This window comes from Limanda limanda, chromosome 13, assembly GCF_963576545.1.
Source record: "Limanda limanda chromosome 13, fLimLim1.1, whole genome shotgun sequence".
NCBI classification, from domain to species: domain Eukaryota; kingdom Metazoa; phylum Chordata; class Actinopteri; order Pleuronectiformes; family Pleuronectidae; genus Limanda; species Limanda limanda.
Window position 1 is genome coordinate 15,741,907 of NC_083648.1, and position 144,179 is coordinate 15,886,085.

The window sequence follows — 144,179 nt, forward strand, 5'->3', positions numbered from 1 at the left end:
ACCTTTTTATGGACAACAAAATAATAAAAAAAATCACTTATGTACAAAAATATGAAGTGTTGATTTTAAAAACTGTACAAGATCATATTGTCAAGAAGATTTTATGGACAATGAAAAGTTTGTATGACATGACCGCACTGACACTGGGTTATTGATAATACATTCAATCACACAATGTCTTTCCATTGGATGATGTAATGCAGGCACTGCGACTGGCTCATACAGTCTTAATGATTTGTTTTTTAAATCTGGAAAAAGTAAATTTTATATATTATCACAGATGACATAAAATCAATGCTTTCATCAAATATACAGAATAAGGACTAAATAGCAAGTATTTATTTACATGAATGATATGCCATTAGGTCTGTAGTAAAACTTTTACAACGTAAATAACATTATTTCTTGAGCTTGAAACTCTTCGAAGTGCAAATGAAATCGTCATTGTATCTTCCATTAAAACCGATCAGGTTTTAATGGAAGTGACTGCCCTCTGCTGGTTGATTGCTGTCATTAACAGTCATTCCAAACACCAGCCTGCAGTTGTTAAATTACACAGTGAGAAAATTCTAAATATGTAATGAAGTTAAAATCAACCGAACAACAAAAGTGCTTTGTTTTTTTCCTCTTGATGAGCGTCTGTTTGTAGGTTGTGTTGATCCGAGAACTCGATGGTCAAATTGCAGCAAGCTGAGCTCAGCTGTTCACCGGCCGGGAATCAAACATGACGAGTCTTTATGGGTTCAGAGCAGGCCAGCCCTGCCTCTGTTTTAGATCGGAATCAGTGCACGTCTAACAAATTCTCTCTGCATAATGTGGTGTAAGTATAGGAGTTTAAATATCTACAGTAAGGCAAGCAATATGTGCAATAACAGTACGTTTATGGACAAGATGTGGTTTTGTCAGTGTTAAGATGCTTTGGGGAGTGTGTCTAGACAGGGCTCAGGGTGGGATCTGAACCCAGTGGCACATTGCATGGTTTCCTGGAAGAATCAATCCTCTGCCCCAGGCTACGTCTCCTGGTACCTGCACAGTAAGAAGAGGCGGAGGAAATGCTCAGTTCCAGAACACTACAAAATAGAAATAAAAATCCCTTATGTAATTGTGTTTGGTTGGGATGAATCTGCAGAAAAATATCACATACTGTACAGTTCTAAGAGCCGGATCGTCTTTAGTGGGTGTGACTGCAGGAATGTAATCGGTTGTCTTTCGTTTACTGTGCTGCGACTAATGGTTTTAAAACCGGTTTAAGTCATCTCACTTTTCTTCCGCCTGACCGATCCCCAGCTGACTTCCTTCTCTCTCTTCTTCATGTTTGTGTGGCTACTCACTCTCTGTGGTGCAGAGACAGCTCAGTCAGGACCCCCAAAGAGTTCAGCTGCTCCTCCAGCGCTAACATCTTCAGCGACATGTAGCCAGACGCCAGCAGCAGCAGCACAATTCTACAAACACACACATACAGAATAATAATAATAATGTCCTGAATGAGTTTTTGGCCAGCAGGAATCAAAACAGGCAGTCCGAGACGGGTACATACTGTTCATTCCCAACAATAAGATACCAGCAGATTCTATCTGTATGCCGAAAAAACTTATGATCACTGACTTTGACCACATCTCAGAGATTATTTGTTTCCATGAGAGCTTCCAGACAATCCGGAAAGTCAACATACCATAATGGGCAGGTCTGTGGTTCATATACTTTAAAAAAATTCCATTGATTTAATGCAGTGTGCTGTCACCTTGGGATTAACTCTTTTGAGCCTCCCACTCTGTCCTTATAGAATTTACTTTGTAATAGATCCCGAGACCTGGCCACAGATGCTGAGGTGATTGTCGTCATAACGTCCGACCTCAAGTGCTTGGTTTTTTTGGTTTTCTTTTTAAAGATCAGTGTTTACATTCCTGTGGGACCTTCTTTCATCAGTTAAGAGCCTTAACACAGGAGTGCTGTAGATTTTATCAGATTCTTTACGTCAAAAGTACAAAAATAGCCCGACAACTTGTAAAGCAGAAAAGTATCCCATTAAGCTGCCAAATTACTATACTGTACTATTACTATAATCAACTATACAAATAAAGATATTATTGTAACTCATTTAGTTAGTCATTTAATACTTTACGTACAAACTACAGCTTTAATGAATTACTCATGGTTAGTAATTCTGTAGTAATATAGTAATAGTACAGTATAGTAATTTAGCAGTTTAATGGGATACTTTTCTGCACTTTTGACATAAATACTTATTATGAGTAATTCATTAAAGCTGCAGTTTGTACCTAAAGTCTTAAATGACTAAGTAAAATTAGTTAAAATAATAACTTTATTTGTATAGTTGATTATACTGTTCTAACCTCTTCTGACAGATTGTTCCAAAGTGCAGGGGGATTTGACAAGTCTAGTTAGTTAAATGTACCAGAGCAAAATGAAAAAATATAAAGCAAAGAACAAATTAAAACGATCAATCTCCGTCTGGTAAGAAGCTTCTTATCCTTTTCAAATCTCTTGAAGACATCTCTGGTATATTATTTTTATTTCTTTACTTTTCATTTAGTTCTGATTATACCACTTTTAATAATTTTATAATGTTTTATTTCATGTTGTTTTGACTCTATTCCTCATTTTTATTTTTGTACTCGTGCTCTAACGCTGTGTGATCCTGGAATCGCTTTAATTAGTTCCTATTGTTTGCCTTCAATTTTTTTCAATTTAAGTTGTAAAGCACAGCATGTGGTGCTGTATACAAAAACTCCATTATTACTTTTATTATAGGGTAATACAAGGTGAAGATAGTGACACCTTAATTACAGAACTTGCATCAATATGCATTAGTTACATAAAACCACAGGGGATGGAGTTCCACCTGTGAGACATAATACTCACAACATAAAGTAGACGTAGAAGAAAACGCTGAGATTCCTCATTTCTCTGAGGAAGACCAATGACGCCGCCGTCTCAACACCACTCCACATCCACGATGCAGCTGCTCCACAGAAAAAAATCATCAACGCATTATTCTATAACGACTCTTAACTCCATGACTCGTGGGTTTAAGTTGATTAGCTATTACACAATTTGTGTGAGGGTCTACACACACCTCTGTTGTTTTTTGGGCTTCTGTGAGGAGTGGATCTGCATCTTGTCGCACCTGTAAAACAAACGTGGTTGTGTGACGTTCAGTGTTTTGACATATTTCAACTCAGCAGTAAAGTTCTCAATATCGTTATTTTGAATAGAAAAGTGCAATGAACTGAGGTCGTTACTTAAAAAAGAGAAACATAAGGAAAGGAAAACGTGAAGCAGCAAAGACTACTCAGCTCCGCACTTTGTTTCTGTCTCTTCCATCCTTCTCTCACCTTCACTTCCTAGCTCAGAAAAGTTGTCATAATCGATGCAGTTTTGTCGGCTCAGATCTCGATCCACGCTCTCGTCAAGACTGGAATAACTGGACCCCTGCAGACAAGGCGTAATGCAATCATGTTTGTTCCACTTTAACAGGAACCATGACCATTTTTGAAAGGTGGACGAGCAACAAAAACCTACCACATCGTGATCGTCTGGATTTTCTATAGAGGAGAGTTGAGGGCTGCTGTTTTGACTCTCTCTCTGCTTCAGACAAACACAGAATCACAATTGGGGAACATGACCTATGTTTGAGGAAAGCCTGCGTTTCCCTGCATGCAGATTTAGGGGAGCGGCTACATTACCTGTGCATATGAGCAGAGGCTTTCCAGGAGTGTGAGGCACAATTCACGGTTCCTCAAAGACACAAATGTGTGCTGAGAGAGAAAACGAGAGGAAATACTTGGGATGAAAGACCTGGAATGAAAACTAGATCAATGTACGCTCAGTGTTTGAAGTGCTGACACGTTGCTGCAGGAATTTGAAGAAAATGTTCCAATCTATTCCATCCTGTTCCCATCTTTCCTTTTATTGACTGGTAGGTTACAATACAACTAAAAGATGGATTTGAATGAAGCTGAATGAACTGTTATTTTTATTAATCAGGGTTAGAAACGACTATTCATATAACAAGGACATACATACTTCCATGTGAGAATTTAGAGTCTAAATGAGCCATTGTGTAAATATGAACAAAATTAAGCAAAGCACATACAAAACACGACAGAACAAAAATAATAATAATGCAATAGAAATGTGAAAAGCGAAAATAAAAAGCGCCCATATGTCTGATTCTTCCAAACCATTTTTTAAATCCCACTTATGATCTATTTGGAGTTCTGCGGGTGAGGAGTTCAAGAACAGAGAAGGACGTCTGATTCAAGGAGGCTTTACGATTATTATTCCCCGGAGATACACGCTGTGCTACAGAGGCAGAAAAAACCCAAGAGGTTTTTCAATGTCACTGAGCAGCTCCACAGCCTGATGATGTGGCCATTCTACTTTAATAGACGCAAATTCCCTATTTATTGGATCGCCAACCAAAATATTAACTGCTCAATAATAGTGCTCATCGACGGAGCCTTTTCCATCCATCTCCCACTGGAGCCCTGTCCCCAGACACACCAGAGAGCCTGCACTGAACTGTGGACCTTCCAAACATATGTTAATGTACAGCTCTTCAGGACTGCTGTTACTGTGTGACTATGATGTGTATTCTACATTTCAATGTGAGATTATGATGTTTAATTTAACTTTTTGTAGACATTTGCTCTATTTTGCTTTGTCTTTTAAAACCAATTTAAAGTTTAAATTGATTGTATTATTATTATATTATTATCAATTTTTTTACTTTACATTAGTGCAGTGGAAACCGTTTTTTTCTTTTTACTGTAGATAGCTCAAAATCCTTTGTGTGTTGAGGTCTGTACACCATGTTGTTTGGCCTGTACACAGTGCTCTGCATTGAAAAGGGGAAGAAAAATAGTGCAGTCTGACCTTCTCTCCATCAGCGGTTTGGATGGACAGCATGCCCAAAGCTGCGTTCTGTTTCTTCACCTCGCTGACACTGGACGTAGGAATCACCACCTGCAATGTGTTGAGGAGAAACAAATACACAACCAAGATAGAGCTTGTTATTTTGATCTGCGTCAACTTCATAAGGCCAGAGATGTGGTGCTGAATCCGATAAGAACCACTGCTGCTTGTGATGGAGTGAATTTACTTCATCAGTGTGGATTGGACGTCACTCTCTTTATTGAACTTTACCTTGGTGTCTTTGAGCAGCACGGATGAGTAAAAACACACGTAGTTCTTGGAAAGAAAGAGTTTTCCGTGATACAGCACCTCCTTCTGCAAGGCACAGGTGAACACTGCAACACACACACACACACACACACACACACACACACACACACACACACACACACACACACACACACACACACACACACACACACACACACACACACACACACAGGACGAACATACAATGATTGTCATGGTCGCTACAGATTATTCGACAACCCCACTAGCCACTGTATGAGGCAGTTATTAAGGACGTCCGGTTGGGGGGGAAAGGACACAGTGTGATGTCATTTCCTAAATCAATATAAAGAAATGAGTAACAGACTCTGGACCTCAGCTCAACTTACCGTGTGTCAGGTTCTCCCCCTCGGGAATATCTGGGAACAGCTTGTGGAAGCTTTTGTGGTGTTTCTGTAGGGGAAAAACAGGGGAGTATTAATGAATGAAAAAAAACACAACGAGAGCAGTGGCAGTGGAGCAAAAGCACAGCAGCGAGATGAGCAGGTAATGATGTAGTAAATGATCAGTGGAGCTGCAGGTCGACTGTCACTGTTATTATCGTTATTATAAAAGCAATAACCTGCCTGTTTGGAACGAGCTGTTCTCTTGGCCTGTGTTAATCCTGTAGAGCCACTTCAGAACTATTATAAGGATATGGTATATGTTTTTCATGAAATGAAACTGAAATTGGATTATGTTTGTTGACGTGTCCTTTGGAGAAAACTTCAGACCCAAGTTAAAAAAAATGTCAAGACAAAAGCTCTGCCCTCAGGTCGATAGAAAAAATTGCAGCAACAGAATAAACACTGTTATTTTACATTGCAAACAAAATGCTAAAGAAGAAGTGATTTTATGAATGTGGTTGCTGCCGTGACGGAGATCAGCACGCGAGACTTTCGATGAATGAAAGATGAATGCTTTGCAAGATATGTATTCCACTTACAAACAGACTGATAGACAGATATAACAGACTTTTAAGGAATTAGTGGGTAGATATTGATTATAGTCACTTTAATTCTCTTTGTGGTGAAGAACTTGTGATGAAATTTGCAGGAAGGAGAATGATGAGAAAAAAACACTTACATGATTCAGAAATTCCTGTGAGCGCTCCTGGCTCTCCTCTGCTATGGTCTTATCCCTGATTACACATGGAGGTCAAATGCACAAATGAGATAAGGAAGTTATCTTGAGGTGTAAGTTAAACATTTTGAATCCATCTCCTTGTCCCCGAGCTGTGTGCAGTGTTGTAGTTCACTTGACGTACATGCTGGAGAGGAGGCTGTGATTAATCTCCTTGATCTCCAGTCGGGCCGCGTCCAGACTCCGGCTGTGTCTCGATTTCCTTCCGCTGCTTGTCCTCGCACCAAAGGGTCCACCTCCGTTCTGAGATCTGTCCTCAGAGATCCGGAGATAAGGGCCGACACTGATGATTAATTTCTTTGTTTTTTTTTTAAGCACACAAGTGAGGCAACCATAGAAAGGCATAGAGTATAGACATCATACACAAATAATTAAATGGAGTTCTCCCTGGTGGGAACCTCAGTTCACAAAGAAAAAAAACTCATTATCTTCACTTTCATCCTTTGCCTCAGGTGAAGGCTGACTGAACGCAGGTGATTCACAGACACAAGGAATTTGTGACACAGAGCAACCTCGTAAAAATCTTTCTCACGTGCAGCATCAACCACGCGCAGACCCTGATGTTGGCTGAAGAGTACACAAGCTAAATAATTGACTACACATTGGTTTGTAAATCCGATACTTCTATCATTTAGAAGAGTTTCTTTATAAGAAAGGAACATTTACAGTAGCTCATTAGCCCTGTGGTTAGTCTGCTGTCTCTGGGCAACAGCACAAATCTCCAGAGAATGCTTTCACTTTAGAAAACCGGTAAGCACAAACACTGCAGACGTAACAAGAATATACCAAACACCTGGTGTTTAAGGTGAGGTTTTGGATTATGGGTCGGCTTTGAAAGATGACAACAGATTTTTCTAAAGGATGTGACACTTAAATATGCATACTCACACAGAGCTGTCCAGTGAGAATTTCCTGCTTTTGAGACTCATGATGAAAAAGCAACAATTCCAACTAATTTACATGCACACACACTCACTCACATATCCTGATCCCCCCTCTCCGGTCAGATCTCTCAGGTTTTCAAGTGAGTGTGGGATTTTCAGCCATAATTTCCTGGAAGCGGCTCTGAAATAGCAAGTCACAGGTGAGAAAACGTAGGCGGTTGCAGCCCACTCATAGGATTGGCTGCTTGCTGTCTAGTCAGCCAATCAGCTGTGAGAGGCGGGAGGTTTTGCACCTTTACAGTCAAACTCAACCAGTCAGGTACAGGAAGTGTAAAAAGTGCACCGCTACACACGCACACACACACACACACACACACGTTTGTACACACTCATCTGTATTTTGCATTCCCTAGCCCCTTACCCTTACCTTTACCTAACCCATCCAAACTAAATGCTTAACCATTAACCTAGTTCTAACCTTAACTCTAAAGTCAAGTCTGAAAAAGTGAGGACCGGCCAAAATGTCCTCACTTTCAAAAAGTGTCCTCACTCTGTGGGGTCTATGTTTAAATTGCCCTCACAAAGGTATAAGTACATGAACACACAACCCCCCCACACACACACACACAAATAGTTTATTACGCTACTGTCTTACAGTAAGGTTTCAGTTCGTGTCACGGTTAAGCCTCTAGTTGTGATAGTAAAGGTTAGGGTTAAGGTCCTAAAGAGGTGTCAAAATCGAGTACTCACAGGTATTCAGAAACAGCGACCATGGGCTCGTGGCGTGAGAGTCACTCTCCTTCCATGCAACCTGCTCAGCCTGCACTGATAGACATCAACTAATGGCTGGTGGCCAACAGCACAGACGCACAACTCAACACAAAAGCTCAGCAAGAACTGGTTTACCAGAAGTGCCTCGTCATGGTTCCAGACTGTGAGAAAGAAAAGTTAAAAAAACCCTTAAGTGCATTCAAAGTTCACTTGTTACGTTGTGATGTCTATAAAAATAAAAGCATGTTTGGAAAATAATCTACATGTTAAAATGTAACTCATATAAAACAACAGTTAATGAATCTATTGGAAAATAAAATCTCCTTATTATGAAACACACTTATTTCTCACCATCCCTGTGTTTATGCACATGTGAATAGCAGCTCAGCCCAAAGTCATTAATGATGAAGATGTTTTTACTCATTTTGAGAAGTACGTCAGGTTTGATGTGTCCAGATGTGCGCTCTGTCAAACCACAGGTGATTGTTAGATCACACACTGTTGTCCAGATGTTGGCTCTCTCCACTCTCTCTCCTTCCCCTCTCACGTGCCTATCGAGTGCTGCGCTGACCTTTGACCTTGTCTTATGATTTTAAATTAAAGGATTCAGCGACCTGGGGCTGATAGATTTGAATATTGCTAGTTTCCACAGTAACAGTAGTTTAAAATGCAAATTCTGTGGCGGATGTAACGGCAGAATTTACATTTTCATCTTCATAAAAAACTGAAATGTGTTGTTCTACTCTTGTATAATGTCAAAAAATTAGAATACTCACAAATGTTTCTGACTCAAAAACATCTTCATATCAAGTTTTTCTAATGTTTGGCTTTTTCTCATTTCTCTTATAGCTTAGAATTCACAGTATTTTTATATGTGTGTTTGTTTGTACATAAAAACAGAGCAGCAGAGATTAAGAAGAAGTATTTATTTGTCCTTATGAAATGTTCTCATTCTCAGCTTTGCAAAACTACAAGCTTGAAAGGAAGCATTGGTAATGAATGTAATTTTGAACCTTGCATGTAGAATTGTTACAGAGAAAAAATACAACTGTTAATTAACAATCAAACTTCTACTGTAGAGTTATTGCCACTTGTTGTTGCAATTTCAACAATAATCCCACTACCAACGAGGAAACGAGACTCAAACCTCTCTTACAGTATTGTCACACTTTAATGCTCAGAGCATGGTGCACACCACAGGGTTTAGTTGTAGTAATGCACACCAGATAGGAAACAGTTCACTGTCTTTATACATTGGCTAACCACTCCCAGGGGGTGTGTTAATCAGTCAAAGGCTGAGATCCTTCGGTCACATGAATACTTCACAATGGCTACAGGAGGCAATCAAGGCAATATGCATTCAGTTCCTGCAGGAAAAGCAGGATCAAAGATACATTGTCTAGAGGAAATCAGGTTACAGTGGCTATGTTAATCAGGTCAATACACATTCAAATAGTACAGGATGCAGCATGATAAAGGCCACATCGTCATTCAATCATGATCAAACAGACGGGAAACACACGCCATTACACACTTCACTAATGATTCTTACATTTTTGGTTATTTTAGTACATTTAGTGCAACAAGTAAAACATTATTGTCCTCTGGAGGTGTTTGGAGAATGGTCACACTGACCTTTATCACTTGTGTGTGTGTGTGTGCGCGTGCGTGTGTGTGTGCGTGCTATGAATAGTTACCACAAGCTAACAGCATAAAAACGAAAGCTTCCTCATGCAAGTGAAAGTCGAAAAGCTGTTTAACTGCCGTTGAGGGTGTAAAGTACCCAGGCTTGTCTCAACATATCTCAAGATATTCTAGGTTACAGCACTCAGGATCAACTTGTGATTGACAGAACAATGAAGTACTCATGTTGCCTTTTTCCTTTGCCCTCTTATTACTTCAAAACACAAATAGTTAACCCTTGCCTGGCCAGGAAGGATTTTGAGGAAGTCATAGGTGAAAGGTTTAGCCAGCCACAGTCATTGTCAGTGAAGCACACCCTGCCCTCGCTTCAAGTGCACGTCTTCATATCAACAGGCAGATCACAAACAAACAGAAACAATGAGGATGATGTTGATGTATCTGAACACGAGCTGATATGTGGCATGTGGCACTGAAAGTGGTTGGGCCTGTCGGCTGAGATGTCTCCGGTTTTGATTTCATAATTAGTGGATATCTGCTGATTGCATCTCATGAGAAAACATTCCTCCTAATCATCAGCGAACCTTTGGCAAGAATGTCACTGGGTTACTGCTATCAATATGGAAGCAAACGATTCATCAGTAACGCCCTTCCTACTTCTTGCAGAGTTTGTTTGAGTTTGGCAGTGTTCAAAGAATTTGTCATAAAAAAGGCTGAAGGTCATACATACAAGTCAAAGCATCCTTATCAGAAAGTGTCACAAAGTCAACCTCCCTCTTTGTTGTGACGTTGTCGTTGTCATTCATGTTCTTTGTCTTGGAAGCAGATCTGTAAGCAGGTTCATGTTAGTGCACATCAGTCCCTCCCATCTTCGTAAAGAAAGATGGCTCCAGCTCCATTTAGCAGTGATGTAAACACAGGTGTACACATCCTTCTTACCCCAGTGCCGTCTTTTACAACACAGCAGCTGTAAACACACCTGCCCCCCAAGGTGCTGCTAAACCATGAACAACACAGATACACCTTCTTTTTATAAAATCTAGAGCTGTGTCTCAATGCTGGGGGTGCATCCTGCATCGGCCCGTGAAGACCGCCTCCTACTTGGGCCACATAAACAACAAGGCTGGACTGAAATGTCCCGATCTGGTCTACAGAGGAGTTCAGTGATCGGTGTCATTAGCTCGTCCAGCCCTGATTGCTGTTGTCTAGTTGTCTAGATAACAGGTAGATCCATAGAGAAAGTCTTAATGCCCCTTGTTTGTGCTTAAACATGTCCTGAAGCTGTTCAGTTAAGTTGCTGTATGAAGCTCATGCGTTGAACAACTTGTCCCTTGCCGGCGCCAATTACCTCATTAAAAAAAAAACGTTGGTCCCTCTAGTGCAGGGGTCACCAACCTTTTTTAGACTGAGAGCTACTTCGAAGGTACTGAGTAGTACGAAGGGCTACTTGTTTCCAGTGGTGGGAAGTAACACTTTGTTACTGTACTTAAGTAGATTTTTCACATACCTGTACTTTAATTGAGTATTTATTTTCCTGACGACTTTTAACTCGCTACATTTGAGCACAAATATCTGTACTTTCTACTTCTTACATTCTCAAAACTGGCTCGTTACTTGAGCAGCAGAGGTTGGCGCAACGTGCACCTTTACGCACGGCGCACCTCTCTCTCGCTCTCTTGCTCCTGCAGGAGCTCGGTTCAGTCTTTATTATTAGGGCCAGAGCACTGACAGGCACTGACAGGCACTGACAGACGTGAGGCCCTATTGAAATTGTAAGGATTATTATTCAGGCAAATGAATTTGGTTTTTGAGGCCTTTATTAGGTGACTTTACATAATTTTTTAAAGGTATTCCTTTTTCGATTCACATTCGTTTTCCCTTTCCTGCTTCGTGTCAACATCTGCACATAAATACATAGCTCGAAGCAGCAAGTGGTTAACTTTTCTTAAAGAAAATATTGGAAGTATTTGGTTTAAACAAAAACTGTTGGTAAATAGACTATCATTGGTTGGCCGTGTCTACTTAGTCTAAACGTCCACGTAAACAAAACAAACAGATTTAAAACAAGTCGAGATGGAAAAACAAACAACACAACCAATTATATAAGCAAATTATATTATACAATTATATAACGCAAAAACAACTTTCAGCCATCACAACCAAAAACAAACACTGTGTCGTGGACTACTGCATATTCACGCACACAATTCAGGTTTTTTAATGGACCTCGCCAAATGGAACCCTGGGTAATCAGGCCCAGTTTTCCACTCACTATAATGCCAATATAATTTTTGCAAAGATATTATATATCTATATATTGCCAATTCCAATCCTTAGTCGCCCTTTGTGCTGACTCAACACAACTTAGAAGCTGTTGAGTCTTTATATATATATTGTACAAACTGGCTAATGTGTACAACTTCAAGCAGGGTTGTGTCTTCACTTTGTTGTCCCTACAGACAAGATACCCTACAGGTGTATTGTCACCCTGCTGGAAACAAATGCAAACACAACCGCAGGCCCATTCAGTGAAGATAGTCTAATGATAAATAAACAGGCTTACATGTAGATGCGTGAACAAGCTGGCGGGCAGGTACACAGGCAGGTAAACATCCAGGCAGTTACACAATACAGCTAATAGACACAAAAGGTTAATTTGGTCTATTAGTGGCAGGTCTAGTGTTCTTAGGAAGAATCAAGAGGCACTTGTTGTGTTGATTCTTTGTTGTCTCTAGAAGTTCAGATGTACTTGTCCAATACTTTTTTAACCTCAGCATCTCGGGTTCAAAATTTGTAAAATTATACAATATATAGTGTTGTTATAATTTTTCAGTCAGTTGAAATAAATCCTGAACTGAACAATTTTGGGTTGTTTTGTGTCTGTATAGGCCTACTATAAAAAGCACTTAGCTTTTTTAATTTTGGTACTTGTACTTTTACTTTTGATACTTAAGTACATTTCAACACCAGATACTTTTGATACTTAAGTACATTTAATATGAGCAACTCTAAGACTTTTACTCAAGTCATTTTCTGACAGGTGACTTTTACTTTTACCGGAGTCACTTTCAAGTAAGATATCTGTACTTTTACTCAAGTATGGCTTTCAAGTACTTTATACACCACTGCTTGTTTGATACAAACGTCCTGAATAACAGAGTTGCACAGATCACCTTTTAATATTATTAATAATTTATGTGAAGAGACTGTCTGATCAAGTTAATGTTAATTATTCCTCGAAATAATTATTAACAATGATTTCCACAACAATGATTGTAGGAAACAGATATATTAATACATGCAACATTTATTTCTGTTAAACTGTTTCAACTTTGCTTAAATTCAACTTAATTGAAGTACTTTTGGTGACATTTATCACTACATGCCTCCATCAGTCTGTTCTTTTTCAAAAGTAGATAAATAATAACCAAATAACCACTTATAAGCACTTCGTTACAAGATGATAAAGCTCAACCAAAAATAACACATGCATATGACTGGGGTGTAATGTTTCTAAGTGTCTTCTTCATTTTTTGGGTCTCATACTGTCAGCTGCCAGAGTTTTCAGACCTAAAATCCATACAAGTCTCTCCTCATGTCCTCCTTCATTCACTGTGAACCCAAGAGCAAGACAGGCTTCATCTTACTTTATTTTCAATTTGGTGACATTTATGACTACATCCCTCCATCAGTCTGTACTAAAAAATAGAGAAAAAATGAATTCAATTAAAATCACTTTGTCACAAGGATGATAAAGCTCAACCAAAAAGAACACATGCATGTAACAGGGTGTAATGTTTCTTAGTGTCTTCTTAATTTGTTTGGTCTCATAGAGTTTTCAGACATAAAATACACACTAGTCTCTCCTCATGTCATACCACATTGACTGTGAACCCAAGAGCAAGACAGGTTTCATCGTACTTTCTTTTCAACTTGGTTTTTGAACACTGTCTCTTGTTTGTCCCTAACCGGCTGCTTCACGTGAACGATGCTCTCAACTGTGTGTGTCTCTGAGTGAGTGGGTGGGGGCGGGGCGGAGCCCCGGGGCCTGAGTGTGTGCGCGACGTGCACGTCACTGCACAGGGAGCCGCTGCAGAGGGGCTGAAGCCGCGGGCCGCGATTTGTTTACTGCTCCGCCGTTAAAGAGATGCGGACGTCAAAACATTAGTTCGGTTCTAATATTAGTTCCGCCTCACATTTCCTCGTAACGGTCGCGCGCCCCACACAGTTTGAGAATCACTGCTCTGAGCGAATGATTGGGGGCGGAGCCCCGGGGCCTGTGTGTGTGTGAGTGCACGTGTGACATGTGTGTGACACACACACACGTCCCCCTCCCGGTCGCGCGCCCTAGCTGTTTGAGAATCACTGGCATAGAGTGAGATGGCGGTTTGACTATTTTTTAAATTTAAAATTTAACTATTTTTTCGTTTTTTTTAGAAATTTAAAATTTTTTTTTTTTTTTAATTTAGAGCATGCCTTGCGGGCGACTCGCGGGGTCCCTGCGGGCGACCAGGTGCCCGCGGGAACCGTGTTGGTGACCCCTGCTCTAGTGCAAAGAATCTTGGGAAAGGTTGGGCCAGGAAGGATCCACCTGCTGGAGCCTTTATCTCGGGGATGGGAGGACGCATTTGAAGGAACCTTTGAAATGGGACGGTCTAGCTCTATCCCCAGTATATATGATTTTAAAGAGGGCTTTAATGTTGGGTTTTTGTTGATCATAATCACACGCTGACTGTCAATAGAGTCAACCTGCATCATCATCATGTCATATTTAGTTTAATCATATTTTTCTGACTTGAAAACCAAAATGAATGTACGCTTTACCTTAGACAAATATCATTGTTCAATGTTCAATTGAAAATGTAAACCTCATATTTGACAACTATATGTTATATTGTCATTGTATAGTGTTAAGTCTTGTATTGCAGCTAAAGTTACAGCAGAAACTGAACACTTTTAAAGCTCCACACCTGCTTAGAATCACACAATTTCAAGTGGTTGCAGTAAATAAGGCAGTAGAAGAATGAACAGTGGTTGTAAACATTAGGTGTAATCAATGTGTAACTTTGTGTGCGGAGCATTTGGAAAAAGCTGGTGCACTGACTGGAGTGCATTTCACCTTAGGGTTACTTTGGTCCCATCTAGTGGACAAAGAGTGAATAATACACACACACACGCACAAAGAAACACACACACACAAACCACAAGTAACCAAGCAGCTCTTTGTGCGGTATATCCAATCATCCTGCTTTTAATACAAAGTCAAGATACAATATCTACATCCATGGTTTGAAAGGAAAGAACAGGTACATAAGTGAGGGGGGTGGCGTCATCAGAGCTGGCCCTCAACACATTTCATATTATGTTTTGTGTGTGTTCCTTTTATATTTCTCTCGACACAATAATTAGAAATCGAAAGAATAACATATTTTATATATGTCACACATCGTCAAGACTTCTGGACCACACATAAAGTTCATATCAGAATATTTTTTTTTTAGATTTAAACGATACCTTCGAGGGTGCTTGTAGCTGGGCGGGTTCTAACCCAATCTCTGTCAAAAATACACTTGCTACCATGTGCTCACCGGCAAACTATATACCAACAGTGTGTCTGCTCTATAAATCTAATTTCTCTGATGCCCTTTAAACCTATCACGCTGGGGTGGGTCACACCACTGCGGCTGCTACTGTACGGAGGTGGAGTGGGGGGGGGCTTTAAAAGGGCATCACTGGAAACTTAAACTATGTGAGCCTCTAACGTACATCTCTAGCTAACTAGTCGGACATCAGTATTCAGTATCAAATAGCACCCTACACAGAGGGCATACTTCATCATAATAAAGCAAATAAAAAAGCACCAAAACGGACCATTCAAAATAAAAAACAAACAGCGACAATATCATAATTTTACATTGGCTCGCCAAAGAAACAAGTAAACAACAGCTTATTGGTTATATTTGCTAGATATCCCAAATAAATAATTAGAAACAAACGTAAAAAGTAACAAAATAGAATAATAAATATTTTAGAAAATCATACGAAATAAATATGACAAAGTGAACAATAACAATAAGGCTTTTTTCGCGACGATAAGAACTACATCACATCCAATCCCACGTTATATCTTGTGCTCAGACGTATGTAATTGTACTGTATAGGACTCCAATGATAAGACTGTATGTACAAAATTGTGTAATTGCCCAAAAGGTCTGACACACTGGAACATCGCTGTGCTCTTCAATCACCACTTGGGCCAGATTAAATGTCAAATCGAGGAAAGATATATAGCATATCCATATCAAGGGCTTGTGCGGTTGTACGGGAGAGGACAGAGGGGGACACATCGATTGGTTACGTTGGGATGTTCTGTACAGTGAGGTTTGGGGACAGAGGGATCTTTAATGGCGGAGGTGGGAACGGGGAGAGGACGGCTGAACGTGAGCAATTCACCATCTGTGCTTTATGTTTTGTTTTCTTTTGGGATCTTTCATCCGTTGTTGCCTTAAATAGTAAAAACATCGTAAGGATTTAACCGTAAAGTGATTCAATTCAAGAAGTTAGGTAAGCTTCAGAGGTGGAAGGTGATCGGGGAACAACTTTCATCCTCGAGATACTGGATGACGACAAAGGTTCAGCACACAACGCATGAGCATTAGGCAACATGTTAAAACACAAGAAATCAGTCGGCGTAAGGCAAAGACGAACAGTAAAAACACACAAAAGTCTGCGGAAATGGGCTGAGGACTGTTTTCAGTTCGAGAGAGAAAGGGACTGAATCTCAATTTGTTCATTAGCATCTCTTTCACTAAGCCACTGTTGAGCTGTCACAATGGGACTGACATCAAGAGGATCCGAGCTGGAGGATGAACAAGGACGACGGCAAATATCAAGCAAGCTTTGTCGAGTGAGGAGGGCGCCGGACTACAAATCTCCGCCCAGCCGGGGCTATGATGGGCTCTAATCACTGTTCTGAGGCCGGCGGTTACGCAGCGAGGACGGCGAGCGGGGGGGGGGGGGGGGGGGGGGCATGTGAACGGATCCTTGGCCTGCATTTTGTGAGCGGCCTCTGGCCTGACTTGGTGGTAATGCTGGATGAAGGACGGAGCCACCTCTCCTCGTAGGCCACAGGTCACGTTCACGCTGCGTGGTTTCCCTTGGCACTGTGCGATGGGTGAATGAGCATCCGCACGCCCAGCGGTCCTCGGGGGGGTGCGTCCATGCTGCAGACTTCTGCTGAGGCGTGAACAAGTCATCCGCTTTAAACTAGTATCAGAACGACCTGTGGTAGCGGGTGGACACCTTCGTCTCACAGACACATAGAAATGTTTACCATTGCACTTTGTAACCCCTTAGTACATCAAACCAATAGATACAAAGTTGAGGATAAAAAGCCCATTTAGGGTGCAGCAAATATCCAGGCTCTTTGTGTTTTTTGTTTTTTTATATATATTTTTTTGTATTTTATACACATATAGTATCATAATTCCTGTTCAGAAGCCGTTTGTATTTCACTGGTTCATATTGGAGATAGCTGACCACAACAGACATGTATTATACGTCCTTCACACTGGAACACTGAGGTAAGTATATGGATTACACATGGACAGTCTCCACACACACCAGTTCCTCTGGGTGGGGGAGGCCCTGATGAGTGTGGGTGCTGATAGACACAGATTTCTTGTTGCTGTTTTTGTTGTTGCTTTTTGTCCTTGTTGGTGCATGATTCATCTTCGAATCGTTCTCCCATAAAAGTTCCACTGCTGTCTTTCTCCTCGGTTTTTGTTTGTGGACCCGGAAGCAGAAAGATGGACGCGTGGTTGTCTCTTCACTTACGTTGCATAGTGGTCAAAGCTTCCCAGGTACTCCAGAGCAGCCTGATAGCAGAACTGGTACTCGTCCTGGGGCGAGACACAGACGGAAAAGATGTAAGAAAATGGAACTCTCTACATTAATGGTTTCTAGCAACTAACCAGTCTCATAACTCTGATTTAAAAAATACGTAATTGTCAGCAAAGGGTTTCTGTATTTAGATTTGCTATGTTGTATTTAAAAGAGTCTTCTAAAAAAACATGTATTTCCATATTTAGGGGACATTTTTCAGATTAACTTCAATGATTAACACACACACAAACACAAATAAGATAAATTAACTATTTAAAAATCCACTGGATTATCTAAACTTTTTATAAATGATGACAAGATAATGGTTTGGAGACACATTAACAGTGACAAATGAGATATTAGTATTTGTAGACTTCAATCCCACCTAAATATTGTTTTAATAACTACAGTTTTTTTGAAAATGAAGAAATCTCAAATGGGGATAATTTGAGTGCATAATTTAATCAGCACATATTGTAGTTATTCAATTTTAATTTATTTCAATTTAATTTATATAGCGCCAAATAATAATATACATTATATCAAGGCACTTTACATAGAAACCATTTCCCACAGGCTACTATTATTATATAAGATATATATTTTTTTATTTTCACATAAACACAAAGCTGGAGAAAACCCTTAAGCTTAGGTTTAATTGGACGACTCTAAGCTCATCAAACGATGTTGGATATAATATGAGAAGGATAAGAATATTGTTTTAATCGATCGTTTTAGGTCTTTTCTTGCATGAGCCAGTATTTACCTCAGTCTGCACCATGGCTGGCCTCTGTGTCCGCAGCATTTTGACGGTCTGGAAGATGTCCACCGCTCCTTCGTAACGCATCCTCTCCAGGACGATACTCAGAGTGATGAAAACACCGGTCCGCCCCACACCAGCACTACAGGCACCAAGGAGAAGAATAGACTGTAGTTTACAGCACAGTCCAAATGAAGAGTTTCTCTCTGAGCTGCTGAAGTTCAACCCCCCTGCTTACCTGCAGTGAACACTGATTGGTCCATCCTGACCAAACTGCTCCTTGGTTTTGTGCACTTGGCCGATGAAGTCAATGAAGCCCTCCCCAGATTTGGGCACACCTTGCTCTGGCCAATCAGTGAATTGGAACTGACGCACTGTCCGTGATTGGCCGTCCTAAAGGGGCGAGAAAATGATAAGAACAACGGCCGATACATATTTACTGAAAAGCTGCGTTGATCTGACAAACGTATCTGCTGCAGTTTACACAATCAAGATGTTTATTCTGAGGACTGAGTTCTCAACCTCTACCAAGGAATATCCTCTTGTTTCCTTCTCATGATTTGTGATATCTGACCCTGGATCAGTGGCTGTGGTTAACTCTAAGCTGTAACGTCAGTATGTCTGCTATTGTCAGCCACTCAGGACGCAATTACATCTTTTCTCCTCTGCTCAGCCCTTCTGACGCCCCTTTAATGGAGATCAATAGAGCATCTGTCGATGTGGCGTCAGTGTAGGACAGGCTTAACTAGAGTTATCTATGACCGGCACACACCGTGCACGGGCTGAGCGGATGTGCACGTGCAATGGAGGGTCTCGCACACACAAAGGAGTCCTACACGCTGTCTGTCAAGATAATCTGAAGACAGAGTGGTTGAATGAGGAATGAGGGGTTGGCCAGTCGATAGTGTTAACCTATTGTGTTCGCTAACCAGAACACACTACAGGTCGATAGGACATTTGCTCCGATGGCTTTTAACAGCACGGATGGATTAGGAATAGGGCAGGAGAGTCAAGGAGTGTAATGTTACATACAACAGGAGAACAGGAGTCTTTAAACAGCACAGACAAGAACCCACCCTGGCGTCTGTGACTTTGAACTCCCGCAGGATGTACTGAGGCATGTTGTACTCCGCCATGGGATCCACCACGAAGTACTGGTACCTGGCTGAGCGCTCGGCAGGCCAGTACTGGTGACACTTCTCCTGAGGGAGCAGAACAGGAACAAAACAGTATTGATGTCTTCGGTGGAACATCGATGAAACTTCCTGTAATATTCATGTTTGCGTATTCTGTCCATACCCGGCCCATTTCTCTCAGTTTAGTGAGCATGACCACTATGGTGGAGTTGTGCTCCCACAGCATCCTCCAGAAGTCCTCTGTAGTCTCAGCAAGTGGACCCTGGGTGGCAATGTAGCCTCTCTGCTGCCTGCACACACACACACACACACACACACACAAGAAGAGGAACAGTCAAAACACGTGTGTACAACCACTCTGAAGGCCTGAATCATCACAATCCACCCAGCAGCCGCCCCCCTTCGCGGGGAGTGAAGCGAGTGCAGCGCAGCGAGAGAAATGTTTACAGTAATGACAGATCTGACAGGACGTGACAGGTGAGAGTGCTGTGGTGAAAACCCATCCAACCCGCTCACTCATCAAGCCATCATAGGAGGACGAGGGGGTCAGGTCGCATTAGTGTTCCACGGGAGGACAACACACCTGTATCCGTCTATGTAGCTGGAATTGATGTAGTCGGAGCCCTCCAGGCCTCTGATTGGCTGCAGGCAGACACGGGTGGTTTCATAGGGCATGATGTTGACCAGGCGGTTCTTGAATTTGTTGCAAGGCAGGTTGGCTGTGACAAAGCGGGACGTGTGGGCTTTGGTGTTGGCCAGTCGCTGGAAAGAGAGAGAGAGAGAGAGAAACTTTGATCTAGAGCAGGAATATATTTGCCTGGTTAGCTAACAAACAAAGCTACGACTGTTTTGTATATGCTAGCGCTTAACTTGACTAGGAACATGACAGGAAAACAAATTCTGGTAAACCAAATATTGCTTGGCATTGTTTGGACTGTCTTGTTCTCCGTAAGGTTTATTTCTTCAGGCCTCTGTCGACAGCAATTAAAATAAATCTCTTGTTTTACTGCTCACAGCTGACGGACACATTTCTGTAGGATAAACAGTATAATGACTTTTCTATAGATTTTTGTAGTTATATAAGTTTTGTCGTTTTATTTCACATGAAACATATGAAAATAAGCTTATACAGCTAGCTCGGGCTCATTTAAAGTATTTTGTCTGATTAACGAGCACTGTCTCCATTAAAATGAAATAAAGAAACAAGTAATTCATAAGGTGGAATTGGTAGTAGACAAGTGCATGCATACAATCAAAAACTTTGAGGCGCCTGCACAAATCAAAAATTAATAAACCACTAATCTCTTCTTCTTCCCAGACAAAACCTCTGACCTTGAATTTTGTCCACCAGCCAACCCTCTAATCCAAACCCTTTCCCCCCTGGACTCTCTCTCTCACCTTAAACTCCAGCTCCATGCCGGTGACGTGCTCTCCGGTCTCCACCTTCGACAGCTTCTGCATGTAGGAGTACAGACTCCTGGCGGCCACCTCCGTGTTGCCGCAGGCCACGGCCTCCAGCAAGGCCTCGTGAATGAAGCTGTACTGGTCCTCCGTCTGCACCATGTAGTTCCTCTGCGAGCGCATCAGGGTCACGTGGCCGTAAATGTCCACGGTGCGCTCGTGTCGGATGCGTTCGAGCATGGCATCGATGACGATGAAGCAACCAGTGCGACCGACCCCAGCACTGATGAGGGGGGGGAGAGAGAATAAAAAGGATGTGAGTTGACCGCTTAAGGCATTTAATTTAAAAATAATAATTTGGCATTTTGGGAAACACAAGTATTCGTTCTCTGGAGTGAGATAAAAAGCACCATGACATTGAAGAGTCCATTGAACTATATTTGGCCCACATGTTTTATTTAAGAGTCTGAAATCTGACTGTGTAAATTATATATATTATACATAACTATATAATGAATGCTCACAGCATGAACACTACTCCCTGCTGATAACCCCACATCACATTTTGAATGTGCAAAAATTACCAATTATTTGATTTGAGGATTTTGTTTGGATTAACCTAAAATTGAAAAACTGTTGTTGTTCCCCTATGGGCCCTTTGGTAAAGAAAGAGTAATTGGTAATTCTGATTATTGATTAATCCTTCATTTAATCCATTTTGAAGTGTCGTACAAATGAACATCTCATCTAATTCTCGACAAGAAAGCAAGTCAAAAGAATGTCAAATGTGAAACTATTTCTTTAAGAGAAACATGTGTCTTTCTGTGTGTGTGTGTGTGTGTTTGTGTGTGTGAGTGCAGCATTTGGACAGACAGAGATACAAATACATAGACGAGCTAACATTTCCTTCAATATTTTCTAGAAGAGAAGTACAAAATTCTAGATGAATTATTTGATAGGTTTTAGAGTTTATACATGTCTTTATAGATTATAAATGACATTATAATTACACAAAGTGTTAAAAAAGTGTGCCAGTGGTGGAAATGTAACTACATTATTCAACTGCTAAGCACCATGTGTGGTTTCGGTCTTACACATGTTGTGGGGACCTACTGCTGTTTACACAGTCACATTAACGAGGACTTGTCATCCTGACGGAAATTAAGTCTTTCGGTGAAGAATTTTAAGGTGTTATATAATGTTCAGTTACAGTAATGTACCTGCAGTGAGCGATGATGGGTCCGGCGTCGGGTGGGTTGCAGGCTTTGACCCTGCGGAGGAAGTTGAGGAAGGGGGTGGGATACTCTGGCACACCGTGATCTGGCCAGGATGTGAACTGGAACTGACGCACCTCTCTCCGCTCACTGCTGCCACTCTGACGTAAGACACAGGCACAGACCACTGTTATTACCATCCCTGGAATCATTATCGTCTGTACATACACATGAGTAAGCTTCATCCTCACAGCAACATTGAATATTATTATGACATTCTTCTTCATACAGTGCATTTAGAAAGCTCTTATTTGTATTCAGGAAAAAAATGACACTGTTTATAACTCAAATATTCCTACATTGCACATGAGCTTGAAACAAATTGCTGGATATTTCAGGTGCATTGTTCTCTACTATCAGACGTGTCTCCTAATTTGACGTTTCACAACACATCAACAGCCATTCAGAGAAGAGGTGCAACACTTGGAAGCTGCACTTGGCCTAGTTTCTGTGTTCTGTAAGTAGGCCACAGAGACACGCCGGTCTGCAGCTCCTCGATTAGCCCTTCGCTAGGAGACAGAGCTCTGCCTCCAACGGTGATCACATCTCAGCACCTGACACAGGAAGGCTGACCTGGTTAGAACCCTCCACGAAGCTCTGACTAATCGATTGCCCTCACACATCACTCTGGATCCCAACGGTAACGACAAGTGATCAGCGAAGGTTGCGGTAAATTAGAGGAGAGGGCAGAGTGGTGAGTCAAAGGTGGAAACAGGAGGGGAAGAGCAAAGACATTTACCTTATGTAGGGACAGGGTGCGGACGCAGAAGGTGGCCAGCTCCATCGTGTCCAGCAGGGTGACCTGGATCATCCCGTGTGTGTCTGTGCCGCGGCTGGGCCAGTACTGATCACACTTTATCTACACGGATACAAGAAAGTTATTGTTTCCACACTGGACTGGATATCCCATTATAGACTCGACCTAGAAATAGCAGCTGCGTATCTACACTTTTAGAATGTAACAGTAATCGCGATAATGAACGTTGTTGAAGTAGGTCAGTAGGCAAAGGCCTGATTGTTTTTTACCCGTGACTTCTCCTCCAGGCGCGTCATCATGACAACAGAGGCGGCCCGCTGCTCCCACACCATCCTCCAGAAGTCCCCGAACGTCTCCCCCAGTGGCCCCTGGGTAGCGATGTAGGCATTCTGCTTCCTGTAGCCGTCAACGTAGTTGGCGTTGATGTAGTCGCTCCCCAGGATACCTGCAGACGAGAGGCTCTTGCTAAACTGCGTTCTGCATCAAGTGACACAACAAATTAACCTCAGTGGATGACATCGAACCGCCGTAACGAGGTGTTCGTCTCGAGCGAGCGTGGCCTCGTACAGGCAGCTGCTGGATGACTAGCGGACGACGACAAACAAACAAGATTGCGTCGGTGTAAATTCATGAGCTCCAGATCAAATCCATTCTCCCCCTTCTTGTTCTGGAGGAGCGCTGGCTGGCTGCACTTGAATGCACTCGCGCTGTTTGTCAGTCTCATGCCACTGCACAAAGCCGGAGCACAGTTTGCAATCGCAGATTTCATCCATCATGCAGTGCTCCCTCTACCTCTCTCTCTCTCCCTCTCATTGCTCACTCCACCTGAACACAAACACACTCAGACGCTCCCATTAGAATCTTTAAACATCGTCCTCAACCCGCTCGTCTTTTACCATCGATGGGAGCCAGGACGACTCTGGTGTGGTCGTACGCGATCACATTAGCATAGCGGTTTTTGGGCTTGTTGACCTCCAGGTTGGAATGTTCCCAGGTGAACTGCTGACTCGGGTCGATGGACTGGGGACACAGACACACACAAACACAAACACACATTAGCAGTGAAGTATTGTATCTGAGCTCGATGCAGAGCGAGTGCACTGTACTGTTGACGAGTTGCAGCAATTAATTGCTCCACTGAATAAATCATGAACATATAGTCTGCACGCTGAGCTACAAATGTTAAATAAGATTTGCTTTATGAAGCGGAGGCTTAACAGGCTTAACATCTCTGAGAAATGGGAACGTTTTAGATTCAAGGAATAGTAAGCGATTTCTCACCTCGTACTCCTGCGAGAGTCTCAGGTTGTCGTTGGCTTTCAGGAGCTCTATGTGCTCCGACAGCTCGCTGATGGGGACCTGGGGATGGCTCATCATTCCTGCGTAACAACAAGGGTCAGAGGTGAAGCCGAGTTCAGCCGCACAGCATACATTACCCCAGGCGGACATCCCTCAACTTGCAAAGATGTGCTGATAATTATACAATCAGGGAACATATCACATATGATGAAGGAACACGCTGAGGCAGAAAATCAATTTTGTTCCATGTGCGAGGACAAAGTGAGGCAGGTCTTGTTTGTAAATTGTTTTTTCTTTGATAAATTGCTTTCTATGTGATCAGAGGAGCAACGACTCAGAGAAAACAAACACAGACTGAACACTAATTAGGAGGGCTGTGCGCACACACACCAACACACACACACACACACACACACACACACACACACACGCACAAACACAGTGGAAGCAACCTATGCCTCTTGCAGACGATTCTTTTCACAGATGGAGGAAGGGGAGAGCTATAGCAATCCATTCTCCATTCAAAAGGAAAATAGCTTCAACAATAAATCAGAGTAGCACTGCTCTGCATACAACAAACAATCCATTTAGCACCAATGTCAGAATGCATTCCTGGTGTGTCTCGGATGGTTATGCATCTCTATGAGATATTAAAAAACGCTTATGTCATTCTGCCGCTTCAGCTGTCAAAAACAGGCTCATGTCAACGGTTATTTTCTTCTGCCACAGCACCAGCCGCACCCGCTGCACCCGCAGGTAATCACCACAAACGCTCCCGTCACCACCTCAGATACAATCGGCCAGTTTTGTCGGACAAATTACATCTTTGTCGAGAATCTCAAAAGCGCAAATCTCAGGGGAGGAGAAGTGTGTGTGGAGGGAGCTTAAAAAATATATCTCATGATAGAAAAGCAGCGCTGCTTTATTCTGTGGGTTTTACTTTCCTTCCCAGGAACATGTTGAAAAAAGTATCCTTCATCTTATGGATGAAATAAAAAATGCCATCATCGATTCATCCTGGCAGGTAACTTGTAAACCTTTGTGCTGTGGCTCATCTTGTCGTGGTGTTGACACGTCGTGACACCTTTTCAACAGGGATGCTTTCATGAACCGCAGCCACAAAAAATAAAGTGAGAAGAGTGATTCAATTCCATGGAAGCTGGTGCTGCTAATTGAACATCACTGGCCTGATGCCACAACCAGAGCAGCTGTGTTGTCAGATCCTCCTCAGCGGGGGGGATTGGGAGCAGCAAAATCCATGTAGTTACTTCACAGTGGGAGATTTCTTGGTGACGCTGGCGAGGACAATGTCGATTCTCTTTATTAAATGATCACACACACCTATGATACAACAAATCATTACCACCAGTGAGCTCCACTCAGAAACATGATAAAGACTGATTTCTGTGAATCTATCTGTGTCTCCAGCACAGCATGTGGACTGTGGGCGAGCGGAGATGATGAGATGTTGTCACACCGTTGTGACTCAGACGTGACTTGACGCTGCCTGTAATACCTGGGCAGTGGCCATTTTGCTCTCAGAGAGAACCGGAAGCTGGAAGGTGTGTGTTGGTTGTGAAGCGGAGGAGGATTTTAACAATCTCGTCTGCATGATGTTACCGAGATTAAAATTAGCTGCATGAATATTTCATCATCAAACGATGAGCAATGGGAAGTGTAGTATATTATGCGGGGGCAAAAAGTCTGTCTGGGTGTCCGTGTGTGGGCTTCGTACCGGGAGTCTGGAAGTTAATGCGTCTCATCTCCACGGGGTCCGTTGGATGATGGGCCATCATCTCTGCATTACCCAGAAGGCTTTTGGTTCCGGGCTCCGAGTCCTTGCGCTTGCTGCTCGGAAACCAGTAAATCAAAAGAGCAATTAGCACATGCAAACAACCAGGGAGAGAAGTCAACCAGGGAGAGAATACCAGACTCATTTCTGACACATCATTGGCATGGCTGCTTGATTCCAGTGAAAATTGCATTAACTGATGTGCCGTCTTTTGCGGCTTGGTACGAGTTTCTCTGGTATCATGTATTTGCTGTCGGTTAAAACGAAACAAAGAGCTTGATTTAATCTTACCTGTCAGGTTTGCTGCTTCCAGTGAAACAAGAGCGAGCAAAGGAATAATTAGAGGAAAAAAAGGAAGGAAACAGACAGATTGTTAGAGAGGAAAATCAATATTTTGCATTAGTATTCAAAAGCTTGATGGCTTGCAGCAGATATCACAAGCCCACAGCAGGGTTGGGCTGTTTGATAGCTGCCTGAGGGGAGAACAAAACTTCTAAATTGGAGCAAATTTGATGAATATCAGACTGAAAGTTGAGCACTTGTAGGAGGATTTCTGGACATTAAACAATTCTGCTACAAGAAGGCTTGTGATATTCTTTTTTTTCACAAATGTAAAATGTTCTGAAACTCAAACTATATATGTGTGAGGCCTAATTGAAGATATAAACATCCCAAACAAACACACACACGTAATGTGTGAAATGTTTTGAAAGACAGACGTGGCTATTATCATGAAATTTGCTGACATTAAGAAAATATAAAGTAAAGCCAGCCTGTAAAGCCACTGAGAGTAATACATCAAAGCTGCTGTGGCATTTACCTGCAGTCTGACTAAAAAGTCTTAGCTCGTCTCAAGTTTCTAAATTTGGCAGTTCATCCTACTCACTTTTTGTAAAGGAGGATGGCGATGACGATGCAGATGATGAAGACCACAGCCAGGACAGGTCCCACCACCCAGATCAGACCATCACCTGCGTCCAGGGGCTGAGGGTCTGAATCAGGGGCGATGACTGGATCTGTGTAAAGGCTGGCCACGTACATTTTCTGAAATCAAATGTCCAGACACGGTCAGAAAACATGTACAATACACAGCAAGTGTTGCTTTTCTTTTTTCAAGAAAACCAAGACTGAAAGAATTGATTCGAATTGGCCAAGGAAAGGAGGGGTTATGTTAAAAAGGTGTTTTAATATTGACTTCAGTCTCAGTGGAGGATATCAGAGGAGAAGACACTAAATACCAAATCAGTACAGAACAAACATAACAACAGAGATGAATCTAATGCTCTTTAAAAGAAATTACCCGTCAAAGTATTTGTAGTTTTATTTGTAGAATTTCAATGCTGTGGCACTTTCATTAGACTGACGGGACATTTCTGTAATGACTGGTTTTATGTGCATATGAATTCACATTGAATCTGTCTTTGCATTTCAGCCAACGTATAAAGTATCAGCACCTACTGACGTCTGTAGTGTTTCATATTTGTGGTGAACTGTAGTTCATTTTTATTAGTTCTAAAGGACCTTTGAAGGGCACCCCCAGGGCTGAAAGTGCTCTAATAGAAAATAAAATCTATCATAATTCACGCTGTATATTTACCTCTATTCCAATTCAAATGCATATATATCATGAGAGCACAAGGCAATATCTCTTCTACTGCCGCAGTGGGTACGCTCGCTCTTTATTAGCAGTGATGTTGGAAGAATGCGAAGGTTATTGCCTTTTGCTTACAACGCTCTGACTGACGTCAAGCAGTGAGGCCATACTTATTACGATGTATAGTGACAGCAGGCGGAAGGCAAACACAGGCAGAGGGAAAACGGCATAAACGCTCGACAGAAAAGAGATGAGACGCGGTGGCTTTCATACCCCGGTGGTGGAGTTGAGCTCAGCCAGGATGAAGAAGACGTACTCCTGCCCCGGCTCAAGCGCTCGGTTTTCAAAACCCCCGTAGTCCAGCTGGTCTCCCAGGGTGAAGAAGGCCGGCAGGGTGGCAGGTGTGAAACGGGCCGTGATGTAAGCCCGACGCAAGTCCACCTGCTTCTGCTGCCGAGAATCCCTCTGCCTCTGACTGATGTCTTTCAACAGCTGAGAGGTGAGACATAGAAAATTGTTAATGTTGTGATAGAGACAGAGAGAGGGAAGACACACAGACCGGAACGAATTAAAAAATGTTTGCCGCTGATATTGAATTAAAAAGGCTAAGTGCTGACAGGAGTTCCTAGCTATGGGATTGTGTGTGTGTGTGTGTGTACGTGTGTGTGTGTGTGTGTGTGTACGTGTGTGCGTGCGTGTGTGTGTGCGTGTGTGTGTGTGTGTGTGTTTATAGGTCCCCTCCTGCTTCCAGGCACAGGCATCACTGGGTGCTGCTGTCATTGTTGTGGTTCTCACCTCTTCTAGGTCCATTTCATCAGGACTCTTGAGGTGTTTGATGACCCCGCGGGCTCTCCTCAGTGGAACCACAACAACGTACACATTCCTGTGGGAACAGAGGAGAACAAACAACATAACACCGGCTGCACAGTAACAAACATGTCTTTAACTATTTTTACGTTTCCTCCTCATAGGACGGTATCCGAGACGCCGTGTCAATCAGGTAAGGCTATCATCATGCCGCACACCTTTAGTGGTTGCAATTATCTGATCTAACTGCAGTTACATCCTTTGAAAGCCACAACAACAACTTGAAAAGGCATAGCAATATGGACAACTGCATCGTTCCGCCTTACTTGACAGGAGTGCGATTTTCCAGGGACGGCAGGATTATCGTGACCGTGGTCTCGGTGTCGCGGGTGTGATCGATTTCAGGGCGGCGGATGGTGATTGGCGGAGAGGTCTTGGCGCTGATGCGGTGGCGAAGGCCTCCCATGTTGCCTTCGGGAGCAGTAATCTTGAAGTCGTAGCTGGTGTCAGGCTGAAGGTTTGGGATGACTGCCTTTCTCAGCCTGGCGTCCACCTCCACCTTTTGCCGGTTATACTCCACCTGGCAGACGGGAGAAGGTTTGGGAAGTTAGATCGAAGGCAAGATGCATATTTATATATCGTACACTGATGACATTATATTGTACTGGATACTTTAACACCCAATGTTTGAGGAATTATACTTATTTGCTTTGTGGCAGAGATGTGGAGAGACATGATACCACTAAATATGGCTACCACCAGCATAAGAGCTATGAGCACAAAGACTCCGTCTGAAGTTTACAAAATCTGCCTACCAGCACTTTTAAAGCTGCAAGACAATATAACACATTTGTTTAATCCATAAAAACAACAGAGTAAAATTAACTGTTGTTTTACTATTAAGTGTAAACATATTTCTTGGCCTGGACCCGTTGCTAGGAAACCAAGAAATAGTACATGACACACTGCAAAACGTTTTCGTCTGCAACAAACAAATTAGATACAACATGATATTTAGTGGGCTTTAGAGGTGCTAGTAGGCAGATTTTATAATATATACAGGCGTTAATGAAATTCTACATGATGCCAACATCCCTTGGGTGGAAGAGTAGGTCCTCTTAGTTGGGAGTCTAATTAAGGTTGGGACCATACATACCAAAAATACAGAAATCTATGGTGATGTTACATATCATCCTCTGTAACCCTCTCTGGCTATATCGTATTAATACATTATCATGATTATTAGGTGAGTACATGCACCAGTTTATGGACATACAGTGAAGCGATAGGGATTGCTGCTCTCTGGAAACTCCCAGGTCAGAAGAACACTGGTCTTAGTGGCCAGATTGACTGAAAAATTCCTTGGGACATCTAGGAAGCAAACAAAAAAAGAAATAGAGTTACTGATGATGGAAGCATTTTATTCACATCAAAGGCTCCTCTGCTTTCCAACTGCAGACCTGCAACTGAGAACATGTCAGTCAGCGCTGCTGTGGGGAAAGAAGATGTGACGGTTAGGAGGATGGGCAGGTGATGAGGAGAGTGGATGGCAAGAGTAATAAGTCAAAGTAAGAGACAGAAGAGCTGCAGGAATGTGACATGCCACATTCTCAGAGTGTAAGGTGGTGTTTGTCGGACTCAGAATTCAGCATGTCAGCAAAGGCTTTGGAAAAGGTGGCAGGAGGTCTATCAGATAAGGAGCTTACCTGCAGATCCAGCCCCAGATGCGGTTTTTCACTTGAATTTAGACTGAACACTTACCTTCTATATTAGAGACTGTATATCAGAGCCCTGTATTGACTTTTACCTGAGGGTTTGTGATAAGCAGTGCTCTTGCAGCAACATTTCTGCCAGATCCCACTGGTGGTGAAGGGTGGGGGATGAAGGTATAAGTGAGTGAGTGTAGGAAATTGGGGGGAGTAGTCGTGGTCCCCTGGACTTTGCAGTTCTCAGCTTCTCTGAGGTGCACGGGGTGAATGACTGACCTGTAAGAACTGGCCCAGACTTTACTTATTTAAGTGTTAAGGAGTGAAATCCACGGGAAGGGGAGCAGAGATGTGAAGCTGAACCAGTGCTTAGAAGGTGCAGGGTGTTCCTGAGGCCTGAGGCCCACCCTACCTGTTTCAAGAGCCAGGGTTTGGCAAACCAGAGGTGGGCTGAAGGGGCCGGGCCCTGCCTTGTTGTTGGCTCTGAGCTGCAACTCGTAGGCCGTGCTGTGATTAAGGCCCAAGATGATGAAGCTGGAATCACTCGCCAGTAGTGTGATCAGCCATGGGGGAGAAGGGAGGGCTGGTGAGGCAGAGGAGCTGGGGCCAGCAGAGGGATTGGGGCCTCCAGCCTCTTTGTAAGCTATGGTGTACTCTGTTATGATACCGTTGGAGTCCTCTGGGGCAAGGGGCAGCCAGGACAGCTGGAGGGAGCAGCAAGTGGCATTAACAAAGTCAGATATTTTGGGGTACCCCAAGGGTTGGAACATGGGAACTGTTATTTCTTGCTGCACTACATCACCATAGCCTGCTCGGCTCTTTGCGGAGAGGACAAAGATATAGGAGGAGCCTGGTGAGAGATTTTTGACAGTGAAGTTTTTCTCCCGATTTGTGAAATCCACCGTGGTGTTTAAAGTGGTATTCTTCAGGCCAAACAGTAGGCGGTAGCCCTGGATTTCCACTGGGGTCCCCCGGCCATCAGGGCCTGAATCAGAGCACTCTAGAGGAGGAGCCCACCGCACCATCACTGATGGACCTGATCCCGGACGCACCCAAAGTGAGGGAGGGCCAGGCACTGCAAACAACAGAGGAGGCAGCAGAAAATCAATTGCATTATATAAATATAGAAAACATATATCATGTAAATATTGTAGAAGAATTAGAATTGATGTGTTGGTTTATTTACTGCAGATGCAGCTTACTGTAACATCAATGCTTGAGTATGTTACTAAATCTAGTGCACTGAATTGTATACTTGGCATATGCTTACCAATCCCCAGGGTCTGCACCAGCTTGGCTTTGCTGTGCGCTCCATCCCCTTTGGTGGTGTATGCTGCCACTGAGACAGAGTACACAGTCTCTGGTTTCAGAATACCCAAAATCAGCTCCTGTGAGGGAAACACATAACACTGTCATATTCTGATAAATCATTTATTCAGTTCAGTTTAATACCATAGCTCGCAAACTTAATTTGGAATGACCAGTTCACTGCCTCCACCAATCAGTAGTTAACATTAATAGGGGTAACAACTATTGGCAAAAGGTTCATGTTGCATTTTTTGAAGTGGGAAGCCCTTAAGGCCGGCGCATGCTTCTGCGTCGTCAGGGGCCCGCAAGCACGCAGCTGTAACGCAGGACTCGTTGTCATTCATGGTTCTCCAACCGTTGCGCGTGTTGCCATGCAATTCCCCGCCAGAACACTAGGCGCAGTAATGTTTTTTGTCGAAGTCGGCTCTTCTTCGTGTGTTGCACGAAGAAGAGCGATTTATTTACATTGCCACGGCGGCTCCGCAGAGCCTTTTTCTGGCGGAAAAATCCGCCGGTTAGTGACGGGTTATACTAGTGGACATAGTGTCGGATCTCTTCTGCCAAGTGCTCTTCTATCTGGTCCATATTCGTTCTTCTAAATCTTCCGTGGTTTCCGGGCATGAACCGGAAATGCGACTCCGGAAATTATGTAGTCAGCAGACCAATCACAGCCCTCGCGGCCGGGTGACGCTTGCGGGGCTTTGCCGTCTAGTCAGAAAAATTGGCCGACGCACGTAATGACGTAGGAAGGGCCGTGAGGGGCCCGGAAGGGCTCCTGCGTCTCCGTTCCCGTGAAAACGCAGAAGCATGTGCCGGCCTTTAGAGCCCTTCGGGCCAAATTAGAACATGCCCCCTGTGGTTGTATGCCTCCGCCAACTTGTGTAGTTTAAGTCTAAATACATTTTTTTCCCAGAATTATATGAGGTCACTTTGACCCTTGTCCAAGTGACAACTGCTCAGAATATTTAGAAATTCCCTAAAGGCAGACTTGAGATCCTGTTCAAGAAACCAAAAACATGATTTGTGAGACAACCGTCACCTTGATCTTTGCCCTCTGATCAACCAAATCTAATCAGTTCATCAATTTGTCCAAGAAATTCCCTTAAGGTGTTGTTGAGATAACGTGTTCACGGGGCAGACGGATCAATGGATCAGAAGAAAAAAACAAAAAACTAAATGTCACCGACTGTGACAAGTTTAAAAAATAAATAAATACAAAAATAAAATAAAATATTTAAACTAAGTTAAATAAATTTTAAAAAATGTGTTAAATTAAAGTTACAAATTGAGTTAAGTAAAAGTTAAAAATTGAGTTAAAATAATTGAAATATCTAGGTTAAATAAATCTGGAAAATTTAGTTAAATTAAATTAAATATTTGAGTTAAATCAAACAAAAATTTAGTTAAATTAAATTCAAAATGTAAGTGAAATTAAAGTTAAAAATTTAGTAATTAATCTGGAAAATTAAGTTAAATTAAATTAAATATTTGAGTTTAATCAAACAAAAATTTAGTTAAATTAAATTCAAAATGTAAGTGAAATTAAAGTTAAAAATTGAGTAAGGTTAAATAATTTTTTTTAGTTAAATTAATAATAATAATAATACAATTAAATAATTAATAATACTAAAATAAAATAAGATTACAAATTAAAATTAAGTTAAGATAAAAAAAAAAAAATAAATAAATAAATAAAATTAAAAAATAAAAAAATTTAATTTTTAAAATGTTGTAAGCTTGTGTATAGGGTAACAAGTTTAATTGTAAAAATATCCAGTGTTGAAGGTTAAATGGGACTGATCAATTTTAGGTGCATATTAGCAAAATTATTATTCCAGGGGACTCGGGGGGCACCGTTGTGCCATTTTTCGACGCCAATTGAAAATTCTTCCAGAATACGTACATTTACACCACTTTCTAATTTTCTGCAAATTTTGGTAAGAATATGAGCATGTTAAAGCCCCCAAAATTAATTAATTTGCCTGAATAATAATAATAATCCTTACAATTTCAATAGGGCCTCACTGTCTGTCAGTGCCTGTCAGTGCTCGGCCCCTAATGAAGAATGGACAGACTACTGGACTTCACAGGTTTCCATCTTGCAGGTTTAAAATGCTGGTAAATCTAAATGAGTAAACAGTAAAAATGAAATGAACGGTTTTGTGAATCGTGAACAATCTATCCAAGCTAATGAGTGAGTTGTCTGCAAACACTGCAATTCATAGATAAACAGTCACAAGAAGTTCATAACAGCATCTAATTAAATCTCTGGAGGACAAACTTGATGAGGATTCTATAGCTCTGTTAACAAAAGGAGAAGAAGATGGAATGTCTGCACTCACGTATTGAGTCGTGTCATCCTCCTCCATCTTCTCCCACAGACATGACACACCCCGCACGCAGGCAGCCGAGACAGATGAGAGAAGTGAGTCAGTCAAAGGGCCAAAGGAGGGAGGGAGGTTAAATGATAGGAGAAATGAACATCTTTTAATCAGCTAAATCCTCGGTTGTCACCTGAGACTCATCCAATAAGAGGTCTTTGATTCGGGGAAGGTTACGTGATTGGCCGCCCTCTGCCGGGCTGAAGTGCACCTGGTAGCCTCGGATCTGGCCTAGCCGTAATCGAGGCACTACCGATCGCCAGGTGACTCGTAGTGCTGAGGAGTTGAGTGGCTGGACCTCCACCTGACGAGGGGGTGCACCAGGAACTGAGCGCATACACACACACACACACACACACACAAACAAATGCAGAATTAATTAAGTGACCAGCAGTCTAGCCAGTAAATAATCAACTAAACAATCAATAGCACTCAGGTCTGATCTACGATTCTCATCCTTACCATCCTCATCAGTTCTGCAAAGCACAGTCGGACTGCTGGGTCCAGTCCCCTCTGTGGTGGAGGCCGCCACGGTGATGTTGTACCAACTCCATTTTTCCAGCCCCTCAACCACTGTCTGCCCCTGCTGGGCTGGGATAGGAAGCCCCTTCATCTCCTGGCCCTGACCACGGCCGCCTGCCCCAGAAACTCTCTGGTACCTCAGCTCATAACCTGCCAACTCGCCATTCTGGCCCTCGATTGGAGGCGGCCTCCAACTTACCCTCAGCGAGGTGGAGCTGGCACTCTCGCAGGAAACACCCTTGGGTGCAGCAGAGGGCTCTGATTGGACAAGGGGCAAGGAGGGCATTTGGCAAAGAGTTCAGGAAGAGACCCAAGAGAAAGGGTTTGACAAATGAGGAAAGAAAAAACAAGAGGGAAAAAACAAGTACAGAGGTGGGTGGTAAAGGATAAAAAAAAGGAAACAATAAAAAGACTAAGGTAAACTGAACTGAAAGAGATAACACAAGGACAAACATGGCTCAGACAAAAAAGGGGCACAGCCACGTAATGTAAAAGCATAATGTTAGACTTAGAGCCTAATGAAATAAACCAGAGACAAGAGTATTGACCCTGAGTGGACAACTTAATTATACCCAAGGAGAATGTGTATCCAATACCTGATGATTATATTTTATCCTTTGTAGCTAGTGGCATGAAAGGATCCAGATTTATGAATGAAAAACAAATAGAGTCTTTCTTTCTAAAGCAGGGCTCACAGTTCACTGCACAGCAGCACACACGAATATACGCATTTCACAAAACCAGGCCCCGTGGTGGCATAATCCTCGAGTCCTCGGGATAATAGAGTGGTCTGAGACTTTCCATGGGCCGACTATAGGAGCAGGTCCCTGGCTTTCACAGAGTGAAGAGAAAAGGGGGGAAAACAAACTAATAAGAGATCTCACACAGGGCCGAAGGGATTTAGGAGGCAGGTTTGAAAAAGCAGCAACAACACAGATCCTGGATGAGAAAAGGCACTCAGACGAATACTGAAAGTCAGGCTAGAATGATGAAGAGAAGGCAAGAATTGAAACAGAGGAAGTAGGATGGGATCTTTACTGTAGCAAACATGGAGTACAGACCACACACCTTCACCACCGCAGATTCCTGCAGCCTGTGTATCACTCACCATATATAATGTTCTTTAAAAAAACACATACAGATGGGCGAGTACGGCCGAGGCGTCCGGGCTTGTGTGCGAATGCAGGAGTGTATTGCGTGTGTGTATGTGTGGGAGTGTAATAGTCATAGCTGACAGGTTCAAGTATCTATCCACTCAGCCGAACAGCCACTGTTCTGTTGGCCCCAGGGGACAATCTAGATGTGCACCAAAGCTTGGCGATAACAAAGCGCACATAACCTCCCTGGGAAATGAATTCTGCTGCATGAAATAGTCTGCTTATCAGGCACCTTCCTTCCCCTGATCCCCCCCGCCCCGTCCCCTTTCCACCCAATCCGCCGGTGTACCACCTTTCTTTTCGGAAGCAAGACTGAAATGAGCCGGTCTCAAGGCGTTTAGTGTCTCCTGTGCTGCGTTCTACAAATGACACGCAGATTGAATCTTTGTGTCTGTTGAGTAATTGTGCTTGACAAAAACTTACCGGTGAAATACGACAGCGCCCCGAGCCGCAGGACTTCCTTTCTCAAACACTTTACGACTTTATTTATTCTTTTCCTTGCACCACTTTCTCCGTTATCTCTGCGGTTTTCCTTTCTCTTCTCGAGAGAAGATTTATAAAAGCACCCTGATATCGCCAGAGCGAAAAATACTGGAACTTATTTGACCGCAGAAGAAAAGCAGAGAAAATGAGACAAGGGAGAGAACCGGTGAAATACACACTTACCTGTCAACACGGCAGGCCAGCCACCTTCCTTTAATGCTCCTCACCACTGGCTGCTAGCCAATAAGTGGCAGACAGTTTTGCCCTTTCAAAGACATTAGACACTGATAGAGTAGAAAAAGTGAAAGGAGGGTGAAGAAAAGGAAGAGTGAAACATTAATCGGTGCTCCATCTCCATCTGTCAGGATGCTTTGGCTGTGAAAAAAAGCTGGGAGGTTGAGCGGAGGAAGAAAGGCACAGTCAAACGTAGATGGATGGGTAGAGGGGCTCGGGCACATGGGTTGATAAAGAAGATAAATGAAGCAATGCGGCGATGGTTCCCAGGTTTTACCAGGTCAGGAGCTGAGCACAATGTAATTTAAACTGTGTGTGTGTGTGTGTGTGTGTGAGTTTGAGAAGAAGGGTGCGTGTAGGGGACAACATATTTGCATGAGATTTGTGTACAAGGCTCAAACACAACACAACCCAAATTCTGTGGGAAATGTGTGTTTGTGCCAGCAGGTAAATGATGTGAGCCCAGTCAAATTGAGACGTACTGGCTTGTGACGTCCTCTGCACCAGCTCATTAGTGAACGCGCCGATGCCTTTGCTGGAGATGGCGGCCAGGGAGAAGGAGTACTCGGTGTTCGCTTTTAGACCCTCCACTGTGTAAGAGTTCCTCGGCCCAAAGGTCAGCTTCTCCTGTGAGAGAGAGAGAGAGGAGCAGAGGACGCGGTGAGAGGTGGGATGAGGGGAGGGGAAACAGGAACATTAAAGGAGATTTGGAGAGAGAAAGAGATGAGACTGTCGCCAGCCGAGACAGCAGCGCAGTACGCTTAGGATAATCTTTTTTTCGTACTCCATCATCTTCTCTTCTCCCTCTGTCTTTTAAGAAAATCCACCCAGCAGACAGGTTTATAGAGAGTATGAGAGGTCTTACCAAACTGCCAAACTTGACTGGTTTGTAGAGCAGCTCATAGTTGACGATTCCCTCCTTGGTGTACGCAGGCTCCCACGTCACCTCTATGCTGGTGTCCGTCACCTTGCCCACTCTAAACTTCCCTGGCTGACCGGGGACTGAGAGGAACAGAACAACACACAGTCAGGAAAATGCACACAATCCATCTTTGTATTGTAGTTAATGACCTTTCTTCAACAGCTTGTCACTATAGGCGATGAGATCCTACAGTGCATGAAAACATGATGTATGTAAAGTATGTGTTTAGATTAGATGCGGTTTATTTCACACAGCAAAATCATTTGCATGCACTGATCAGATAAATACATCATATTTCACTGGGAAGGCTTTCTCTAACTCTACGATATATTTAAAAGACTTCTATTTTAACATTTTAAACGTAATTAATTCAGTAAATTGTATATCTCTCTAATTTCATAACTATATAAATAAGTATATTATTGTTTATATTATTAATGGATTAATAGGAATAATGTTGCAAGGGAAATACAACTGTCCATCAAACCATCAAACCACACTCAGTCAAGATTGTTTCTGATATTTAGCATTCAAATAGGTGTTTAAGTGTGGGGGGTTGAAGGGGTTGGCCAGGTATTTTAAAATTCATTTTGGAATCAAAGATGAGTCTTTTATAACCGTGACTCCCTGCTTTCTTTTCTTAAGCTTACACAGTTCTGGCCCAGCATGTAGAATCCATTCATTCAGCACAATTTGTTTTCTGTCAGGTCAAGCTTATTTGTTAAGTCTACAGTGGACAACTTCCCAAGAACAACGTGTGTATAAGATAAAGTATAGGCAAAACAAAGGTTTTTAAGAGTGCATAATATTGACTTTTGACCACCAAAATCAAATTGGTAATTTTTTTTATCTGACTGAATGTATGAACCAAATTACGAGATATTCTCTCCAGGCGATCTTGAGATATCCTGTTCACAAGACCAAAAATGTCTTGTAAGAGCAAAATGACCTTGACCTATGACCACAGAATACAAATCAGTTCAGGCACGAGTCCAGCTGAACCTGTGTACCAAATTTTAAGAAATTCCTTATAGTTGTTCTTGAGATATCATGTTCAAAAGAATGGAATGGACGGACAATTGAAAACATAACGCATCAGGCCACTGTCTTGGCCTGGAGCCCAAAAATAATTACATCTGCATTGTCTACTCAGCGTTCTGCAAGGTGATTTTACATCCACCAATGACTATTTTTACACTCACAGTCACACACACTTACCTCCTGGCATGACTTTGACATGGACAGGGTCCGAGAAGGGTCCGTCCCCAACAGAGGTGAAGGCCAGGACTTGGATGGTGTACGTCTCTGAGGTGATGAGGCTCTGAATGGTGGTGATCACGCTGTCCTGGACGTTATGAATCTGCCACTCATTCATGGGCCGGGACGGGTCCATGGTGTAGTACACACGGTAGCCTTTCACCTAGGCCGAAAAGTGGGGTGAAAGAAAGTCCTTTAGATCGAAGGGCAGCAGAATATTGGATTCTGCTGTGGAATCTAATGTGAAGGTCATCAGCGACTTGATTGTATTAAGTGATCGTCCATCTAATCCCACTGACCTGCACGCACGCTAAGCCATAATACCTTTCAACACAACTAGACACACAGCCAAGGTCGTCATCTATGAACTGCTGTTTTATTTTAGTCCAGATGGTCGTGTGGATTGTTCGGTTCAGTGTTTGTTAGAGGTCATTGTGACAAATTGATGTTGTAACATCTCGGAGGCAGCTATGTATTTGACCTTGATGGACGAAAAAAAAAGAAAATGCACTTTAAGATTGAAAGCTCCAGTTCTAATACAAGATGAGTGTTCTGAGATTGAAGAGCACGAGATATAATCAAAACACTCCATCCTACGGGATTTGTTTATGGGAAGTTCAGGGTTTATGTAATCTCGACGCCACGCCGTTGCTCTTACACTCCACCCCTGCCACCTCTCCAGTTATTATTCTTTAATATCTATAATCCCCATATGCTCTCAATTCAGTCTGCAGGTTTTATGAACCGACTGCACAGTGAGGTGTGCTGGAAAAAGGAAATAGGCCTCAGGAGGGAGCGCGCTTAGCTGAGAGCGGACAGTCCAATTACCATTTCTTTCTTTAGAGGGCGAGGGAAGTGGCGAGGGAGCTACAGGACGGAAATCGTTGGCAAGACGCGATCCCTGCAAAAGACACGGACCTGCGCGCCAGAGTGAAGCTCCCACTGGTGAAGCTTATGAAGCCTTAAACATTTTAACCTCCTGTGCAGTTTTGAAATGTTGTCAGTCTGAATAGTAGGTACAGGAAAATGACATTTCAGCTTCACTTTACTTCATGTCTCCCTATTTAGCATAAATAACCATTAGATTTAATGAATAGCCTTTGAAACTCTACCGTGTTGTTGAGAGCAAATATAAAGACATTTCAAGTGTTATTGAATTTGCTGTCTTTGTTTGCAATTCTAAACCATCCTATGCAGTCATACATATTTTATAATATTACAACTATGCTTTGCTAAAATTCATTATCCGTCTGCCTCCACTTATGCGAGTCCACAGGAGGAGTTATAGTTGTTGAAAAATACATTAATAAATAAACACTTACATCTGCTTACGACTACATTATTGTGAGTTAGAAATCATCCATTAAATATTTATAAAGTCTTTCTAAAATGATTTGAAATTTCCAATGTTCCAATATGTACACTCTGTCCTGGTGGTCATGAATGGGTCAGAGATGAGGGTAAAGTATGAAAAAGTTATTTAAATAATTTAAGTAAAATGAAACTAGACGACATGAACTGAAACTTTGGATTCACGAGATGGAAGCTGTCACTCTGACTGGACTCAGCATCATTAATCATTTGTTTGTGAAACAGAGGATGCAGGTTTCTCTTGACAGGCTTCACTTCTGCAGACGTTGAGCAACCGAATTAAAATTAACATCTTTTTTGTTTGACAGGAAGAGAAGAATACTGACGGACAAAAAAAAGCAAGGAAATGTGTATGACAGCAGATGATAAAGAACTCTTTGTGTCCTCCTCCCACCTGTCCATTGGGCTCCTCCGGCTCCTCCCAGCGGACCATCACCGTGTTCTGAGAGATAATGTGAGCCTGGACGTTTCGGGGAGGGCTGGCCGGGGCCTGCTCTCCTGTCCGAGCCTCCACGCGCGTAGAGGGGGGGCCCTGGCCGATGCTGTTGAAGGCTGACACTCTGATCTCATACTCGGTGTTGGGATATAGCCCCCCGATGCTGTAGCGGGTGGTGGTGATGCTGTCCACGGTCTCGTACTTGCTGTCCGGCCCTTTGGCTCTGTACTGGATGATGTAGTAGGAGACTGGGTCTGGGTTGCCGGAGTCCCAGGTGATGGTCACACTGGTGGCGGTGGTTTCCGTGACAATGGGTGTGCCGGGAGGCTTCGGCAAAGCTTAGGAAAAGAGAGAGGGGGAAATGAATGAGAATTATACTTTCAGTCCACACTGTTTATATCCTAGTGAGATTAATGGCATGTCCTACAGTAGTTGTAATTAATTGCACTGAAAATGTCTTATGAATATCACAGCAAAATCCATTCACACTATCACACTTTCTTATTCTAATATATCCTTATGCACTCTATATATACTACTCTGCATTCTAGTGTTAACGCCATCTGATTTAATGCTTTTTGTTTTTCTCGTACTGTTTGTGTGCATTTACAATGATGTTCACACTAATCTAAAGTTGATTCAAATCTTATTCACTTAAAAATATAGGGGTACGTTACATTTAAAAATCTGGAAATACTAAAGAAAACCAATCTGTTTCTCAATAAGCAGGACTTTCCTCATCCTCTTTTTTCTCTCAGAGGCCAAAGTGGTTAATAATTTGAGAGTCTCTTACTCTTGACGAGGACCTGAGCGATGGACTCGATGGTGCCCAGACTACTCATGGCCACACAGGTATAGTTAGCAGACTCCCGCACGCTGTTCAGCTCTAGCACGTTCCGGCCAATTGGCATCTCATCCTCGGGGGTCAGGTCTTCAGTTCCCAGCATCCACTTGACGTAGGGCATGGGCGAGCCCACGGCCACGCAGGTGATGTTGACGCTCCCGCCCGGCATGATCTCGTGGTTGGAGGGGAAGATTGAGAAGCGAGGGGGCACACGGCGCACTGGGAAAGGAGGAGAGTTGGGGTAGAAGAGGAGGAGGCGGAGGAGTGGGTTGGGGTTGGGTAGAGGGGCGAGGAGGTGGTAGAGAAGAAAAGCGGGGAGGGGAGTGAGGAGAAGGAAGGCAGAGAGAGAGAGGGAGAAAGAGAGAGAGAGAGAAGGAGGAGGCGAGGGAGTAAAGGGGGGAGAGAATCAGAAAGAGAGAGAGAGGAAAGGGAGAGAGGGAGGGAGCAAGATAGAGATTGAGAGAGAAAGTGAGTGCAAGATAAAAAGAGAGAGAGAGAGAGAGAGGAGAGAAGAGGTAACAGGAAGGGGGAGAATGAACTTCAGGGTTTTTACAGAAAATTACAGGAGGGATATTTCAAGTTTAGTCCCAATTACTGTATGGTATTGATGAGTCCAACAAAAAAACACAAATCTTGTGTGGAGCTCGACCAATCACAGTGAGCTGCCTACTCAAAATAATATGTGACAAACTCTTGAGTAACGTTTCAACCAGGACATGACACCTATAGTCAGTTTCTCTTCTTATGGCTTTTCATGCATTCAAGCAGAACAGATGACACTTCAGAGTTTTGACTTAAATTGTGTTGTTATCATTTTCCTTGCTCTAAGCAATGACTAAACTTTAGCTGAAGTGTCAGAGACAAACTTTACTTCATTGAGATTTCTGTGCCGTGATGTGCTTCTGCAGTCGATGGGCTCTTTATTTTTTCGTGTGTGTATCATGGGGGCCGATCAATAGATAGACCTGCTATTTGTGTCCCCATGAGAAGAAGAAGTAAAAGTAGCGAATCAAGTCCAATTCTGCAACTGTCGGGGCACGGCTGACTATACAGTGTGGGGAGAAAGTTGCATCAAGAGAGACTGAACTCATAGGTCACTTGCATGCCTGGGCGACTCAAGAGGGATAAAAATGGTGGAAGAAAACACAAAGAAGAGAACGAAGAACTGAAGACTGAAAGGGAGACAGAGAGAAGCAAGACGAGAGCCAAGGCGCTGCAGGGATAGATGGAGGCAAAGAAAGAGGGAGCGAAAGACAGAGAGAGAGAGAGAGAGAGAGAGAGAGAGAGAGAGAGAGAGAGAGAGAGAGAGAGAGAGAGAGAGAGAGAGAGAGAGAGAGAGAGAGAGAGAGAGAGAGAGAGAGAGAGAGAGAGAGAGAGAGAGAGAGAGAGAGAGAAAGAGGCAGCTCTACTTCTCTTCCAGACAATGACAGGCAATGTAGCAAAGGACAGCCACATTGTACAACAAGAAACTGTACAATACATAAGATTCATAACTGATACAGTGTGTAGTCAAATGAATTGGAGATGTGAACAGGAGTGGATCGAGGGTTCTAATAATAAGGTGTCGTGGCAACTACAGAGTGAGCATTGGACACAGTAAAGAACACCAAGACAGCATGAAAGAGGCATAACGGGAAAGAACGAGTGCGAGCAAAAAGAGATATGTGAGGTAATATGTGCATGTTTATAAGTTAAAAACTTATGTACATGTGTCTGTTGCTCCTACACATCAGGGTGCAGACAGAATGCAGAGGAAGAAGAGAAAAAAAGGGGAACAGGGACAGGAAGGGGGGGGGGAGACAGGGAAGTGGAGATAAAGAGAGGGTTAGAAGAGGGTTTTCAGGGGGCGGGGGGGAAAAGGGGGAAGAAAAGAGGAGCGAAGAAGAAGAAAACACATGGATCTATTTAAAAACACGGCTGTATACCAGATTCAGGCCCATTCAGAAAGTAGGTGCTTAAAAGTAAGAAAAAGAAAACAAGTAAAGAAGACTAGAGATGTCGAAGGAAGAGGAAACCCCAGGGTCACAACACAGGAAACGGAAAGAGACAGAGAGAGAGTAACGGACGAACATCTCTGGATGAAAGGAGAGGATGTAAAGGGAAGGCAGACAGAAAGCAAAAACATCGTCCAGGAACTAAGTGAACTTAAACGTGTAACACAAAACAAATGTTCTGAAGGTGAAAATAAAAAGTTACCGTAAAATGCTAAAAAAAGGGAAACAATGGGTGCAAAGGCTTATAGATGATTTGCAAATCCAGCGATGCTTAAATAAATAACATAAGAAATAAACAGGAAAATAATATAAAATCAAATCAAATCAAAATGTGCTGCATAACCTCCACTCCTTAATGTGTAACATCATTACTTGGAATCTTCATGGGCCACCTCCCCCCTACTCAAAGAATCTAGAGACAGTTGGATAGAAGTTAACATTTTTGTGCATGATTTCAACAAATCAAAAGAGACGAATAGTTGCCGTGATGTCACAGATAAAAGTGCAAAGCATGTGGTACAATTTAAAAATAAATAAGGGCCGGAAGATACCCAGAATTGGACACAGAAGTTGAAGACAAGAAAGAGACAAAGAGACAAAAGAACAGGTAGATCTGTTAGAAACAGACATGGTTATGCAGGCCTCTCCTGGTCTGAGCATGCTGGAGACAGACAGACAGACAGTGCGTCCATGGCAGCGATAGAACATGCGTTAGATAGACAGCAGGTGCAATGCAGCATGACAGCAGAATCAGTTCAATGGAGTCAGTCGTTAGTTACTGACTGGAACTATCAATGCAAGCAAACAAACTAAAACAGACAGTTAATTAAAGCGTATGGATTAGTGTGGTAATATGAGCAACAGCAGGATGAAGGTGGCGCCTGGATGTGAGGGTCAAGTGATCGGAAACAGCACGAACGGAGACACAGGAACCGAAGACTCCGCCATCGAGACGTGGCCGAGTACCTCACAATAAAGTGAGGCTCATAACAAGGGATAATCCTTCACATGCTCACAGAGCCTCCAGCTTAAAGTTAATCGAGCCGGGTCGCGGCATTCCCCTCCGTTTTCTATACGGCGCGCAAGAGCCAGGAGCTTCAATCTTTATTAGCCGAGCTATCATTAGTCCCGTCCTCTGCGGGGAGTCTGGAGGCTACAGACTTGGGAAACCTTGGCACAGAATGAGGATTACCGCCGTGTCTCTGCACCGCTGTATTAGGCGATCAGGCCCCGTCACTGAGCTGACATTTACACAGCAGCAGCCTGTCTGTCTCAAGGACACAGCTTTAATAAACCACTGAAATAAGTGGGAATCATTAATATCCTCCCCGATATCTCAAAATTGAATGGATGTGATTAATTTTGAATGTCAGTCATACAGACATATGGGAGTGTTTGGTAGAGATAGTAACAATCAGGGAAAGTAGGATAAGCAGGCTATTTATTGCAGTAAATTTGGGCCTATTGCTGCAAATATGACCGCAAATACTGTAGTGTTGTTATAATTTCTGGGAATGTGTCAAAAGTATTCAGCTATACTTTACTTCACAATACCACAAAGTACACAGACAATGCAGTATCAACCTGCTGCTTTAGTGCTAACATCCTGATTTTATGACCGATAACGTCCATGCTTGGATTTCATCTAAATTCGCTTGTAAAGTCTTGTATCACTCCGAGAGAAAGTTTCAAGCATCAGAATATCTTTTTTATTTTTTGTCTCTCAGAGCAACTTGCTGCATTTGCTGCTCTGTGGTAATAGACGTCGTCTGTCACGATTCATCTTGAAATAGTAAAAAGTGAAAGCATTATTAACATAAAAATCTTTAACACCATAATTGGTTATAATTGCCCCACCTAAAGCTCAGGCAATCTCTCACCTCGCTGTCTTACCGAATTAGCGTGTTCACACAGGCGTCCTGTTTACACCTGCCGATTAAAACTTGCATCTGTGAAAACTTGTCATTAATTTGACAGTGAATGCAGATTGAATCCATTCCCATTGTAGACAAAAGCCAGGTGTCAGCAGGTGTTAGTGGGTTTTCCCCCAGTGGCAAAGGGGGCTATATTGTGAAGAAAATCTTGCAGTGTGAAGGAATGACGTTTTTTCCCTGGAGACGGATGACGTATGTATTTATTCTCGATGATGGAGGCATCAGAAAGACCAGGCTGATGAGCCAGACAGAGATTTGACACGTTCACAGTTGTGTTGCCAAATCTGACATGTACCTACAAAAATAAGTATCACAATCTCTGTGGAGCTTCCCTCATTGGACACTGTAGATATTGTAAATCTAAACCTTGATTCATGTCGTCAAACCCCTGTTGTGTCTTCTCCATCTGTCTCCAAAGGAAGTCACTGTGTCCGCTCACAGAGATATTTTCTGACTTCCTCCAGTTGTTATCTCTCTGACTTCCTAACTCAACATTGGGTCCTATACTGCAATAGAGGAAAAGGTGACTCATTGTTCGTGTGGTGGATTTAAATAATCTTCAATAGACTTAACTCTAATGAAATCCTATTTAGAGAGACCCAAATAATGAGACAATAAAAAAATATATATATCTTTTTACAAATTAGACTTTAACCATAGAAATTTATCAGAAAACAAAATGTACTTAAAGTGGGATTAACTTTAAGGGGCATCTAAGGGACAATACTAGATTATAATGGTTAACATTAAAAAAGTAGCTACAAGTAGCTATTGCTTATTAATTAAACTTATATATATCATCATACATTAGTTGAATTGCAGAGCTTTTACGTATCAAAAGTTAAATAAATCAATGCAGAAATCGATTCAGTATGTTATACTGTAGTATATGTATTAATGTATAATTGTTTGCAGCATGTGCACATATTTTATTCTTGTAGCTGGTTGACGCAGAGCTAATTTTAAGTATTTGATCCGTACCCTAATCTATAACTATGTCTCAGGTTTGAATATAAAATCTTAACAATCGATAAAGTTAATCAATTTTAGATTCAAACGAATAAAGGGATGTATAACTACACTTGTCAATGAAATTTATTTGATAAAAACACAATTGTATCTTTAATTTGCACTGATTAACTCAAATTAAATTATAATGAACTATCTGAAATGTAAATAGCCAAAGTCCTTGTGGGTCAATTTGTACTTGAAGATAAAGCCTTCGCAAATATACTCAGATATTTTATACTGTGAATAGTGTTTTTCGTTTTCTCGCCATCATGAGTTTGATGTCATGAATTCAGCCAATTAACTGATGCTTCTCATACAAGCCGGCACAGCACATACAGCATCAGAGCAGAACGCCATGTACACGGGGGATTGCCAGTGCAAGGTTTCCACTCAATGCAACAAGTGCAGAACTGGAGCAGATGCGAGGACATGGGAACTTGGACACAACGTCACACATGATGAATACAAAGGGGGAGTGGGGGAAAAAAAATAATCGGTAGCCAGACATGACAAGACAGCAAATCCAATAATATCACAATCCGAGCATATCAAAAGGCGTGAACACACACTGTGCCATGCTCTCGTGTCAGTCCGTCAGTCAACAGACATGCAAGCGGTGCTCCTTTCTCTTTCTCTCTCACTCCTTTCCATGCAAACATCGCCTCTTTTTAATCTTCCAATTCTTGGGTCTCCATGACAACAAGATCATACCATGCAGGAAACACTGATCAGGGAGTGAAGGCAATACCAAGGGTTCTGCACACAAGGCCTCACAATGCAGTTAATGCTCTCTGCTGCGTAGGCAGAACACTTCATCATCGCAGCAGCTTCAGAGAAATCAACTCTCTTCATTTGGGAGACAGAATCATTTCACCTCAAATCTACCGGCGTCCTTTAAAAAAAATGTCTTTATTTTTTCTTTTTTGTTTCTCTCTGTTTCAATAAGTGAAGCTTTCTGAAACAAAGGAGTAACAAAAGAAAAGAAAGAGCACACCAACCTTCTCGAAGCTCTGAGGGATGGAAGGGGGTTGATGCAGAACACAATGACGTGAGAGGGGGGAGAGAGAGAACGGGGAAACACAGAGAGAATAAAAACGGCCAGCGCAAAGCCACTCGCTCCACACACACACACACACACACACACACACACACACACACACACACACACACACACACACACACACACACACACACACACACACACACACACACACACACACACACACACACACACACACATACACACACACACACACACACACACACACACACACACAAACACACAACCACACACACACACACACACACATACACACACACACACACAACCACACACACACACACACACACACACACAAATCTGAGCATTGATTGTGGTCTTTCAGCAATTAGCCAGAACCCACAGTCCAGAGGCTGCCACCAGTTAAACAGGGATCAAGTGGGTGCAAAATTTAAATTCTTTTAAACACAATCAAGAATTGATTATATCCTGATTCTGATCATCAATTTAGTCCGAATTGCCGATCAAATCTGTGCATCTTTTGTGCACCAGTTTCCTCTTACTCTGCCTCTTGTACAGAAACCAGTTTAGTAGACAGATCAGTGGTGTTTCCATGCAGTTAAACCGAGGTGTGTCCCCAAATTTATTTTTCAGTCCGATTCGCCTGCAGGGGTCCGCACCAAGGTTTAAGGTGGACTTGTTAGAGGTGGTTGTGAGAAAAGACCAAACAACAGGGTCGACATGTAGCGTAGACAATGGATGAGTTAGTAATACTTGTTTAACAGCACAGTTACTGAAAAAAGAAACAACTGTATTAATATAGTGAGCAGCAGTGGTTCTGTGTGTCGTCTCTGTGCATGTGTGTGCACGTGCGCGTGGGTCCTGTGCTCAGGTCCTACCTCGCACGTAGAGGTTTGCGGGGGAGGAGTAGCGTACACCTTGAGAGTTGGTGGCCACGCACTCGTACTTCCCTTGGTCGGTTTCCTCGCTGTTCTCAATCTGCAAAGCTCCTGCAAGAGAAACGGAGACAAAGGTGTTGAGACGTCAAATTGCATCATCAATCTTCACCCTATAATCCTTTTTTCTGTTTCTTTTTCTGTTAGATTCTGACCCTGCTCTCTTCTCGTCTCCACTGCTTCAACAACAGCTTCGTTGTTATTTCTGAGGCTCCCTCTGAATGCCCCCCCGCGCCTCCATGTACCAGTATTTGTATTTTTGGCTGGACTGCAGTAATGAGGCCAGCCCCACAAATGCAAATGCATTTGACTGAGTGCTGAAGTTACTCAGATTCAATTTACTCGGCTTTAATTTCCTAACTGGCCGTGGCTGGTTCCAAATGACTTGGTGCAAGCTGTGTCTATTAAGTGGGCGTTTACAGATGGTGTTGCCAACTTCAAACCTTTCAGCATCCTTTATTGACCTTTTTCCAAAAATAAAATAAAACACTTTTTGATAAATCTAGTGACCACATATCATCAATAGAAGAGAAAAGCAATCTTGTTTTTTCCCTTCTCAGACACGCCTCTCGATGACTCCCATTCAACTGATGAAAGTGACTCCTGGTTAACACCTCTTCTTCATGGGTCGTTGTTCCACAATATAAAATGTAAATGAGAACATCTTTTCTTCAGCAGTCTTGACTCATGGAGACCAGATGTAATGACCTTTAAGACTGGGTGTGACATCTATGTGCTTCTCACATGACTGATGAGGATGCATGGTGATTCGCTGAAGCAGAGTACAGCAGTTACTTAGACGAAAAGAACAGCCACAACGCCTTCAGAAGATTGAGACACAGAATGAGACACAGACTTTGACGTACGTGCCTGCTGACCTGCTCGCCGAGGCTCAGGCTGAGAGACAGGTTTGAGGAGGAGGATGCACTGACCTGATGCAGAGCTGCTGCAGAGTCACTAAAACAACTTTATTTCTCAGCCTCAGGAGCAGAAAGAAAATATGAGAGCTTAAACATTTGGCTTCTACTGTAATCCAAACCCTATAATGTTCATCGAGACTAAAAACTGAACAGAAAATGTTTCGATATTAAACGGCAGTGATAATGAATTGTTACATATCAAGTTTCCAAGGCAGAGACAAAAATGTAGGATAAAAGTTAAAGGTTGAAGCTCTCACATGGTTTTATATCATGTTTCTCTCAGCTTCAGAGACTGAGAATTAGTTTAATTTGATTTAGAAACCTTGGAACCTAATAAATGTATTAATGTGAGCACAGAGGGTAAGACAGAAGCAAACAGACAACGGGCTGTAAAAGACTGACACTAGGATGAACACAACGATGACATGGTGTATATGCTAATTACTTTATCTAGCAACATTGAGTGACTTTTCAAGCAGGCTCTGGCTTCTTTCCATTGAAAGAAGTTGCATTGACTGTACATAGTGTAGCTACTCTCCTTCTCCTGAAAAGAGAACATTCAAAATTCAGAATTTCTTTCCCAAAAGTTTGGAAGTAATAATGAAGTCTTTTTATAAACTCAGACGACTCCTAAAGGGCCTTTTTGTTGAAGCCCTCTTTACAAGCTAGTGTCTCCTCTCCAACAGCAGCCTCCCTGTTTCCATGAAGAAAGCCTGGTTCTATCTCGGCAGCAGCGACACAACTTTACCCGACAGCGACGACCCGCAGATGCTCTTTAACTCTTTTAAACTTGGTCTTTTAATGCCTCGATTTTTTCCTCCCACCGTGATAAACAGTGTCTCCCTAAGCATGCTATAATTACACACGTCAGGTTTTCCTTCTTTTCTTTGGTTTCACACGGTGCTATTCTTACTATGTTTTCTTTCTCTTTTCTTTTTTTTCTGCACACAGCCTTTTGAATTGCCAGCAGTATTTTTTCCCTCATCCATTCTGCTCTGTCACATACATCTCATCTAAAACTGACATGCAGCCTGAGGAGGAAGCACTAAACCGTGGATTACACACAAACACACAAACACACACACATGCATGTGTACTGTGTGGATAAACAGTTCACACATGCATGTGTTTACTGTGTAGATAAACAGGCTCGCTCACAGAATTTTCCGTGTTGTCTGTGAGATTGATAACATACTTCTGGTTTGTAAGATATATAAAAACAGAAGATATAGTTTGCACAGATTTTGTTCGCATACATTAAGTTTTATACTGTGAAAATGTACATGTATATGCATGACCATGCAAAATGCTCCAGAATTGTTTTATTAGACAAATACAATTAATTCGTTAGTTCTAGTTAATTAGTTAGAAATATGTAAATAAATGATTTTTTATTTAGGGTTAACTACATCATTTACTGTTTTAACAATAAATATTAACTGCGGGTCCAGTTAGTAGCTTATTAAAGAAAATAAACATAAGCCCCCACATGATCACAAATGACTCTTTCCAATGTCAAGAATTAATCATATGAATAGCTTTGTATAATTTTTGATAGTGACTTTCAAATTTGTATAAATAGTTTTAGATTATTGTGATTATTTGATAGATCATTAGTTAATTCTCTGTTCACAATTTCTGAAATAATTTGTTGTTTTCCTGGTTCTTATTTCATCAAGCGAATATTTAAGTTTTGGACTGAGACAAACATCAGCCTGAGCTTTTCTGACATTTTGAAAACCAAGCCATTAAATTGCTTAAAGAATAATTGGCATATTCATCAAAAATATTCACCCGCCCTACACCCTCTACTCGAAGAAAGCAGAAATACCGTAGTTAATGTAGTCACAGTCACAGCTACTTGAAGCGGATAAAGCTTTTGCTTATCAAATCTTAAGAACGCAGCCAGATAAATACTAAAGCGCTCCAGAGAGACAGGCAGGTTGTGGGTCTGTGTCTGTGTGATGCTCCAAATTAAACAACAGCTGATCAGTAAATGCAGATGTTTAAACCCTGTGCTTTTGGAGGCCCACAGGAGGGCAGGTTTGACTTGTTACAGCGAGCTGGGGCACAAGTGTGTGTGTGTTTTGCGTGTGTGTAGTGAGCTGAGGCCCTGCTAGCTGAAGCTGTCATCTATTTGCTTATGTCTTCTGCAGTTACATGAAAGGAAAACAGCTCGTGCCCTCCTCTTTCTCTCCATTTTTCTATCTCTCGTTTCCCAGCAGTACGGGGCAGAGTTGGAGATAAACAGGAATAAATTATCTGCTCTACGAGCCGATCCTCTCCTTGAGGCAGAAGAAGAAGCGGCAGAAAGACTGAGCTGAGGAGAGATGGGGCTGGACAGGTGCAGCTCTGCAAACAAGAACTCATCTGACAGCTGGAGGCAGCTCATATGGCTACCCATCAGCACAAATTTGAAATCGGCAATTGAAATCTTCTCTTATGCAAAACGTGTCTTCACAGAGAAAGACAGGTGTTCTATATATACAGTGCACGCGGGAGAAAGGTCAAGACACGCAGACATAAACACACGAGGCAAACAGATAACTGGCAATGAGCAAATATAATGAACGCCAGTGTGGGAAAGGGGATAAAAAGCGGTAAGCAGGGAAAGGGAAAGATAACAGGGAAGAAGAGGCAGCGCGGTTTGTCAGTGAGTCTGGAAGCTGCTGAAAGACCCAGGATGAGATGTGACTTCAGTAAATTGAACCACCGAGAAATCGCAGATGGCGTGCACGTCCGCTGGGCTGAAACGCAACCGATCAGATGACAGCAGATACGGCGATCCTGAGCGTAGAGCCTGAACCTCCGGGTCTAACAGATCACCTGCACCCCCTCTCCCACGAGGGGACATTAAGGTGTAATTAGGACACAACACCATCAACAATCAAGACAGATGGTCTCTAATGTTTTGTCCTGACAAACTCTGAGATTGAAAATGCTTAACTGGTAACCTGATTATAATTAAAACATCTATTTCGGAATTTTCCTGAAGTAATTAAAAGTGCAATATGTAGCTTCAGCCACTAGGGGTCTCTAAACCAAAAAATTGACAAAATACCTAGTTTGATGACGTGAAAATGTACCTGAGCGAATTAGGATCATTTTCTTGGACAAAGTGAATTATGTTCTAAGATACAAAGCTGAATATATTTGAGTTTGGGGAAAAATGGGCAATTTAACTTAATTTCATCGATAATGAAAACAAATTGTAGTTGCCACTCATTGAGTCTCTGCAGATTTATCCTTGCCACATTTCCTGTCAGTCTAAAAACATGATCTCTACAAGGATTAGTCCGTCTCACCATTTTAAAAAATCAATCTGAAAAACAAAAACCGTGATCTTTTTTACTGAGTGACCTCAATTTATCACCAAATTTCACTGGAATCAGTTTGAGCTGACCTGCTGTCTAACACAAAGACAAACCCGGTGGCAGACAGAGATAACAGATGACAATCATAAACGCTAATTATTTGTGTAGTTAGTCAAAATATCACCGGTGTCCACAGTTGATTTAGAAAAACCAAATATTGTCTTTATGTTTTAATCCTTGCCGTCGTCTGTTTTAAATAAAAGTGATGTTTAGCTGCCAGCGTTACCTTTACCACAACCTTTGATCACATCACAGTTCTTAGTCAAGACAGCTCCATCCATTACCCAGTAGTCAACCTCGCGTCCATATTGCACGCCATCTGTTAGAGTGTAGGTCCACGAGAGGCTGTTAAGTGCTTAGGTAAACTCTGCAGATCTCAGTCCCAAATGTCAGAGATAGACAGATAGCTTGTCATGGTTCTCCCCACGTACATCTAAACTGCTGCAGCAGATGGCCCGGAAAAATAGATGGGTGCCTTGGTGGAGGTATAAAGATGTCAGGGAAAGTTCAGCTCGATACTGCACCATATGTTTCTACTGTCAAGAAACCGATGGCGTGTGTGCGCAGCTTTTATGTTGGTGTGTACACACGCGGAGTTCACGACCGCCGGTGGCCGTCGTTTGGACAGTCACCTGCAGCGGGAAGACACTGCAGATGATGGATTATTATGGGCTGTGAAATGGCTAAGAGTCATCTTTTGTGGGATTTGAGCGCAGTCATTCTCAATATCATTTTTCATCCTGACCCCGACGGGCCATAACAAATCTGTCGAAGACCCAGCAGAGAAAGAAAAGAAAGACGGAGAGAAAACAGCGTGTTGCCCCAAACAGATCGCTGGCTGAGGTCCAACGAGAGCTGGCCGCTGCCCACTACATCACAGGCTCTGCTTGGAAGGTGCCCCCATTAAACAGATCTTAGCGGAGTGTTTCATCCATAACACATCTTGCCGCTATTTTGTGCCGAGCTCACTTGTAATTGATTTTCTCCAAGTCATTTCACTGCAACGTTTGGTTCATTATATACTGCATTTTGTTGTTGAGCTTTGTGACGCTTTTGGTGATTTGAAATCCTATTAAGCCCTGCCCTGAACCTCTCCGAGCCATTTGTCTTGCTACTGTTTCACTGATGTGATATGTGGACAAAAATACTGCACCAGTGAATCAGTGTCACGTGTGTGTGACAGCCTAAAAAGCAGAGCAGGTCAAACTTACTATGACAGATTACCATATAATTCATAATTTTAGGGCTACACAAATAAGTATCTGCTATGCTGTGAATCAAAGAAAATATATTTACAAAGAGAGAAAATAGTCATATATATAAATATATATTTTCAACATGAATGGAGAGATCTGACAGAAGCTGTTAATCTATAGCTCCAAGGCAACAAATCCTTCTTTAATGAATTATCAGCGAGAAATTATCAGGAAAACCATCGTAATTATGATTCTGCGATATCCAGACACTGCTTCTTCTATTATGTCTCTGGTTATGGACAGAAGAGATTTAAAACTTAGAATATAAAGGTCGATCTTTTCTTTTGTGTGCATCTCTCCACTGTTTTACCTTTTCCTGCTCCAGATTTCACCTACGACCACTGTCAAGTATTTCACACAGAGACAATTAAACATTAAGTATTCCATCTATCACTATCCTTCATTTCTATTTTTATGCACAAGTTGGTTTTAGGAAATAATACTAGGAAATGAATGTGGGATCTAAAGCTCGTTTCTGCAGAGGGAGAAGAAAAGCTAATGTGGATCTGGCAGGCCTGACATTCAAATTGTAGAATGTTGAATTTGTAGTTTTAATTAAGGGAAATCCGAGATCTGAAAAGTTTCTTTTAACTATATCGCCTTTCCTAAACCAAAAACACAAAACAGAAAGTGTGATACATGGATTTAAAGAGTCCGTCCTGTTTGTACTTTTCTAAAACCCGTTTCTCTTATAAATGTAAAATTTAAAAGAGTATGACAACATCAAAAACTCTGTAGCCTCAGTTTTGTGTCATATTTGATAATAATTCCATCGTGCAAAAATATAACGCTTTATTCTTGTCAGGCACTTTAACACTAATATCATAGAGCGCCCATCTTGCAATACAGAACAATGCAGCTCATTTATTTCCATGTCATCTGTGTTTGACGTGTTGTTTGGGACACGTAGCTTTGCATAATATATGGTATATAACCATCTGCTGCATATTTAAAAATCCTTTCAGTTGTTCTGAGTCAGCTGAAGACAGTGTTCACATTAATTAGCCAGCGAGTTGTAGCTGTTGGAATCTGTTAGTTACAGCTGGTGTTTCATCTGGCAACTGAAGGCTGGCTGAGGAGGAGAAGTTGTTTCTGTTTACCCCGGTGCTCTTAGAAATGACCGACAACCAGCTCCACCGGCCTGCACATATGTCATGCCCGAATGGAAAGCCTGACAGGCGCTGCAACCGTAACTAAGGGGCAGGGCTCGCTGAACTGTCAGCTCTCAGAGATCTTCCTAAATTGAACGTGTGCAAATCGTAAATGTGTTTAAACAGCCTAATGGCTAACGCTGCACGGAGACGCAGAGCGAAGGTTGACAGAGGGCACCGTGTGATCAGTGAAGGATATTGGCCGACAGCGGGGAGATATCAGGGCTGGTGGGATGGTGGAGCGCAGAGAATATGGATGAAGCAACAACAAAATGGTTTCGCCTCACCATCACTTTCGTTCCTCCCCCGAGGACGGCTGAGAGAGAATGTCTGTGAAAATACGTGTCTTCCTACTCCGTGAGACACTGTATCATCTATACACAGGAGCATAAACAAAACTGAATAAAGTGTCTTCAGCGCGAGATGTGATTGTTCTGTATTCATCCCTCGATATGTCCTTTCTCTCTTCCCTCCCTCTACACTTCGTCTGGCACAGTCATCTTGCGCTCACTTTTTAAGATACCGAGCTCATTTCACACAATTTCAGGCTGGGCGGGTCACAAGATAAGAGGAGCATCAGTTAAATGCCTAATGTGGAGAAACTTCATCTCTGTTTCTATTGATTTTCAGATCAGGGAGAGGAGAACCATAGTTGCTTTGAAGTTGATTGATTATTATATGAAATAGCTATTTCAAAGTGGATTTACTTTATAATTGTGTGAACTTTCTAAAATCACTTTTAATAGGCCAATGTGAGACCATGTATTATGATATTTATGATCAACCGTGGAGAGTTTTGTGCCTTGAAAGTGTCATCTTTTTTAATAATCTTTCCTCCCAAATGTTAATAAAAACAGCATATTTTTTTCTCTCGCGGCTTAAGGACGGCACAATTATCCTTTTATGAAATTGGCTTTAAAGAGGTTTCACAGCCCCTAAGGATGTAAATAAGCTCAGAGAGGAGCATGTAATGCCTCGGTCCTAATTAAAACGTTCTAATCGCTGAATTTAGAGCAACAGAGATTTCACCTGATAGCGGCGCTAAGCTTTAGCTGCGCCGCTTTGTTTACTTATTGGCAAATTGATCGGTGTTACTGACAGTCGTCATCCGTCTCACCTGATCGAAGCTGTTTGATGCGACCCCGGCTGGTGCTGTGGTCGACGGGCAGGAAGTCTTTGAACCAGGAGATCTCGGGGTCGGGGATGCCGCTGGCAGCACACAGCATGGTGGCCGTCCTCGTCCGCTCCACCACCTTCAGCTGGGGACCCATGTCTATACTGGGGAAGCCGAATGGCAGCAGGTCATCTGTAAAGACAATATATAGATAATGAAGGAATTGCACAGACTGGCAGCAAATCCGTCCATGTCCCAATCGCAGGGATTTGTGTCTGTCTGTCCATCTGTCTTTGGCTCACATTTCTCCAGAACCCTTCATCTTCTCAGCTTCACACTTGGAACTTGTTTTGGAAAAGGCTCAAGGAAGTGCAGTGTCGGATTTGGTGCGGTTTGGACACTCGATACGTTCAATACTAATAAACTTTAAATAAACAGGCAAACAGCGCCTTGCTGTCTGTGTGGAGCTGTAACAGGGAGTCTGTGGGCCGTGCTGAACATGTGGTGGTGAAAGACAAATACACTTTATATAAGCACTCTTTTGTGTGTTGTATTGTGTGGTGGAACCATATATTAAGTTAACATATAATCAAACTTGGAAAGCTTACAGGGCTTTTGTGTTCTTGGGCTGTCTAAGGACACAATCCTGTGAACTGCAAAACTCCCTATTTCTGCCAAAAGAGCTGTAATGAAACCATATTTTAAACTCTTGAGACTATAGGCTGATCTCTCCCTTGGTATAAACAGGATGGAGAAAGTCACGTAAATCATTCCCTTGGTAAAAGCCAACGGGTGGGTATGGGGTTGAAAGATATTTGTTCATATTTTTTAAGCTGGGCGACAACTATCCTCCTCCTATTGCCAAGGCTGTAATTCACCAGAGCAAAGAACCACTGTAATAAAAAACACAATGAAAAAGGTGATCTTCCTGTGTGATACTGAATGTGAAACAGTATAAGAGATGCTGTATCTTTTGTTATTATTCAGTTCCTCCAGACTTATTTTCCACAACAATGACTTCTTCTATGTCCTCCGATAACCTACAGGAAAATGTGTTTTCACTTCCCAAGATGAGTAGCGACCACGACTGAATGAACTACCCACTCTGAAACCTCTGTCACTCTGATTGTGGCTCACGTATCTTGACAATCGTTCATCTTATCAGCTTCACAACTGGTATATGTATTCAGGAGGGTGCAAGGAGGTGGAGCAGCTTCAGGGTTCTGTGTCACTCAGCCAGTCTTTACTGCCGGTCACTTTTTACAGTTTCAGAGAGGAGGCTGCAACCGGCGTTACCACAGGCCAAGCTAACAGCCAACTCTAAACAGGCAGGTGTAGAACGGGAACTGCACTCGTCAGGACAATGATGGATTATTGAGGCAGTTATGGGACAGAGCCAGAGACCCCCCCGACCATGCACTGAATCACGCCTGTCCTTCCTCTGAGGTTAAACATAAAAAACAGACATAGTCTCACCTAAAAACAGTGATGTGAGAGTCGCTGTTCTCCCACTTTAATGTGTACGGGTTCTTGGAAGTAGAGATACTGGCAAGGGCATCAGAGTTCCTATATCGTCAGCATGCCCTTTTTTTTCTTTTTACAGCTAGTCATTAGGTGATATAGAAGGCAGGCAGAAACAGAGTTAGGTTTTAGTGCATGTGTGACAGGGTGCCTCGACAGCAGTGTAAACATACCGCCCAATCAGCAGGAGTTAACTTAAGAGCCCACACATGCAAAAACATGTGTAAACACAGACGCGCGCACACACACACACACACACACACACACACACAGACACACACACACACACACACACACAGAGTGTACGTCCCTAACCTAGAAACACAGGTGTTTGGTGACAGTGGCGGTGAACTGTGGGTTTTTCTTCCATGGTGTGTTATGTTCTGGTAATGATTCCTGTCTAATAACTATGCAGAGAGCTCCTCGGAAACAGCAGCAGCAATTAGAAGCTAGGATCAAGAGGAGGGGCAGGGCACTGGGGGTAATAAGGACTTGTTAGCGGTAATTGTTAAAATGTAGCAACGATTAGAGAGGCCGATCTGCGATGTGTCTGCACGCGCCTGGGTATGTCTGATGACGGTGTGGGGGGGGGTGAGAGTGTATGTTTCTGTGTGTGTGTGTTGCCTGTGCTTGTACATATTTGTTTCTATAGCTTTCTATTAGCATCTTCACAGATTTCGTGCCATGTGTGGAATAATGTAAGGAGACACGTCCACACATATCCAGGAAGAAAATGAAGGTGTGTGCATCCTGAAAAGCATTGGCTCTCTCTTTCACACACACACTAACACACACCCAACACACACACACACACACACACACACACACACACACACACACACACACACACACACACACACACACACACACACACACACACACACACACACACACACACACACACACACACACACACACACACACACTGACACACACTGACACACACCCAAACACACAGACACGCACACACAAGCATTCACATACACTTTCTCTGGTGAATGGGATTAAGCATCTCAGTGACAACAGTCCAGATGGCCAGACACGTAATCAAGCATCCATCAGCCTTCCTGCTTCCTGCTCTTCTTACTCTCTCTCTCTCTTTCTCTCTCTCTCTCTCCCTCTCTCTCTCCCTCTCTCTCTCTCTCTCTCTCTCTCTCTCTCTCTTTCTACCTACACACAGACACCTCCCCCATACCTGGACCTATAATTTTACATTCACAGTTTCCTACGGCAGTGAGGCAATTACCAAGATGGCAATTTGCTTGGTTAAAAAAATTACACCCACGGGAGCCTCTAGACGGTCGAGCACAACAGAACCCGTTAAAAGAGCCAAGCATCGCCGCCAATCCCGGAGCCAAACGCAGTCCGAGATGCAGACCGTGGCCACGTCAACTGTCTGTGTGTTTTTCCTCCGCTCCTCCGCTCCTCTCCTCCTCCTCCTGCTACCTAACCACATGACAGACATGCACCATCTGTCTCTGCACACTCTGCGATGGGGATGAGAGGCTGAGTGGAGATAGGATCTATCGCTCTCTCTCTCTCTTTACACAGTCATCAGCTTTGGAGAGACCCCTGTCAGATAGGAATGTCAAGCTGCTCCTAATGGCGTGGCTGAGGGGGAGGAAGGAGAGGAGAAGCTCAGAGAAGAGCCTGGGGAGGATGTTTATTTTCAACACCAGGGCTGGAGCTCAGGTGACGTTCGGGCCTTGCAGCATGCATACATCTGCCGACAGAGCCCAGAGTCGAGGGGGGGGGACCATCATTACCTCCCCACACTTCCTTCCCTCCCACACCACCCTAGACTGATCAATGCTAATGTCCCACTTGAATGGAGGCGAGTGGTAGGCCCATTGAACGAACAGGGAGGAGGAGAAAGGAAGGCGAGGGGGGGGAGGATTGATATGCAGGTCAGGAGGTGAGTTCCCCCGGGCTGCGGTATATGCCCTGCCTACATCTGCTCCCTCCTGCCCTCCTACCACCCCGCCTCTCTCCTGAGAGGGTTCAGATGGTCTTTTTATCACTCCGCTGGCTACCACTACACGGACTCCCTGGCTGTTAATTACAGCACGTCACTGCATTGCTGCTCGGAGCGTGTGCATGCATGTGCGTGTGTGTCTTTGTGTTTGTGTGTGTGTGTGTGTCTTTGTGTGTGTGTGTGTGTGTTGGTAGGGGGTCTAGATCTGTATTCCAGTCAGGTCTTTATCAATGCTGCAAATATAGTGTAGGTGGACCTTGAACGAAATCATTAGAGGGAGGTAGGAGAAAGAAGGAGATGTAGCTAGATATAGATAGATGGGGAAATAGATATAGAGAGACATATATGAATAGAGATGAGATATGGAGATATATATATAAAGAGATAGAGATGTAGATAAAGATAAAGATATGGATAACGATATAGAAAGATAGATAGATAGATAGATAGATAGATAGATAGATAGATAGATAGATAGATAGATAGATAGATAGATAGATAGATAGATAGATAGATAGATAGATAGATAGATAGATAGATAGATAGATAGATAGATAGATAGATAGATAGATAGATAGATAGATAGATAGATAGATAGATAGATAGATAGATAGATAGATAGATAGATAGATAGATAGATAGATAGATAGATAGATAGATAGATAGATAGATAGATAGATAGATAGATAGATAGATAGATAGATAGATAGATAGATAGATAGATAGATAGATAGATAGATAGATAGATAGATAGATGGATAGATGGATAGATGAAGTCCAGTGAAGTACAGTTCACTGGAGAGTGGAATAGGGGGCTACAGGTATTCAGTGAGGCACATGGATGAGTCAGCCGCTGCTTGAAATAGATACTGCGGGCATGGCCTTGATCACACTTTTCACCAAATGAATCATTTATCAAAAACAAACACTGCTGCGGAAGAGCACAGCTTATTTTTCATCTCCTGGTTAAATTGATAAGACAGCCTATGGAAAAATTCAGCAAGCGTATATAAACAAAGTGTGTGTGTGTGTGTTTGTGTGTCAACAGCGTTTGCGGCAACATTGGCAAGGACCACTCAGCATTGTTCCCTGCAGCTTTGTGTTTGTGTGTATTTGTGTGAATTAAGAGGTTGAGAGCGAACATTTTGGCCTGGTTATGTTTGCAGAAGGGCAATCAGGCTTGATGCCCAAAACCAGTCGGTGGAGCCAACAGCTCTGGGTAAATATGCAAGTCGTGCGTCTGTGTGCACGCACAAACACACATACGGACACACATACTGGCACACAAAAGACACACACACACACACACAGAGTTAATGGCATAATGCATATGATGCAAACACACAAACACAAATCCTTGTTTTCTTTCTCTGGCTCTCTTTGAAATGCCCTCTCACAAACACAGATGCACTCCCTCACACTCCCCCTCCACACAGAAAATCATCATTTGTCCTGTTTAAGAAACAGGTTGCCTATTCATCTCTCAGTTCATTTCAGTGCCGAATGGCCATGTGCGTGAAAGAGGCCTGAATAAAAGGCGATCTCGAGGAGCCTGATTCAGGATTAATCTGCCGGCGCTCAGCAGTCTTCAGAGGCTGTAATGCTTTGACTCCTATAGACTGCAGGAGGGCTGGAGGGGAGCACTTTAAATGCTAATGGGCCTTTATGATAATACATCACAATACAATGCAGAATCAGACTCTGCATCACAGATCAATCCCACTAAAAGCCCAAAAGTCCCCATCGTCCTGAGCCCTCTCCTCCCAGATCCAGCAGCTGAACTCATGATAATCCCACACAAGGCATATTACATACAAACATACGTGAAGAATAGACAGTGAGGGCAAGAATAAAATGGAAGGAGTGAAGATGTGGGGTTATATTTTATGAAAAAGCCAGTTCCCCACTCAAGGTGTGTAATCCTCTCGCAGGCTGAGTTGATACTCTCAGTTGTTTCCGGAGCAAAATTCTGCTTGAGCCGCCAGCCTGCCAATGCAGCAGACGCCTGGGGGGAATCACTGATCTGACTCTGTTGTTCATATGACGGGTGTTTGCCATGATGGCAGAACATCTCTCCTCCCTTTTCTCCCTCTCTCACCCTCTCCCTCCCCCATCCCTCGCCTCCCTTTCTCCTAAAATGGGACACTGGGAGGTGGGTATAATCAGGATTACTCTGCACAAACCAGCCACATACACACACGCAGATGTGCACAAATATATATATATATATATATACACCCATAAATGAAGAAATCTATTTGTATGCTTGTACACAGTCATGAAGGTGGTTGATCAGCACACGAACACACAAAAAGACTAACACACATTACTGCAGTGATGAGAATCTCTCGCCCACCAGAGGTGTTTCCAACATGCAGAACTGCAGATATTCACGTCTCCTGAAGGCGGAACACAACACATCTGCAGCGTCCGTGGAAAAGAGCAGTTTGGGTGAAATGGGGATGGGGTGGGTTTGGAGGTGGGGGGGGAGCGGCAGAGAGCCTGTAAAAATGCAAAGAGAGTAGCAGAGAGAGAGAGAGAGAGAGAGAGAGAGAGTCCGGATAGACAGTCAGGGTCAGGCAGAATAGATGGCTGAGAAAATGAAAGAATGAATAAAACAAGAGCGAAGAAATTAGAAACGGACATAGCTGTGGGCCAAAGAGGCGGCAGCTTGGGTTAAAGACAGAAAGATATAGTGGGGAAAAGAGGAGGGAGGAGAAAGATGAGTATGGAATAGGAATTGGAAGGGTAGTGTGATGACTGCCAAGTCACAAAAAAAGAAAGAGCACCCTGACCATAACCTACCACAGCTCCTGTCCATTAGGCCGCCTATAGAGCAGCAGCCCATATCCTGTGGCCAACCACAAGCCCCTCACCCTGTACAACACTGCTATTAGTGTCGGTCAACCATCATACAGAATGATGAGATGAAACGCATCAGGGGATGAAAAGACTTTTCAGTAGACGGGTTCGGTCGGTAATGGAAAAACTCCTTTCTGCTTCAGTTGGTGGACCTTTTCTCCCTCGAACCGAGGCTGCCCAAAGACAACTTTAGCCGACATTTGTGCAAAGCCTAAGGTAGATTTTAGTGGTGTATAGCTTTAGTTGAATAGAGTCAAATATAAGGAATGGAGCTAAAAACTGGGTCAAGTGCCTAGAATTAAATGTGCCCTTATTTTTCTGGATATATGCTTTAAATGTGTTAAATTCCTGTTGTGAGATGCTAATAGCGAACCAACGCTAAGGTTTACGCTTTGAAGAAATCTGTGAACATGTTTAGAATCATATTACAGTGATAATGTAACACAAATTTGTTAATATCTGATTCAAAACTCTGACTCCTGTGTCTCTATGGTAACACACATGATGGTACATTTATAATTCCATTGTCAAATACATATTGTGATAAAGACTCATGTAAAAAACTATTGTCAATTTTCTAGAATGGATTGAATGACCGTTAAGCATCTGTTTTCTGGTAAATCCAGGTAATTTAATATGTAAATTAAATTGTATTTCATTACATTTATGAAAAAAATCATTCATTTCTAGTTTATCTTTGCAAACCACTGTGCCCAGTGATATTAAAGGACAGCTGACACCATATGGAAAAATCTGATGGCTTATAAACACTACATCAGTTAGTAAAGTACTTCTGCTACAGTGTGTATCAGGCCCAAGGCCACGAAGGGTATTAAAGGAGCTTAGCCCCCTCTTTTGCCCCCTCTTTACCCCCCGTCGCTCTATGTATATTGATAGAAGAAAAATAGCAAATAGAAAAAAAAATGGCCAAAATACATGTGACTTTTGCTTCACTGTGGTTTCAGAACCACGGACAGCTCTAGTGGTTGAGTGTAGGGTGTGTGTGTGTATCGAAGCTCTTTACCCAGCTTGGTTGTTTATAATTTTAAGGTTCACGTGAAACACAGTAGAATGAGGATGGACACCAGAAAATGGTTTAGTAAGAATAAATAAAACACGCCAAAGTGCCCAGCCAATGCCAGTAGTCCCAGCAGCAGCAATGATGTTGCCAAGGCCAACATCAAACTAGCTTCCCCGGCGGCGGCCCCACAAACGGGGTCAGAGTGGGTCCACTTTCCAACGGTCCCAACAGTAAGCCTGTGCATCCTTGTTCAAAATGACACTGTTATGGCTGGTAATGCTCTGATTGTGGCCGGTGCTGCGCATCAAATATTGCTGTCATTCATTGCAGTCCAATAATCTGTTGACTGGACGGAACACATCGTCTGATTCGGAAAAAATCAAAGGCAGATGAATTCATTGTCACCGAGGGGAGAGAGACGTCATGCTACACTGATCTCAGCAGGAGAAAAGTTTACACAAACCGGAACAGACACACATGGCCACACACACTGCGAGGCTCGCCCTCGAGGTGTAGCTTATGTGGTAATGTGCTTTAGATTGGGGCTGTGTGTGCAGGGATGATGGGCCGGGTAACAGATGGACAAGAGTCTATTCCCTGGGCTACCAGCCTTCTGCTTACAACACAGCCCTGCCAACTCCACAATCCTCATCCATCTCCCGCACTTCTGCACCCCTCCACCGCTCCCACGAACATCCCTTTCTATCTCTATTGTTTCATTCCATCCTGCTGTGTTACCCAACATGCTCTCACCTCCTCAGCCTCCATCATACCTCTCCTCACCTCCTCTCAACCTCTGTCTCCTCCCTCTCAATCTCTTCCTCAATTTCCCCTGGCAGAATTGGGTTGTCTGCCAAACCGAGACCTAATCCCCCTGATTTTCATGTAGTAACAGCCCGAACAGCCATCCCTCTATTTCTTCGTCCTGTCGTGCTTTGCTGGGCGAATAGCCAGTGCTCAGATCCCATGCTGCTTGCAGCCACGCTCTGTGACTTTAGTTCATAGCATGTTGGAGCACCACATTAGATACGTTTCCTTCCAAGGAGACAGTGTATATTTGATTAACACCCTGACTCTGGCAAGAAAGCTCAGTGATTGCAGAGAGCTGGGACGCTGAACTACCCGTTAGCTAGCACACTGGCTGGCACTCTCTGTGGCCGGATCACACTCTACTGCACTCAGAGGGACTATAAAAAGAACAGTTTGCTGCAGCCCGCTGTGCAGGCAGGGTGTGGCTCGGCTCTGTTGTCACATCTACAACCTTAGTCCCAGGCAACCGGAGCAACAACATCCGAAGCCAGGTGAGTGCTCACGTGAACAAGGATGGAGATAGATGGGGGTGTGTACGGTCCTGTGTGTGGTTCTGTGCCTCACCTCTAATAATGGCCAGCTTTGCAGTGACGGACACCTCTCCTTCACTGTTGCGTGCCACACACTCGTAGATGTTCTCATCCCGGGGAGCTCTAAGCGGTTGGATCCTCAGCACGGCGCCCGCACCCTCGTCAAACTCTACGGTCTGGACAACCACAGGACCACAGGCAAACACAGAAATAAATCAGTCACAGCAGAGAGAACACATTGATCACCATCAGAACTGTCATCTGTCACACCATGTCCATTATACTGTAATTGTATGACAATAATTATAGTTATATAAAGCTTAAACGCCAGCTTCACCTGCTCTGCTGTACATAAAATTAGGGGTCAGGCTCATATCTAGAAGTACCTGTACATATGATCCAGGAGCAGGCAGCGCGCTAGTGTCTGTCACACACACTTCAGCAGGGAAGAAACTTACCAACAGTGGAGGTTGTATCCTTCGGCTGAAATTCAGTATCTTTAAGCATTAAGTCACACTCCTGCATCAATATACAGTCAGCATGCAGGCTTCTAATGTGAGGTATTAGCCTCTTTGGTGGCATTTAGCTTTGAGTGATATGTGCTTTTAATATAATGTTAAATATGATGCAATCAAATTGTTATGTGTCAGTTTTGTGAAATTCTGACACATGACAATGTTTCTGTGAAATTCTGCTATCGTGAACGATTAAATTAAAAACATTTTGAAATGTGTGCTATTATTAGTTGGGTCTCAATTCAGGAACAGGTTCCTTTGTAGGCTGCATTTGAAACTACAGCGGTGCAACTAGGCTTTCACATTTTGAAGGCTCCTCCAAATGCAGCCGGCAAATGCGTCATATCGTTCCCGAGCAACGAAGGCTCCAAATGGGTGGATCCTTCTTGGGCCAGCCTATCAAAGGATTCAATGAATCTTGGTAACAAACCCCTGACAAGGACATAACAGCACCTGCAAGCGAAGACACTTCTGATGCTTACACTTTTACTAACAGCCTTCAGTTCAACCAAACAGCTAACGGAACACAAAGGGGCATTGAAAGTTTTTCTTCATGTCCAACTGCTATGCTGTTGCTAGGCAACGGCGGTGAGGGCGGTACAAGCTGATGCAGATCACGGAAATCGTCTGTAGACCAGACCAGTCCAGAATTGGGACACAGCTTGGATGTTAAAGAAATAATTAAACATCTGTTAACACTTATTTTCTTTCCCACAGAAAAGACTGTTAACTTTCAAATGTCTACTTTCACTATATAACTAGCTCTGGGAAATACTTATTGGATCCTAATTGTAGAAAATCTGGCACGTTTAGGGGACCACTATTAGGGGGAGCAATTTGGTGCAGTTCCAAATAAAGATCCTGATCTTGTGGATTTATTCATGGTTTCCTAAGGGGACTGTTGGGCCTTGGCAGAAGTGTGTGCTCTACTGAGTGTCATTCTAGTTTTCACAAAAAGTAAAAAAAATTCTTTAAGGATAAAGGGTTTAGCACATCTGGAAAACACAATTTGTATAAAAAAACAATAACTAATTTAGCAAGTAATAGGATAAACATAGTAATTAGTATTGTATAATTACATGTATTAATATATCTGTATTACTGGATATATATGTCTGTATTTGTCATGCTGCTACAGTAGGAGTTGACGGCGGTGCACTGTGACAACCACCTCGATACGCTGAGAGTTGACCTTCTTGCCCTTCTTGTTCCAGTAGACGTTAGGCTTGGGATTGCCGGAAGCCTGGCACACAAATGAGGCCACACCCCCTGACACTCCGATCTGGTCGGTGGGAATCTTGGTGAACTTTGGGGGAGCTGAGAGACAGAGAGGGGGAGTGATGGGAAAGCACAGAGAAAAATAATCAAAATTCAAGCTTGAAAATTGACACCCTTATGCCGAGAGGACATCCACCTGATATAGCCCCCCCCCCCCCCCCCCCATGCTGACCACGCCCCATTTCCCTGTCAGGGACTGGTCAGACTGACTCGTGTCCTGATGGCTATGTGCTGTGCTTACTTCCTGGGTATCATCTAGAGGACATACTGAAGGACTTCCTGTGGGTCATAAATAAAAGATGGGGTTGGGCTTCACAGGAACATCTCTCTCTCCCTCTCTCTCTCTCCCTCTCTCTCTCTCTCTCTCTCTATCTCTCTCTCTCTCCCTCCCCCTCTCTCTCTCCCTCTCTCACCCTCTCTCTCTCTCTCTCTCTCTCCCTCTCTGTGAGTCTCTGTATTTCTTTATTTGCCTCCTCCATGGGCGGACCACCCTCGTCCTGCTCGCAGCACAGGCTGTCATGACACATGAGTGTTTCACAGGTAGGAGAAGTGTTGGCTGCGGATTCACAGCACATAACTGGTTTAAATGTATTAATAACAAAGGTGTCATTTTTCTGCCTGCACACTCTAACACCTATGTGGGGATTTGCACTTGCAGATTCGAACGATCGTTCCATTATTCTAATATACAATGCATATATCATCATCTTAATTTCCAGTCTCGAGGGGAACGCATTCTACCCTGCGTCTGATGTCAGGTGTACAGGTGCAGCAGTTGCCCTGTGTAAGAAAACAGCAATTTCCAAGTCCAATATTGAGCCCACAGAAGTGAACCTATATTTTTCACAGTGCCTGAGTCAGATCAATCACACAACTTCATGCACCCACCCCTCTGCTATCTGTCTGTGGCCTGTTGCCATGGTGCCCAGTTTAACTCCTCCTCAGCTACAGAATAGCTGCGATCCATCTGGGTGAAGTCAGGATGACCCTTCCCATAGCAACCTGGATCCCTCCTCCCACTTCCCCCTATGTCTGGGTGGGTGAGGTCCTGCTGTGTTGATTCACTTACACTTTGAAGACTGAACAGTAACAAAAAGGAGAGAGACGAAGAAAAAATAACAGCTTACCAAATAATCACTAGCAAATTCTAAAGTCTGTGTGCACATCCTCCCCATTCCTGCTGCTTTCACTGGTTAACAGCTGCACAGACCCCATTCCACTATCTGCACCATGGCTTGACAGTAACTGGGGAAACACTGTGTCAAAAGAGTGCTCCTGTGCCTGCTGCACTGTGGTGTGCCTCTAAAAGACCCACTCTGAATGTCATAAATAAAGTGGTTTCATTTTATGCTTGTCATAATCCTCCACAGAAAGAAGCAAGAAATGGTACAGAATAGTCAATCAGAGCAAATTTATACTTCCCATTTTAGGGCTCAAGAGCAGCATATTTCCTGCCTGGTAGACTCGTAGAGAGGCAGAATGAGAATTGAGCAAATTGAGCATTTCCCCCCCGCCAACAATTTGAGTATATGAACGATCCAAAAGCCCACAAATGAAAGAAATAGCGTAGCTAGCTTCTCCTGGCTGTGGGATTATGAATAAATTCTGAGTGCTTCTTCGTGAACATGGGTTTCAGTGGCTTTACGTTGAGTCCAAAATGTTTTTTCTGTGTTCTCTTAAATGCGCCTCAACGCCAGTCCTCGTGTTAAACTGACCCCACTGGCAGTGTTACAACTTAAGCCTCTTGTGAAAGCCCGGGAAAAGCCCTGCAAGGCACCGACTCTGGGTGGATTTGCACTGAACAGAAACTTGTTATCATCCGAAGGGTTCGAGAGAGCCTCCTGGAAAATGAGGGAGTAATGGGGAGCTCTGTTTCTTTAATGGTGGGTTTCACCGGACCATCAAGGTCTGTAGCATTGATCTCCCACTTGTCTGTTTTTAATGAAACCGTTGTGTAACCTGTAATCATCGAACTGACTGACTGCTGCCGCACTCTTAGCTTTGACTGACTGGCTGTGTAATAGTGTGGTGAGCGTGTCATGTGAAAGAAAAGCATTTGAACCCTGAGGTTTGCTTCAGGTCAGGCTAAAAAAGAAACACGAGTTTAATTTGTCCTTTCGGGAAAAGTTCTTCTGGGGGAAATTAGTGTAAGTGCATTACATTCTGCCTCGAAAGAATTTACTTTTGGCAAAGATATTAAGTGCAACCAGCTGTGGTCTGACACGCCTTTGAGCCACTTTTAATAATGCATCTCTTCCTGTTTGTGTGTATTCACTGTCAGATCTGTTTACATCTCTCGGCCAAATTTGTGCAACAGAAATCATCTGTGATACAAAGATAATGGACAGAGTTGTGGGCGCATGTGGGGGTGCATGCAGGAAGAAAGATTGTGCGCCCGAAATCTGAAGAATTAAAAGATTCCTGACCTCATTTTCATGGTTCTGCTTTTGTTTGTGTTTAACTTTAGCATCGAGCTCACCTTTAAGGATTATTTGTCCCCTGCTTTAATGTCAACTTTTTTTGCCTTAATAAAAACTAATTTAGAAACAGTTTGCCAAAAAAATGGTCTGTCATAAAGCATTTACTGTCGAGATGACATTTTATTTCCTATTAATTCCTGTTAATCTTCACTCCCTGTAACGCTCCTATTTTCCATGTGCATTAATCATTGAGCTCTTTCATCTTAGCAGGAGAAACTGTGAATATGATGAATGTTTGCAACCAAAATTCTGCAAGGATATGACTCCCATTAGGGAAGAAATTACAAAATACATTCATCTCTGGTGAAGGGAAAATTTGAATTGTCGATTTGGAGTAGATTTTAAACCTATCACCTGCTACACATATTGTGCATGGAAGAAAAGAAAGCAACTCAGTGGGATTTTTTGTCTGTTTTTCTTTACTGTGACCGGAGAGAAATGGAAAAGGAGGCATTATTTGTTTTGCATAAATACACAGCAGGAGGTCAAGCGGCAGAGATCTTCAATCCCAGCACATTTCAACAGAAAGTTGTTGTGTAATTTGACCTCTTCAATGACTTGTTGATATTTCAAATATGACGTAAATCTTCTCAAAAGATCATGGCCTCAATTTGGTTACATAAATGGAAAATGAAAAATACATCAGACAACTCCCAGTTTCTAACAGCGGGAAGTGCTATCTGCACCTCTAGCCTGTATCACGCTTTCAGAAATATTTACAGAGAAATGACAGCTGAGTGTGTCTGAGCATGTGTGTGTGTGTGTGTGTGTGTGTGTGTGTGTGTGTGTGTGTGTGTGTGTGTGTGCGTGTATGTGTGTGTGTTTGTGTTTGTGTGTGTTATTGCCGCTGAGGCAAGAAATCTGTGGAAATGTTGTAATCAAGGAGATGATGAGGAACATGCTGATGGGACTTCTCCACTTAGCAGAACATATTAACAACGCCACGGTCCAGACCTGACAAAGTGACAAGCCTGGACGCGCACACACACACACACACACACACACACACACACACACACACACACACACACACACACACACACACACACACACACACACACACACACACACACACACACACACACACACACACACACACACACACACACACTGTCACATGTATTCACACCTTTGTACATCACATCTACTGCTGACAATAAAACAGCTGTCATTCAACTGGAAAGAGAGAGAGAAGAAAGGAAACAAAGATAACCTGATTTATAAATTATAGATAGACAGTTAGATAGATAGATAGTTAGTTAGTTAGTTAGTTAGTTAGTTAGTTAGTTAGTTAGTTAGTTAGTTAGTTAGTTAGTTAGTTAGTTAGTTAGTTAGATAGATAGATAGATAGATAGATAGATAGATAGATAGATAGATAGATAGATAGATGGGTGGGTGGGTGGGTGGGTGGGTGGGTGGGTGGGTGGGTGGGTGGATGGATGGATAGATAGATAGATAGATAGATAGATAGATAGATAGATAGATAGATAGATAGATAGATAGATAGATAGATAGATAGATAGATAGATAGATAGATAGATAGATAGATAGATAGATAGATAGATAGATAGATAGATAGATAGATAGATAGATAGATAGATAGATAGATAGATAGATAGATAGATAGATAGATAGATAGATAGATAGATAGATATACATTCAGACAGACAGACAGACAGACAGACAGACAGACAGACAGACAGACATTCAGATAGACAGACAGACAGACAGACAGACAGACAGACAGACAGACAGACAGACAGACAGACAGACAGACAGACAGACAGACAGACAGACAGACAGACAGACAGACAGACAGACAGACAGACAGACAGACAGACAGACAGACAGACAGACAGACAGACAGACAGACAGACAGACAGACAGACAGACAGACAGACAGACAGACAGACAGACAGACAGACAGACAGACAGACAGACAGACAGACAGACAGACAGACAGACAGACAGACAGACAGACAGACAGACAGACAGACAGACAGACAGACAGACAGACAGACAGACAGACAGACAGACAGACAGACAGACAGACAGACAGACAGACAGACAGACAGACAGACAGACAGACTCATAAACAGATAGATAGATAGATAGACACCTACCCAGTGGTCCACAGACGCTGCTCAGGGGGCTGGTTATCAGGATCATCGACAGCAGCAGCATACACAGGGGAGAGGGGCTAAGGCTGAGCCCCAGGATAGGCCTCCTGGACTGGGCCAGAGCGCCACCTGTCCTGGGCAGAGGCATGACAGGCACCGCTGTGGGCGGGTCGGAGATGACGGACACTCAGGTAGGGCTTCACTCAGCAGGGATAGGCACTCTGCAGACACAGAGAAAAAAAACACGAAGGTCAGCTAATACGCAAGAAAGCCACATTTCCTTCCATCCCTCTGATTCATCGTTCTTTATTTAGAGTGGCTGCTGAAATGTCAATGCACCATGAGGGGGGGAGACGGGAAAACATACAACGAGCCATACAGATGTGGAGGATGTGTCCCAATGAAGAAAATTAAAAGACAAATTCATGCTAATGCAGGATTAAGTCTTTTGATTTCGCCGGCGCACTTCTAACTTGGGATTAGCAGCTCAAGTAGGCCAGCTCTGACTGAACTAATACCAGAACAATAGAGCCACTGCTCAACAACTAAGACAAGAAACAGACCAAAATAGTTTTCAGCGTACTGCCTCTGTATTAATAAGTCTCTTTTTCTAGCGAGCCGTGAAATGAGCTGCAATGATACATTTTTAAGAGGTTATTTTTTTCCTCTTTTCTTTTTTTCCCCCCCTTCTCTCAGACATCCTAATAATTTCCGTTTCAGCTCTGGCCTAATTCCTTCTCAACGTGGAGTATTTCGCTGCTCTGGTGGCACATAAAATTGTTAATGCAATAAGAGAGCGCCGGAGTGATGAAAAACACGAAGACAAAGAGGATTGAGGGGTCGGCGGCAGACGCGGCTGAATTCAATAACCCACCAATGTATCAGAAACTGCGCTTTTAATAGATATTCACCCTCTGGTTAATCCCTCGCCTTGGGGGAGCGAGAGGGGGGGGGGAAAGAGGGGGGGGGGGGGCGGGAGGTGGGTCTCCATCAGTGTTTTTTTTGTTCTCTTTTCCTCAAGCCATCGGCACATGTGGACGTCGGAACATAATTCAGCTCTGTCTGCTTACGGAGATTTAGACAAGCTGTGCCGAAGCGCCCTTCTGTCTGGGAGTCAATAACTCCTCAGTGCTATAGAGTTGTGCCGACCTCCCGCCCCCCAACCCCCCCCCCCTTCGGCCCGATGTGTCGGAGCGCAGGTGGGGAGGCCCAATGAGAAAGGCGCCTTTGTTAACCTGTACATACATCAAACTCACGCACGTCTCCGGGCCACGGGATAACATACATACGCTCTCGGAGGCAGACACAGAACGTATTGACAGGTGACGGCGCACAATGTGATCGCCACATAAATATTCGGGAAAACGCCCATGAGCCCACTAGGGAATCGGCAGGAACCTCCCGATACGGTTTTATCACGATACTTAGGTGGCGATACGATATGTATTGCGATTCTGTGGGTATTGCGATTCTGTAAGTATTGTGATTCGATATTACGATTTCCTGGGATTTCTTTTGGTTATTTTTTTTTTTTTAAATACTGCACCATGGAAAAATGTTGAATCATACCTTCAAATACAACACAGTCAAATTAACTTAGAGCTTTACAAGTTTTATTTCAAATATTAACATTAACCTAATGACTGCCGGGCAGCCAATAGAGAAAATAAATAAAAATGTTCCCTATTATTGTAAAGCCCCTGTCAACTGCACACAAACTGACAGATTAAGAAATGTATGCCACTTAGGCTACTTTTAAACAATAAATAAAAGGTAAATTAAATAGAATGAAATAAACAAAAAAGAAACAAAAAGTAGGCTATTGTTGTTTGCATGTAGGCGATACAAAGCTAGTGCTTGGGTATGTTTAGATTCTTGTGCAAAAACAAGAGCTGGTCAACATGCTCTGGGGTGTTGTTGCTCCCCCCATATACCCCCACCCCCCGTATAAACCAATAAGTATGTTTAAAAAATCAATTTGGGAGGCAGCATGGCGATTTAAAATCGTCATTCACAAGAATCGCGATTTGTAACTGAATCGATGTTTTCCCCCATCCCTAGAGCCCACGCATGGCCTGACACCCCCGATGCACTGGCAGCGGTGGAGTAGCGGCGATGGGGCCAAACGCTCGGCCGACTTTACTAAATGAAAGAGGCATTTCTGGTGAGCTACATATTCAAAGACTCCTCCAACCACTTATTGAGCTAATGACCTGTTCAAACACATTACTGTCTGCCAGCCCCGACACTAAAAATAGCTCATCTGAAAAACACGCCTGTCTATCTGATCCGGGCTTCTTTTCTCCTCGCCACTCTGCCCTCGTCTTATCTGACGACGCGTAATAGACGTCGAATAGAAAAGCTTTCAGCGTCCCCTTTTTCAATTGAACAATGCGATAAGAAAAAATCTGATCAGCGCTCATTCAAGCACCATTGGCAGCATGTTAAGTAAATTCTCCTCTTACGGAAACTCAATTTGCCGCCGTTAATCTAACTAGGGCTCCTGCTCTGCGTGGAGCCACACAGCCACTGAAACATTAGGCACTGCTCCTCGCGTGTTGCAGCGTCTGCTTCCTCCGTCCTGCGAGCTGGATTCACCGAGGCCTTCCTATCTCCCTGCGAACTCAGTCTAACCCTTTCTCTCATTCTCAGTTTATCCTGCCCTCCCCTGTTTCTCACCTGCTGACAGAGCCCTCTCTTCCCAACCTCTACTCCACTCTCCTCATCCTCCACCTAATCCTTAATCTTACCCTCATCTCACTCCTGCATTAGTCTCCCTATTCCTCGAAATCTCCTCTTCTTTCATCCCCTTCCTCCCCTCTTCTCTCCACTTTCCTCCTCGTCCCCCTCGTTAACCTCTCCTCTCTCGACGCCATCTCTTCTCCATGGCGCCCTATCGTTCATCTCCAACTCCGTCTATTCTCACTCTAAAACGCTGCTTGTATCCAAATCCTCTTCCTCTCCCCAGCTGCCCTGCACCGGCTGCTCCAGCTGTTGCTGGTCCATTGACACAGTTCAAACAAAAGGGCTTAGAGCATCCTACAGCTGTGAGCGCTGAGGGACCGAGCCAAAACAGACAGGCACAGAGGCGGCAGCGGTACACCAGCTATAGGCCAGTCTGGGCATGTCTGTGCTCGTGCTATTGACGTCCCTCTTCTCACGACACCTAGATTGCAGCCCACCATGCACTTTGCTTGTCAGAGGGAAGAATGTAATTAAAAGGTGATCATGGACTGATGGCACCGGGGATATTCTCATGACTCAGGCCTACACAGCCCCCTCGTAGATATCACAACCTGCTCTCCCTAATCATCTGGCTCAGCATCCAGAGGGAAGACAGCAGGCGTTGGTCTTATTACCTTTTCACCGCGACAACACAGATGGTCAGCCAGACAGAGAGATTGATGGGGACGTGTGCGCTATTTATCGCGGGGAAGCAGATAATGACACCATAGCTCAGGTGGTGAAATGTACACCGGTTATTGTGTTCCATCAGGATGATGAAATAACGTTGTTTAGGTGGCACCTAACCTGCCCCTGCTGAGCCGGGGCCCTCGGAAGATGACATGCTTTGTTTTTCTCACCTATCATAGACACAACCCCCCCCTCTCACACACACACACACACACACACACACACACACACACACACACACACACACACACACACACATTTCTACCCATGATGCCTTTTGCCACAAGTGGATTGAGATGGTCTCACAAGGCCTGTCTCCATGACAACCTGCTCTGAGCGCTCACAGAAAGATCAGATCTGTTTCCTGCGGCACCATGCTAGCCGAGAGATAGCACACCTGATAGGAGCTCGAGCTCTTTCTCTTTCTTTTAGTTTTATTCGGAGCGAGAATCTAAGTATTGCATGGGTGTCAGGAAGCTTGGAAAAAACATAGATGCTATTTTGGGGGGGGAATTTATTGAAGGCATTTTTTTTTCAATGCACCACAAAACTTTTTAGGGCTTGAACCATCCATTGTTACTCACTGGTGATTCTAAACTTGTGCTCTACGCTAATATTTTTCAAAACACAAAAATAACCTTGTCTTGAATTATGCATGGTTTTGTGCGGCAACTTGGAGAAGAAAAGTTTGGAGTGGGCGCTCTGCACTAGTCGGATGCGAGAGGAGGATGGGACTGATATTACCTCATGTTTTCTATGACCCTACACCCTGTAGGCAAATGATGCTCACAAATGCATGAACACCCACAGGAACGACCACACACACACACACACACACACACACACACACACACACACACACACACACACACACACACACACACACACACACACACACACACACACACACACACACACACACACACACACACACACACACACACACACACACACACACACACACACACACAAAAAACGCAAATAAAAATGACAGATGGCAAAACATCATGGGGGAGATTGGCACTCACTCGCTCACACTTCCCTTCACTCTCTCTTAGACACGCAGCCCACAGACACACAAATATGTGGACACACATAAAAGCACACACATATATACGCACACACGTCGAGGATCAGAGGCGCAGGATGAAGCGCGGCTTACTGCAGGCATGAGCTGCGCCGCCCTGGTTACATTTTTAGCATTGGAAATAAAATATCTGAGGCTCCTCTCTAACAAGAAAACACACCTGTCACTCAAATACGGTGATTCTTTGCCCTGAATATAAATGAATGTAGAGACTCGGCAGTCTCAGGTAAATCTCTGGGAGACTTGCCTAATGCTGGAGGATGCTGAAACCAGGACAGCCCAGTGCTACACACCTCCTAAAAGTGGGACACGATGGGAAGTATTGACGAATAGCAATACAATTTCCAACCAGAGGCGACAATTTTCATCACTGGTGAGGAGCCATAAATAAGGTTTCCACTAGAATCTTAAACCGCACTTCTTAACGCAAATATGACTCATGGAGACAGTTAAATCACACCAAACCTGGAGGCACAATAGGAAAATCTGTAAATGTAATTATTGATAATGTGATGTTCTATTCAAGCAGTGTACTGCTGGAATAAAATGAAATCAACGACATGGATTCTATTATTATTCAACTAAAACATTCAGTTATTTATCCTGACTATTTAAATTTCAGTTCACGTCACTTAATATTTTATCTGTTGAGGGACTGTTGTTAAGACAAAAAAGGGCATCTTAAAACATCACTCTGGTTTATTGTGGTTTGCATTTTATATTCTTGAATAATTAAACTAAATAATGAGTGAAATTACTCATCAAACTTTCAATTATTAATTAAGTAAAAAAAATGGGAAATTTACCATAACATCATTTTAATAAACTGTTTCCTTATGAAATCATTAATCGCCCCATTCTTAACTGTGTCTGTTTTAAGTACTTTGCTGTTTTCACACTGCCATCTTGGCCTGGTCTCTTAAATTCAACTTAAATATATAATAATAATCATGCAAAAATGATCTGCGGCTTTATTAAATTCAGAAAATAGTCTTTTGTATGCTTATGTTTTATAAAATGTATAATTGTTTCATTTTTGAAAATACAATAGTACTTTAATTACATCTTGGATTTCATTATTTCTATTTATTTGTTCCTCCAGCCTCTGTGTTTTAGGCTACAATGGTCAATGATGCTAACTCTGTAATTGTGTTGACAATGTGCTGAATTTTTAATTTGCATATTGCAAAGATCTATGTTTTGACAAGTTTATGTATAGTAGGCATTCAACTCAAATCTCTCATACATGTATTTATCATACCCGCGTCACCTGAGCTTTAGTGGGGTAATGTGGTTTTCAGAAGATAGTGAAATAATGATATCCAAAACATAATAATAGCTTTCTTGGGATGATGAAGAAACCGAATTAAAAAATTTTATCCACCCACGTTGTCTCTCTGGATTTCTCTGGCAGGGAGAGTGGGTTTTGCTTGAGGACCCAATTTAATTAACTGATCACCTGCAGTTAAAAGGGTAGAAGACGCACACTAATAAGAATTTAAAACTTTTTTTTATGTAAGAGTTCAATTTCCTTAACACTCATTTCAGTCACGTTAACAGCAACAACAACTTCCTCGTTCTCTGCCCCCTCTGTCCAATCCAAGCCAACATCAAAGCCTCAATGAAATACACAGCAGCATGACTGTTATATATGACGACTGAAGCTGTTAGATCACTGTTGCCCCCATTTTTTAAATTCTGGATGTGCTTCAGGTTTTGCTCGGCACAACTCCATCTCAAAGCCAAGACAGCACATGGATTCGTGATGAGGAACAAAGGGAGGAGAGAGAGAGAGAGAGAGAGAGAGAGAGAGAGAGAGAGAGAGAGAGAGAGAGAGAGAGAGAGAGAGAGAGAGAGAGAGAGAGAGAGAAGCGTGACTGAAACCGTCTCCTGGCCCAGTGCTAAAATAACCAAACTAACTTTCACTTTGACCTCAGTCTCTGCATGTCTAGGACAAAGCAGAGCTGTAGCAGCCTGACAATGGTGCGGTAAATGTACACCCACGCATCTTAAAGGGGCCCCAAGGTCGAGGAAACCACAACAACAGGAGGAAAAAGGCATCGGGTAATGGATGCACCGGCTTCACAAGAGCCCGGCAACAGCTGGACTGGCTCCCGGTAAGCAGGAAGTAAATTACCAAATGAAATAAAAGTACATATAGAGCAGATTATCAGAAGGGGTCAGAACAAGGAGAAAACAAGTGTTTATGGGATTAGTGAAGCTGATCTGTTAACAGGAAGCTTTGTTAGTGCTGCAGGAATGAAACAGTAAATCTAACATTTTCTTTAAATGGATATTAAGAGACTCAAAATACCTGTTATATATACACCGTGTTGCTCTATATAAGTTTCATTAAATTGAATAACACAGGGTTATTCTTAACTTTTGCTCCTTCAATCAGTCATTAATGTAGTGCCACTGAGTTTAACTAAGGTTCAAATGTTACACAAAGGGATTTGAGTATTATATTGTGAAGGGATAGCAAAGCATTACACAGCTGTAAAATATTTCTTTGAAAAAACAAGAGCCAACAGAGCCAAATAAACCTGCTTCCGCTACAATAGAGTGTAACACTGGCCGCTCACTTTGAGAACGCCTCTGGTTTCTGAAGGAAATTTCTCATTAATTCTCTCCATTGGAGTCTTAGGGAATCCTTGTAAAAAGAGTTTTAAGTGTGGGGCCAGCTACAAGATGACTCATGACCATTAAACATTTGATTTAGAGCGAAAAAGAACATTGGAAAAAAGAAAAAAGGTAACGGTACAAGTACATAGTTAAACTAAGGGTGAGGGAACTGCACATCCCATAAACCATTGCGAACACCCCATTTCAAGCGACTGGGAATAAAAAAGCGATATCATAAAAAGTTGTGGCTTCTACAGGTGCAAATAACGTAATTTCAAATTCTCTTAGCCTGTGGTAAGTCTACCTTGAAGGGCTGATAATCTATTCAAAATCTCTATTCAGTAAATTAATGAAACTATGCTTTTGAGCTCTTTAGCTGTTGAATGTTTTGTCCATTTAATATTGTTTGAACATAAGGTAAAGAGTCAAGGCCTAAGAGTCACTGTGAATGTGCCCATAATGCTTTAATATGTCTCGAATTTGCTTTAAAAGTGATTGATGTGCAACACTGATGGATGAAAACCTTGTAGCCTCAATTTCGACAATTTTCATGCTTTCAAATAAGTGGAGGGATTACTTGCTCCTCCATGAGCTGAGTCAAATTTTCAGCCCCTTAGGCGCATAAACCTCTTTCAAAGCCTTTAGGGAAATGCCAAAAACTGCGTCGTCATCTGGCTAAAACATCCCCGTTTTTTTTTCAACCTTCTTCTTGCAAAACAAAATCGACACTTTGCAGAATCTCGCCTCAGAGGTGAAGGTTTTCGCCCGACAACGGCAGACGAACAAGACGCGTGCATGTGCAACATGGAGACACCTACACAGCCCTCACTCAACGCAAACCACGGAACGCAGGGCTCGCAAAACACCCAAACACATGTCGTCATTTCTTCCAGCGACCTCTGTCTCACTGCTGCCTGCTCTTCAGAGGCGGCCCGTCTTCTGTGCAGCGGCTCATTACGCAGGCTGATGGTTGAGTCCTTGTCAACTCACTGTCCAATTAGCATATCTAAGGCTGGCTCACATCTGAGAGAACTGTATGTACATACTGATGTCTGCATAGCTGTGCAGACGCATGTACATCCCTGCATCCCTAATTGTTAAACAGCTCTGACAAAAAGGCATAAGGTAAATCATCCAATTACTAGAGCCGATACCAAAACCAAAAGGTGCTTCGTCACACACTCTTAGAACATTATTACTGATTTGATTTGTTAATATTTGCATTTATAAGGGCACAGTGTGTGGAGAAAATAAGAAGAAGAGGAGAAGAGAAAGGTATAAAATTATCAATATCTCAATAAAATGAATGACCAAGAGTCCATTGAGCAGAAAACACACACACACACACACACACACACACACACACACACAGTGCCAGTTGAGACACACCGCCAATTAATGAGCTTCTCCTGGAGCAGGACTAAGGCTCCCTGACAACAGAGAGCACCTTCATCTTCCTGGACGTCACTGTCATCATCCCGGCCATCATCATATTTCAGTTGGGCTTCATTAATGAGACATGCCAGCCATTTTTTCCTCCCCTGTATCAGCTGTTTAGCAAAACCTACACATCAGTCACCAGACAAAGTGCAGCGGATTGGAGGGCTTGTTGATAAGCTGACGGTGAGAGTGATAACAGCAGCCTGGAGAAACACAGCGCTTTGTTTTAATAACCCTGTATTGATCGATCAGTCATATACAAATATCCAGTGGGGATGTTATTTATGTAAGATGCGTTGAAGGTCTCGAAATTGATTGCTTTTGTTTACGGTTTACAGAATGAGTTTCATCCTGTGAGAGCACACGACATGCAGTTCACACAAACACACACCTGGTACATGTGTAGAGTTTCACCAGCACTGCTCTTTGCTGCTCACCATAACAAACTGCACGCTGTAATCTTTAAGGAAGCTTTAATTCATTCTTTGCTTATGCAAAATACCTCCGGTCCCTTTGGGGGCTGCTGGTGAATTTTCTGGAGACACATTGTTGTGTTTGCCCGGGATCCATCCCTCTCCTGTGTATTTGTGCTGCCATGGTATCACCTGTCTACTCATGGTCACATGATACCTCGTCCACTGAGAGCTAATTATCCCACAACTGCAACACTGCTCCGCAACACCAGTTAGATCTTCCACAGAAAATTAACTCCGACTGTTTGTTATTCAAAGAAGAACAATTTCAATCACAAGACTGTGGCCAAGAAAGTCGAGTACTGATAACGCACACGGTCACAAACTGAAAGAATTCATTATTCAATTGCACGAGTGATTTCTGAGGCTCTGCATGCTGGTGAACAAATCCTATTTGTGTGGCGCACAGGCGACCAGTCTCTGCAGTTCTGTCACTAACCAGCCATTGCACGACTTCCTGATGGAGATGAGATTTGTGACGCCAAATGAATTTCTCCTTGAGGGACGATAAAGTTGTGAATGGAATTGAAAACAGGAGTAATGGGGTAGAAAAACTGCATTTGTCCTCCGTCCCATTGCAGAAATCAGACGGCGAGGGTGTCTCTGTGTGCGAGGAGATGAAATGCTTGTCGAGGGTAACAGACTTGCGCATGGATGCTTCCCACCAATGACTGGCCATTACTTTCACCTCCCGACAAACAAATACTTCATCTAACCTGGCACCCTGTGCACTTCAGAGACAGGGTAATGATGAAATGCCACAAGCAAATGTGAGGCTGTATTCAGGAGCTGTGTCAACCACTCCCTGCATCTCCACAGACTGCACAATGTTCCCACTGACCCCTGAGGGACACCAATCTTCTGGCTTTCAAGTTTTCTATCAGTGGGCTGTGATGGGAAAGAGCGGTACGTTTCCTGCTGGACGTCGTGTCTTCTCCACCCTCTCGCTCCTTTGGAAGAGCAGAGTTGTTTTACTGATACAATACTGATGCTCTTTCACATGGCATTTGGAGTGACGCCATATCTGTCTTTTCTTTGCTTTTGGGTGTGGAGCACCTTTTTCAACAGGCCACTTTTAGATAGGTGGCCTTGGCATCCGGTCTGCTTGTGCTTTAGCATGTTGGCATGCTGACATTTACTACTTAGCAGTACACCCCATTTCCACAGTTTTGTTTTGTGTCTGTTATTCCGTTTCATATACTTTAGCTCAAATGCGTTTCTTTTATAGACGACTAGAGACACCGCTCGAGGAGAGGAATGAAGCAACGAAGCAACCTCTATTTATAGTCTGTCAAATAAGCGGAAATAAGGTTTACATATCAAGTGATAAAATGTATCTGTATTGTAAGATTAGTGGTTAACGCACATTATTCATGTGGAATATATCAACATCAATGTATGTATTGATATATATAAATAAACGTATATTATGTATATGATAATGACATTCAACCGCAGGTAATTTTTTAAAACAAAACTACATTAACTTAATATGTTTATATTTAGATATACAATCACACAGTTTTACTATCAACAATGTGAAACAACTGAACTAAATGGAATAGCCTCGCAACACATCAGAGATCACTGAGGTTGCCGTAGGAATCCATACGCTTCCAGGTGTCTTGCATATACACACTTTCTGCTATGTGGAAATGTGGCGTCAACACACAAGTAGCCTACAGTTTATGCTGATGGGACTAGTTTTGCAGGTATTTATCCACATTTGAGAGTATTTTATCGGATAAATTAAAAATGTTAAGTTCATCAGTACATTCAAATGTCACGCAATGCACGTTTGTATAACACAGATCTAAATAGCTCTGGATTGATAATCAGAGCTATTATAAATATGTACATGACAAGAACATAGATACAATTTTGCTGGCAGCATTATCATTCAAATGTATTCTTCTCATGAATAAAGCAATTCAATTAAAAATCTTGTTTTGCAAGGTCTTAATACTACTTAAGCGCAGTTCCGGTGGTAAATGAATTCATCCAATCCTCGATTTATGCACTAAAGTGGAGTTCTTATATTCCAAAGAATTTTAAATACTCGTCAAGTGCGCGGAGCTACATAAAATATTCTGGATATGAACCTTTATTATCAGCGGACTGTTCCCCTCATAGTGGATGCTGCCCACTTATCCTCCAACTTCTGATGAGGTAGTTTGTCTCATGCTTTGTCAGCCATCTTGTCAGTCAGCCCTATCCTCCTAATGACTCCTGTCAGTCAGGGATGTAACTGTCAAACCCAATCAATAGCTACACTTCCTCCTCCCATGATTGGATAATGAGCTGTGTACATCAACATGTTAAGCCATTTTCAGTGTGATCGTCAGCAGAAGGAAAAGCTCAACGCTTTTTTTCCTCTTTGCAGTCCACTGAAAATTTTCCGCAGAGGAGAGACTCAGTAAAAGTTTGGAGGAGGACAAAAGAATGAGTCGGCGGATGAGGGTTGACCAGAGGACAGCGAACGGGGGAAGCGATGCCCTCCTTTGCATTCGAGAGGAGAGGGGGGCTGGGGCGGGCGGGGGGGGGGCACGGCAGACATGTCTTCAGATGTGGCAGTTGTGATGAAAAGAGAGGCGAACGACTGAAGACAAGAGGTGGGGAAGAAAGGAAGCGAAGAGAGGTAGTGGAGGAGTGTGCATTATTCATCCCTGCTGACACATCAGAATCTCTGATTCATCATCTGCAGAAGGGCATCAGTCAAGTCACAACCTATCTCTTAGCCTTCACTCACATGCACACACGCAAACACTGACACATGACGGACACACACTCACACACGTGCAAATGAGCTGGCTGAGAAAAGGATAATTATAGGTCTGGTTTCCTACCGGGATCTTTAATAACAGACTCTGCAAAGGTAGTTTCCACTGATTGGTTGTGCACCATAAAGTACCTGAATAAATACTGTGTCTGTGGTTACTGAGGTTAACCTACAGCTGAGGACAACACTGATCAAACATTACAATACTGTGGGATACCATGACTAGAAGACCCAGCAGAGCACAAACCTCCACCGAGGCCCAAGTTTCTCTAAATTCAATCAAGCTGCACCAAATGTCACAGTCCCCTGGTTTTTCTTTCACCAAGACACATGAATTATTCCCTGGGAAAATAGTAAAAATGTTGAAAAATGTCCTATCTCTCTATGTTTAGGAAAGTGAAACGATATTCTGCCCCCAAATCTCGATACAAACCAATTGTATTAGGTTCTTTGCTGACCCGTAACACAGCATTCCACCAACTTTCATGGAAACCTGCTCAGTTTTGTGTGTGTGTAATCTTGCCTACAAACGAACAAACAACATATAAAATGGACAGGGGTGAAAACACAACCTCTTAGGAGGGGTTAACAAGGCTAAAAGGAGATATAACTGGGTTATAACTTAACTTATAATTTAAACGGGTATTTATTGTATACTTGAATGTATTTTTAGTCGCCTAAATTATCTTTAAATGCTATATTTTCTTATTCGTGAATTTAATTGGATGATCTTTTTCTCTTCATCGAACATAATAATATGACCCTCATCAATTTGAAACAAATTATATTTCAGTGGCAAGAGCATTGCACAAATATTTGTCTAATACAATGCATATTTCATGATACACACACTCAATATTTGTTGTGGCCCGTTTTGAGTTTTCGTCATTTGATGTATGATTAATTGTGGCACATTATGAATTCATATCAGTGAAACACAGCTGTGACCACGGTGTGGTTGTCCATAAACATCATAGAGTTTAGGGCTGACTAATGCGTTTGAAAGTGAGAAAGTGCAATGAACTGTGCGCCACAATACAACTTAAGTTCCTCATTTTTTTGCATTTTAATTAAAACGTTTGCTCAGAATAATGCACTAGCCACCAGAATTTGGCAAAGATGTATTGACATAATTAATTTATGTATGAAATTTAACAGTATGATCATAATTTCAAATACAATCAAACAATATATAAAAAGCCGATAAAAAATATGCAGATTCTTCTCGAAAGGCTCCCTGATTAAACAAAGACAAAATTTAAAATGTAATATTTTATCATAAATCCATATTGTCAAGGCAGCGGAACCCCTTCCCCTTGTTATGTTGCCCTCCTGAGGTTTCTTCCTTTCTTTCCATCAAAGACTCTCCTGCGTATCTCTCACTCAACAACAGGACCTGGAAACAACCCTGCCCGGCCCTAATGGCTTCATTCTGCATGCTGTATACACTGTGTTCAGCAGCCTCTGAATAAACAAGAACCGGAGCGGAGAAGACAAATGCTCGCTGTTTGGGAGGCTTGGAAAAGGTCAATTAATATCAATGCCGAGACAACAACAAAGTTTCTGTCTGCTTGTATCACAGGTGGCTACGCTCCCAGCATCAAAGTGGAATGTCTTGATGTTCTCCCTACTTCCAGCTGACTGGTGCAGCAAAGCTAATGCACTAGTGTGTATGTGCACGGAGATCCAGGCAAAATCCATGCATGGCCAGAACATGTGAACACAAAGAGGGGAAGCAGAGAGCGGAGCAGTTGGGGGTAGGCTGCTGTGAGAATCTGGGAGTAAGACTTCAACCAGGCCTTTGACGTGAAACCAAAGCTGCACCACTGGGACCACACGTCATCCGGCATATTTGAGTCTGGATGGATCTTACAGTGGTATCTGCTTGGAAGGAGCAGGAAACCATTAAGGCCTATGGTTGAACCCTGTGAAATGCTATTTAAGGGAGTACATGCCATCACTGATTTCATAATCTGCTGCTCTGAACAGTGCTTAGATGAATACCTGTGGGGCCGAGCATCTCTGGGCTCACGGAGGAGAGTATTTGATCTGTTTCCCAGTGACAGACAGGCGTAGGAAATTTGCTAGCTGAATTATTCTGCTTCCACATAATGGTTTTTGCCTGTCAGAATAATCCAAATGCCCACATCCTGTTCCTCTGGTGGATGTGGCCTGCCTTTGTGAATCCGTCTGTTAGACAGGGGAGCGGAACCTGAAAAGACAGGGATGGACTAAAGAGAGGAATCCATGTGTAAAAATGACTGATTAAAATAATTAGGGATGTGGAAATGGTGTGGAACAATAACCAGCAAACGCACAGTGCCCCTGGGGGAAATTTCCCATCTGTGTGTGAGGAAGACCTCCCTCGGATTCACCACGAAGGTGCGATTTTCAAGTTGACACAGGCCACACAGCGGAAAACACAGAAAAGGAGCTAAACAGGCGTTTGGAGTGTCCGTGATTAAATCCCAAACAAGTAACAGCCCTCGGAAAATGAATCGATGTATCGTAAAATTACACTCTGACTGTACGCCTGAGTGGCCGCGTTAACAGCATATCCTACTGCGTATAATTATAGACATATTAGACTATGGACTATAAACACTGCCTATATGTGCAGATGGGCTTGTTTTAAGTAATGCTCCAGAGCAGCACATGCAGCTGCCACTCTATTGTCTGGGAAACAGTCTGGCCAAATACATCCATCCATCTGACCACCTGGTGTCAAAGAAGCAGAGGTCTTATATGAGCATAATATTCATTATGGATCCGTTATGGATTTGTAATGTGTCTGTGACATTTTCCTGAAAAGTGTGCAGAATGGCATAATCATAATGAAATTCGTACTTTATTTTGGTTTCACTGAAATATGATATTAAGCATTATATATTATTATATAATGGTTAAACACCCTTGACCGATCCAGGATGCATGAGCTCCATTTCATTTTATTATTCGGCACCGTTATGATCTATTGTTTGCTCCTCTCTCTGTTAAATCTGACTTTACATGATCATGTGTTCTACCTGGAGAGGGTTCCCATCAGGAGGAGCCACTTTAAACGAGTGTTTGAGGAACAAAGGCTTTGCCAGTCAGTCTACCAGGGTCCCTCATGCTGCCCAGCCAACAATAAGCAGAGGGGGGGCGATGAGAGAGAGGACTCGCACTGGCACGGGTGCTGTTGCCAGCCGACCTGATCCCGCACAGCCCAGAGATCTCCATTTCCACCTCACCGTTAGAAACAAACTCTGGAGTGATGCTGAGATAACAGAGAGGAGCCTCCCGGGCCAAGCAGGGCAGCCACTCGGTGTCATTCCACACCGCCCGGTGAATGTGCCCTTACCTCGGTAGTTTCCAAAAGGTTACTCGACCTATGAAAAGAAGCCGTCTGGGTGGGGTGCATGCAAAACATTAAAGTGAGCGAGGAAAGGATGCACGCGTGGATGCTGCGTTACCTTGATGGGAGGCTCTCCGTCTTCCTCTCTGTCTGCTAGATGCATGTGGGTGGGTTTGCAGCTGGAGGCTTCCTCGGATGCATGTAATCCAGCGGCAGCGGCAGCGGAGGAGCTCCACTCGGAGGAAGGTCTGTCTTTGTGCGGGACGCGTGCACACATCGCCCGGCGTGGCCCCCGCACGCAGCGTCCTGGATGCTCTCTGGACCGAAGCTCTTCCCCCCGGGGGGTCACGGCTGCTTCCTCAGCCCTTCTATCGGGAGAGCATCGCCGGTCGGTCGGACGGCCTCAGATTGTGCTGGTTGATGTCATTGATACTCTCCTGCCTTTCTTCCTCAATACCCCCCTCCTCCTTTCCCTCTCTCTCTCTATCTCTCGCTCTCTCCTCCTCCTCTCCCTCCCTGCTCTATCTCTCTCTCTCTCTCTCTCTCTCTCTCTCTCTCTCTCTCTCTCTCTCTCCCTCACCGGTGCTCCCTCCCTCCCCTTCCCCCACCGCACACACACACATGACGTGATGCAGGCAAGCCATCTCCAATGGCAACCGTATCCCCCATCACCCCTATTACCCCCATTACATCCCCAACACCACCCCCCCTCCAGCTGTGGCTGGATCGCTGACTGGTGCAAAAGAGGTGGCTGCTGAGGAGGGATGGAAACGGAGGTAGGTTGGTGTGAATTGGTGACTGTTTTCCATCCCTCCACCCCCCCACCCCCCTCTCCACCGTGCTCCCCGGGGGCTAGAAATGAAGATAAGCACCTTGAAACCCTGTAGATTCCTATAATACAGTGTCTAATCATAGCTGTTGGCGGGATTACAGCCAGAGGTGCCGTATCAGCTCCTACAGAGCAGAACTCCCTCACTGAATTAGAGCAGAGATATTGCAGGGTAAACACAACTCACCATGGGACATCATAGGGGAATATTATTAACACCACATGAGCTAAATAATACCTTAATATGGAATAACAATTGTTGAGCATTGCCTAGATTTAGGAATTAAATGGTCTGTATTTGTGTAGCGATAGCTCAATATATTTTTCATCAGAAGCGACGTAATTAAGGTTCAATTTATAACAATATATTGCTTATAATTCATTTGATTTGTAAAATGTTTTGCTGTTCATGAATTTGTTTTTAATTCTCTGAAATAAAGATGAGTTTAAATCCACATAATTCACTCACAAGCAAAAGTCTGTCTCTAAACTTAAAAGAAATGAAAGGCTAACAATTACCATGGTTATTATCGATATTCACTAATGTATTTCTTATTTTTTGGCCTTGTTTTGTTCTGTATTGTTTTATTCCAGCGTATTTTGAAAAGCACTTTGTAACCTTTTTTGATAAGTGCTATAGAAATAAAGTGGTATTATTTTTTTCAGCGTATTAGGCTAAATAAGGTATTTTTCAAATATATTAATCAGGTAAATCAACCATATGCCAACAATATAAAGTGTACTCCAAAATGCACTTGTGTTTATGTTTTTTATGTCCGTATTACAAAAATATATATATATTTCAAATATTTTTCAAATTTGCAAGGAAGGCATGGAAATAGATGCAGGAAAACCATCCAATAAATAACACCCAAACAAAGCCTCTTTTTGTTCCTATAAGATGCGACATATACTGACACTGGCCTTTGTTTTTTCTTTTAACGTTTGGTTATATTTAGGTCACACAACATGACAAAAACAAGCGCCACTAGGGCCAAGTGTGAGGTGTTGGAGTACGGTGTTGGGAGGTTGGCACGACGCTCCAGGACTAAATGTGAAGGAGGCTTTTGTTCTGACCTCCCTGCCAACAGACTCAGACTCAGCAACTCTGACTTCTTTTAGCTCTATCAGATACATTTACAAATGTATATCCTGGCCTGCCTAATGGCTTGTGTGAACGTCTCTTTCTCCCCAATTCTCTCCCATAAAGATGACTTGACAGAGTGTGAGATAGAGTGGAAAATTAACCAACTGCCATCACGTCTGATGGTAATTGGAAGCTACCGTTTTTGAGTCTATCACACGGGCCTCGAGGGACAAAGGCTACCACTCTGACGGATTTGTCTTTGTTGACAGTGACATCTAGTGGGATGTTACTATAATGTGTTGTTGCATTTCACTGGAGGTGGTTAACACAAAAGGTTCATGAATCCACCATCAACTATTCCAGTGTGTCTATTTTGATGGCACACCATAAATTATTATGACTTCATGACACTAAAAATAAAAATATTAAAAGGACGATTTTAGTTATTTTTGACATCCCGCCACAATAAAGGTTGCTTCCAAGATTAACAATCTAAATGTATATCTGAATATCACGATCACTCCTCTGTGGAAGACGTATCGAATGTCGTTGCTGTTTTATTTAATGACACCTGAGCTGTGTGGATACATGTTGTCACGAGCATTTGTGTCCCCATTTACCAGCTGCAGTTCCTCAGCTAACCGGGCCAACATGACACCTGTCACATTCACAGAAACAATGCACAGCAACAGAGGCAGATCTTTTTTTTTTTTACATTCAGCTAATGTTACAGCAATGGTCATCTTTAAACTTATCAGCCGATATTGTGTCTGTTTCCTGTCTGAATAATGCAGCCTCTGTTGTCTGTGCAATGTCTCTGCCAGTCACCCTGTGACCTGCCTGACTGTATAGCGTTACACTAGTCCCATTTTCAGAGTTTAAGCTAGGGCAAAAGCCCTAAAATTAGCATGGTAAGGGCCCTGTCTCTACCACTGCCCCGCAGCAGTGACGTTAATTGCGCTCTATTTATACTTTAAGAGAGCAGGACTCCGTAAGATCAAGTTTCTGTTATGCTATATTTCGGTGTCCTCGAGTTTATGTGAGCAGAGCAATGGGAAGACCTTGTTTAGTATAAAGAGCTGAATTTAATGGATACTGATCATTTTCAATGTTGTGCTAATGTAACACTAAAAAATAATGCGTCCCCACTCTCTAAATAATATCTTTTTATAGACCTGGCTGCTCTGATGGGGTTGGTAGTGTTTTTATGTCCTGTTATTGAAACCATTTCAATTCATCTAAATGTGCGTGATGACGCTATTAATGCATATGCTGCAATTGCAAGCAACAACAGCCTGAGCAAAGAACCAGTGACTAGTCAAAGCACAGAAGGACTCACTTTCCAAAATCGTGACAAGTAGAAAAGACACTGAGATCAGCCACAAACAAGCACACACATATCCTGCTGTGATACTGAATTTTATTCAAGTATCTCCAACACACTATTGTTCTTGAGTTATCATCAGTTAAACGAATCGGAGCCGAGAGAGACGAAGGCAGCAACAGTTCCTATCCTGAATGTAAGTTGTCTATTCAGGATTTATGGGGCCTCTCCGTGTGCATTCAATTTGGTGGTGCTTAGCATTAGACAGACAAATTAAAACATTCAAGATGACACAAGATAAACAAAAGAGAGACTATTAAAAATAAGACTACGATGCAGGGGATGGCCGGAGCGCCATCTGTTCCATCTCTGTGAACTGCATCTGAGGTTAAATGGAAAATTCACTCCAGAACAGACTTTAAACAGGACTTTGGACAGTTACCTTGGACAACAACAGGTATCACAACAAATGCCCTGTTTCTGAAGCTGCTTCTTTGATACTGAATTTGTGACATTTCCCATAAGCACGGGGACGTAGGCACAGCTTAGGCTCCAGCTTGTTCATTTGGACGAAAGGCAGAAACTTTAGTTAAACATTCTTAGTTCATAAATTCAGAGGATAAAAATACAATTATATCACTGTCAAGAGAAGCAGCCCCAGATCTGACTCATCATCATGTTTAGATGAACAGGTAAAAATAAAAGATAATCCAATATCCAAGGTAAAAATCTGTTTATGCAGTTAATTTTTGCATGAAAAGAAAAATGCCTCTGATTGGAACATCACATTCTGCATAGGGTATTAATGCCTGGGAGGAGTGTTAGCCAACTGTGGAGTCAGCTCGTTTTATCCCCAATCTCGTGGTGTTTAAAGCAATGACTCTAACACGCCGTCAAGTCATGTCACAGTCAGGAATAACAAACTATTCCAGTTGCTGATCTTCTTGAACAAACAGTTTCATGAAAGTCCCCACTCTAGATGACGTCTGCTTCTAATCTGCAAGATAAGTGAGATACTTTTCATTTTACCACCCATTCACAGTCTGAAACAAAACCTAACTCCTTAGCTAACATTTGGCACAATGAATTCGACACCCTCTCCTATCACAGAAGAACAGCAGATGGTTTAACGTGTGTAGAACCAGGCCAGCAATCAAGTTTGAGTAATGAGTAAGTTCAAATACATCCGTTCCGAACGAGTTAGCAGAACCAGTGAGCCATCACATTCACCCTTTGATTTATGCATGTTATCAGGCTAGTTTAATCAGATGCTTCCCCTCAGTAACACAAAACCCCATCTCTCCTTCAGTCCAGCCACCTTCAAACACACACACACACACACACACACACCATCATACTAAAACTCTCCATTTTCAGTGGGAGAAACAAAAGGGAAAAGGCATATAAGCCAGTATCAAGTGGATGTTCACCCAGATGTAAATCGCAGTACAAACCAACAGTCACTTTAAAAGTCTGTGTGAGAATTACCCGATACCTGACCAGGTCTGAGCCAAAGACTTAGGCCCAGAGGCTGGATATTTATTGCTATGGTTTGTCTAACCATAATTATGTGGGGGCCGGGAGCAAAGCAGAAGTCAAACAAGGGGCCACAATACAGAGAACTGTGTGGAGGACAGTGTTTGTGGCAGGTCATAATAAAATAAAATAAAAATGGGACAATATCAGGAGTAGTGCAGAGGTTCCCCGCCGGGGAGAGTAGTGGAAGTCAGTGCAGCTCAATGAAAGCCTCCATCTCCTCAGAGATGAGTCCCCTGTAGGGCAGTCTGTGCTTTTCAATAGCACGCGCCGCCAGGCACTGGAGGGTGATGTAGTTCAGCGGGTAGAGGGCCGGGTGCCCACTGCTCTGCTCGTCCAACAGCTCGTAGGCCGTCTTCCTCTGTGCGTTCGTAGCGTCAAGGTGAGCCCCGGCCTTCATGAGTAGTGCCATAATCTCTGGACAACCATTGTTAGCAGCGATGTGCAGCGGCGTGTTGTTCTCGCAGTCACGGGAATCCACGTCGGCGCCGCACTCCAGCAGGAGTGCCGCCACCGCGTGGGAGGGGAAGCGGCCGACCGGGTAGCGGCCCACGGACGTGGTTTCCTTGTCCACGGCCATGTGGAGAGGAGTGAAGCTGCTCCGGCCCCGAGGGTTCAGCTTGAGCAGCCGATACACTGTGTGCTTCTTCTGGTGCTCCTGCTCCGCGCTGCACTCCAGCTTCTCCAGCAGGAAGATGAGGTGGAGGATGATGGAGAGGGCCTTGGTGAACTGCGGAGCCTCGGGGGGGTTGTCCCTCTGTGCCACCGCTCTCTCGACCTCCCTCACGCTTTTCCCCAGCACGGTCATCAGATCATGGAAGGTGACGCGCGTCGACAGGGTGCCCTTGGCCCGGTCTTGAAGGACAAAGGAGAAGAGCTCTGCAAAGGAAAGGAAGCTGGAGGCCGTCATGGGACTGAGGGGGTCCAGGTTGCTCTGCTGCATGTCCAACGCATACTTCCACAGGCTGATGCAACGCTCAAAGTTCCCCGAGTCAGCATACACAGCTCCCCTGTAGCGGATGTAATAAGAGGTGTCAGGGTGGGACGGCCCCAGGATGCGCTCTCGAACCAACAACGCCTGCATCCTCATCTCATCTGGGTCTGTGATCAAAGCCTCCAGGTCCTCGGCTGTGGTCACCTCCTGAGCACAGCCATAAGCAGGGATGGGGGGACCAGGTGGAGGCTTGGCCAGGGATCCAGCTTTGTCCCCGGGCAGCCTCAGCTCCATGGCCCTCCTCCAGTACCTCATCGCCCCCAGGAGGTCACGCTTCTTGTCCACAAAAGTAGCCCCGAGGAGTTCAAGTGCATCGATGCGTTCCTCCCTGGAGGTGCGGGGCTGGTGGGCCAGATACTCCACGATGTTGGTGTGACCCGTGACACTGGCGGCCAGCAGCGGGGTCATCCCGTAGCCGTCCCTCTCCATGCGGGCGCTGCACTTCAGGAGCATCTTCATGATGTCCAGGCTGCCCGACTCCGCGCAGTCGTGCAGGGCCGTGTTGCCCTTCACGCTCTTGCGGTTGACGTCGGCGCCGCGGTCCAGGAGGAACTTGGCGATCTCCTTGTGGCCCTTGTAGCAGGAGATCATGAGGCAGGTGTGGCCGTGGCGGTTGGCCACCTCCATGTCGGCCCGGTGCTCCACCAGGTAGCGCACGATCTCCAGGTGGCCGTCGAAGCAGGCGGCCCGCAGCGGCGTGGAGTTGGTGAGGGTCGCGTTGTTCACGGAGGCTCCGTGCCTCAGCAGGGTCTTCACCACGGGGAGGTGCCCGGCCGCCGAGGCCGCCCACAGCGGCGGAGCCCCCTCGATGGTCTCCCCGTCGAAGTTCACCGAGCCCCCGAGCTCCACGTTAGCTCGACAGTGTTCCAGCAGGTAGTCCACCACCTCCAGGTGTCCGTACCGGGAGGCCACGAGCAGAGGAGTGCCTCCCTGGGTCTTCTCCTCGGCCAGAGCCTCCAGCTCCTCGGGACTTTTGCTGCCCACTAACTTCTGGATAAGTTTGATCTTACCATCTCTGGCGGCGTTGAAAACCGCCGTCGATATGTCCATCTTCTTACAGCCTGGGTGCCGCCTCGCCGGACGCCAGCCCCATGCCCGCCGGGTCGCGTTCACACTGACGAGTCCGTGTCCACTAAGCTCAGGGCCGGGACCTCGGGCTGGACTCGGGTTCTGTCCCACATTCTTCTGCCATTTTGAGGCTGCTGTCAAGATGGCGTGTGTTGTTTGACAGGTCTACGTTTGCGATTTCCGCGAGGCGTTGTGGGTGACGTAGTTTCGCGGAAATCCCTACTTCCGGCAGTGCCGTGCCGTTCGCTTTGAAAGCAACTCCATTTCCCGTGGTGCACTTGGGCTGAGCGGCGCACCAGCTGACGGGTTGGTTTGTTATGGTCGCTGGGACCAACCAGCACCGTGGATGTGTTATTATGGTGGCGACAGAGACGCTGAGTCAGCTGATCCTGGCTCCTCGAATCGAAGGCATGAATGTAATGGAAACGCTCTTCAATGGAGATGAAGGAGTTTGCTATGGTATATTTGTGAGAATGAATATTTAAAAAAAAAGTGAAAATAGGAAACAACATTTTTATATAAAATAATACTATAAGCGGATTGTGCAAAGTAGAGTTAGTCCGTTATTTGCCACAGGAAGTTAAAGGGGCAAACTGCACAGTCACAGGCAGAGACATCATTAGTATGATTATCTCAGCAATAAGATAATATAATCCCACTATATAGTATGTGGTTATTGTTAATTATCACATATTATTGTTGTATATATTTTTTAGTGTTTGTCCTATTGGCGACGATTGTATCAGTATTATGTAACTAATCTGAACATTGCCACAGTGAATTGAGGAGATCACAGGACGTTATACTGACTTGAATAATGACATGCATTATGCTGCACATGAACATCAACACCTTACATTTACTGGAATATAGACCTGAGTGTGAAAGGGCAGCAACCTTCTTTTATATGCATGAATTCAGTGTGGAGTGCTGTGTGTTGAAGCTGTTGATGGGAGTGGAGCCCATAAAAGTGAGAATATTTCATAAATTCATAGACTATGTTTCAGATTCAGTTTCTGAGTGGAAACAAAAAAATATAACCAGATTAAATCAAGGTTGTTTAATGTTCACTTATATATGTATATTAATTAGACAGTTTTGACTAATATACAGTTTTGATAACTATGTGGTGGCGGTGACTGTCGCCTCACAGCAAGAAGGTTCCTGCTTTGTATTTTCGCCATTGCAAAGACATGCAGATTGTAAATGTCAATGCCTCTTTGTCTCTATATGTTGTTTCGACAATACGCTGGTGACCTTTCCAGGTCGTATCCCAGGTATTCCACTTTATGGCCAATTTCAGCTGGGATTAGCTCCAGCTCAAAGGATAGGCGGTATAGATAATGGATGAACTTTTGATCAAAAAAGGATAAATGTGGTCATATAAGAAGGAAATGCAGGGAAAGTTTGCATATTGATCTTCTAACTGCTTTTTGTATAGGAAGGTGTAATTTTGAGTGTTTACATTTTTTTATGAAATATATTTTTCCCTCTCAGGGTCATAGTAGCACCTGCCCAGGTGTATATGGGAAGAACTAACACTAAAGACATCTAGAGGAAGACACTCAATTAAAAGCAACCAAACAAGGTTTAAAAACTATATAATTTTTAAGCTGTGGTGAAGTGTCTTGCTGGTGTTTTACCAGTAGAGGAGGCAAAAGATCCACACTTGGGTCTTACTCTGTATTAATCAGTGGGACTTGGTCCTGGATCCCTGACAACCAGTGTGCCTGACAACCAGTGCCGCTGAAGGGTAGTTTTGTTTTCTTGTCCATGTACAGGCTATTTCTGCAGAAAAATACCCTTTTATCAACCAAATATTGAAAATATAAATCAATTTATATCTTAATTTTACACATGAATTGTGTCTGAAACAGGAGAGAGTTTGTACCAGCCTCAATTTTGGAGAGAGACCTTATTAATCTAGCAATATTCTACGTGTTCAGTCCCTTAATAACTATTTGCACTTTGAGGCAGTCTGAACAGGGAGTTTAACTGCACACAGACAATATTGCAGTTAGAGTAGCAGGATTAAAACCCTCACAGATGACACAGAGCACAGAGGAGGGTTAGAAAGCATTTCCCAGGGCTCCATCTTGATCCTGAGGAATTATGAGCAGACACAAATCACAGAGACACCGCTGCAAGAGTGAATCCGGTATTTTTTATTTGTAAGATCAAAAGCATTAACAGCACTCATATTAACAATACATCAACAGCATATCAAATCTAATGCCCAAAGATAGATTCTTTCAAGTACACACATGGTTTTAGTCATTTCCACAGGCACGTGCAAAAACTCACACATGTAACTTTACGGCATTGTTACAAAAATACAGCTCAGGCTTAAACAGCATCATCATTGCGTCACGGCCGATATCGTCTGGGCCAAGTCACAATGTCCATCAGAGAAGGCAGCACTGCAACTCAATACACAAAGAGAAATACACAAACATGGAACACAGATCCACTGTTCACATTTACTGGTAAACATGTAAATTATGGTGCTTTGTTTGACCTGGACCGACCTCTGTGTAAACATGAACTTGTTAAAGTTGGACCTTTAATTCTAGCGCTTCCTCTGCTTTGTGTGCTTTGATGTACATGACAGTGTGCAAGATACAACTCCCCTGTCATGAGCATGCTTTCACGTGTCCAGTAGTTATCAGATCTGTGAAGAGTAGCTGGAGAAGAAAGGGCCCTCAAGGTGCGGAGCTGCTTGTTTTCACCCAAGTCTTGACAGGAGGTCCCTAGAGGACTTCCAGCAGCTCGCTGAGCAGCACCTCCCTCTCTCCTAGCAGCACATCTCTCTTCAGACTCGTTCCTTTGTTCACCACTTTTATCTTCAAGGCCAGACTCTTCACTTTGGCCTGGGGCAGCGCGTCAAAAAAGAAGTCCTCGTTAAACACCGGATTCCTGCTATTCTTGATGATGGTGCTCCTCTGTTTCTGCTGCTTGCCAGGGTTCAGGTAAAGGGCCACGCAGCAGTTGATGCTTTTGAGATCCGTCTGCCTGTCGTAGAGGGCCTCGGCCGTGAGCACCCGAACCCTCAACCGAGCCGACTCCGGGTCGTAGTGAGTGCTCAGCCTCAGTGTCCCCCCCTTGTGGAGGTTGACGGTGTGCTCTCGCTGAAGGAGGTGCGCTGCTGCCCCCTTCAGGCCGCTGCTCTTACATCCTCGGAAGGCAGGCGATGGGGGGCAGCGCTGGCGGCGGCGCTGCATGTTGGGGCTGTTGTCTGCTGAGCTGCAATCATCGGTGGAGAGAGAACTGTGGCGGGCCAGGGAGCGCTTGGCCCGGGACAGCTAGAGGGAGACGGGACAAGGAACCACATAGAGAGAGGCCGCATGTTGATCAAACACGGGAAACACTTGTTTGTAACACACTCATTGATAATCAACAGAAACCAACATCCTCACCTTTAATTGTGTCTCCTGGCTGATGGAGCGTAAGAGGGAGGCAGAGCGGGTCAGGAGGGGGGAGTTGAAGGGAGAGGACTCTGCAGAGGAGCAGGTGTCGCTCTCTCCACCGCTGAAGTAGCGGTAGGGGTTGGGGTCAGAAGGGGCCAGCAGCGTCCCCCCCTGGGAGCGCCTCTGCGAGTTGGGGGAGGTGAGCGGGCTGCCGGGGTCGCTGTGGAACAGGCTCTCCTTGCGCCGGGTGTGAGGGGACTCCACCAGGGTGGAGAAGCCATAAGAGGTCTGAGCCTTAGGGACATACGGCAGGGACATGGCAGTCTGTGACTGGGGGTCTGCATTGGTGTTGACATCCCCACTGACCCTGTCCACAGAGCCGGCCCCGGGCTCATCCGCACTCTCTATTTGGATGATGTGACGATTGGCTGACTTCTGCAGATTGCGTGCGTCACCCCCCAGGCGGGAAAACATGCGAGGGCTGCAGGGGTTCTTGCTGCTCCGAGCTCTGGGGCTCTGGCTGCAGATGACGTGGTCAGAGGCTGAGGGTCTCAGGGTGGAAAGGAGCCGAGGTTCTGGGGACAGAGAGTCCTCGGGTGGACAGCAGATAAGTTTAGGGGGGATAAAGAAGTCGGGGATTTTGTCTGGAGTGAGGACATTTACATAGACAGAGATAGGAATGGCCTCTGCCATCTGCGGGGATTGAGATTGTGTCCGTTTACTGCTCTCCACAGAGCTGCGGAGCTTCTCCAGGAGCCACATGCCCACTCAGACGCCTCAGCCGCAGCTTTCTCTATGAACAGAAGAATGATGCATGAAGAGGAGATATGTTTATCAAAATAAAGAGCCACAACAACTGATTTTCAATGTCTCCAAATATGGCAAAAACCCTAAACTTACGAAAACAAACAAACAAGCGAGAACATTCCCTTGAGGTATGAAGTGATGGAGAGTTTATATTCACGTTGAAGCCAAAAGGCGAATTTCTTTCACAATACGGACATTGCATTCGTTTAAGCTGCTCCAGAAAGCACTTTAAGTCTTTGATTTAATATGGCATTTAAACATATACCCATCCCCTGAACGATCTAAACAGTGCTTTTGAGTTCAAATTGGGTTTTCAACAAATCAAACTTCTGTATTTTGAATTCAAATCACTTTCACTTCTGATTGAAAGCTTTCAAATCAACAAGTCAGGCAAGTCAAAATAACTTTTCCCCTTAAAAGAAAAATTCACATTCACAGTCGTCGCGATGCACATTTAACATCAAATCTACCTACCTGCTGGTTTTATAACTCTTTTCCTTTGGAAAATAACAATCTCCGCCGTGCGCTCCTGCAGCCTCTCCAACCAACCCGTGCGTAAAAGGTGAATAGTGATCCGTAAACGGCTGCCAGCGGTAAAAGGCTGCTATAGATCGGACAATCTCTCTTTATACGACGGGGGTCTGCGACTTGTGAGCCAATGAGAAGGGTGTGAAACCTTCTCATGGTATTTATCGCAAAACTATTCCCCTGCGCAGGCACGAGGGGTGAAGGAGAAAAAAAAAAAACTCATTTAAAGGCAGTTGTTCCATCGCCCACAGAGTGCCTGGAATTATGTGGGTTTCATATCTCACGCCTCATTGATTTTCAAAGAGAGCGACTCTGTGATTTCATTTGGCATTCACGTGAGAACTGTTCTCTGGTGCATTGTTGCCAGATAGCGCATCTCTCTCCATAACGCACGGCGCACACAGACAGACACCTCGTAATTGGACTTCCTGGAGGCAAAGTGATGATGATTAGAAGTGACAATGTTGTGTTCACATGCACCATCTGAACTCAGTTTAAACACTAATGACAGAATAAGCCTTTGTCTTGAAAGTGGACGGAATGAAACAAACACACCGTGACAAATAGACTGCTGATTATTTTCATCACAATTTAAAAACCAAGCTGCGGTGGGAAGTTAAAGGAGCACCTGCCTTGCTGCAGGAAATTGTCAGCTCTCCCAAATAAGCATCATTACAGTCTGCAGTAAGTGGATCAAACAGCAGAGCTCACATTGTGCCTGTTCTGATGTCCCCACCACGTGCTTTGACTCCTTCTTGGGTGGTTTATCCAAATCCCAGTGTTTGTCCACAAATCTTCCCATGGACGTGAGACTGATGTGCTGCCAAGACGTGTCCCTCATGGAGCCTTCAGATTGACAGAACCTCTGAAACGGTCGTCTGTGGCAGATTTGGACTTAAACTCTGGAGCGAGTCGCCCTGCTGATCGGAGAACTGCTGCTACATCAGATGAGATGTTTCAGATCCCACCGCACAACTTTTCACTTCATTGAGGAGTTGATCATAAAACAAAGAAACCACTTAAAAATGAAAACAAACTAAAAACAGTATTTCAATTGGCAACACACAAATGAATTAGGTTTGTTCAAGATATAACTTTGATTAGAAAGAATATAAGTCATTTGCTTAAACAATTATGTCAACATGGTAATTTTGGACAACAACCTAATATCTTTGGGTTTAAACCTTTGGGCAGAACCTAATCAAAACTTCCATACATCACTCAGAAAATAGTGCTAAACATTTGTATTGATATATGTTATAGATCAAATTATTAATTGATTTATTGATAAACTAACCAGCAGATTAATTGATAATAGATATCTGTGTTAGGAGTGCTTTTATAGGCTATTCATCTGAATGTATTTTGAACATTTAATCCTTTAAACTCCTCTAAATGTTGTTATTGTAATCAGGTAAAAGTATTAATTAATTAATTTGTCAACAACTATAACTTCTTACAGATATTGCACTTGTTGATGAGTGTAAAATAATACATTTGTAAACTGTTCTTAAAATAGCTGTAATGCGCCACTTATTAAATGTCCATTTACTTCTAATGCTACATTGTGGGTTTAAGAGTAAAGTGTTACCAATTATTTGAAGTTGTTTGTCTTGCAATGAAACACTTTGAGCTTGTGTGAAATAATCCCGGACAGTCACTATTTATTAGATTATTCAAAACAACATAAGGAAGCCCAGATTCGCTTTGGCTGGACGGCAAATCTGGTCACAAAAAGTGTTAAAGTACATAATGTGGTAAAACACCATGACACATATTATGACACTTTCGTGAAAAACATTCTCTCTATTTATTTCTGTATACAATGTGTTTGAGAAGAAAATGTATGGATCATTTGTACAAATTTTCTATTTGGACCATTTTCTGTTTGAAAAAAGCCCATTAAAATGTTTCCAACCCACAGTGTCTTGTGCCAGGTGTTAAACGTGGAGGTGGATCTGTCATGGTATGAGCAGCCATCTCGTAGGAGTCAATTGGACCAGTCAGTGTTCTGCAGCATTTTTTAAAATGGCTAAAAAATATGAGATTGTTTTACTGGACCAGCTACAAACATGATCCATCCATCCATTGTATAAGTATTCCAAGTTTCCAGCCCACCAAATATAGAACATTTTGAATTTTTGTATTTCGTGTTTCATTTCATTAAATCTTTCCTCAACATCTATGTTGACTAAACTCTGCACGACTTATCTCATAAGAAGTCTACAAAAGCAGAAATACACATCTTTATGACTTTTATTCTTTATTATAAAGCAAGATGATTAAAATGCACACAGTTGTTACAAAGACCATGAAGATGGTTTCTCAATAAAAAGTACGTTTTATAATACAGTTTGAGATATTACAACAACAAAAATATTTGGTGAAAATGTGGCCAATCTTGTTCCTTGCTCTCTACAAAATATGGACAATCCTTCTACAAGTGTCAGTCGCAGTTTTATTCTGTATAGTCTTGAACAAAATTATCTTTGTATCTTACATTACAGTCTCGGAGCCTATCGGCTATCTTCTGACCATGACTATTCTCATGCACAATCTGTTCATAGTATTTACTTACATTATTACTCCCTTTTATTTATTTCTATTTCTTTCCCTCTTTTTTGAAAATGTTTTTCTTCCAATTTTCCTCTAATCAACACATCTTTCTTTGACATTATTTGACCACAGGGTAGTTTCATAGAGAACACTGCTCTGGGTTACTGTCTCTTCGGTGTATCCTCCTCTGCTGAAACCTGCTCAGTAAAACTGCAATTTAATCTGAAGGTCAAAGAGCGGCTCCACTGGAGCTGGGGATTAAAAACGGAGGACGATATCAGTGGAAATATCAATTAAAGGGATTATCACTTGTAGTTATGAAGTTATTAGTTCTGAAAAACACAAACATTCAGGACTTAAGGAAGTTATTGCAACCATTCGTTTCTCCACTGCAAACAAACACAGCACTCATTTCAGAATCTGTCTTATGAAAAGCCTCTGTCTATTTACTGAGACAAATATTTACCAAAACAATACATATTATTGTCAAGCCCTGAAAATACACCAAAGGCAATGTAATTGAGCTGAAGTGGCTCAATACGCAGGTGTGTGGGCTGGGAAAACAAAAACACTCAGCCGTGTCTCAGTGCTGTCAATGACGGCTCGACAAAAGAACTTGTGCAGATGAGACCCATTCACGCAATTTTTCTAAAAAAAGATTATAGTCAATTATAGATTAGTGATGAACCATTAAGTTAGAGCAATCAGGGCTATGATTCATTCCCCTGTCGAGACATACCCATTTAGACATTTGACCAGTCAACTATTATGTGTTGCCCCAGAGAAATGCTCAGCTGCAGCTCCTTCCTCCAAACCAGCTGGATAAAGCTGCAACAACACTAAAAGTCTATGAGGGAAAGACTGTGGCGTTTGAAATGGAAAAAGCATGTCCTCAGCATGAGGCCACACTTCAGACTCAGCTTGTCAGACTCAATTCCTCAGAGATGCGGCTTTGCTCAGCCTCAGACTCAACTTTATTTAGGTTACGTTTTATATTGGTATCATAGGTTTTTTATTGTAAACCCAGAAAATCAGGGGTTTCAAAAAACATTATTTGTAAGAGAATGAAGAAAAGGTACAAGCCGTTTAATGAAGAAACAAAAATGTCACTTTACTGTGGAGTAAAGGCCCCAAAGTCCCCATATGAACCTATATTTAAATTCACTAGATCCATATTTTAATTGTATTGGCACCAAATGTCACACTTTCAAACTTCTGTTAAGATCCATTTATTATTCTCTTAAAAATTAAAAAACATCTTGCAATCTTACAGAAAGAGGGAAAAGAAATGCTGGCTTCGACCATTCACTTTCTCGCAATATGCTCAGGTACACATGCATTCATACATTTACAGTGTGCCTGTAGTTGTATTTCTGTACGTTTTAGACAAGAACAATAAAACTAAATAACATTATATGGATACCAAATCCAATTTATTAGATAATAGTTGAACTCTGAACTGAACAGTGACACATTGTCAATTCAGACCTGACTGTTTTGAATTGGGTGGAGAAAAGTTTACCTGAACATAATTTATGGGGTTATAATTGCAGATTTTATACGTTTCCATCTTTGTTTCTTTTTCACCCTGAACTGCATGCTTTTACAGAAGTGTCTGCACATGTGCAAATCTCTATACACTTGCATATCTCATTACACATTTAAATTATTATGATTTTTTTTTATGTTTACAAATCTGATTACGCACATGTAGATTCTGATTACATTTCTGAAAGCAAAACTGAGAACAAATTTGTGGATTCTTTGACACATTTACAAATTACGCACACACAGATTGAGATAAAGTAACATAACTCTCCACACACACACACACACACACACACACACACACAAATAATAATCCTACAATATTGGCCTCATAGTTATTTCTTAATAAGTCAACTACAGGAATATTGCCTTAAATTGTAAACATTACGAAAAACTTAATTGGATCATTACCTGTTATGCATTACTAGATGTCACCAATAATCCGTGCAGTCAGTGTCTACTCAACACTTGTAAGCAGAGAGAAGAGCGAGTCACTGTCGATATATGTTACTTTGTCATGTGATCATGGTTTATTCATGGCTTGCACATCAAATTATCTGATATGAAAATAGGCGTTGCAGCACAGCATGAGTCTTACCTTATTCTGTGACAGTGTACACACACTGGGCGGAAATAATGACTACTTAAGGATAATGCATGTAATGTTCTCTAAAACAACTCTCTAACACAAACCTGAAAAGAATAGATGAAGCAAGCACGTGCACTGTATGAACAAGTGTGTGTGTGTGTGTGTGAGTATGAGTTCACACACGCACAAACAGGCGAGGTAATGGGACTCTGTCAGTTTTAATTGGACCAAGGCTGGTGTGCCTGTTTATAATGAGGCCTTCCACACTTATCTGATTCTTCCCACAACCTGTTCAAACCGACCTACAGGATCGACAACACCATTCCTGGCTCCAATCAACTCTCTGCTGTCGGCTGTCTTCAGGACAGTATATCGACACACGTAACAGTGCATGTCACTTCACCCAATCATCAGCTGATGCCTCTGGATAATCGCCCCTCATGTTGGTCAGTGGGAAAAGTGTGGGCTTTTTTCTACATAACATGGCTCACTCTCCTCCGCTGTTCTAAACCTCCTTTCTTATGGTTCAGTTCAACCGTTTCATCCATCAGATTCATGTGAGTGTCACTGATCTGAGTGTCACTGAAGAACAGGGGATGTCGCACCTTGTTAAGCCCTATGAGACAAATTGTGATGCGTGAATATGGGCTGAACAAATACAATTTGATTGATTGATCTAGATGTGAGATCATTTTCGCCACCATCCATAACTTTGCCCCCGATTGGAATATGTCAACAACTGCTGGACACGCTGCTGTGAGATTTGGTACATGCACATAGAAGGGATAGTGCTAAATTTTATTATATAATATGTTACAGTTCTTAATGAATTTCCTAAAAACAATAAAAAAATCTTTGTTTTTGATATTCAAAGTCATAGGCTGTTTTATTTGTTTAATTGGATAATATCCGCTATACTGGCGTCGCCCATCTCTGCTGTAACTTCCGGGGCAAACATTTGCCAAAGGAAAAGTTCTTGCCGAAGTTACATTTTGTACGTATGAAGAAAACGTCTCAAAAATGTGTTTAGAATTTAATATTGTCCTATATATTAGTTTAGTGTAAAATAGAGCTCCCCAAAAGTGAAGCCAAAACATCCCGATCGTCTCCCGAAGGCTGGCTGAGGGATAGGTCATAAACCCCACCCCCTTCCATGTTAGTAGGTGAGTCATAGGAAAAATGTAAAAGTCAAACTACACATCAAACAAAGCTTTCCCAAAAATATAGTCTGTCATTTCAGATAGTTCTTATCATACTGATGTGTGTGTGTTCATTTTTCATGTAAACTTAGTGAGTCATAGTCAGTCATGTATGGCTCTACTCCCTGGTCACGGCTGCCCAGTTTGGCTCCAAATGGCATCAGCAGGGAAAGATGGTAGAAGCCATATCTGGGATGTTTTTGCTTCTTTTTCTTTTTACAACCGGAGGGAGTGGAGACATGCCGTCCATCTTCGTACACATTCGGTACAGCGTCACAGAACTGCTCACATGGCTGTTCAGAGATGTGGTTTTGATTTATATCTGCAGCTGTAGGTTTCCAGAACACATTGTTCATGGTTCAGTGCTGAAGCTTCTACTCTGGCAATTCTCACCCCTTTGACTTGAAAGGTTCCTACTTGAACAAATTGATTCACAGAAGTCAAGGCACTGGGCATGACACTGTATGAGCATTGCTAACATTTTCTTTTTAACACCCACATTATATCTCAGGAAAGGGATTGTGTTCCTTCTTGAACAAATGGCTCAGTATCCTAAGAGTTATATTATGCACATGCATAACAACATGACAAGTTGCTCTGAAGGTGAATTGTGTCCATACTCTGGCTGATATGATCAGTAATAACAAATGGTGTTACCTTCTATGCTCAGTTGATTTAATTTCCTATATATATGAGATTCAAATTGTCGCTGCTTTTTGGAATATAAAAATAATATAATATAAAAATATGCATTGCTTCAATAAGCGACACTGTCACTGTATTAATCTTCGAGTGAAACTGCAATTTGATATTTTTAAACTTTCATTTGCAAACCTAGAATAACTTCCATGTTCGTCATCCTGGGACATTGCTCCCGTCGATGTGAAAATGAAGAAAGGAAATTGGAGAAACTCAGCATGTCAAGTCAAATAGCAGTTATATTTTCTCAGTTATATGTTATACTAGAACAAATGTTGCCTAAAAATAGGGCACAGGGCTCAATAGACAGAAATGTTCAATTCCACCCACACCTTTCGTCAGCGTCGCTTCATTAGAGTGTATTCACCACTGGATGTGCTTTGGCTATCATCACATCGGCTTTATAGACAGAAATTGATCCCACATCACATGGCCAAGACAGAACCTGCTGATTTCAGAACTCAATCCTTGCAGAGCTGATGTTGGTGGTTGAATTCTCCTCCGAGAAACACGAAAATCTTAAGTGGATCTAAAGGAATTTAAACTTGGATTATAGCCTTGACATTATTATTATACTGTCAGATATCCTGGAACGTTTCAATTTCATATTTTAATGAAATGTAATTGAATCAAATACACATTTTTTCTTGTCCCATAAATGATAACTCCGACTAAAAATTCACAATGGGTTCACTAATCCATTTCTTTTTGCTATTGTCCTTTTGTTACAGGTGGATAGCAGTTTTACATGGAAAGTCCAACAAGGTTCAGCCTGCAGATTAACATGAGAGTGCCTTGTTGTCACCTGAGCTTTTTTTCTTGTGTAGCAGGTAATTTGTGGCAATTTCTCTTGTGATTTTCCACTAACACGCCTTCTCAATCATCATATGAAACAATCATTATTCAATGTCTTTAAATAGATCTATGATCTGTATGTTTTTGCTGTAAGTAAAACCAATCGCAATTTTCCTTTCTTGATTGGACAGAAAACCAGTAACATTACGTTGATGGACTACAGTAATGATCATGTAGAGCAGGGGTGCCCACACTTTATAGGCTTGTGAGCTACTCTCGAAATGACCAGCTCAACAAGATCTACCCCCCCCCCCGCGCACGTACCCCCTCTTTTTTCGCGCCAGGAAACACACTGAAAAATGATTTTAAACGATATAGATAACATATTTTATATTTTATATGATATAAATGATTAAATATGCATCCCATAGTTTGTATTCCCCTTCTGTTGTCCTGGAGATTTAATTTGACCAATTTTACCAATCACATTATTAAATGTCCCCCTCTGCACACAAGCAGTCATATAGATAAAAAGAGAGAGAGGGGGGGGCTACGTATTCTCCACATAGGTTTGAGTGGAGAATACGTAATTTACCCTCCACACCCGACATAGCAAACAGTGGAGAAGTTCTTGAAGATGGATGACATTAAATTAATAATTTAAGTGGAGAAGTACAGTGAGCTGTATGATCCTCCAGAGGTGGGACCAAGTCATTTTCTGGCAAGTCCCAAGTAAGTCTCAAGTCTTTGCCCTCAAGTCCCAGGTCAAGTCCCAAGTCAAGACAGGCAAGTCCCGAGTCAAGTCCAAGTCCCGCAGTTTGAGTTTCGAGTCCTTTTGATCACAGAGTAATAATATATTTACACAGATCTTGTATGCTTTTAAAAACTGTATTTATTTATTAAAACAAGTGCAATTGAATTTTTGGTCCACCTTTAGAGCACTAGTCTACAAACTTCTTGTTGAGTAGAGCTCATTCGGGTTCACTTTGCAGTGAACAGCAATCCAGCACAGCTGAAGAGTCACCTGCAGGCAGCCGAGGCAGGTAGGCCAGTCGGCTATTGAGGTTCAGGCAGTGTTGTCCATGAACGAGTTAAAAAGAATGCGTTCTGAAAGTTGCAATTCCGTTTTTCAACTTTTTTTTGTTGAGGGGGGCGGCTCTTGCATATAGCACCAAATGTGCTAGGGCCGCCCCTGTGTAGCGCAGTGATTCTCCCACCGGTGCGGCGCGGAGGCATAACAGGCGCGCGACCGGGAGGAGAGAATGCGAGGCGGATCTAATATTATAGCGAACTAATGTTTTGACGTCCGCATCTCTTTAACGGCGGAGCAGTAAACAAATCGCTCTTTCGCCGTCATCCACTCAATGCAGCTCTAGGGATTAGCGCTGCGCGGCGCTTCGGCGGCGCTTCCGCGTCCGGTTTGAACCCGGCGTGACGAGCAGTCCGCCCCGGTTGACGTTCGCAACATCGTCCGGGGTGGGGGGCGTGGCAGTGGCGGCGGCAGCAGGGGCGGCGGCAAATAAAAAAAAAAGTGGGTACGTGCGCTGGAGCGTCCACGTGACTGCCTCTTGTCCAGTTGTGCGATCGACCCACACTGCCTTCGCGATCGACCGGTCGATCGCGATCGACGTATTGGGCACCCCTGATGTAGAGTATACTTTATATAATAAGGGCAGATAATAGCCCGCAATAAACTCACAAGCTTTGTGAGTCATGGCCCCCGCTGAGGTTAGATGAGAGGAAGGTAGTGAGTTGAGTCGTGCTGGTACAGGAAGAACAGTTTGTGTGGGGAAAGAATCCAGGCACTTCCTGTTGCTGCAGCACAACATTACGCACATGATTGTACAGATGAGGAATATTTATTTTACACTAAATATATCTAAATGGCAATTCACAACGAATTTATTATGAATATCTGATTAAAGGATGTTGACGTACTGTTGATCATAGCTATGTCTGCGTATATAAAACATTTAAACCTGTGTGTGTGTTACCGTGAGGCAGGTTTCCTTCACTTGCTTTAAATGTAACACTCATCTCACACGAGTCTGTGCTGCACATGTGGGCCTATTAGTAAGTGTCAGCGTGAGCAGAGAATACACTGTCGGATAACTGTGAGTTGGTTGCCATGCGGCTCATCCTGCTGCTGCACTGATATCCTCGTTATGGCTCTGAGACAACCGACCCATCTGGTTCGGGGCCGCCGGGCACCAAGGTAAACACAACACCCATGCAGCGCGCACAGCCACACACAGAAACACACACAGACACACCGCTAAAGAGAGAAACAGTCTCTGTGATGTTGAGCCTTGATCTTCAGAGTGATGATGTTAAATTTGTTTGAGGTTTGTCACACATACAAACCAACATAGCAGAAGCCATGAGTGTACGTAGAACAAGTGAACACGACAAACAGGAGGCAAAAAAAGAGGAGACAGATGGAGAGGGGGTGAAGACAGTCCAAGATGAAGTATGTACAAAGTGAAGGGTGGACTTGTACCAATCTGTAAAGCAGTTGGGAGGAATAGCCCGAAGTAGAAGAAAACAACAATCACAGAGAGGAGGAATTCGTTTCATTTTATGTGCCACTTCAGCCCAGTTAACATAGAGCAGATGTTCTCTGCTGTTCTCTCTGCTGCAATAAACACAAAACCGTCTGATGATAAAAAGCATTAGAATCATCTGAGGGGCACAGCTTCCAGCAACAGCTCATTACTCCAACTTTATTGAAATTGCTTCTAAAATATAAAAACTGCATATTCTCCGATCTTTCAGAGGTTACGTGAGGCTTCACACGGAAGAGAACAGGAGCAAAGCCTCCAACACTTTCAATGCATTTCAGGAGAGTTTTATTGAGGTATAATTGAGAATGATTCGAATGATATTAAATTCATTGTGAACAAGAGGAATAGACTTTGGACCTCAGCAGGAAGAGGAACACCATAGAACTGCCTATGTATCAGGTGCCTATTAAAATATGAAGGAGACGTTGTCCCCTGAAGGGACTGGTAGTGATGATGAGAAATGAACCATGAAGAAGGAATGACCCCTTTGATTTGATGGTTGGGGGGATTTCATGATATCCAGAATTGAGGTGATGCGGGTAGTAACATAATTTGTGGTAGTTGTTATAAAAATTATATATATATATATATATATATATATATATATATATATTAATACAATAGAACAAAAGTTTCATTGTATTAAATGTATCTAACAGTGGGGTATATATAGAGCCTCTGAGTGGACATCCTGCACTTTTTTAGGTAGAATCAGAATTATAGTTCTTGACTTTTTTTTACCATGGAGCTAGAACCTGCAGTAAAATTGTGAGGATCAGTAAAACCAATAAAATGTGTAATGCAGTGTCAAATAAATGTATATTCTTCCATCACATTACCAGCAATACTAACATGACTAACAGTTTGAGAAGTCTTGGTATGATATTTCATCAAAACCCGCAGTCTTTATGTCACTCAAAGTCGCCTATTTTGCTTTTAAAAAGTAACTATAATTCCTCCACTGTGACTCAATTATCTACTTATACAATTTTTAAATGTCAAAAAAGATTTGTATTTGATGCTTTTCATCAAGAACTTCTATTTGACAGACAAGATAAAATCCTTCTGTTGTCTTCTTTGGATCTCCTCCCCCAGCATTTATACTTGAGTGTGTGCGCGCGCGCGTGTGTGAGTGTGTGTCTGTGTGTGTGTGTGTGTCTGTGTGTGTGTGACACACACTTGTCAAAATTGGCATTTTGACAAGTGTGTGACAGTCGAATCTGTCAACAATGGCGGCATGATGAATCCTTACACAATATGCTGGCATTGAAAAGTGTCTCTCAAACAGACAGAGGGAAAAGAAGGCGCTACCAAATAATGAGGGCCGCTGATTGGCTCGAGGACAGGAGAGGCTTGATTGGGTCCACAATCAACAGATGCCAATAGTTGTTGAATACGGTCTGCCGTGCTCTCTCGTCATATCATCTCCTGAAATCAACAAACACAGAAAGTTTGACCGGTCTTTCTGTTGACTTCCAAGTTGCTCCTGAGTGACTCATAACACCGAGTTTTGTCAGGACAAACAGAAATACTTCTGTAGTGCTGTGGGACTGTAGCTTGATTTTGACACCTCTGCTGACACATTGCCTTTGACCAGCAGGTTGTCCTTGGCTCTGTGCACTTTCTTTGCTTGTCTTTTTTTTTACCTTTTGTATATATTACCTTTATTTTAATCCTATCTTTGCAGCATAAAAATACACCCCCCGCTGTCTCAGAATTGGCTCCAAGGAGTCGACAAAAAGCCAGAGGGGGAGAAGGAGGAAATGGACGGAGCAAAGTACTCAGCTAATAGAAAAGAATTTAATGAAACGTGCACCTTTGAGGCTCAAGTCTCCGTGGACTCCTGAACAAGGCTTTCACTGGCCTTTGAGAAGGGCAACGTGTGGATGACTCATGGCCCTGCTTCACAAAGCAAAAGGGACTGATTGCTGGTATTTATGGACAACACAGAAATGGTGAGCTATCTCTATGTTCTCCAGAAAAGTACAATCTGTAACTGGTGGTTTGAGGAAAGAGTCACTATGTATTCTTATGGTGGAATATTATAAAACATATAAGAAAGTCATGTAATTTGTACCTGCTGGGGTTTTTCCCGACTGACCATTCATTAAACCACTTCCCTGAACGGTAATAGTTTTGTCGTAGCTTAGCAACCGTGAGTAGGCACGGCCTCAAGGGCTGAAGATATCGTATGTTTAAAACTGTAAGATAAAATGAAAACAGAAATATTTCCCTCCGACATATACATAGTTCTTTAGAATTATACAGTAGCTGTAAAAAATATATACTCAAGTGAAGTACAAGTATCTTACAAATGTATTTAAAAATGTAAATGTCCGAATCAGAAAATGAAAATGACTAATCTTAGCCTTTGACTGCTGCATTGTACTTCCGGCTCTCTGGCTTGCGTTATGCACTGACTCATTCACATTAAAATGTCTCCTTAGTTGTTTGTGAGTCCTCTCTGCAGAGCTGTTATCTATGGTTAAAACAAGTCTACACCCTCGGTCAACATGACCAGCAATCGCCTTACTATCCCGTTAAATGCCTTCCATATAAAAGTTCAGCATCACTCTTGTCTTTGCCAACGATATTTCTTGGCCTCTCCAAAGTGGCTCACAATGGCAGCCTACGTGTGCGCTGTGTGAAATTGAGGAGGACCTAAGACAATAACTCTTAACACCACAGAGCCTGCATTTATTTATATTGTTAACACTCCCACTAACTACAGTTGGAGACTTATCAGCCTCCAGTTATCTGGTGATAGGTGCAAACCAGGATGCCATTACAAAGCCACTGTTGTAATTATCTTTTGTAAATTTCAGCCGAAATCATTTACTACCTTAAAACAACTCAACACATTGTGTCGTTGTCCACATGCTCTTTTGTCACAGCTGCCCAATGATAATATAATACAGTATGCCATCAGGACAGCTTCTCAAAAGTGAAGCCAAAACATCGCCCCCTGGTGGTTGGCTGTAGTTCATGCCATAAACACTGCCTCCGTGTTAGCAGAAAGGATGTGCTTCTAACTAAAACAAATGTTTCTCTAAATATGGTTTCTGTCAGCTCTTATCACACTAATGCTGGTTCGTGTGTTCATGTTTCTGATGCAATGGTTTGGATTTTTAACTTGATCATCTAAAAATGGTCTGAGACGTCATGATTGTCAGCTGAGATTGACCTTTTCTCAGGTTGTTGTGGGATGTTGTTACCATGGCTCCACTTCCTGATCACTACATTTGGCTTCATGGGATTAGCCCCTCTAAGTGACTTTCGGTGAACTGTGTTATCTAAAATAAACTGTTTTCTTTAGTTGCCCGTGGTTTCTTCCTGCAGTTTTCAACCTGCTGTAATTTCCTACCCAGTCCAAATAGAATGTTTAGACCCAGCATTAACATTCGATCGCAAGTGGACAGCTCTAAGTGCGTCAGTTCACACCTGACATTAGGATGTGTCTCCAGTGACCGTTTGTGATTGGATCTCGCCTCCACTCTTTACATGCAAATAGACACTTGCGTCATTTCTGTTTACAAAGACTAAATTATGTTGTTTTTAGCCTGTCTGAGTCTACAGATGGGTTCGTTGTCAATGAGTGTGTGTGTGTGTGTGTGTGTGTGTGTGTGTGTGTGTATGTGTGTATGTGTGTGTGTGTGTGTGTGTGTGTTGACGTTCTTGCAGTTATGCAAATGATCGATGTTATGAGCCCATGAAGGATGCGCATTGGTAAATACCATACAGGAAATGTTGTTTTCCAAACATGGCGTGTCACCAAAAAGTAAATATGGATATTTAACCGAGAGAAGAAGGAGCTTTCTTTATCTGCAGTGCAGAAATGTCATGTCCATATATACAGCTCACTGAACTGAAACTGAGGGAAAAAGAAGGAAGATCACATGTCCCTCCATATCTACTCTGTCAAATCCAAGATCTCCGCCTGATGAAGAGCTCCACCTGTAAACTCACGTTTTCCATGAGATGTCAGCTGTGCACGCTCACATAAAAGAGAAAATTTATGTACTATTTAAATAGATTTAAATAGCACAAGCTGTGTTACTTATATTTCTGTAGGTTCCCGCCTTGCTATTACAGTTATGCCTTCAATGGAATTTTATTTATACCATGAGAAATGTATATCTCCTCACTTAGTTATGCTTCACCCCCCTGGGAGTGTGAGATTACTCATGGTGGTATAGATCTAACATTTAAAACTAATTTCATTCTAACCTGAGCTGTTAACAGGTCAGAGACTCAAGAAGCTCATTACCTCCGCCCAGGAGGTTATGTTTGCTGGCAAGATCGCACAACAACAATTGAACTGGTTCCCATAAAACTTGGTGGAAGGATACGATGTGTCGGGGAAGAACATATCAAATTTTGATGCAGAACTGGATCAGGGGGCAGATCCGTTTATTTTTTTTCACTTTCTTCAACATTTTTACAGATTTCCCAAAAATGAATTAATGGATCTTGTTGAAAAACATTATATATATATATATATATATATATATATATATATATATATATATATATATATGTGACTGATTTCTATGAGTGGGTGATTTGGTGCAGCTTTGATGAATTCAAGAGGACTGCAGGGCCTTATGTGGGGAGTAGAGTCATTTTAAAATGTAAAGGTGTGAAGTCAAAACCAATAGTTTCTCACGTCGCAGGGAGAATTGAGATCCTACATTTGAATAATGAACTTTATGGAAATTTCCAATAACTCCCATATGTCTCGGAGATCAGCAGGATGCTGAACCAGCAGATAGTTGATTCTATACTCCACATCAGGAGCGGCAGTTTATTCTATATTTCTGCAGAAGAGAAAACCCAGGGAATAGAGTGAACTCTCATGTTATGAATATTGTTTATATTTTGTCAAGCTTATTATTGATATCCTGCCTACAAATGGCTACTGTGGCTCACAAGGTCGGGGGGACGTGGTTCAAATTTTGCAAAAAGACAAGAAACATGCCACATTAATGCTGTCCCTTCAGTCTCCACTTTATTTTGACACACAGCTAAAAGACATAAAACACATTTTCAACATTAAAAGCAATATACGGTTTTGTGTTTTCACAGCAAATTGTAGTTTCTACTTTTGTGAGATTTTAAGATTATGGAATCTGTCAGTGTTTTATAAAACATGGTGACATCATGTTCTACTGTTGCTGTCGAGTTTCTAGGATTTATTTCTGTCTTCCCATCAGAGTGGAGATGTTTTTCTGTATAGAAGAGCTCTCATAGAAGAGGGTTCTATGAGCAACAAAATTATTAAAGTCATATGTTGTTGTGTGCTGAAATACCACTCAAAGGTATTTGATATTTACTAAATTACTTCCGGTGGACATTAGGATACTACCCCCTGTATTATTAATAGCCTTAATCTACAGATACATGTTAGCTGTAGAACTATTTATCTGTTGTTCTGCTAATGCATCAAAGCACTTTGAATTTGATCAAAATTCTGATTAATGAATAGTGATGACTATTTTGCCCAGTGGAATGAAAGTGTGCATTAATGGTTTTCTTTGTTTAATCTCATATTGGTTGGTTTGTTGAAATGTCTGTTCAAGTCTATGTGAAAAATAAAGTAAATAAAAATGAATAATGTTTATGATCAAAGTATTATATTAAAGACTTAGAGATTTAGTTGGATATTGGCTCTCTTTCATTAGATCAGATGAGATGACGTGTGCAACAGATGGATGAAAAGTATCGACTTAAGTTCTATCATCTGAAAATAAGCATCAATCAGATATTATTTCTATCCTTGAAAATTGGTAAGAATCCGTCCATGTATCTTCTGTAGTTTTTTTGTACACACACACACATATAATATTAAATGGCGTGGAAAGAGAAAGGCTTTCTTTAAAGGCAGCTGCGGAGGTCAGTCCTGCTGTGAGGCAGCAGGTGAACATGCCTCTTTGACTCTCTCCTTTGTGATATTGCTGACACACTCAACCCCCTTTTGAAAGCACATCTAGAGCCCGGGTGCACTGCTGCACTCGCCAGCAGCACAGCACGCATCTTAATAGTCTAAAATGACATGAATCCTAACAAGTGCATTTCCAACTGATTCGCTCCCTCCAGTGTTTATGACTCATGTTCTGTTTTGATCCACAAACACTGGATGTTTTCAGTCCAAACAAACCGTGGTTAAGGAGCCGCATTTATCTTTTCATTGGCTTTAGGAAATTGATTCAGCTTCTGCTCCATGAAGTCAATTTTCTCTCACTAGCTGTAGCAGAGTTACTCTTCTGCGGCAGCATGTTCCGCACATGTTGGCGTCATTTAGTGAACGTGATTGGAGCCTGTAGACCGATGTTCCAAACAGGTAAGATACAAATCCATTGTCAAGCATTATTTCATCACATTAATTCAATTATTCTCTTTTGAAAACAGTAACAGTGAGAATACGGCTGCACCCGAATAAGAAATCAAATTTGGCTGTTCAATGGAAATATTCACAGATTTTTCCCCTTATTATTCTTATAGACTATCAAGCAATGCAGGACAGCTGGATTTTTTTGGACGTTCATGGCTTGGAGGCAAGATGGGGAGTAGTCGGTATGTTGCAACATGCAACGTCACCACTAGAGGGCACTAAATCCTGACCACTATACCATTGATGAATTGATGTGAACTGTAAATTCACCACCTGTAAACAAAGGCCAGAAGATAACGTTATCTCAGGGCCTGACGGTGCTGCTGCTTCATTTTCATTTATACTCGCGCTGGGGAAGGGGACAGATAAGGATTTAAGTGCAGATAATTCTGCAGACCAAAATTTCCCCAGAGGTACGCTGCACACGGACTGGAAAAACAAAAACAAATAATTCAACAACAAATGATTAAAATCTTCGAGAACACATTAGTTTTATATTACTGTATAAAACACTTTTAACTTATGTATTTAAATGTATAGTTTACATTTCCATATTTCAATCCAAAATGCTGCAAACTAAATTACAAAAATCAAATAAAGTGTTTGTGTTTCCACCTTGTTCCGTGGATAATTCTTTGCCACATTTAACCCCGAAGAGTGTCGATAAGTTCACATGGTAACTAATGTTCTAACAATTAACCTTATTCAGAACAATACACTATTTCAATTATGATGTCCAGATGAGGTGCCAGTAGAATATTCTATTCATGCTCCTTTTTGCATGTCAGTGTGATTATGACTCACATCATAACTTCCACTCCATTGTACACCTGACGTCAATCCAGTTTTAAAACACCAACTAGAAATTGTTCAATGTTCATTGCCACTGTTGTATAATTTGGGATGTTTTCTTTCTACTTTTGCAAAAGCTACATTTTACTTTTCCCTCTTGTTAACACCAGTGCCTGTGTGTTCCATGTCCATGTCACAAAATGCTGGGAGAACTCCAACAGGACGTTATGATATGATTAAGGTTTAACATTTAATTCCAAGTAATATCTTATTCAGATTATTGTGATAAAATGCTGTTCATATGGCAGTGTCTTAATCAGACTATTGTCTAGTCCCATTAATATCTGAATATTTTTGTCACTCAATGTGAATTTCTCAACAGTTTAATAAAATGCCTTTGAATACCTCTGAAGCTTTCCATTCAACATGTTCTATATTGTTCGATTGGACGTTCAGAATCTAAACTCTATGTTTTACTTCCTGTTCCTGTCTGCATTCAGTCATCATGCTCAGATAAACCATCAGCTCCATGTCTCAAAAGCAGAAACAAGTATTGCATCAATATTCTTAAGACAACAAAAAACTAATACTTTCATTTCTGATGTTGTAATGCCAGGGCTTTACATCTGTATTTAAATGACTTACTTTTTGTTAGCACAACAAACAACATTAAAACAGCACTTATACACACTGACAATGGAACTTTGAACCACATTGATGCAACATGTTGTTGTGAGGATCAAGTAGTGTCAGACAACAAAATGCCAAGTTTTGGAAACTTGCCGATGTGAAGTTTCTTTGCCGTGTGAATCAGACTCTTCTAAAGTTGCGTTTGCTTTTATCTCTCATTCAAGTGTCCCGGCCCCTGCAGCTCAACACCAGCTCCTTCCCAGCACGATGGTGCCGGCTCATTGCCTCGCAGTGGGGATCATGTAAAATGGTTAATGAGCTGTGCTGCTTTCTCTCAGACATGGCTCTTTCAATTACAGCAGAGAGTTCAAGTCTTGTGTCATCAGACCACAAATACTTTTATCTGCAGTTTTTTCTTTCTGACTTTGTGCTAACTCCAGTCAGTGCCGAATTTCTTATTGAAATAAAAGAAAATTGATGCCTGGTCATTGACGTGTGTGTGTCAGTCGTACGTACTGCCACAGATAGGTATGTAGATATGAGTTAAGTTGGTGTACATCTTATAATAAATGAAACCACGCTAGATATTCTAATTTTCAAATTCTAAAGTTTGGTTTAGATTGGCAGTGGGATGCAAAACATCACAACAGACAGTCCGGCAAAAAGGACTAAATGTGAATAATGCTGCACGGAGAAGGATGCTGGCATGTGAAAGGTTACAGTTGTCTCAACTTTGTGATTTGTTTTTAGACCTGCTTATCAAGCTGGCTAATATAGTGACAATGAAAACAGGCGAAGTGCTGTCAAGTAGCAGTTCAGCTGACCAGGTAGCCCAGCTTGTTGGGTAATGAAATAACTATTAAATTAAATTAAACATTCAAGTTAGCTACAAGTAAGTGTTTAAAATTATGAATTGTGAATACTGTAGATGAAAGGTGATGTCTCGATGTAATCTATTGATTTCTAGAATGTAACTTTATTCTGAATACCACCTATTTAAATTGTTCCAGTAACTACCTTGAGTTACTCAGTTTATGTTTTCTTTATATTTATTAATTTAATAATACATTTAAATTCATTAGACACATTTTGTCACTACCAAATACTGATATCACAACGCATTTTTCTCACAATCTGATGTTTTTTAATCTATTTTAAGAACTTGAAGAATTTTCACATAATTCAAATAAAGGTTTGGCAAACATGTATTGTTTCAGTAGTAAAAGAAGATAACATTTGGAAAGCAGGTTGAGGTTTCTTACTAATCTAAAAATAACATTTGATTTATTTAAAGCTCAGTTTAAGTCGATCCTCAGGACGGATTTGAGAGGTACGAGTGTAGGATGTGGTGAGGGGGGGCATTCACCTGTCAGAATTAACACTGAAGGCTTCAACACATGGCACGCCTGCCTGATCTTACTTCTGTTCTCCCAGGGAAGATGGAGGGATAAGGAGGCTGATCTGGACCATTGAGATGCAGTCATGGGAAACAGACTGCAGAACCTGTTGCCTTGCCAACCAAGCCCCTTGGAGTGTGAGGGTTAAATGTAAAAGATTCCCTGCCAATGCAAATATAGGCTGCCATCTGTTTTCATTACAGCCCTTTTGTTACATTTTTTAATATGCAAGAATGTGCGGGCGTGTAGGTGTAGGTGTTCACATCACAGGTCCTTTTCACCAGGATCCTAATTGGATTTTTGATGGGAATGCAATTTGCATATACCTGGAGTAATTACACGAGCATCAATAAGCGTCTCAAGGTGCAGATACGATATGTCGGCTATATTATGCAATTTTATTGATATTACTGCACGTGTGTACCATAACATTTAAAATGATCACTGACAAATTATTAAATACACAGAATTGGTTGAAGCTTGTAATCATCATTGTTGCCCTTGGTTTTACTTTCAACATCTAAATAGTAAATATAGTCCATCCATCTCTTTTTGTTTACATAACACCCACTTGTCCATTCCAGGTAATACCAGTTTTAATTGCGCTTTAAATTACAAGAGAAACTTCTGAGAATCTAAAGTTTTGTGGTCAACTTGATTTCTGTTTCTGACTATGAATCTCCAGAGGAGCCGTCACAGATACGGCAACGGCGAAAAACAGCAAACTTGTTGCTTAGGAACAGTGAGAAATAACCCTAACTTTTCTTGAAGCATCTGATCATATCTCCTACGGTGCGCAAAGCTGTGTGTGTTTGAGTGTGTGCGTCGCAGGGGGTGGGGGTGGCGGTTAGGGGAGTCAGGTTGAGAAGAGGTTGTTTCTAGGCAACTGTTTTTTTTTTAATATGAAACTTGTTTGTTTTTCTGATTGCTGTCTCTTCCTATTCATTACGATGCCGCTTTTCCACAAATGCGATATCATTCAGGCAGGGTTAACTGGCTCTCTGGTGTATGACCCTGCATATCTCTGTGATGCAAAAACAAGTAAGACGCTTTGTGCTGTTTGAAAAAAGATCACAAAGATTGTAGTTATATGGATCAGAGGCTCCATGTCTTCTAACCCAAACCCAGACAATACACTGTATATGTAGACTTAGGTGGAATTAAAGATAAACTGTTAAACCAAATTTTTTTCATATAGGGAAAATATTTCCATTTGTCCTCTGCATGTTTTTTTGTCTGAAACATACATATTCTACATTTGTTCGCCTGCACATCCGTCTTTTTCCATGCACATGGCTGCAGCTCGCCTCCAGTGGCCTTTGAGCATTTGACCTATAGCAGCTGTTTGCGTGCTCCCCGGTCCTGCCGCAGATCGGAACAGTTAATTACACTGCAGCCGCTGAAGTTCAGTTCATAAACAGGAAGCCTAAACCCGTTGTTCATTAAGTTTTCAAATGGTACGGAGCCTGTTGATAGGATAACATACGTGTGCCATGCAGCCGTCTGAAATGTCATCTCGTGACCTTATTATCCTCATCATTCTAATTAATGCTGCGTGTGTGTGTGTGTGTGTGTGTGTGTGTGTGTGTTTGTGTGTGTGTGTGTGTGTGAACAGGCGCAGATACATTTGAACATTTGTCCAGCCCCACATGATGCATAAATACATAAAGAACAGACTTGTTCTGTAAAGTTAATTTGAGGTAGTTACACAATAATACATTTTTGAGGTAGATAAAAACCCACTTGCACATCCAATCTACAGTATTATCTCCATAGAGTACAGACAGAGCGGTGACTAATGGCAGCACCTACCTCCTCCTCCACAAAGCAAAACAGGACACTGATGTATTTGATTTGTGTTTTAATTGGCTGCATGAGGTGTTTAATTAGAGGCTTCAAATTGGATGTTTCAGGTGGAAACCTGCGGCGGATTCCGTGTTTTGTCGAAGCCCTAATTAAAAGTCCCTTCCTCAGAAGACACAACCTCCACATTACACAGACGCACATAGTGTGAATGTCAGCATGCATGGGTTGCGTGTCAGAGGGCAGACAACCCGCTGCCTCCACTAACAGCGAGTTCACGTGCAGCGTCCCTTTAATGATCCCAGCCAGTAGTTTATCCTAGTGATCTGACGGTGCCCAGCTGTACGGCCTGTCGGTTTGGTCAAATCCCTCTTTGTGAAGCTCAGTGCCGATGGGGTCTAATGACTGTAGAAACTGTATTTATAAAAAAAGAAGATATGTGAATGATGACGTCATCTGATCCTGGTTTCTCAAAGTGATATTAAATATTTATTGTAGGTAGAGCTTTCCCACTTATGGACCCTCAGTGTAGATGATGTGCCAGATTTGCAGGTCACCAAACTTTAAATAAACTAGTCATAATCAATCAGAGTGACACTTAGTGGAGGGGATACCTCCACCATAGCACAACAGTCGTCTTACATTTAAATCAAGCTGCACTAAATCTCACACACTCACAGATATCAGTTTCCTTAATGTGCGGGATCATTGAGATCCATTAATGATTTCTCTGAGAAATCCAGGACAGTTGAAACACGCCCTATCTCACCATGTTAAACAAAGGGACAAAACAATTCCTGAATCCCAACCACAGTTTAGTGGGTTCCTCCTTGACCCATAGGACATCCTTCCCCAAAGTTTTGTGGAAATCCGTCCAGGAGCTTCTATATGATCTTGGTTAAACAAACAATCCTGTAAACAAACAAAAAGAAAAAGGTGAAACATAACTATATGGGAATACGTAATAAAAAGACATGTTTTAGAATAGTTTTCTGAGGGTTTTCTGACATAACACTGTGATAAAACATAACAAAGACTGAACAATGGCATTTGCATATAGCATTCTTTAATAATCAGTGGATATCTTATTGTGTTGCTTATGTTTTACTTTTAAAATTTTATATTTGTATCTTGTTTTTCATAATGTGATTGTCTTGGGATGTGTGTTGGGGGGATCCAGGATACTTTCCAACTCCTCTTTGGTCTGTCTGGTCGATATGGTTCAGATTTCTTGCATTTACTCCCTGTTTCCAATATTTCTCACATTTAAATCCAATTTCAGTCACTGTAAGTTTCTTAAAACAAACAATTTTCAGCAACAGCTGCTTTATTTTTTGTGGACTGATGTATTTAACTGCGGAAGATCAAGAATACCTTTATCAGGCCCTGAGGGGCAACTGGTTTTACAGTGGAAGGAACCAGACAAGTAATGATGATGAAAAGTGAATTTTAGACCACAATGAAATGAAATGACTGGTTTGGGCATTTGAGATCACCCTGACTCAGATTGAGCTAATATTGGAAAGTAAGCAACAAAGTAAAAATCCCACAAATAAGTGAACCACTTAGGTGAACCTCTCCGATTGGCCTGATGCGTCATGGTTTTGAGCGATTGCTTTGTGTGTTGTGTCCCAATCCAGGATCCAGTTTCAACAGGGAATACATTAAATTAAAGAGACAAAATACTGTTTCACTGGGACTTAAATTCTGTCCCATGGTCTGACGTCAGACCCGTGGAGTCTATTTCTAAACAATGTCACGGAATAAGGAAGTGAAAAAGGAATGAGTCCTTAACCTTATTTAGTAACAACATGCTGTGATCATTCACTTGTGGATCAGAGGAAAAACAAGTTAAAAGTTTTATACCATCACCTTTTCAAAAAAACAGCTCTCATCTAAACATGATCCAAGAGGCTGGGATCAACTTGTCTTGTGAATCAATTACTTAACATTGGGTTAGAGATATTACAGCCAACTTCAATATTCTTTCTCAACACAACAGTCCTGCATGTTGCATTCAAACATGAAGAAGGTTATGGACTCTACCAGAGACATTCTATAAGGACTTCAACTCTATGCACCTATCTTTCCTGCAGTTAGATAGCGCCCTCTGTTGGAAAACCACTTATTTCCACAAGTTAAATCTGCCACTTACCTACGGAAACGTATTTACAAAAGCGTATTGCATTCACTTAAAAAAAAGCCCTTTTTTCTGAGATAATTATCTCATTTTTACTCTGTAAAAGAAAGTCATGCCTTAAAGTTATTAACATGTATCCTCTATGTGTGGCTGCACCTTCACAGCAAGTGGAAGTTGTCTATTTGGTCTGTTAACAATTTCTTAAACTAAGATTCGGTTCCAAAAATATTCAACAATCTTAAATTGACTAATAAATCAAGCCGATCAAAACAAATAATTTTTTGTACAGACCCTGAGATATATGATGTTTGTGTGTTGCACAATTTTTAAATTACAAAACAATTTAAAAACAACACATTTGATGTATATTTTTCACCAGGATAATGTACTTGATATAAGTATAACAATTAAAAATAAAAATAATTTATAAAAAAATATATACATTCTATCAGGGGTTTTTATCTCAGAAAAACAAAGCTTTTGTTTTTTTCAAGTGAATGCAATATGCTTCCGTATGACAGTTTGTAATTATGATAGTTACTGTAAACAACTGTCCTCCACCTCTCCTCTATTCTCACCCAATGAGTCAGGTACTGTTGGATTGGTTAAAGGGCGTTTTATGTTTTTGCTCACAACACCAACCCCATTGCACAACCCTAATTTCCACTTCTATCTTAACTTTGTATAGAACTATATCTATAATGTATAACTTGGGCAGTGATAATATATAATACTCTACGTATTGTATCTGTGAAAATGATATAGTTGTATTAATTTCATTAAATGTCTCTCTGCTTTCAGAAAACTTGCACAGATTAAGACATCAATGAAGATGTTGTGCAAACATTCATATTTAGTGTCTATAATTAGCCTTCCAGTTAATACGCTCCCTGTTTCTTCCCAGGGTTTCCAGGGAAGAGGTTTATTTGCCTTATTGCAGCAACACGTTTCAACAAGAAGTCTGATGCAAGACGTCTTATCACAAGGTTCCTCCCCTTGAGTCACGGAGGGCTTCTGGCTTTTCAGCAGAAAAATCTCCTCTTACTTTTGGCTTTGTTAGTAGAATATCTTTGAACCTGTCTAAAATATTCTGTTTGTCTTCTTTTCATCACATAAAAAATAGATTTTTCTAGCAGCAGGTGATAATATGTCAATGATGTGCTCTCTCAGAGACTTAGTTAAAGGATTTTGATGATTCATTAGGGAACTGTCGGGGAAGGTATGTGCTCTACTGAGTGCATTCTAGTTTGTCATTAAACACAGTTAAAGAAAGTCGGGGAAAAAATCCTGGATCAGCCCCTTACTCTGCATCTGCACCAAAAAAATGAATGGGTTTTTCTCGGCCCCATCAGGCCCTATCCATCCAGGAAGGTTGGCTCAAATTGGTCAAGAAGTTTCTGTGTAATCCTAACAAAAAACATCAACCTACAAACAAATAAAAACTAACCAACAAACACAGACATGGGTGAACATGTGACCTGGATACGTATGTGTGTAAATCAAAAACTGGACAATTTTATTGAAGGTTTGGTTTTAAATTTTCAAATAATAAGTTTGACTGCAATAGCTCAGACAGTCATATTTAGGAGAAGTGGAGGGGGGGGGGGGGCAGTCAGTGGGGAGTCAGGTGGAGTGTGATAAAAGGACACACCCTCTCACCTTATAGTGACCTAGAGATCTTCAAGTCACAACACTGCCTGAAAGTCAAATTGGTGAAGTTGTTTTCTCCATTTGCACTTGTCCTCTTGATTTGCATTGGTCTCTCTCAGCCACTGTTCTAACCTAACCGGTCTTAATTTTAAAAAGTTGCCATATTTCCTCTCAGGTTCGTTTCTTGTTTCCAATCAAGTTTTAAAAGGTGGCGTGTTTCTGAAGTGGGCGGCGCTGTAGCACATGTGACAGCTGACGTCACAGCGGACGCCGCCATGCTGCAGCTCCTGAGACGCAGCGCTGTGTTGTGTCTGTTGGCGGAGAGAGGACTAGTGAGAAGCATGGTGAGTGGACCGGAAGCCTCCGTGTGTGTTTCCTCGTTGACTGTCTTCTGTGGTTCAACCGTGTTCGTGTCTGATGCCTGTTTAAACTGCGCTTAGAGGTCAGGCAAATCTAGGACATCTATTTTTAAATGCGGTGCAACAGAGAAATGGGTCCGACTGGAAAGAGTCTGATCGACTTTTTCTCCGGTGTTGACTGGAGCTGATGGAGCTCACGTTAAAATCCAACCAGATGCTTAGTGTTTCTGCTGTGGTGTCGTGACTGCTGCTATCGGCCCGTTTTACTGAGACACTCCGAGATGAAGAGATCTCGTTAAAGCTGCTGACAACATCCAATGTGATGAGCTATAAAAACTGCGTGTGGTTAATCCCCTTATTTTGTAATCCGTTCACTTCCTTATTATGTTATTTTTTGTTCCTGTGTGAGACTTAATCACAGACATCTGTTTTCCATGTACTGTCATGGGTTGGGTTGTGTTTTATGACACTAATAGGCCGAAGTGCACTGAGATTAAGGAGAAGTTGTGGACCTCCACGTCTTTCCTTACATCTGGATCAGTCTTTTTACTGCTGAGTCACTCTTGCCAAAAATCACACAGATATAATTATTTAACGTTAGTCCACAACGATTATTATCATGATGAATGTCACATTATTATTACTGTGAAGTTTAAAGACGAACTTGTGCTCCTGAGTGATCGCTGTAATTTTAAAGGATCGACAAACAGCAAATCACAGAAGCATCTCATCAATATATATCTTTGCTTTATTTCTACTGATTAATATTATCTTGCGATAATGATTGATCGATAATGATTGATAATGTTTTATTGCCCAGCCCTGACTCGTGTTGTGTATTTCTCAAGTTGAAACCTATGTTTGCCCTTTGGTTTGCCACCATGGACTTTAACCATGATAAGCTCCTCCACTTTACGTCTTACTCAATCACCCCACCTCACCTTCCTCCACCTTTCTGCAGTGTGCTCAGGTGGGAGACCCGAAGAGCGCCAAGTCCATCTACGAGTTCTCGGCCAAGGACATCGATGGCAATGAGGTGTCTCTTGAAAAATACAGGTAAAGTCAATGTATAAAACTTAATATCATACATCCTTATGCTCTAACATAGGCTATATACAGTTCACCCAAACATAAAAATGCACTTGTTATCTGCTCACCATTATGCTGATGGAGGGGTGGGTGACGTTTTTGAGTTGACAAAACCCTTTTGGAGTTTAAGGGGTAAACAGCGTTGCAACTTTGACGAGATCAGAGAGAATTCTGTTCTATAACAGAGGACATTTAGGCCGAAAACATTGTGTAAATGACATTTCGTGTCACATTTGAATGTCGGGGCTCACAGACACTTGGATGACACCACAGAAGCACTATGGAGGCATTTTATGTTTGTTTTTTTGCATTTGAAGAAAGTATTTGCCTTTCACGCTGTTTACCCCTGAAACTCCTGAAGTCTTTATTCAGAGTCAAACACTTGACTCCCCTCCATTGACATAGTGCTGTGTAGATAATGAGTGCATTTTCCTTTTTGGGTGAATTATCCCTTTAAGTTGCAAGAATTGGAATAGTATGGAGTTGAAATGTCTTGTGGTTGTTCTGAATAGACGTCATTACAAATATGACAAACATTCTTGTTTTCTTTTTGTTCCTGCCAGAGGGTTTGTATGCATCATTGTAAATGTTGCCTCCAAATGAGGAAAGACCGAAGTAAACTACACTCAGCTAGCGAAGATGCACGATTCCTACGCTGAGAAAGGTTTACGGATCCTGGGCTTCCCCTGCAACCAGTTTGGAGGACAGGTAACAAGCATAGCCTGATGACTTCTGTATGTTTCCTTTTCTCTATTCTGTACTGTATCACGAGAATGCATTCATCACCCCTGAACTGTTAAACTATTGGCTGTTCATCTTCAACATTCCTTCCATTTCCCAATGTTTTCTGGTTGGATAAATATTTACATCATTGTACCATTACGCAGTTCAAACAGACCTCTTTTGTTTGCATACCATGTAAAGCTGTATCAACTCAGTCGCAAAACTACGATCAGTATAATCTTTGACTAATATATTTGTTTGTGTTGTTCAGGAGCCAGGGACTGAGTCGGAGATTAAAGAGTTTGCCAGAGGTTACAAAGCAGAGTTTGATCTCTTCAGTAAGGTTGATGTGAATGGAGACAACGCTCACCCTCTGTGGAAGTGGATGAAGGCACAGCCCAAAGGCAAGGGAACCCTGGGGAAGTGAGTTACTGGCCAACTTGACTGTTGACTTAATAAGTATGATGACATTGTGCAACAAACATGTTCATTAGCCAAATGTTCGTTATTATCATTCCTCTGTGAAGGTGTCATACTGTGTGTTTGTTAGTCTTTTACTATGATGTCTCAAAATGTTTTGAATCTGGTTCCTTGATTCATCGTCAGTGAATTTCAAACTTGGTTGGAGGCCGACGCTTTTTCCCTTTTGAATATACTGTTTATTTAAACAACCAATAATTAATGGCTTTAACACTAAGTGGATTAGGAAATATTGTAAGTCCTCACTTTGTCCTTCTTTAACTTAGTAATAGCTAAAGGCAGCTCGTGATTAAAACACTGCAGGTGAAACAGCCTTGACCGTGTTCGCCCTGTTGTTATAAAGGTTCGCTTCATTATTGTAATCCAATGAAACCAACTAGAATTAAGGTGAACTCCACATTCTGTGTTCAATGGAGGATGAAACGGCAGTCTTTGTGTTAATGGCTGGTTGTTAACCTTTTGCCGCTCTCTCCACAGTAACATCAAATGGAACTTCACCAAGGTAATTCACTAATATACTTCCCATGAACCCCTTTTTAAATGAGCATCCTCAGTTCTAGCTCTACTTTCTTAGCGCAATTTCATTAAAATCCTTTTTTGTGCTTATATGTTTTTGTCTTATTACTCAACAGTTTCTTATAAACAAAGAAGGACAAGTGGTGAAGCGATACAGCACAATGGATAACCCCTCTGTAAGTTGCATTCATCTTCATTCATATCTGTTGTAGTTTCACATTTCCATGCATTCCATGAGATGCACCATTTAATGTGACACTAATTGAAATAAATGCGTTTAGTTTCATGATCTTTTGATTTAGTTGGAACATTTTTAATCTCAATTTGTTGGATTTTCCTCCTTTGTCTTAGTGTCATAGAAATAGTGGACTATAAAGGGAAGATAATTACTTATAAATAATAATCCATTTTATCAAATATGTAATAAACAATTACTCTCTGTCCATGGTCTGTATTGCGGTCATTCATCATCTCTGTCATAGTAAAAGTTTCTACTTGTTTCCGTTTGCAGGTGGTGGAGAAAGACCTGCCCTCTTACCTCTAATATGACTTTGTCTTCGTTTGACCCTTGACCTCTTCCATGGACATGAGGGTATTTGTGGGTGTCTGGACCAGTGACGGCTTGTCTGTAAACCCAACATTGGGGAGGGCAAGCCTGATGATAGCCAGCGTGCAACTGACCTACCAGAACTCCCCCACACCAAACCCTGTTAGACCATGCGAGAGGACAGTTTCAACAGTTATCAGAGTAGAGAAACTTCACATTTCACTTCAGCCTCGAAACAGCCATTCCTCTGTCTCACACAAACACCATCTTATCCTTTCTGAATGTTAGTTTACAAGCTTCTGCATGTTTCAATGTCAGTTTAAGGGAAGTATATAAGATGCTATAAGTTTCACATATTTCTGAAATGCTACTGATAATATTGTTCGCACTTAAGTTATGAAAGAGACCATTATATGTACCATTAGAATCTGTTTAATTTGGAAAATAAATGCTGTGTGAATGGTTACTATGGTTGTCTCTTATTTTAATATTATGGATTGTTTATTTGAAGAGCTTACTTGCATTTTGTAACCGATAATAGGTTTTACTTTATACATTAATATTAGATTTAAGTGAAAATGCTTTACAGTTATTTCCTGCCAAGTGAAAAGCTTTATAGTTAGGGCCAAAGCACTGACAGGCACTGACAGACTGAGGCCCTATTGAAATTGTAAGGATTATTATTATTTTTCAGGCAAATGAATTGGCTTTTTCATGTGGCCTTCTTGTGGTCCGGACGAAATGGATGAGAGCCTGAGGTTGTCCACTTGTAAAATAGCACATGTGGCCCAAATATCCCAAAACACATGTGGTCCCTTTTTTGGAAAACACTTCATGCTCTAGGCAAGGTGTACCCTGAGTGTGAAACTAAAAGGGCAAATGGTAAATATGGCTCAAAATGCACAAAACAAATTGGGGCCACCTTTGGCTGGCATGTGGTATTGCTGTGGTGAACTTGTGGCCCAGATCTGGGAAACACGTTTCAAACACTCATGTGGTATGTGGAGAGGATGTGGGTAAAAATTGGGCTACATTGCAAAATATGTTGTTTTTATCCTGCTGCTACACTGGCAGCCATTGACAGCAGATGAAGAAAAAAAAACATAAATTGAATTAATAATTTATATCCGTGTGTGATTTATTAATGTTTTACAACGGGACAATTTAACTTTCATCGTGTAAGCTTCAGTTTTATTTGATTTTGTTACGTTATCTGTAATAGGGGGGTTATCATTTAATTTCCTACTCTGATATGAATATGTCCTCACTCGCTCTGACGGTGAAACGTCCCTCGTGATCCGGGCACGACGATGCTGGAGCGCCTCATCCCTTTGCGTGAGAGCGCTGACGCACCGCGGCGGCAGCGGCGCAGATGAGCGGCACAGCTGCCTCTCCAACCAGTCTCCCAGTCTGACGGTAGGGAAACCAGTGACATGCACACGCCCGTGGAGCTACAGGCCCCGACCGCAGCAGCGAGCATCGAACACGGTGACATGGCGGGATTTCTGGATTGAGTGGAGAGGCGCGCATCTTCTTCTGACTGAGGAGGGACGCGGCTGCTCGTCCCGGAGATGGACGGGGACACTGCGGAACCCGGAGATGACGGCTCCGCCAGCCTCAGCATCCAGCTCGACCTGGGGGACACTGGTGCGTATGTCTCCGTCTGACTCATTCTCGTGTCCTTCCATCATTGCACGGGGGGTGTATCCAAACCTGCTGGTGCACTGGAGGAGAGAAGATGGATCTATAGGGAGCACATCCTGTCATGCAGCCTTATGTAAATGTATGCAGACTGAAGAGATTTTTTTTATTCCCCACTGAGACAGATGCAGGAAATAGTAGTGAGAGGAACCTAACCTGTGGAAATGAATAATCAATAGCTTGGTTAGATAACAGTGTCACAGTCAAGGCTGCTCAGCTGTGGATGCTCCACAGTGTTAGTGGGTCACTGCAGGTTGCACAAACACAAGGTGTGTAGTGGCATGCATACAAACAAATGTTTTCATGTAGGTTATACACACACATGCACACACAGCCTTGTACGTCTTTCTTAGTGTAGACACTCATTGGCATAATGCATCCCCCAGACCCTTATACCACAACCTTAAACATCACAACTAAATTCTGGATTCTGGATAATTCTGGGTTTAACCCTAAGTTGTAACCTTCAATCAGCCCATTGAAATGGGGTCAGAAAGCGAGGGTTGACCAAAATGTCCTCACTTTACCATAATGTTCTCATTCCATAAGGTTTAGGCTTCTAATGGTCCTCACAAAAATATCTGAACAAGTATAGACACACATGTAAACCTATCCTTATGTATTGACTTTGCATTGACTTTCATTTATTGTGGACAGCCTAACCAAAACCTGAACCTTAACCGTGACCAATTCATGCCTATTCCTAACTTTCATTTATATAACCACATTTCACATCTTTCCCATAACCTTGGTTAGGACCTCAAAACTAACCTTTAGCCTCATTAGGACTGGGCTTTGTTGCCTACTGCTCCTGACATGATTGATGTTTATGCTGTAAAAGGTCCTAAAGAGGCACGGAATACAGTCATTTGTATCTGCAAGAGCCACATCTCTGTGTGACAGGGCCCTTCAGCACTATGATAAACACATTCTCCCTCCAGTGTCATTTTGTCCCTCGCTTCAACCTCTGTGTGTCTTCATAATTCTTCCCATGTCCTCTTTATAGCTAAATCTGAAGAGTGCTTTACATAATCTGATATGGAATTATAGCATAAACCACACACTAATCCCTTGTGGGTATCAATCCCGGCATCTCTGACCATGTTGTGGGCTACAAAAAGAATGGCCGGATATCCTCTTTGGGTTTATGATGTTGCAAATATAATGTTTCGAACGGGACAGAAGCAGATTTGATCCTCGTTAGTTTAGCAGGTCCGACAAGTTTTCTTTGCATGTGCACGTTCAGATAAGGGAGAGATATAATCCTCTTATAAACACACATACACAGGCATTAGGGCAAACATCTCTTAATATTAACGCACACTATTTTTATTGTGTTTTCCTAACACATTAAAATCACTCATCGTTTTACAAGTCGTCAGTTCCTCACATAATGATGAAAACCTCCAAACGACTGTTTGTTGCTTGCAGCTCAGTAGCACAGTATTCTGGCGTGACCCTAATCCTACAGAGATTGTGTGTGTGTGTGTGTGTGTGTGTGTGTGTGCGGTGTGTGTGTGTGTGTGTCTGTGTGTCTCAGGACACTCATTGTTCTGTCTTACAGGCTCTAATGCATCATTAATGAGGTTTCAGGTGTGAGTAGCTGTGTGCGCCCAAATGGATCCAGTCATTTTTGTTTGTGCAGAGGAAAGCTGAATTTTGGCACCATGGTGGGTTATGGCACACTTTCCCAAGTTTGTTTCATGTACCAAAATACATTTCAATGTTTTTCCTTTTTCAGCCGCACTAGTGGCATGGATCTAGGGACGGAGATATCAGTTACCATGTTGGTCCAACTCTGGTCCTGACTCAAATATCTCAACCAATATTAAATGGACTTCCATTGAATTTTTTATATTCATCCATGTCTTTTTTCCCCTCTATCAATCCCCAAAACAGAAATACAAAAGTCAAGAGTAGAGTGAGTCATCCATTAACCAGAAGGTCATTGGTTCAATCCCCAGGTCCTCCTGCCTGCAAGCATAAAAAGCGCTGTATAGAAACTGTGACTGCAACTTGTACTGTTAAGCTTTGAGTGATCTTTAAGACTATAGGAAAGATATATAAATTTGCCATATCATCAACAGAAGAGCAATAATGTAAAAAACAGACAAACTGCCACACAATTAAAACTCAATATATTTACAGCATTAAAATGATATTAATATGTTAAATTTGGAGCATATAGGTTTTTACAGCTTTTTTATTAGGTTTTATTTATTGAGGTAGATAATGTTCTAATATGGGATTCTGCTTCTTTTTACCAAAAGGGGATTTCACTTTTACATTTATAGATAAAGAACTTGGCCGTTGACAGTTTCTGTCTTCATGGGACTCACCATGTTTGATTGCGCCGCTCTTAAACGCTGTGTCTTTGTTGCCATATTTGTGTATCTTTGCCTTTTTCTTAACTCATTCATATATTAGTATTCCTTTGATATGTTTTATCTAACGGTATGCATAGTGAAAGGCAAAGAAAGACTTCAATGAAACGTGTTGTCATGACTTTATTGATCTGCTGACTTGTCATCTAGTGCCACCATCAGGTCAACAATGGAAGTTTTCATTTTAGTTGGGACCATCTTAAATCTAACGATGGACTAATTTGAAAATTTTAGATGGTAAACCAGGTAAAAATTATCCCAGCAAAACATCAGCATGCTTACTGTCATTATGAGCATGTAAGACTCAGCATTTGACTTAAAGCTAAAAGGGACATTTTGGGTGAAGTGCTTGACTCCACTAAAACCTTTTGGAGTTTCAGGGGTAAACAACGTTGAAGTCAAATCCAATGCAATGGGTGAACTACTCCTTAAATGTGTCCCCAGGACTGTACTACCTCATCGTCAGGCTTGTTAGTTAAAATGTGTGTATTAGAAGTCATTATTTTTTATTACATGTCATTTTAGCTGATGCTTTTGTCCAAAGCGACTTACATTTTTTTTTTTTAGTACACTCAACATTTATGAGGGGCCATTAAGGGGTTCAGGATCTTGCCAAGGACACTTCGGCATGCAGATAGAGAAGAGTGGGGATTGAACCGGCAACCTTCTTGTTGGAGAACACCCACTCTACCCCCTATAGGCCACACCGCCCTAGATGTATTCATATTGTGTATGAAGTGTCATTATATTTTGAGGTGCCTCAGTAACAACATACGCTACAGTTGTGTGGTTTGTGCTATAACATGGCTTAAAGATTCATTATCCCTGCTCTCTCAGCAGGACTTCTCTTAATCTTCATCCTCACATGACCTGAGACTCAGCTCCACGATGTGGAGTGCTTTGTAGTAACAGTGGAGTACAGTCAACTGTTCCTTTTCTCATTCACTTCCTTCTGCTCAATCATCCTATTCAAAGCACACAGAGACGGTCCAGTTGTGTCCATCATGTTGGTGGGAAAGATTCCTCCTAATCCCCCTCTGTGATTGGTCGGCGATGTGATCTGGTGACCTCGGCCAATGACAGCGCTCAGATTAGTGAGGAAGTCAATCCAATAGAGTTTTTACCTTCTCAGTACAAATCTGACTGATCCAGGGATAGAAAAACAACACACCCTTCTCTGCAGTGGTCCGACCGCTCAATGTCAGAGTTTGGTTTTGACAGGTGTCTTTTTCTTTCTCTCTGGATTATCAAACTTTATTAATAATTACGTGCAGTTTTTGAACTCTTGACCGGTGAGTTACGATTGTCTGGTTCATTAGTTGCAGAATTAGCTTTATGTCGCTTTGGACAAAAGCGTCAGCTAAATGACATGTAATGTAATGTAAAAAGTTGTAATTGGTGCAATAAAGGAATTGTGCATCCTTCTTTTAAAATAAACAGTAGAGTAAGAATGAGCTGAAGGATGTTATTGTGATATGCATAATATATATAATCTATATCTATCAATAATCAGCGCATAAGGTCCATTTGTAGCTGCTCTAGAGCTCTGGCTTTTAAATATTTTGAAATGTCTGCATTTCTGTATTTAAGATATTTAGATGATGATAGAAGAGATATTAAAACTTAATGATTGCACATTATACATTTCTTAAAATCAAAGGTAATTTTTATTTTTGTCCTGAGGCTGGTTGTTATTCATTCAACTGATTTTATCCGGTAACAACCTCCAACCCCCCAATCAGTTATCCATTCATTTCTAACTCATGCTACATATCAAAAACAACTTTCTCAATCTATTTGTCTCTGTTTCTGTCCACAGATTCAGCCAGGAGGGCTCAGACAACAGAGGTGAGAGGCCACTTCACACTTCTCCATTTGTCCCTTTCTGTTTCTCTGCGTATGACCTCTGATAGAATCATAAACCATATCTACTCTACTCCTTGTGACAGATGCCGTCCCCGTTCGGAGCGGGCCTAGCCAACGAGAGGAAGATCGGCCACAGGAGAGTCGACGCCTCTGGAGAGACCTCGTACAAGAAGGTATAGACCTCTTCCTCTTGTTTGTCGGTTGGCTTTGAGTCACGATTTCATCAAGTTCTTCCCACCCACGCCTAACGCTGTTGTTCTCTTCACTTCTCCACCTCCAGACCTCCTCCTCTGCCTTGAAAGGGGCCATCCAGCTGGGTATTGGCTACACCGTTGGCAACCTCAGCTCCAAGCCTGAGAGAGACGTGCTGATGCAGGACTTCTACGTGGTCGAAAGCATCTTCTTCCCCAAGTGTGTTTTTTTATGCGTGTGATCACAAGTGTGTGGGAAGCGTCTTATGTAAAACTTCCGCTTCTTTTGCACTTTTTGTAACGACCCTGCCTTGCTCCACACAGCGAAGGCAGCAACCTCACACCCGCCCACCACTACCTAGACTTCAGGTTTAAAACCTACGCTCCTGTTGCCTTCCGCTACTTCAGAGAGCTGTTTGGGATCCGACCTGATGACTACCTGGTGAGATTTACATTTCTCTGATGACCCCCGGTGCATTGAGAGTATCTCCTTGATAACATGAACAAGGGAATTGTTTGCTATCAAACTACATCATCATGAATAATGAATACGCATACCACACAAAATTATTTGCGTCAGAACACCTTTGGATAAAACATTTGCTAGGACCTTCTTTCTTTTTTAGAAAACTGACTTTGGAACGAGAACAAAAGAAAGTAGGCTTTTGGTTATCTATTTTTCATGAATATTGGGATTAAAGTAACTGCTAAATACATGATTAAATATGACAAAGTCCAAATAAATGCAACATAAGACAGCAAAACACATTTAAGCGAATTTCTATTTGTCAAATTAGAGTTCATTGAAATCAGTTTTTTAACTTCTTATCTGATATCAGTGGGATAAATCACTGTGTGATAAAAGTATATCAAACATACAGCAGCTTAATGTGAGGGTCAGGATTTGACTAATGATTAATAGAGTTGTTGAAGAAAATCCGTCCTCATCACCAGTGATGAGGATCATTAAACACCCACACGCATCAACAGAAAAGCACGCACATACAAATAAGACACTTGTGCGTCCCCCCCTCACATATTTTGCATGTCACGGTGCACACACACACACACACACACACACACACACACACACACACACACACACACACACACACACACACACACACACACACACACACACACACACACACACATACCACTCCCCACTCCCACATGCGCTCACATGTAGTGACATACAGTGAACTCAGCTGCATGTTTAAGCTCACTCTCTCCCTGTGCCAGAGGGAGATTAGAAGACTAAAGCTGCCTTTTTTAAACTCCAAGTAGTGCAGCAGACATTCAGAGAGTGGTGTGTGTCCGCATGTGTTTGTGATGGTGGTGGGTGGTGGGGTACCAGTGTTAATTGCTTTGTGTTGACTGAGCCCCAGAAAATAGAATTACTTGGTTACAAATTAGCAAAAAGCCAAGGGGCACTTTCTCTCACTTTTCAACTTAAGTCTCATGTTCTCATTTAAGTCTTATTGGCTGTGAGACTTCGGATGTGAATTCCAATTCCACGTTGAGCTGCCACTTGTGCAGTTTAATATTGTTCACTTCAGTTTACTCTCATAATCATAATCATCTCCTTACACGAGCAAAAACAAAGTTCCATTTTTGCTGCTGATGAGCAATACTTTGTGCAGGGGTTGATATGTTGGTATTTTGTTGGTTATTTGAAAGCTGTTTTAGATCCAACCTGAGCCCTGCAAGAAAATACTGACTTGTTAAACAACACCTCACGAATTACATTTAAAGACATTTTCAATGTCTTTTTCAAGAGAGACAGATTATTTCTTCAAAGCAAGACAAGTTATGTCAAAACGTTCTTTTCAAAGATTTTAAGTGAAATTGTCTGACATATTCTAATCTATATTCATTCCTCTGTGTCCCTGCTGCTTTTAGTATTCTCTGTGTAATGAGCCGTTGATCGAGCTGACGAATCCAGGAGCTAGTGGCTCCATATTTTACGTCACCCGTGATGACGAGTTTATCGTTAAAACCGTGCAGCACAAGGAGGCTGAGTTTCTACAGAAGCTGCTCCCTGGTTACTATATGGTAAGTCTCTCTCATTGGCATCTTTTCAAATGCTTAATGTTAATGTTTCCTTTGAAACACAAGCAGGCAATATTTCTGGAAACTAGTCATTTTAGATCTGTATTTACCCTAGATGAAAGAAAATGTAAAATTACCATTCTCCACATATTCAAAAATGTAAAACCTTTTTCGCCTCGAGTTTAACTGAGTACACAGTACAACATAGTATGCAGTCATAAGGCACACAGTAGATAAGAGGAGAGTAGTGGAAATCTGAATAATGCAAACATACATTGAGAGTTCAGAAGTACTTCATGGTGAGTAATGTAATGACAGTGTGCTTGTGTACATGAGCACATGCTTAAGTGCAGTGCAGGGGCTGGAGCTTGTGCTCATCGTTATCCTCTTTACCCCTTGGTGTTGGCCTCAGTCAGCAGTGACGCCAGCAGGCATCCCTGTAAGAGATAAGAGCAGAGAGCTGGAACCTGACTAAGACCTGGGCTAAGTACTTCATAACAGGTTAAGCGAGTCACAGTGGTGAGGCCTGAGGCCTGTAGGTGGGTCACGCTGAGTGGCAGGTGCACAGTACTGGGGCCAAACCACATAGACTAGGTGACTTGTTACGAAACAATATTTCTTCCTTTCTAAGTCTCTTTTCCTTTGTCTTCTCGACCAACCTCTCTCCAGAACCTGAACCAGAACCCCCGGACTTTGCTGCCAAAGTTTTTTGGGCTCTATTGCGTCCAGTGTGGGGGGAAGAACATCCGAGTTGTCGTGATGAACAACATTTTACCACGCTCCGTACGCATGCACCTCAAGTTCGACCTGAAGGGCTCGACGTACAAGAGGCGAGCTTCCAAGAAGGAGAGAGAGAAGTCCAAACCTACTTTCAAAGACCTGGACTTTCTGTGCGACGTTCCTGAAGGTCTCATCATGGACCAAGACACATACAGTGCTCTGGTCAAAACGCTACAGAGAGACTGTCTGGTGAGAGAGAGGAGGAGGTGGAGGGGGATGAATAGTAGAGAAGTGGATTTACTTTAACCCGCAAAGGATAAACAATCTAGATACTACATGGATGGACGGATGGATTTTATTTTGTTGTTTGATTTTATTTCCATCTCTTATTAGATGAACTATAGATCAAAAGGCAGAATAAAAGAGTAGATTAGGTGGTTTATGTATTTCTAAAGCATATGTTAATTTTCACCATTGCCCCAGGCCGCAAAATTATAACATTTACATTAACTAGAATAGCAGTCAGTGGAGCACATGCCTCCATCCAGCTTCAGCAGTTCCCTTATGAAACCTTATTATAACTATCTTATATGCCACAAACAACACACACATAAAATTGATTCATCAAGATCAATGAATTTATAGAATTTAAGGATAATGTTGAAAAACAACCTATCTTGCAATGTAAATGAAGTGGAAAGAAAAATGGATCTTCTTTGGGTCATGTCTCTCCACAGCAATTCATATAAAACGCATGAGTAGTTTTTGTATAATCCTGCTAAACAACAAACACACATAACCTTCTTGGCAAACACAAACATGTTATTCTCTTGGAAGCTTGTTTTAAAGTGTGGCTCCTGTGTGCTTTTCATTTGAGGTCCTGGAGAGTTTTAAGATCATGGACTACAGTTTGCTGCTCGGTGTCCACAATAAGACCCAAGCAGAGAGAGAGTATCAGTCCCAGGGTTCGCCTGCGGACGGGGGGGATGAGAAGAAGCCGGCGGCCCAGAGAGCCCTGTACTCCACTGCTATGGAGTCTATACAGGGAGGCTCCACATGCAGGGATACACTGGACCATGACGACACGTGAGTTCTAGTCTCACAACATTTGTCCTCATCATCACATTTAATTGTTTGTTTCCATAACGTTCTCCTCTCTGTCGCAGTATGGGAGGCATTCCAGCCGTCGGTGGTAAGGGAGAGCGCCTCCTGCTGTTCATCGGGATTATTGATATTCTGCAGTCCTACAGGTGGGCAACAAAATGCAGCAGTTGAAGGTCTTTCACAGTTTACCTTTGTAATATCAATAAATTAGTACATAATTTAAAATGTGAATTTAAAGAAAAACTTTTCCATTTTCCAAAAATGTAAAATGTCTGCAACTCGCTTCCAACATTTAAATTTCTTATGGACTCTTATTGACAACTAAGGAAACACAAATCCTCTCTTTGAGAATTGAGATTTTAATTTAAAAAGAAAAGGGTCTGACCAGGTTCTCATATTTTCATGGTTATATATACAAATGTTTTAAGTTACCTTCTTAGTCTGAGGTATAAGTAGTACTTAATTATTTGGTATATTTATATTATTATTGGACATCTACTAAACACATTAAAAGACAAAAAATATATTTCTCCATGGCTTCACACTGAGGATATGCTCGGGTTTGGCTGATAGAAATTCAGGCTTGATGTGTCTGCAAGGAATATTAGAAGATGATGAGAGATCACAGAGAAACAGTTCATGTGTTGCTGTGCTTAAACGGAGGAGAAACAGAACTGTGAAGTGTGGACATACAGAGATGTGAGGGGTCAGACATGAAATACAGTCTTTTAAAACCGATTTAAAACTGCTAATGCAAGTAGGACGGCAGCCTCTGGTTCAGCCTCGGAGTTGCCAGGTAACCACAGTGAATCACTGGCTGAGCTAAATAATTGATTGTCTTGTCTGACAGACTGATTAAGAAACTGGAGCACTCCTGGAAGTCGCTCATCCATGATGGGGTGAGTAGCTTTCACACAACTGGTGCGTAATACTATATAAGTTAAGCAAACCTCAGAAAGTCTGAAAAATCTAATGTTTTGCCACTTTTAGACATTTTGTCATTGTTTGAAAAGTGCACCATCAATGAAGTTGCATTGACCTGATGTCTCTTCTCGTCCCCAGGACACAGTGTCGGTCCACAGACCTTGTTTCTATGCTGAGAGGTTCTTCAAATTCTGCAGCACCGTTGTGTTCAAGAAGAGCAGCTGTGAGTCTGCAAAATGTGCACGAACCTTATACCCTTCTACATGCTTATGTTTGATGACAACATTGCAAATCCACATTGGAATGAGAGTATATGTGTCCCCTGTTTTCACAGCATTGCGATCCTCTCCATCTAAGAGGGGCCGAGGGGCTCTCTCCATGTCCAAGTCCAATGCAGGAACCGGCTCAACTGGACAGAGACCCTCAGTGAGCGACGAGAGGCAGGAGAACCTGGACAACCTGGAGAACCTGGACAACCTGGAGAACCTGCGCGGAGCTCACAGCTTCCCCATGCTGGAGGACAACGGTAGGACTTCTTATTGACTCTTAGTCCACAGTGATGCAAAGACCTGAAGTACAATGAAGGGATTTAAGCAGAGGGTTCAGGTCTTGACTTTTCACTCCAAACACACCAGAAGTCTTTCGTCTGAGACTGTTTAGAGACTTCAGTCTCCATCCCTGGACAAAACTTCATAGAAATAAGATGAATAGTTTTTATGTAATGCTTCTTAATAGCAAACAAGCAGAGCCAACAAACATTTTTACTTTCTTGGCGAAGGTAAAAGTGTAATTTTCTTGGAAGCAAATCTCACAAGGTTAAAGAAAGGGGGAGAAAAGATTGTGATCCACATCAAGACCAAATTTGAATGGGTTCTTTCCCTGACCACCAAATCTCCTGGTAATCCATCCAGTAGTTTTTTTGTAATCATGCGACAACAGACAAACAAACTCAGACAAAAACATAACCTCCTTGACAGAGGTGAAGAGAGTTAGCTGGAGAGTCCTCGTTTGACCTCAATTCCTTGTGTCTCTCTAAATTTAGAATGCTGTTAACTTCTCTTTTGTGCAGTTGAGAGCTGCATTTTCTCTTTAAATGACATGAAGTGACCCTTTAATCGATCCCTGAGGAGAAACAAGAGCAGCAGCGAAATAACAGCAATTGCAACGGAATCAAATTAAAACTTAATCTTAACGAGTTGAGACTAGATTGAGATATAATGTGATCACAAAGCAAAACGTAGAAAGTACTACCATCGGCAGTAATTGTCTGGGATGTGTTGAACATCTAAATGGCAGTTTGCTTGAATTGTTATTGTTAATTTTTATCTCGTTCATTTTCATTGCATGCCGACATGTCCTTGGGCAAGATACTGAACCCTGAATGGCCCCTTCTCATAGAGAAAGTGAATGGCAAAAACTGTACTGCAACTCGCTTTGAGTGGTCGTGCAGACAAGAAAAGCTCCATACAAATACAGAGCATTTACCATTCGTCTTGCATATGTCATATATTTTATCGAATGTTCCTCTCTCTTACAGGGAGAGAACCACCCTGCACTCCGCCGTCTTTTGAAGATGCCACCACTGCGTCTATTGCGACCACGCTTTCTTCCAACAACTCCTTACCCACCACCCCCTACGATACTCCGGAGCACCCCCGCTACAGGAGGCAGCTGCACTCACCGAGTGTGGTCAGGTGAGAATATGCAGCTTCATATCTGATTCCAAATATTCTGCTGGGAAAATATACGAATGGAAGACATGAGAGCATCAAACTTTGTGTTTTTTCAGGTCACAAAAAGAGGTGGTTGAGGTTCATGGGGAAAAGCAGGACACCATAACAGTGGAGGTGGAGTTAAGGTGAAAACACACACACAGGATTTAAAATCTTCCAGAGCTTCCTGTGTGACAGTATTTTAACGGTGTTATTCATTCTGCCTCCTATAGTAAAATCCCCCAGAGCACGGAGCTCACCCAGATGACAGAGATGACCTCTCCCAGCCACCTGTCACTGGATCATCAGCCCGGCGCCTTCGCTCCCTCCACCCCTCCCTCTCTCAGTCCGTCCACAGCACATTCCTCCTCTACCCTTCCTCCTTGCTCCGTTTCTTCCTCCTCCGCTGTGCAAGCCACCGGGAGGTCTTCCTCCACCACGTTCTCCTCATCCATCTGTCCGTCCACCAAACCACTCACCTCTCCCACGGCTGCTCAGGCTTCCACTCCCTCTCCTCTGTTCTCTCCCTCAGCCGCACCATCCACACGTCCCACCTCGGCCAACGCCTCCACGCTCCCTCCCGCCTCGGCATTTACTCCCATCTGCCCCGCGTCTTCCTACTCACCCCCCCAAAGCTCCTCTCACCCTCTCCCCTCGACACCTCCCTCCTCGGTCCCTCCGAGCCCCCAGGTGCCTCGGCGGGAGCCGCGCACGTCGTGCAATCAGCTGTCCTTGTCCAGCAGCCACAACTCTTTGGATGGAGAGGTGCAGGTGTCCGACATCTATTTTGTAAGTTTGCCATCCTCAATTTTTGGGTCCTTTTTTATGAAAAACTTTCAAAGAAGTGAAGTTAAAGTGTAGTTTCAATGTAGAAAACTAAGTATACATTATATCAATAATGGATGAATCCACTTCCAGAGGGTCAAGGTTTTTCTTCTTCCTCTGTTTTCCTTTTATCCACTGGGTCTCTTGCAGTGGCACAGTCAGGACAGCGTGGTAGAGTTGTGATGGTGAGGGCGTGGAGTGTTTGTGACTGAGTGTGTGATTGTGTGCATGTGTCTGTGTGAGTGTGCGTGTGCGGGTGTGTGTTGCGGTATGCACGTATTACGCGGTGCTCTCGCTGTCCAAAATGCTTTTGATCTGAGTTCATGCTTCTGGATGCACCAGCAAAACACTAGGGTTGTCTTTCCTTCCAGCATGATGTATTTATATCTGTCAGTCTGCATTCAGATCACTGTCACTGTCATGCACAGCTCTCCATTACTCTGTCTTTTGTATGAAGTTCTGCTCATGCATTATTGCGTTTATTCTCCATTTCCACTTTCTTTCTTCCTCTCAGCCTCTAATAATCGCTTCACATCATCCATTGTAGTTCTCCTTTGTTACTTGTGTATTATTTCAATTCCCTTTCTTTTCCTGCCCACGCATTATCTCTGTGTTCATCTGTGTGTGTCCATCCATCAGTACGCAGACGGCAGATACTGGGTGTACTCCCCAGTGCTTGGCCGTCGTAAGCTAAACTCTAGCTTGAGTTACAATGTAAGTCACCACAAGGGTAGTGGGAGTCATTTGTAATGCTGAGAGATGTTCCCATAGACGCTGGCAGTTCTGGTGACTGTTGGGACGGTCACGAGAAACAGATCCTCAGAAGGAGTTAAAAATAAAGCTACAGCGCATTATACATGACTTATTTAGTTTCACGTGCAAAAATAAGTACTGCATGTAAAAACTGCACCTTCCCATACAGCCTTTCCATGCTTTTACAGGGAGCATGAATCTGCACAAAACGCATTACATAAACTGTGAATGAAATGTCTGAGGATCTTGCCCTGCAGTTAGTCACCTGTTGTCGCTTGTATTGGCTTAGTGATCCCTCGAGGTTACGCCCCCTGGCACCCAGGTAGAACAGAGGAGCTGATCCCTGTTGTCCGTGCTTGGCTACAATGAATTCTCCTGTGTGACGATGAAAATCCCCTGTTTATTAAAGCTGCACTTCACAGTAGAGGCAAGAAAACATATGCACTCTTTAATTTAAATTCTAATGTTACTGATCTCTGATGCACTTGACATTGAATTGTTAAGAAGAAAAAAAACTAATCTGATTTAAAACTAAAATTAGACTTAATGAGAAAATTCTGTGCTCATTGTGGATCTTATCACTCCCAGTTACCTGACTGAGAAAATATGATCCCACTGTCTTGAAAGTAAATTTACACTCATTTTAGCCAAAATATAATTTCACCCATTCAAACTGTGACTCTGCTGAGTTTCCTTATTTCATCTAAATTAAATTGCAGTTTAAAACATTCCTACAGACAAGAAGTGTTTGGTATTTAAAACATAACAAATCATCCTCTGGACAGTAATAATGAATCACATACTGACTGACCGAACATCACACAGTTCAGCTTTAATCAACTCAATGTTTTTATAAATATGTCTTTTCCCAACTCACTCCTCTGCTCTCGTCCTCGGTCCCCCGCTGCTGGCCTCTGCTGGACGGATGTGACGACGGCAGACTCAGGAGGATCGGAGCTGGGTGTACTCTCCTCTGCACAGCTCAGCAACCAGAAGGGGCTCAGATGGGGAGAGTGAGACAGTGAGTGAGCATCTCACTCAGGATTTACAGCTAAAGCACAGAACAGAGTGCCTGTGTTTGCTTTCCCTCGTGCCTGTTATAATCTCCTGTTTCCCTCTCAGTAACTCAAGGTGGAGACGCCAGTGACAGGAGCTGAGAGGTTTAATAATAAAGGCGCCAGGACTCGATGAAGATTCGACCCCGGGTGGCCAAGATGCACGCGGACGGCCCGCTTCGCCAACTGTGACGGACTCGACGGAATGAATTTAGAAGTATACAACAATACACAGACAAACAGTTATCAAAATATTATGCAAGAAAAAAAGATCATAAATCTTAAACTATTGATTCATGGACAATCTGACTTGACATCAAGTGGAGAATTAACTGATTTCTGTGGCTTTAGGTCAGGTGGTGTTGTTGGTCCTGCTGTGGAGGTGTGTAGTGTCCATGAGTCACATGCACTGTGCCAGCTCTGGCTATGCAATACAGACGTACAGGACGGGATCTCACTTCCTCTTTTTGACTGATTATGAGTGTATTCATGCTTTTATTTTCCATTAGGGGCATGTCAATGCTGTATATACTCTTAATTGTTTAGCACTTTATCGGTCATTTGAAATAATTTATGTTGGTTATTGTGTGAAAAAACTGACACTGAAACGGTCAATGATGTTGTGTGTTTGCACCGTGTTCTGTTTCTCCAGTGGTGTGTGGTGATCCACTTGATCTGACAGTGAATGGTCGTGTTTCAAAATGCCTTATCGACAAACTCGTTTTTTGATATTTCAGTCCCATCATTTTAAAAGCAATCATTTAAAAAAATAAACAGTAAATATATAAAAAGTATTATATTATGCATAATATATAGCAGCCATGCATTTACACCTTATCAGGTTTAGAAAATGTACATCAAATGAGAGCGAAGAAAAAAAAAAAATCTAATTATCTTTTGTATATTGTGGAGAAAGTGTGTGTTGTGTGTGCTCAGGCACATGCATGTGAGTCTGTACGTGCCCTCATGTGTCAGTGTGTGCATGTGTTTGCATGCATGTGATGTGTGAGTGGGAGATTTTTCTGTCTTCCCTAAATGTCAAAATGTCAAAAGCTAAATGTAATGTCCATTTAATGTTATGAACCGTGAAGGTCTGGAGCAGCTATGAGCATGTTGGCTGTGACATATCTGAGAAACATCTAACAGGACGTAAATAACGCTGGGTTAAACAAACTGAGCTTCTCTGGCCAGTTTAGTGAGAAACCACAGAAAACATCGTCCTCCTTCCATCCATCATACATGGTGATACTCAGTTAAACCAACCTGCCCGTGTTCAAACTTCCTGTCTGTGTCAGTGAGCACTGCTGTAACTTATTACTGTATCATGTGAGTGTGCTGACGCTAACCTGCCAGTTTGTGAGCGACAGTGTTTGTAGCTGATCACTGTGTCAAAGAAATTAAAGAAAAAAAAGATCAGTACATTTGAGTGTTTTCTTATTATGATCAGACGCACAAAGCAAGCATCAGGGTTTCTTGCATAATCCGCCACTAGATGGCATCATAATGTCCCACACAATACATTTCTCAGCCCTGACTCGTATTAAATTGTATCCTTTATACTCAGTCGGTGATTGAATCCCATGTTGCACTACTGGAAAATTAAAAAACCTTAGTTGCACTGTAAAATGAAATTGCACAAAGACATATGCCAGCTGCCTGAATGCCATAATTCACTTCAGTGTGTTCTTGATGGATCATAACAGATTAAAGGCTCACCCTCCACATCGCACTGACATTTTAACACAAACAAACATAACGAGATGAAATCTTGATTGTTTTTACTGGAGCTGGACGTTTTTTTTCTTTTTCTATATCTACAGAGGCTTAGCTGCTTAAAATAAACTGAAATAAAAAAGTTAAGGATCAATATGGCTTCAACCACAGCAGCCCAAGGGGATGTTAGCTTTCTCTCTCTCTCTCTCTCTCTGTCTCTCTCTCTCTCTCTCTCTCTCTCTCTCTCTATATATATATATATATACTCACATACATAATCACATACATACATGCCAAGAAAACATTACAGTGAGTGGTGTGTGTTCACTATGTTGCACATAAACGTGTGGGTTCACATTGTTGTGTGTATGTGTGTGTTTGTGGGTTACGCGTTGGACAGAGTTGTGAACACCACTCAGTGTGACTCAGTGTCAGTCATGTCAGGTCAGGATGGAATGTGGGATGTATCAGTAGCCACCTGTCCAATTGTTTTGAAATGAAATTGTTCCTCTCCCTATGTTTACCCTATTACACACACACACACACACACACACACACACACACACACACACACACACACACACACACACACACACACACACACACACACACATTTTGCTCTCAGACGTGAAGTTTCTCCTTCACCAGTTCATTGGTGAAACTGCTGTATGACACAAACCAGTGTCTGGTTTATCTTTGAATCAATCCAACACATACACCGTCCCACTGCCATAAGATCCCCAATTAGGTATTAATCGCAGGAATAAAATAGTCTCACAAAAAATATTTAATCCTCTCAGAATGATGTCTGATAACAGTGGCCAGTTTTTTACTGACAATATTTAGCCATTTTTTACACGTGAGCATATCCAAAAGGTGTGGGGCTGTGAAGATGGTTATATAAGTGCCATAACACATTGTTGTTTTTTTGTCTTTTCACAGGATTGGTTGACAATAACCAAAATATGGGATGGGCAGGAGACCCTCTCTGAGCGGAGTTTGTATTATCAGCCAGCGTCCACTTGAGGCTGCTCTGGTTGTTTTTCACAGGGTCCAAACTCATGCACATGATTCATGTCTTAGTGCTGCTGCGGCTCCTCCCCCCAGCTGTGTCCGCCAAGTGCAGGCTGGGATCGGTCATCAGACACCTGTGACTTTGAATAGAGACAATATCCTCATGATTATC

General features: G+C 42.4%; 6 protein-coding genes across 6 annotated transcripts; 2 read left to right on the plus strand and 4 right to left on the minus strand.

Annotated features, from left to right (window-relative positions):
- Nucleotides 1-1,327: 1,327 nt before the first annotated feature.
- Nucleotides 1,328-8,005, minus strand: LOC133017517 (GRAM domain-containing protein 2B-like). Its single transcript, XM_061083623.1, has 12 exons — nt 7,983-8,005; nt 6,464-6,598; nt 6,292-6,346; nt 5,556-5,619; nt 5,170-5,273; nt 4,900-4,989; nt 3,708-3,779; nt 3,544-3,609; nt 3,357-3,453; nt 3,098-3,148; nt 2,884-2,983; nt 1,328-1,442 (listed from the first exon to the last, which is right to left on the minus strand). The coding sequence occupies exons 1-12, from the start codon at nt 8,003-8,005 to the stop codon at nt 1,328-1,330; spliced, it is 972 nt and encodes a 323-aa protein (XP_060939606.1).
- Nucleotides 8,006-17,476: 9,471 nt separating this feature from the next.
- Nucleotides 17,477-70,939, minus strand: LOC133017728 (receptor-type tyrosine-protein phosphatase S-like). Its single transcript, XM_061083891.1, has 36 exons — nt 70,795-70,939; nt 66,085-66,230; nt 64,433-64,574; nt 55,683-55,871; nt 47,808-47,918; nt 46,907-46,918; nt 42,677-42,691; nt 40,919-41,188; nt 40,084-40,463; nt 38,280-38,481; nt 37,005-37,141; nt 36,622-36,766; nt 34,206-34,523; nt 33,877-34,070; nt 33,705-33,731; nt 31,325-31,442; nt 30,467-31,129; nt 29,625-29,719; nt 28,675-28,928; nt 28,337-28,424; nt 27,815-28,033; nt 26,834-26,991; nt 26,239-26,253; nt 25,891-26,003; nt 24,138-24,235; nt 23,752-23,876; nt 23,126-23,312; nt 22,839-22,958; nt 22,046-22,200; nt 20,823-21,108; nt 20,008-20,186; nt 19,588-19,714; nt 19,365-19,490; nt 18,527-18,681; nt 18,295-18,430; nt 17,477-17,545 (listed from the first exon to the last, which is right to left on the minus strand). Exons 1-36 carry the CDS (start codon nt 70,937-70,939, stop codon nt 17,477-17,479), a joined length of 5,919 nt encoding a protein of 1,972 aa, XP_060939874.1.
- Nucleotides 70,940-89,262: 18,323 nt separating this feature from the next.
- Nucleotides 89,263-92,925, minus strand: fem1a (fem-1 homolog a). Its single transcript, XM_061083935.1, has one exon. It carries the CDS (start codon nt 92,764-92,766, stop codon nt 90,913-90,915), a length of 1,854 nt encoding a protein of 617 aa, XP_060939918.1. The 5' UTR covers nt 92,767-92,925; the 3' UTR covers nt 89,263-90,912.
- Nucleotides 92,926-95,534: 2,609 nt separating this feature from the next.
- LOC133018668 (C2 calcium-dependent domain-containing protein 4C-like) lies at nt 95,535-96,953 on the minus strand. Its single transcript, XM_061085085.1, has 2 exons — nt 96,201-96,953; nt 95,535-96,086 (listed from the first exon to the last, which is right to left on the minus strand). The coding sequence occupies exons 1-2, from the start codon at nt 96,951-96,953 to the stop codon at nt 95,535-95,537; spliced, it is 1,305 nt and encodes a 434-aa protein (XP_060941068.1).
- Nucleotides 96,954-122,542: 25,589 nt separating this feature from the next.
- Nucleotides 122,543-126,459, plus strand: LOC133017777 (phospholipid hydroperoxide glutathione peroxidase-like). Its single transcript, XM_061083962.1, has 7 exons — nt 122,543-122,623; nt 123,600-123,694; nt 124,291-124,435; nt 124,722-124,873; nt 125,408-125,432; nt 125,563-125,622; nt 125,958-126,459. Exons 1-7 carry the CDS (start codon nt 122,555-122,557, stop codon nt 125,988-125,990), a joined length of 579 nt encoding a protein of 192 aa, XP_060939945.1. The 5' UTR covers nt 122,543-122,554; the 3' UTR covers nt 125,991-126,459.
- A 1,105-nt stretch (nt 126,460-127,564) lies between these two features.
- LOC133017518 (phosphatidylinositol 4-phosphate 5-kinase type-1 gamma-like) lies at nt 127,565-141,414 on the plus strand. The gene is made up of 18 exons (XM_061083624.1): nt 127,565-127,640; nt 131,898-131,926; nt 132,028-132,117; nt 132,225-132,355; nt 132,460-132,577; nt 134,038-134,190; nt 134,857-135,156; nt 135,785-135,993; nt 136,074-136,157; nt 136,862-136,910; nt 137,074-137,158; nt 137,270-137,461; nt 138,473-138,629; nt 138,725-138,793; nt 138,881-139,436; nt 140,112-140,184; nt 141,161-141,246; nt 141,348-141,414. Exons 1-18 carry the CDS (start codon nt 127,565-127,567, stop codon nt 141,348-141,350), a joined length of 2,460 nt encoding a protein of 819 aa, XP_060939607.1. The 3' UTR covers nt 141,351-141,414.
- The last annotated feature ends 2,765 nt before the right edge of the window (nt 141,415-144,179 follow it).

Excerpts from the sequence above, each read along its gene's own strand:
- LOC133018668 (XM_061085085.1), bottom strand. The coding sequence starts at position 96,953 with ATGTGGCTCCTGGAGAAGCTCCGCAGCTCTGTGGAGAGCAGTAAACGG. Across the intron at positions 96,087-96,200 it reads GCCAGGAGACACAATTAAAG|CTGTCCCGGGCCAAGCGCTC; the intron begins GTGAGGATGTTG and ends GTCTCCCTCTAG.
- fem1a (XM_061083935.1), bottom strand. The coding sequence starts at position 92,766 with ATGGACATATCGACGGCGGTTTTCAACGCCGCCAGAGATGGTAAGATC.
- LOC133017518 (XM_061083624.1), top strand. The coding sequence starts at position 127,565 with ATGGACGGGGACACTGCGGAACCCGGAGATGACGGCTCCGCCAGCCTC. Across the intron at positions 132,578-134,037 it reads TCCGACCTGATGACTACCTG|TATTCTCTGTGTAATGAGCC; the intron begins GTGAGATTTACA and ends TGCTGCTTTTAG. Across the intron at positions 138,794-138,880 it reads ACAGTGGAGGTGGAGTTAAG|TAAAATCCCCCAGAGCACGG; the intron begins GTGAAAACACAC and ends TGCCTCCTATAG.
- LOC133017517 (XM_061083623.1), bottom strand. The coding sequence starts at position 8,005 with ATGGTCGCTGTTTCTGAATACCT. Across the intron at positions 3,454-3,543 it reads ATCCAGACGATCACGATGTG|GGGTCCAGTTATTCCAGTCT; the intron begins GTAGGTTTTTGT and ends CCTTGTCTGCAG. Across the intron at positions 1,443-2,883 it reads TTCTACGTCTACTTTATGTT|AATTGTGCTGCTGCTGCTGG; the intron begins GTGAGTATTATG and ends GTGTGTTTGTAG.
- LOC133017728 (XM_061083891.1), bottom strand. The coding sequence starts at position 70,939 with ATGCCTCTGCCCAGGACAGGTGGCGCTCTGGCCCAGTCCAGGAGGCCT. Across the intron at positions 23,877-24,137 it reads GACTCTCGCAGGAGTACGAG|TCCATCGACCCGAGTCAGCA; the intron begins GTGAGAAATCGC and ends CTGTGTCCCCAG. Across the intron at positions 23,313-23,751 it reads GTCCTGGCTCCCATCGATGG|CTCGTCTGCAGGTATCCTGG; the intron begins TAAAAGACGAGC and ends TAGCAAGAGCCT.